The 144179-nt window shown below is 36.8% G+C and overlaps 2 long non-coding RNA genes and 1 pseudogene across 2 annotated transcripts; all 3 read right to left on the bottom strand.

Moving 5' to 3' along the window:
• Positions 1-26843: 26843 nt before the first annotated feature.
• On the bottom strand, positions 26844-100769 carry LOC143272135 (uncharacterized). The gene is made up of 3 exons (XR_013049570.1): positions 100681-100769; positions 37969-38063; positions 26844-27163 (listed from the first exon to the last, which is right to left on the bottom strand). It is a non-coding gene; the product is annotated as an uncharacterized LOC143272135 (long non-coding RNA).
• On the bottom strand, positions 97767-100479 carry LOC121828191 (succinate--CoA ligase [GDP-forming] subunit beta, mitochondrial pseudogene; annotated as a pseudogene).
• A 482-nt stretch (positions 100770-101251) lies between the features above and the next one.
• On the bottom strand, positions 101252-113468 carry LOC143272134 (uncharacterized). The gene is made up of 3 exons (XR_013049569.1): positions 113208-113468; positions 106396-106504; positions 101252-101350 (listed from the first exon to the last, which is right to left on the bottom strand). It is a non-coding gene; the product is annotated as an uncharacterized LOC143272134 (long non-coding RNA).
• Positions 113469-144179: the final 30711 nt, after the last annotated feature.

Below are 144179 nucleotides of genomic sequence, written 5' to 3'. Positions count from 1 at the left end.
TAAGGTTATCAGAAACTACTTCTTATGAAAATGAAGTACTGAGATAAGTGAGGCAAAAACTTTTCTTTTCTCTCCAATCTTCCCCCCAAAGTGCAAATATGAATTGATCAGGCAGCAACCACAAAACCCTGCAGTTTTCATCCTCACTCTGCAGAGTTCATCCTCATTGATTGTGATTGACAATATACAATTATCACTAAAAGGTAGTACATTTGCCACACAACAAGAAAGACAACACCAAAGTGATAGGATTTGTACTCTAGGACCGTGGCTTAGAAGACTGTTTATGATGACCCCGCCTATAAGGTCAATCAGTGTTCTAACACACTATATAATAGATATTGGCAAGGTAATTCTAAACTGCTTACCAAACTAAAAGGAGAAAGAATTGTCCAAACATTAGGAAAACACTGCTACAGACCATTATAAACTAAAGCAAATATAAAGTCAAAAATATCTTGGTGTTATGATTCAAATATAAAGTCAAATATATCTTGGCGCTATGATTCATTCCCCAAGGCTTCATGTTCTGGAGACTTGGACCTCAGCACAATGATGCGAAAAGCAGTGGCTCCTAACATGTAAGACCCAGAGGGAGGCAGCTCTTGTGTAATGGTGTTGTTTTTCCAGAGAGATTGGTTAGGGAAAGAGCAGTCTTGACCCTACACTGGCCAATGGCTCCCTGTCTTACAGTGTGATTTTTTTATTCTCCCACGTTCTCATGATTGCTCCTGAGATTAGACAATAGTTATATCCGCAGCCAACATGGATACCTGCTCATCAGCTTACATGGTTCAAAACTGCAAGCCGATTAACCATCCTTTCTTTGTAAAATTTGCCTGCTTAGTTATTTTGTTGTACTGTATGTGTTATTGGAAACACTTCATTGAAGTATACTTAGACTGGTCCTATATTTGTTTTCTTTCAAGACTGTGTGTATTTACAGTTTTATAACTAAAAATTTAATCATTTTAATATTTATAGATCATCAGTGATTTGCGAAGCAATTTTGACAGATCTTTCTCTTTAACATAATTTTGATTTTGTTTTTGAAAATCAAGGTAATAAATAAGCATAGTCCAGTTCCTGGGCTGTCTAATACTTGCATCAATCAAATGAGCTCATTCAAGCATCATGTGTATCTATAATAATTCTTGATTTATCATGTCAAATTTAGTGAGTTGCATTTTTAGGAGTGTGTCCATTTCTCCTGTGTGCCTTCTCCCTTCCTGGAGGGTAGTAACCTCTCAAGTGTGGGCTTGTCTGTACTGGCCCCATTCATTTCCTTCTTTTCAGGACTATTTTTACACTGGCAAACATGGTTCCTTCATAGAGTTACTCCAAATTTTTAGCTGTTTCAGTCAATATTAGAAAGCAAGTCCTTGTTATTTTATCTTATTCAGGAAGAGATCTATCCTTGTTTGGTTTTGTTAGGTACACTAACAGATTTTTCTTATTTTGAAGGTTGCAACTGACTGGTATTTTCTTTCCATATTTTCTTTCTGGCAAAGTTGGGAAATAGCATGGACCTAAATAAACTTCACTTGAATGCACTGTTAATACCAATAAAATATACATTTGAACTTGTTTAGTAAAGTAGCTTGTAAAGTTGGCAGCATATACTGCTGAAATACATTTTTAACTAGTGACTGAGAAAAGAATTCAATAATAGAATGACTTTTCTTATTGTAGATGTAAAACAATGGGTGAAAACAGGTCACCAACGGCTTATCAGGAAGAAAATGTCATATTAGAGAGTCACAGTCAGTATATAGACTCAGAAAATATTTAAAAGCTATATTCTGCACTCTAGGTCAATTCTATCGAAGCTCTTACTAAAGGAAAGGCTGTGTTTTGGAACCATGGAAATGAAACATGAATGGCAACAACTAACTTGGATAAATGCCCTGTTTGTCTCAAAGAGCAAAAGTAACTTTTGTTACTAAAGAAAACTACAGAAAAAAAATAAACCTGTGACATGAAATTAAAGGGGATGAGAGGTTTAGAGTCACATGATTATTGAAAACACCCAAGAGCCATGCCTCAGCACCCAGCTACCATGTCATTTCTTGTAATGAAACCTGTCTTCATTCCCCTAATTAGAAATTTTGTCCCTGCTCTTCAATAGACATGACACATGCATGAGATGATCTTTATTTGTCTTTTTGCAGCAACCACCCTACCAAGCTAAAAGTCAACAGGTATTTTTAAATGTGTATTTCACACTAAATTCTAATAAACACAAATTTCAAAGTTTGGTCATATATAATATCCTATCTACTCTTTATTATCCTCTCCTCCATCTATATGTTCTCTCCACCATTTTAAACTTTGTTATTGCTATTGTTCTCACGTCCACATAGGATAAAAACAATGTGACACTTGTCTTTCTGAACCAGACCTATGTAGCTTAATGTGATGAGTTCAGGCTTCATCCATTTTCCTGCAAGTCACATATTATAGTATTTCTTTATGGCTATGCATGTATGTTTTACTTATCCATCTACTGTAATACGAATTGCTAAATGGTCTTTTAATAAAATACCCTGAGCGAGATATCGGGTAAATGCTGAAAGATCAGAGAGACAAAGGAACAAGCCACTGCCACATCTTACCTCTAGGACTCCTCAGACTGAACAAGCCTCAAGTTCCTATCTCCTCAAGACTTCTATACCTTTCTCTGCTCAGCCATTACTTTCTGGATAAAGGAATGTGTGCCTCCCAATTACTGGGATTAAAAGTGTGTGCCACCACTGCCTTGCTCTGTTTCTCTCCTAGACTGAATCAATCTCATGTAGTCCAGGGTGACTTTGTACTCACAGAGATCCAGACAGATCTCTGCCTCCCAAGTGCTAGGATTAAAGGTGTGTGCCACCACTGCCTGGCTTCTATGTTTAATCTGATGCCTTGTTCTGTTCTCTGATCTTCAGGCAAATTTTGTCAGGGTAAATAGTATATCACCACATTTCCCCTTTTTGTCTAAAATAATAAAAGGTTATAACTAATATAACAAAAACCATAAACAATAAGTGCAATAGTATATATATAATATATACAACCAAGAATTACATTAACAATGTCCAATTCATTAACATTTGACAAATGCAGAGAAAACACTCCATCATTTAACCTATTTTTGGTGAGTCCAAAATGTTGTACCTAATTCATATTCTATCCTAACTTGTATTACCAACACAAAACTATCTGTTGATGTCTTACAAACTTATCCACATCACACCTCTTTAGTGAATTTCTTTTCTGAATTTGTTAACAAGGAAAACTATAACTATCTAGTCTTCAACTCTTTCAGAGACCTGAGAAGGAAATAACATTAACTGAGTAAGCAGGAAGTGCAAACAAGCAACTTCCAAAAAGTGTGAGAAATGACAGAAATAGCTAGCTGCCTGAACAGTCATCCAAGTTTCCTCTGTAATATTGGGGCATCCATATTTGGCCTACAGGCCTAGCATTTCTGATATACTTTTCTGTGAAGCAAGATTTTCTAAAAGGCCTTACTACCTTGCCTTAGCAAGGTTTGACAGTCCTTTTTTGTGTCCTGCTTGTCCATTTTGGACAACATACTGTCAGCAGTCAAGATAAGGACACTTTCTTGAGAAGTGGCTAATTTTTGCTACAAAAAAAGTAAAGTCCATAAGGAGTTTCTTCAATGCCCTTCATCTTCTCTGAAGTAGATTGGTGCTGCCAGGAGCAGACTGCCCCATTGGCATAAAAAATAATCTATATTATTAAAATATCTTAAATGACATTATCTGTAGATCTCTGAAGTGCTTGAAGATGACCTGTCTATCTAAATATATTTCAGTTTCACCTTGAAACATGACTAATATGACAAGTTCAATTGTAATAGGTGACTAAATACTAACCTGCATTTATTTATGTCCTAATTAGTTGGTAATAATGACTTTCAAAGACTAGCAATTTGCATTAAACTGTTAAATGAACTGTATAGGTACAATACCTTGAACAAGATTAGAAATATATATACAGTATATTTTAGCAAATTAAATCTCAGACTTGTATCAATATACAAAACTTGTATACAACATACAAAAATCCAATCCAATGTAAAAAAAAATAAAACTAATAGTTGCTTTTATAAGTAGATTCAATAATCTACCTTTTATCTTATTTCTATATTCCTGTTTTTTTTCAAAGTAGACTCAATAATCTATCCTATCATATTTGTATCTTTTTTCAGAGTAGATTCAATAATCTACTGCTAAAATTAATACAATATTCTTTGTAAGTGATTCTTTCAAGACAGTGTCTGTGTAGATTATTTTCTGTATTAGGCTTCATAGTTATAGACCTTGTGTTAATCTACTAACTGTAAATGATGGCTCTTCTTTGGGAAAAAAATGGGGCTGTTTCATATACTGCTAACACTTCAAAAATCAAATTGTTCAAATTATTCATTATTCAAATGAATAGTTGACATGTATGTACAGACAGTGTTTGACTCTCATATTTACTATTTGTAATGAACAAGCCCTAATATTTCTGTAACATTGCTTTTAAATTCTTATCATCAACAGTAAGTATTGATTCACCCAAATGTGTGTGTGTGTGTGTGTGTGTGTGTGTGTGTGTGTGTGTGTGTGTGTGTGTGTGTGTGTGTGCTCCATTCACATGCACAAGCATACTACTGGATATGTGTGAGAGTCAGAGTAAAACTTTTGGGAGTAGGTTTTTTCCTTACACAGTGTAGGTCTGGGAGAACTAACTCAGGTTCATCATGCTTGCTAGCAAATACCTTTACCCACTGAAACATCTTGCTGACCTCGATGCCAGCTGTTGTAAGAATCTATATTTGTTTTTGTTGTTGTTGTTGTTGTTGTTGTTGTTGTTGTTGTTGTTGTTTTTTCTATTTTCTGTGTTTCGTTAAGTTGTATTTATTCCCAGGTCCCCATCAACATCTTACTTCAGTGGTCCCCATTCCTATTATATGCTCATAAATTAGAGGTTTTATAATTCCTGTCTTCTTGGTGACCATCTTTAAAACTGTTTCTGTTCCTCTCTTCCTAGATATTGTTCTTAAGGATATGGTTCATTTCTAAATAGCTCTGGAAAAATTTTCACTGCAAGTCTAATTTAACAAATCCAATTCTTGACTTTCATTATTATTTTGAGACTCAGACTAGCAGTAATGACCGTGTAAAGGCAAATATCCTTATACATGACGGAATTGGCAAATGCTTCATCAGATGATCCTGTGCACTCTCACTCAAGAGTTAAGCACCACCTGCCTCTGCAACCTGGCAACACTGTCCTTCCCCTTCTGAGTTTTGCTTTATGGGCGGTGGGATAACTTTCTTTTGTTTAGTTCTTTGATTTTTACATTGGATTCAATTCAAGACCTTAGATTTTTCTGGTTATCTAAATTGTACCAATATTTGTGTATTAGTGATCTATAACATTTTTTCAGGGAGGTGCATTTTGTTTTCATTCCCCCTTTCCTATACTAACTTAATTATAATTTTCTTACATCTAACTGTTCTTTCATATGACCCTGTGGGTTAATATACATATTTTGCATTTAGGAGTATTCCTACACATTTTAAGTTTCTAGAACTTGTTGCTCCACATTTCCTAAGAAGTAATGTCTAAATAATACTGGTGTGTATGCATATGTTCATCTGTGTTGATGTATACTTGTATATATATAGTATTTATATTTCAATTTTAAAATATAATTTTATCCTTTATTGTATTTGCAACCAGGCAGAAAGCATCTATCACACCTCAGTTTTTCCAGGTGTTGTCCTGCACACATGTAGTCCCAGAGCATTGAGGAGACTGAGATAGAAGCTTTATTAATTTTAGACCATCCTCAAATACACAATGAATTCAATTATAGCCTATGCTATATGACAAACTGTTGTATCAGAAAAAGAAAGAAAACAGCATAAGACAATGAAATGAAAATAAATATATTCATGGAGTATGTGAAATGGGTGATGGGGTTTTGACTAACATAACAAAGATTACATATAGATAATGTCCATCATTCGTAAGAACAGAAGGATTTTTCCCTTCGTATTCTTCAGTATTCCCTGGCATGTGGCAGCAGTCTGTCCTCAAATTGTAGGTCTACATCTATCTAGTGCCAGTCCTGAGTTCTGTGATGTTTTTCTACTCTGCATGCTTTCTTCAAGCTACCACTCCAGCTGCTGGAAGTCATTTTCATCCAGATTAATCCCATGTAGGTTTACAGAACTAGAAGAACCTGTGTCTTCATTCAGTAGGAAGTTTTCTTAAGTTATTTCTTTCATATTTTGGTTAAAATTTCTCCCCAACCTTTCTGCTTGTCAACCTTGTTTATGTTTCTAAATTTAGAGTGAGAACATCAAAAAATATGTTGAGTGAAATGATACCAAGCATACATTTACTTGGTGCATTATACACGTTTATTTTAATTGAATAAATTCAGTAAATAAATTAAGGTAGATGAAGCACTTTCAGGATATTGTTAGGATATTTCCATCAGAAATGGCAGATTATTTTTATTTATTTTATTTCTTTTAATTTCAGTGTGTTAGATAATTCTCCTAACAGGATTTTCTTTAACTGACTTAGAAGGAATATTGGAACATTTTCTCTTTTAGCATCTCACCATCTACAGGCTATGTAATAATTCTTCCATAATACTGTGAGACTAACCCTGCTGCTCCATGCTCAGGCCAAAGAAAGGGCAGTAGACCTGATAGATGTCAGAACCTTGACCGGTATGATAGGAGGATGTAGGAATCGAGCATCATAGTAGAAAATTTCCTTAGTGTTTCCCAAGCTTTCTTTAAAATGTAAATATCTTGATCTTGTACACTTCACAGCTTAAAAACATGTTTTTCACTTTCAAAATTTTCTCAAAAACAACATGTTCAGCAACAAGTTTTAAATAAACATATTTATCACATTTGTTTAAAACAACACGCTTCAAGTTTAACAAAGAAAGGTGAAAGCACTTCTAAGCAAGCTCAGAATGCAGGGTACAGGAAGAAAAGTGATTTTTATCAGGTTCACACAGATTATACATATTGCATAAACCCACTACTAATGTAGGCTACAAAGAGAAAAATAAATATCACACATTTTCACATTGACTGCACAATCTACATGACCTACTTTGTGTACTAGAGATCATTTCCAATGTAACAACTTGTTTAATCTTCCTCTTCTCACTTGCAGGTTTCTCCATGTAGTGGGACTTTGTATTTCCTGTGTCATTCTCCATTCTAAGGGGAGATATTTTTAACAGTTTATTCTTCCTTTACTGTCACTGGTTTTGTCTGCAAAATTTCTGTGTGGACAAGGATGCCAGAGGTGGGATCTGAAGCAGAATTTTCAAGGAAACAGCACAACTTTCTGCCCTGTGAGTACTCCAGTCTGTACAAGGACAAAAAATTCTGTCAAGGCAGTTTGTGGCGGTTGAATTTTTCTTTTTATAGAATATATTTTGATCATATTTCTCACCATCACTCAGTTCTTCAAAAGTCTTCCCCATTTCCCTAGCCCTGACCCCACAACAACTTCATGTTATCTATCTATCTGTCTGCCTGTCTGTGTACCTATCTATCATCTCTCCATCTACCTACCTACCTATTTATTTGTATCTCATCTCTCACACAAGGGAAACTTAACATCAAACTATACAAATAAAAAGACAATAAGACAAAAACACCAAATCAAAACTAAATGCCTCTCCCTTATGCACTCACGCGCACACACACACACACACACACACACACACACACGAGAAATGGAATCTCTTTTGTATTGGTCAACTACTCTTGGGCACAGGGCCTACCTTGGAGTGTGTTTGATACATCTAGTGACACTCCATTAGAGAAAACTGACATTGTCTTACCAAACAGGCATCAATTGCAAAGATCTTCTTGGTTAGAGGTAGGAATTTGTATGACTTCCCCTTCTCACTTCAGGGATTTTTGTCTGATTTAAACTTATGCAGATCTTACATATATTGTTATAGTTTCTGTGAGTTTATAATGCAAAAACCCAGTTGTGATATTCCTTGGAGTTATGCACCAGCTCTGGTTCTTAAAATATTTCCACTGAAGTAAAAAGTAATCCTTTTTTACTTGAGCGGAAGAGGTTAGACATGAGTGCTACAAAGTCTCTCACTCTCTGCACATTGCCCAGTTGCGGTTCTCTGTGTTGATGATATAGAAGAAGCTTCTCTGAGGAGGGTTTAGCCACACACTGATATACAGGTATAGCAATATGTTACCAGGAGTCATATTATTGCTATGGTACTTCATCAGGGTAATAGATTATTCCCTAGGCCTCATGACCTATCCAATCTCATGATCTTAGTCACTTTAGCAGTGTCAGAGATGGGTTCATTCTCATGGAGTGGCCTTAAATCCAATAAGAGAGTAGTTGGTTATTCCAATACATTTGTACCACTAATACACCAGTCTCTCTTGCAGGCAGGCCATTGTCTAGGTCACAGGATGTGTGGCTGGGTGATAATGATTGTTATTCTTTCCCTATGGTAGTGTACCAAATACCATCCAGCCTTAAAGGCTAGTCAGTAGTGGTGAAGCTTCTGATTGGGAACCAGCTCAACTTTTCCATGTTTGATGACATAACTAAGTGGCATGTTCAGCAATAAGGTCTTACCCTCAGGTTTTAAAGGCTAAGCAATAGCTTTGAGGCAATGGTCTATGATGTTTGTGGAAACATATGGGACCCTTTGGCCAACGACTCCACAATATGTACCTCATTACTCCACTGGTGCCATAAAGTGTCTAGTTTGGGCATTGTCTCCACCATTATATTATGACTACATACAAATTCCTTCCATATATGTAGTGAATTTAGGAGGCTTTTACAGTATCCATTTTCTATGTGGCTTTTCAACATGTCTTCAATGTTGACTGTCTCCACCTATGTTCCTTCTTTTACCGTGTGCTCCCCTCCCCTCCCCATTTACTCTCCATATTGTCACTTCTTCTTTATCTCTTTATGACACTACATTCTATTTCCCCCTCCTTGGAGGATGCTCTCCTTACCTCTGGTCCCTTACTACCTACCTAACATAAAGATTTATTTATTTATTTATTTTTTATTTATTTATTTTTTTTTTTTTTTTGGTTTTTTGAGACAGGGTTTCTCTGTGTAGCTTTGTGCCTTTCCTGGAACTCACTTGGTAGCGCAGGCTGGCCTCGAACTCACAGAGATCCGCCTGGCTCTGCCTCCGGAGTGCTGGGATTAAAGGCATGTGCCACCACCGCCCGGCTAAGATTTATTTTTTTTAATTGTAGAATTTGCATATATCTTTAAAAAAAATAGTAATCATTTACCATGGTCTCCTATTCCTTGTTCTCCCTCTCTTTTCTTGATCCAGGTGGGATCTCCCACTCTCTTTCCCTCGACCCTTGCCCTTCATTACTCCCACTCATGTCCAGGCTCTTCATGTAGATCTCATCCATTTCTCCGTCATTGGGCGATCCCCATGTCTTTCTTGGGGGTCCTGTTTTTCAGGTAGCCTCCCTGGTGATGTGAGTAGCAGTCCAATCATTCTTGTTCCACATGTAGTATCCTCCTATGAGTGAGTACATACCAGATACCCCCACAATGACTGCCCGAACTGACCTACTCTGGTGATGGGATGGCTAAACACCCTAATTGTCGTTCTAGAAATCCCATCCAATGACTGAGGGATCTAGATGCAGAGATCCACAGCTAGGCCCCGGGTGGAGCTCCGGGAGTCCAATTAGCGAGAAAGAGGAGGGTTTATATGAGCGAGAATTGTTGAGACCAAGGTTGGATAAAGCACAGGGACAAATAGCCAAATGAATGGAAACACATGAACTATGAACCAAAGGCTGAGGGGCCCCCAACTGGATCAGGCCCTCTGAATGGGTGAGACAGTTGATTGGCTTGATCTGTTTGGGAGGCATCCAGGCAGTGGGACTGGGTCCTGTGCTCATTGCATGAGTTGGCTGTTTGAAACCTGGGGCTTATGCAGGGTCGCTTGGCTTGGCCTGGAAGGAGGGACTGGACCTGCCTGGACTGAGTCTAACAGGTTGATCTCAGTCCTTGGGGGAGGCTTTGCCCTAGAGGAGGTGGGAATGGGGGGTGTGCTGGGGGGAAGGAGAGGGGGGCAGGAAGGGGGAGAACAAGGGAATCTGTGGCTGTTATATTGAATTGTATTGTAAAATACAATAAAATAAAAAACAGTAATCAATGCTAAAATAATAACAATAATAATAAATTGGACCTAACAGAGGACATGAACTTTGCCCCTGTTCTATTTTCATCCAAATGTTAATAGTTGTTCAAGACAGAAATTCAGTATTTTAATTAAATTAAAAATTAAGTTAAATATTTAATATTTAAATATCAGATAAATTGAGATTTGTGCCACAGAATATACACTAATTAATATTTCTAGCATGGGCCACTGAGATGGATCAGCAGACAAAGCTGCTTGCCTCCAAGGCTGACAACCTCAGTATAATCTCCAGGTCTTATAAGATTGAAATAGGGAATCTACATCCAGAAGTTGTCCTCTGACCTCCATAATTGTGCTACAGTGTGTATGCATGTAGAGACATACCCACATAAGCAATAATTACCCATATACTGTGCATCTAACTCCTATCTATCTACAGTTTTGATTATTTTACTTTACTTGACTTATTTCAAATAACTTAGTGTACATGTTGTTTAATTGTGTTCTACCTTATGTCGGGGGACAAGGTTTCTAACTGAAGCAAGAGCTCTCCAACTTGGCTAAGGCAGCTAAACAAATGAGCTCCAGTTCCATTTACCTCCTCTGCCCTTGTAACACATGCATAAAATTCTGAATTGTGTTAGCTTCTTTAAAATGCTTGGAATAAAATGTTGCTCAATTCTATCATATTTCTTTTTTATAGCAACTATTTTCTTGATGATATTATAATGTGTACATTTTCAATTGGCCTAACTTCAAAGGAAACAAATTAGTAATTGTTTTCAGATTCCCATTCAAATAATGATCCTCTTTTCCATGTCACAGTTACCTATGGATGATTTAATTTATTGGAACAAATTAATGATTGTAATTTAAAATATTAAATACTTAGATCATTCAGCTTTTATCTTCTTTTGTTAGTGGCACTAAATTTATGTTTAAGATTTGTTTTTCAAGTTAAAAATCAAGTATTTTATGGTGATATTTTATTTGTATTGAAATGTGATTTTAATTTTATGTTAATAAATAAAGTTTCCTGGGGTCAGAGCTATTAGAGCCATAGCAAGAACGTGGTGGTTAGAAGAGCTAGGTAGATTTCTGTGTGTTCAGGGATACAGCCAGTATTGGAGACATACGCCTTTAAGACCTGGAGGGCGGTACTTACAGGCAGTGACGAGGCAGTCATGTGGTTGGGTTTACAACCAATGAGAAGGCAGAACAGAAAGACTATTTAAACACAGAAAAACAGGAAGTAGCTCTCTCGGGGAAGCTAGGAGCACTGCAGGAGGTAAGATTTTATCTCTGAGCTCTGACCTCTCGGCTTTCTCTTTTATATTGGCTCTGTGTTTCTTATTTTAATAAGACGATTGGTTACATCTACAGTATTTATTTTTCTCTTCTTTGTTCTCAAGTACAAGAAAGTAAATCCATTCTTAAAATGTTATTTTATATCATGTTACATACCAAAAAGAGGCACAGGGAATTTATGAAATTTTCCTCAAGAACGCTCAAGTCAATGATAAAATTCAGAAAAGAGTCAGCTTTTGTGTTTTTGTTTAGACATAATGACCATCTGGCTCTATTTGTAAAAGAGAATGTTTGTTTTATTGGTAAATTATTGAGATGAAATAAATGATTTGAAGTTTGTTGCTGCTTGTCTTTGTTTGGACATCTGGGGAAAACACAATCTCTGGAACTCATTGCCATGAATAGTTAGCACAAAGGAAGAACTTCGGATTGCCGAGAGAAAACAGTGCATCCAGTGTTTAAATACACAGAAATACTTGACTTTCCAAGCTAAATTGTCTCTAATACATTACTAGATTCTGTTATATAATGAAAAACAATTTGAAAATATACTTGACAGGGAATCAGCCTATAAACTCTTAAGTCTATTTTAAAATATGGAGATAAGTACAATAAAAGTAAATGTACAATCTATGTCATAAATAACATCTGAAGACAATATGAAAACTCACAAAACAAAATGGGATTATTTGACAAGTGATCAGCACCAGCAATATTCCAGGAAGGAATTTAAATAAGGACAAATTTCTCTCTGTCTTGCTTCACAGAAACCAGCTAGCAGGATTGTGATGGGAGTTCAAGTAGCTTACAGGTTTTATTTATCTTATCAGTTATTATCTTCCATCTGCTGATCCTTGGGCAGTTTTACTTTTTACTTTTGCTTACAAGAAAAAGGTGTGAGTGTATGTGTGTGTGTGTGTGTGTGTGTGTGTGTGTGTGTGTGTGCATGCGTTCACATACATATGTTCACATACATATTCACGGATATTACTATATTTGCATGCAGGTAACTGTGAATGTGGGTGTGAACATGGAACATGAAAGTACAAATGCACACATGCATATGCATATGCACATCTATAGAATCCGGAGGTCATCCCAGCACTTGGGATGCAGAGCCAGGCAGATCTCTGTGAGTTCGAGGCCAGCCTGGGCTACAGAGTGAGTTCCAGGAAAGGTGCAAAGCTACACAGAAAACCCTGTCTTGAAAAACCAAAAAAAAAAAAAAGAAAGAAAAAAGAATCCGAAGGTCAATACTGAGTATCTTCCTAAATTGCTACCTTAGTACCTTAGTTTCTGAGACAAGATTTCTCACTGAACCTAGAACTCTCCAGTTTGGCTAGAATGGCTAGCCAGCATTTCTAGAGTTCCATCTGCCTCCTTAGCACTGGAATTACAGGCATCAGACACTATACCCTAAACAGATGCTAAGGATTCAAACTTAAGTTCTCATGCTTTAAAGCAATAACTGTACAAAATACTCTATGTACAGCCCCCCAACCACTGCTGAGATGTTTTGATCTTCAGCAGTTTATAAACTCTTTTTTATACTCTATATTTTAGTCATATTCTTTCTCACACACACCTCCTCTCAGATCCTTCCTACTTCCCTATAAACCCAACTTCATGATTTTTTTCTCTATCTCTCTCAATAAGAAAAAAATTCTAAGCAAAAAATATGAACAAAAAACACATTATGACAAAAAAATAAACAACAACAAAAACATGAAACCCACTTTGTGTTGTCCAAGTATTCTTGGGTATTGGGCCTGCCTTTGAATATGATAGATAAACTCAGTGTCACTACATTAGAGAAAACTAATTTTCCCTTTTCTTTCAGATACCATTTACAAGTAACATCTTGATTAGGATTGGAATTGTATCTATTTCCATTCTCATTGATGAGATTTTGTCTAGTTTGACTTAAGTGGGTCTTAATTATGCTTCCATAGTCTTGGTTAATTCACAGGTATATCAGCCCCCTTATGTCTGGAAGACTGACTTTCATTGGAGTCATATACTACCTCTAGTTCTTATGCTCATTCTACTTCCTACTTAGATTCTAGAAATTTGAGGGGAGAAAGTTGATAAAGACATCCCATGTAGGATAGAGTGTTCCAAAGTGTCTCACTCTCAACATATTATCTGGTTGTCAGTCTCTGTTCTTATGACCATTTACTGAAAGGAGATGCTTATCTGATGAGAGTTAAACAAGACACTGATCTATAGGTATAGAAATACATCACCAGGATTCATATTATTTCTTTGTTACTTTACCGGTATAACAGTAGTATGTTGTCCTCTAAGGCTGTGACCTATCTGGTCTCATGTTCTTGGACACAGTTCATGGAGTAGGCATTATATTTAATTGAAAAGTGGTTGATAACTCCATATCACTTGTGCCACTCTTGTACTCATGTATTTTGCAGGCATGTCAAAGTCACTGCTTTAGGTCACAGATTTGGAGATGAACAATATTGATAATTAATTTTCTCCTCTGGTAAACAGTATAAAGTACCTCCCAGACAGTGAATCCTAGTCAGTAGTGGTGAAGCTTCTGGTTGGGCACCAGTTCAATTTCTCCATGTTTGATGATATAAATAAGTGGTGTCTTCAGCAGTAGTGTCTTAGTATTGTTGTGGAGGATAACCAATATCATGGAAGAAGTAGCCTGTGATGTTTGAGGGAGGTTTATGGAACCTCCGGCTAATGACTCCACAACATGTAACACATTCTTGGCACTGGAGATTTTACTTTATGATATGAGATATCTAGTTAGGTCATTGTCTCCTCCATTCTGCAGAGACTCTAATTAAAATCCTTGTGTATATGTATGTATTTTAGGAAGCTTCTATAGTAGTAGATTTACATACGACTTTTCAAAAAGCCTTTAATGTTAGATGTCTCTGCCCATATCACCTCTTTTACCCTGCCCACCCATCTCCTCCCCATTTAATCTTTCTATTCTTGTTTCTGTTTTATCTCTAAATAAGGATATATTCTATTTCCACTTCTTTAAAACATTCCTTTTCCCCACTGGCTGATTATTGACTACCTAAAATCTATGATTATTCTAATTGAAACACACACACACACACACACACACACACACACACACACACACACACACCCCTAAAGCTTAAAAGCTTATATCCACATGTAAGAGAAAACATGTGATATTTGTCTTTGGGATTTGAGTTATCCCCTTTGGGTTAATTATTTCTAGATCCATCAATTACCTGTGAATTTCATTTTTCTTTTTTTTTTTTGTTGGATAATATCCAATATTTTTGGATAATATTTTTATTTATTTTTACTTTTTATTTAAAAAATATTCATTTTACATGCCAACCACAATTCCCCCTTCCTCCCTTCCTCCTGCTCACCCCACCTCCCTCTACTCCACCCTCATTCATTCCCCAGGGAGGGTAAGGCCTCCCTTAGGGAGTCAACAAAGCCTGGAACATCAAATTTTGAGGAAGGAGCAAGCCCCTCCCCCCTACATCAAGGCGGAGCAAGGATTTCCACCCCAGAGCTTGGGTCCTAAAAGCCACCTCAGGGACCAGGGATAGATCTTGGTCCCACTGTCAGGGATCTCACAAACATACCAAGGTACACAACTGTTGCCCACATGTGGAGAGTCCACTTTGGTCCCATGAAGTCTCCCCAGCTGTTGGTCCAAATCCATGAGGTTCCAGGTGTTCAGTCAGCTTTCTCTGTGTTTCCCCATCATGATCTTGACCTGCCTTGCTGATGTAATCCCTCCTCCTCTCTTCCACTGGAACCCCCAGAGCTCAGTCTAGTGGTTGGCTGTGGTTCCCTGCATCTGCTTCCATCAGTTACTGGATAGAGGTTCTATGATAATAATTAGAGTAGTACCCAATCTGATTACAGGAGAAGGCCAGTTGAGACACCCTCTCCAAAATTGCTAAGAGTCTTAGCTGGGGTCATCCTTGTGGATTCCTGGAAACTTCTCTTACACCAGGTTTTGCCCTAACTCCATAATGACACCCTCTATCAAGATTTCTCTTTCATTTCTCTCCTCTCCCTCCCTTCCCCAACTCACCCATCCCATTACCTCATAACATTCTCATCCTCCATCCCCTCCCCTCTATCATACCCCCAGTTTACTCAGGATATCTCATCTATTTTCCCTTCCTAGTTCAATCCATGTGTCTCTCTTAAGGCCATCCTTGTTACCTAGCTTCTCTGTGGCTGTGGATTATAGTCTTGTTATCATTTGCTTTTCAACTAATATCCATTTATGAGTGAATACATACCATATTTGTATTTATGAGTCTAGGTTACCTCACTCAGGATGATTTTTTTCTAGTTCTATCCATTTGCTTGGTAATTTCATGTTGTCATTGTTTCTTACAGCTGAGTAATACTCCATTGTGTAAATGTACCACATTTTCTTTATCCATTTTTCTGTTGAGAAGCATCTAGGCTGTTTCCAGGTTCTGGCTATTATGAATAATGCTGCTATGAACATAGTTGAGCAATTGTCCTTGTAGTATGATTGAGCATCCTTTGGGTATTGGTACCTTGAACCAAATAAATGAAAGACCTGTATGACAAGAAATTTAAGTCTCTGAAAAAAGAAATTGAAGAAGATATCAGAAAATAGAAAGATCTCCCATGCTCTTGAATAGGTAGGATAAATACAGTAAAAATGGCAATCTTACCAAAAGCAATTTGCAGATTCAGTGCAATCCCTATCAAAATCTTCCCAAACCTCAAAAGAACTATACTCAACTTCATGTGGAAAAAAACTCAGGATAGGTAGAACAATCCTGTACAATAAAGGAATTGCTGGAGGTATAACCATCCCTGACTTCATGCTCTACTATAGAGCTATAGTAATAAAAACAGTTTGGTGTTGACATAAAAACAGACATGTGCATCAATGGAATTGAGTTGAAGACCCTGACATTAATCCACACACCTATGAACACCTGATTTATGACTAAGAAGCCAAAATTGTACAATGCAAACAAGAAAGCTTCTTCAAAAATGATGCTGGCAGAACTGAATGTCAACATGTAGAAGAATGTGAATAGATTGATATCTATCACCATGCACAAAACTTAAGTCCAAGTGCATCAAAGACCTCAACATAAATCCAGTTACATTGAATCTAATAGAAGAGAAAGTGAGAAGTAGCTTTGAATGAATAGGCACAGCAGACTACTTACTAAAAATAGCACCAGTAGTACAGACACGGAGATGCAAAATTAATAGAGTGGACATCCTTAAACTGAAAAGCTTCTGTAAGGCAAAGGGCACAGTAAATAAGACCAATGGCAGCCTACAGAATTGGAAAAGATCTTCAACAACCCAACATCCCACAGAGGGCTGATCTCCAAAATATATAAAGAACACAAGAAATTAGACATTAAAATACAAAATAATCCTACTTAAAAATGGGGCACAGTTCTAAACAGAGAATTCTCAACAGAAGAATCTCAAATGGCTGAAAGACATTTAAGTAATTGCTCAACATCTTTAGTTATCAGGAAAATGCAAATCAATACAACTCTGAAATACCATTTTATACCAGTCAGAATAGCTAAGATTAAAAAACACTGATGACAGCTTATGTTTGAGAGGATGTAGAGTAAGGGGACCACTCTTCCACTGCTGGTAGGAGTGAAAACTTGTACAGTCACTTTGGAAATCAGTATGGTGGCTTCTCAGAAAATTGGGACTCAATCTCTGTCAAGGCCCAGTGATATGCTTTTGGGTATATATCCAAAAAATTAATTTTTCTTAACAGCTGAATAGTAGTCCATTGTATAAATGTACCATATTTTAATAATCTATTCATCAGTTTGATAGATATGCTATCTATTTTCAATTTCTGGCTACTATTAATAGAGTAAAAATAAGCAGTGATGAATAAATAGCTGTTAGTAAGATATAGAATCCTTTGGATGTATGCCAAGATATAGTTAGATCTTGCGATAGATAAATTTTTCAGCTTTTCAAGGAAACCACACTAATTTCTATAGTGTCTGAATCAGTTTGCAGTCCCACTAGCAATGAATAAATGTTTCCTGTAGTGGGTAGCCATTACAGCTTGGATCTGGAAGTTCCAACCCCCATTGAGACTCTGGCAACTGTCATGCCTATGAGACGGGGCCAGGGGAGGTGTCTGGAGACCCGAGATCTAGATGGGCCAGCGCTCTCTCCATTCCGGGACCCTGGACAGCGGAGGTTGACCGAGCAGAGCTCCAGAGGACACCGCTGGACTTCGATACACCTTCCCCAGACCCTACAACCTACCTTTCCCTTTTTTGTAAGTTTACCCACTAAATAAATCTTGTTTATAACTACGTGGAGTAGCCATAATAATTTCACCAATAGTTTCCCTTTCTCGTATACTCCACAACATGTGCTATCATTTATTTTTTCAATATTGACATAATCTCAAAGAACTTATTATTTGCATTTATATAATAGCTTAGTGTAGAGATGCATTATGATGAAAATATCTCTTAAATTCTAAAACACTGGAAATTCCACTGGATCTCACAGCCAGAGTTAATAATATACCTTGAGGTCATTAAAGACTTAAGATCAATGTGTCTTATGACATTACCATACAGATTTTTATTACTATAGCTCTTTAATGAACCAAGAAATATGAGATAACTGTACTGAAGCAATTGTAACTCATGTAATAAAACTTTAAGTCACTAATGGAAGAAATAGAAGAGAGTCCCAGAAGAGCTCATGATCATGACTTGGTAGAATTAATACTGTGAATTAATACTGTGAAAATACTGAAAGCAATCTACATGTTCAGTGGTGTCCCCATCAGAATTTCAAAGTAATTCTTCCCAGAACTTGAAAGGACAATTTTCTGCTTCATATGGAAACACACACACACGCACACGCATGCATGCGTGCACGCACGCACATGCACATAAACAAAGCAAAGTAAAACTGAACAGGATAGCTAAAATAATCCTGAATAATAAAAGATATGCTGGGAAATACCATCATCCCACATATCTGGGTTTGGTAAAAATTGCTTCCCATTCTGTGGGCTGCTGCTTTGTCCAAATAATGTGTCCATTGTCTTGCGAAAGCTTTTCAATTTTATGAGGTCCCATTTATTAATTGCTGATCTCAGTGCCTGTGCTATCAGTATTCTGTTCATGAAGTCTTTCTTGTTCCAGTGAGTTCAAGGCTATTCCCCACTTTCTCTTCTATCAGGTTCAGTGTATGTAGTTTTATATTGTTGTCTTTGATCAATTGAGTTGAGTTTTGCGCAGGTGGTACATATGGATCAATTGGGATTCTTCTACATGCAGACACCCAGTTTGACCAGGACCATTTGTTGGAGGTCTGATTGTTTTTCCAATGTGAATTTAAAGCTTCTTTATAAAAAGTTAGGCGTCCATATATGTATTTCTGTTTTTATACCAATACCAGGTGGGTTTTATTACTATAGCTCTCTAGTACAACATGAAATCAGGATTGTGAAACCTTCTATAGTTCTTTTGTTGTTCAAGATTGTTTAAGCTATCCTGTTTTTTGTTTATTTGTTTGTTTGTTTGTTGTTGTTTTCCTGTATGAAATTGAGAATTGTTCTTTCAAGGTCTATAAAGGATTTTGTTAAGAATTAGGATTATATTAACTCTGTAGATTGTTTTTGTTAGGAAGATCTTTTTTAATCCTATAGATCTATGAGCATTGGGTATCTTTCCATCTCCTGATATCTTTTCAATTTCTTTATTCAATGTCTTAAAGTTTTTATCATACCAGTCTTTCACTTGATTTTTTTTAGTTACCCCAAGATATTTTAGATTATTTGAGGCTATTGTGAAAGGTGTTGTTTCCCTGATTTATCCCTTGGTCTTTTGTCATTTGTGTAAAGAGAGCCGCTGACTTTTGTGTAAGTAAGCTTGTATCCAGCTACTTCACTGAAGGAGTTTATCACCTTAGGGAATTCCCCAGTGGAATTCTTAGGGTCACTTATGTATACTATCATATCTTCTGCAAATAAAGACGTTTTGACTTCTTCCTTTCCAATTTGCACACCTTTGGTCTCCTTCAGTTGTCTTATTGCTCTAGACAAGACCTCAACATCTATATTGAATAGGTGTGAAGAGAGTGGACAACTGTATCTCTTTCCTGATTTTAGTAGAATTACTTTGAGTTTCTCTCCATTTAATTTGATGTTGGCTATAGGGCTATATACTGCCTTTATTGTGTTTGTAAATATCTGTTGTATCACTAATCTCTCCAGGACTTTTATCCTAAAGGGGCATTGGACTTTGTCAAAGACTTTTTCTCTATCTAATGAGATGATCATATATTTTTTTCTTTCACTTTGTTTATTTGATAGACTATATTTACTGATCTGCATATGTTGAACTATGCATGAATGTCTGGGATGAAGCCTACTTGATCATGGTGAATGATCTTTCTTACGTGGTCTGGGATTCAGTTTTCAAATATTTTATTGACTCTTTTCACATCTATGTTAATAAGGAAAATCAGTCTGTAATTCTTTTTATTTGTTGGCTCTTTGTGAGTTTTGGGTATTAGGGTAACTGAAGCCTCATAAAATGATTTGAGCAATGTTCATTATGTTTCTATTTTGTGTAATAATTTGAGGAATACTGGAGTTAATTCTTGTTTGAAATTTTGATAAAATTATTCACTAAAACCATCTGAACCAAGGCTCTTTTTTTGATTGGAAGACTTTTAATAACTGTTTCTATTTCAATAGGGGTTATATTTCTATTTAAATTTCTCATCTTAGCTTGATTTAAGTTTGATAAGTGGTACCTAAGGAGAAAATTGTCCATTTATTTTAGATTTTCCAGTTATGTGGGATGCATTTTTTTATATTATGTCCTTATGAATTAATGTATTTCCTCAGAATCTGTTGTTATGTCTCCTTTTGTGTCTGGTTTTGTCAATTTGGATATCCTCTCTGCCTTTTAGTTAGTTTGAATATAAGTTTGTCTATCTTGATAATTTTCTCAAAGGATAAACTTCTTGTTTCATTGAATCTTTTTATTGTTCTCTTCATTTCTCTTTTATTAATTTCAGCCTGTACTTTGATTATTCTTGAGGTCCACTCTTGGGTGTAATTGTTTCTTTATGTTCTAGAGCTTTCAGATGTGCTGTTAAGTTGCTAGTACAAGATCTCCAGTTTTTTGTTTGTTTTCTTGCTTGTTTAATGTACACACTTAGTGATATTAACTTTCCTCTTAGAATCACTTTCGTTTTGTCCTGTAATTTGGGTATGTTGTGTATTCATTTTCATTGAATTCTAGAAAGTCATCCATTTCTTTCTTTGTTTCTGCCTTGACTCATTTTTCATTCAGTAGAGAGCTGTTTAGTTTCTATAGTCTGTATGCTTTCTATTGTTTTTATTGTTGATATCCTGGCTATTATTGATTGTGTTTTTATACTGGCATCTGGGATTGAGAAGAATACAGATCTAGGCACTGATTTCTGGATTTGTGTTTGTTGGGTGGGAGTTTTGTTCCTCAGTTTCATTGAATTTTTGGAGAGTGTGTTAGCTGTGTGTTGCCTGGTAGAAAATTTTCTTTGACTTGATAGTAATGGCCACTGGGAGTTCCAGGTAAAATGTGTTTCTGGTTATTGGGAGATGAAAGTTAGGAATGGGGATAGCCTAGGTGTCTGAAGGTGTTCACAAGAGGGAGGAGAGCAGAGTGTTCTACCAGAATCTGCCTATTTCATCTCCTTGGAATGGGGGAAAACAGTAAAGAGGGGTCACCACAGAGGGTCTGCTACAGAACTGGGGATGAGACTCGGGGGGGTCTGGACTTAGAGGAACAGAAGGAGAGGGGAAGATTTATACACAGCCTACTTGCTTTCTTAGCTGGGTGGTCTTTAGGTTAGCAGAAAGTGCCTTCTGTAGGTGTGGTTGGAATAAAGCAATAAGTGGGAAGCAGAATGTTAGGAGAGGAAGGCCTGTGGGATCCAAGGAGATGTGAGCATGGGGGAAGGAAGGCTATAACTGGTGTTCTCTTGCAGTGCTGGGGATGAGACTGGGGGACTGAATTTGGAAGTAGGGGAGGGAGTGATAAAGATCTTCAGTTGGCTTACCTTGCCTGCTCACTGGGTACGTTCCCAGTGAATGCCTACTGCTATTGGAGGCTGGGATTCTGGGATGAGTTGGGGAAAGGAAGGTTGGAGGGGAAGATCTTTGTGATCCATTGGGTATTGGGAGGAAAGGGAGACTGTAGCTAGAGTTTTCCTGCCTTGCTCACAGTCAGGACAAATCTTTGTCACCCACCAGTCCCACAGCCGCTCAGACCCAACCAAGTAAACACAGAGACTTATATTGCTTACAAACTGTATGGCCGTGGCAGGCTTCTTGCTAACTGTTCTTTTATCTTAAATTAATCCATTTCCATAAATCTATACCTTGCCACGTGGCTGGTGGCTTACCGGCGTCTTCACATGCTGCTGGTCATGGCGGTGGCTGCAGTGTCTCTCTGCCTCAGCCTTCCGCTTCCCACAATTCTCCTCTCTCCTTGTCCCACCTACTTCCTGCCTGGCCACTGGCCAACCAGTGTTTTATTTATTGACCAATCAGAGCAATTTGACATATAGACCATCCCACAGCAGGAGACCACAGCAGGCTTTTTGTTACAGAGCTGGGGATGAGACTGGGTCATTGGAGCTGGAGCAGCAGGAGAGTTGTGTTTCCACTGTTGGCCTACTAGTTACCCCTACAGGAATAGCCCTTGGGTTAGTTGTGGGTACTTGACAGAGTTTGGAGCTGGGACAAGCAAAGAATGTGGGGGGCGGGGGGCGGCGGGCAGGTGTGTTACAAGGGAAGATATGTAGGATCCACAGAAGATGGGAAAGGGGAACAAGGAAGGCTGCCACGGGTGTTTTGATGAAGAGCTGGTGATGAGGCTGGGGTGTTGAATCTAGGGAAACAGGGTCAGTAGAGAAAATCTGTAGGTAGCCTACCTGGTTTTCTAGCAGACATGGCCGATGCCACCCAACATAATTATTGAGTTTGTTGTGAAAGGTACTATGTCCCTGATTTCTTTTTCAGTCTGGTTGTCATTGGCAAATTAGGAAGGCTATTGACTTTTGGATGTCAAAATTTTGTATTCTGCTACTTTGTTTTAGGCTGTAGAAGTTTTTTTGGTAGGATCTTTAGGGTCTTCCATTTATAAAATGGTGTCATCTGCAAATAAAGACATTTAACACCTTCCTTTCCTACTTGCATCTCCTTTGCTTCCTTCAGTCATCTGATTATGTTAGTTAAGACTTATAGTACTGAATTGATAAGCAGGGAGGAACATCCTCAACTTGTTCCTGATTTGAGAAGAGATGCCTTGCATTTCTTTCCATTTAGGATCATTTTGGCTGCAGTCTTACTGTAAATTTTCTTTTTATTATGTTGAGATATGTCACTCATACCTCTAGTCTTTCAAGTTTTTTTTTTTTTTTTTAAAAAGGGGATTTCAAGTTATTTTCAAAAGCCTTATCAGCATCTAATGAAATGATCATGTTTTTTTGTTTTTGTTTGCTTTGGTTTTGGTTTTGGTCTTTTAGTTTGTCTATGTAGCAGATTATGTTTATTGATTTTCACCTCTAGGATGAAGAGTTGATCATGACTTGCAAGTATTTTATTGAACACTTTTTCATCTGTGTTTATAAATGATGTTGGTCTATAATTTTCATGAGACTTTGTAGGGTTTTGATATAAAAGTAATCATGAGTTCATAAAAAGAATTTGGAAATGTTCTACCAGTTTCTATTTACTGGAGTAATTTGAGGACTGTTAGTGTTAGTTCTTCCTTGAAGAGCTTGAAGAATTCTGTGCTAAATTCATCTGGTATGGGGCTTTCCTTTCTTTCTTTGTTTCTTTCTTTCTTTCTTTCTTTCTTTCTTTCTTTCTTTCTTTCTTTCTTTCTTTCTTTCTTTTTTTGGTTGGGAGATTTCTTTTAATTACTACTTCCTTCTATTTCGATATGTAGCATTATTCTGCTTAAACTGTTAATTTCTTCTAGACTAAAGTTCAATTGGTTGCATATATCATGAAAGCCATCAATGTCTTTGGGGTTTTCTGGTTTGGTGGAATGCAGATTTTTAACTTGTATCTTTATGAGTCTCTAAATTTCCTTAGAGTCTGATGGAATGCTTCCCTTTTCATTCTAATTTTATTAATTTTTATACTTTTCACTTTCGTTTGAATAATTTGGCTAAAAGAATGCCAATACTGCTGATATTCTCAAAGAACCAGCTCTCTATTTCATTCTTTGTATTGGTTTACTTTGTTTCTGTTTCATTGATTTAGTCCTCAGTTTGACTATTTCTTCCCTTTTACTGTATTCAGGTATTGTTTCTTCTTGTTTTCTAAAGCTTTCAAGTGTGTTGTTAAGTTATTAATGAGATCTCTCCACTTTTATTATATAGGCATTTAATGCTATAAACTTGCCTCTCAGAATGCCTTCATTGTGTTCCACTAGTTTCAGAATGCTGCATTTTTCTTTCATTCTAAAGAAGAAAAATAAACCTTTAAGCAAATAATTTCTGTCTTGATTCAATTTTCATTTGGAGTGAGTTGATCAACTTTCATCAATGGCAGTCAGATAGGATATATGGTATTATTTTTCCTGTATCTGTTCAGATTTGCATTGTGACCTAATATATGGTTAATTTTAGAGAAATTCTTGAGCTGGTAAGAAAAAAGTATTTTGGTAAAATTTTATGTAAATATCTGCAAAGACCATTTTATTAATGAATTTATTAGACTCCAGTATTTCTGTGTTTAGTTTTTGTCTGGATGAATGTCTATTTCCTAGAATTGGGTTTTGAAGTCATCCAATATCACTATGTGAGGGTCAACATTTGATTTTAGCTGTATAGCACTTCTTTTATTAACTTGAGTGCCCTTGTGTTTGGTGCATAGATGTTAAAAATTATAATATCATTTTGTTGGATTTTTCCCTTGATGATATGTCTTCTGATTAGTTTTGGTTTGAGTTCATTTTGCCTGATATTAAAATAGCTATACCAGTTTGCTTCTTGGTTCTATTTGCTTGGAATATCTTTAGCCATATTTTTACCATGAGGTAATATATCTGTCCTTGGAGGGGAGGTATGTTTCTGGGATTCAGAGAAAATGTAGATCCTGTTTCCTAAACCATTTTGTTAACCTCTATCATATTTTGTTGTGATGGTATGTTTTTTCCAATCTTTAGATTAACTATTCTGTAATTATTTATTTATTGTATCCTTTGGAGTATAGTTAACCTCTCTCCAGACTAAAGTTTTCCCTCTAGTGCTTTCTGTAGAGCTGGATTGAGGTACATAATTTTTTAAATATATTTTAATTATGAGATGTTTTTCTTTGTCATTTGTGATAAGCATCTCTTTAGATTTCAAAATATTTCTTCTGTGATTTTGTTATAAATATTTTTGAGCCTTTTACCTGTTTTTCTCCTTCCTCTAGATCATTTATTCATGAGTTTTTTCTTTTCATGGTATCTCAGATTTCCTGGGTATTTTGTGACTGGATATTTTTTAGATTTAATATTTTCTTTGAGTGAGCTATCCATTTCATCTATCTTGTCTTTAAGACCAGAAATTATTTCTTCCATTTTAGTGAGGTTGAGTCCTGATGTTTTTGTTTTACTTCTTGAGTTTTTCATTTGAAGTTTATTTCTGCTTGACATGTCATTAGCAATTCTATTTCTTCATTAACTTCTATGTTCATGTCTTCAATTGTTTTTATAATTTCATTCAGTCACTTGTGTTCTCATGGTCTTCACTGAAACATTTATGAATATTCTACTTAAGGTCATTGAACATATGCATAAATATTATTTGGAAGTCTTTATCTTGTGCTTGAGCTAGACTGTTTTTCTCAAGGACTTAAACTATAAGCACACTTACTTCTGGAAGAGGTATATTGTCTTAGTTGTTCATGTTTGTGTTTTTGCACTGGGATGTAGGACTCTAGAGTTATGACCCCTGAGGTGTTCTTGATGTAAATTTCTGGCCTCACTTTTTATGGGTGGACATTTTCTTCTTCGGTTGCTGTTGCGGCAATCTGGTTGCTATCAAATCTGGTTGCTAAAATTATTGCAGCTGTGGAGTATCTGTTAGAGAGTGGTTTTATGGGTCAGTGGGGGTGTTGCTAAGAATAGAGATGGGCTAAAAGGAAGGGCTATGGCCTGGCTAAGAGTAGTGTCTTTGAGGTCTCTGGCAGAGATAGGTTTTTGTTCTTAGCCACATATGGTAGTTGTGAGTTCCTGGTAGAGTTTTCTTCTATTGGTTTGTGAGAGTCATGAGGGAATCGAGTTGAGTTAGAATCTGTGCAAATATGGGCACATTATTTTATCTGTTACATCTATAGATAATGATTATACTATTAATAAAAAACAGATAGGATGATATAAGTTATGCTGTTGTAATAAAGATAGCAAGCCCCTAATATGAGTTGTAAATACATTCATTTGGGGGTCTCATGTGGATCAGACAAGGTCCTTGACCATTGCTGATTCAGATACTCTGATTACAAACCTGAGTTTTATGTGTCTGCTCATCATTCTAGAAGAAAGAACAATAGCAGTGGGGGTACTGGCCTGAGATATCTGTTGTTCTAGGCTGGAAGTGATACATAAAATTCAGTTTTCAAATGACTGATGAGAATCCACCCTATAGACAGCCAACAAAAGCCTAGGAAAGGAAAATCAGAAGCAGCACATGCTTGGTAATCAGTACTTCAATTCTAAAGCTAGACTTAACAGGTTGTCCTGTCAGAGTTGACTACATTTGGAGACTGCACAAGACAGGTCACAAAAGAACAGACATTTCAGACCAATAGTAGATGCTTTTGTTAGCCAATACTTGCTATAGAATTTTCATGTTGTCATTAAATCTTTGGCAAATATGAATCAAAGCATTGCTTCATTTTTAGCCTAAATTCGCTTTCTTCTCATTCTTTTCAAGGGTATTTATTCTTAACAAATACTTTCACCGAAAACACCACCACAAAAGTTGTGTCCAATGTATGATAGCCTGAAACTGATTTGGAATTTATGAACAAAACTAATTTACTCTGTAAAGTACTTTTGTTTAAAAATATATCCACTGTCCAGCTCAATAAAATTTTATTACTTTTCTGGGAGAAAGAAAATATATATACCTTCAATATATGTTTATAAAGTGAAAACAAACTGTATTTTATTACTTTTAAGTTGAGTGTATGATCTTATAGTCTCTTTCACAATTATTTTATAATAATAATTTATTTGGAATAAAATGACACACTGTAATAAGTATGAATACTGGCTAGCAGAAAAAATAATTTTATTCATTTGTATTTTCAGTTTATTTGCTCATTAATACAACAAAAGTTGAACATTTTGTATTGTGATACCAATATAATAATTGTCCCATTCATTCTACCAGCATACAGAATAATGACTGTATTTCTCATCCTTTTAGATTCCTGAGGATATTGACAGAAGAGCTGTAGGAGTGAGAGATGATATAAAATTTCTAGGACAGTAAAGAAGTGATTCTCATTGTTGCATTCTCTTTCACTCATCTTCTGAGAATATTAAAGAGATGGCTGGCATCTGGGCCCTTCTGTAATAGAACAATCACCATCTAGGAATCAGAAAAGGAGCAGCCGTAATTACTTGCATAGAGCAGTACAACAACTTAAGTACTTTAAGTAGATTTGTTTCTAGCATGCTTAACTTCTTGCCTTCTGTTCTTCATAGGAAATAAATGTTGTATTTTTCACACTATAAATTGGTAAAAATAGGAACGTCCACTTTTCCCTATAATAGCCCTTATCATCTATCATCCTGGTTTAACTTTGACTCAACTTTGGGGATAATCTTATTGAAATGTTTTATTTTTTTAAGATATTGGTTTATTATAAGACTAATCTTCCTTTGAAACACAAGCAAGGTTACTTCAGGTCCTTTTCTGCAATTTGATATAATAAGCAATGCAATTAGAGACATAATTCTGACAACTGAATCCCTTATGATTTTGTGTAAGTTATTCCAGACTTTGAAAGTCATATTTCTAAGCAATACAGTAACAAAATGGACTTAAGTAAGAGAGATTTAATTAATTTATTACATGATCTTCAAAATCTAGAAGTTCACATTCCACAAAAAAACCCTGGAATTGTGGATTATAAAATTTTAGGCTAACAAAGTTGCAAATTTTGGCAGTATAGAAACAAAACTTCAACGAGTTATCACACTCTATGATAGTGATTTTTAACCAATTTCAGTGGAGTATTTTAAATACAGCATTTCTATACAATAAATCAGTCTCTGTGTGTTGGTATGTAGTAAAGAGAAGCAAATGATCTTAACACTTCATGAATATATGATTTACTTGTAAGTACATTATCTTAAGTTCAGTTTTATGAACAGAAATCATGTGAATTAAATTATGCAGATCAACATGTTGCAGAATTTGATGACATTATCAGATATATAAGCAATTCAGAGGGCTGGTATCAAAATAATATTAATTTTTAATTTAAAAGATGCAGTATAGTTGTTGATCAACTTACTCTTCTTAAAAAGATAGTAATAGAGAAATTGATATATGTTCATTTAAAACAATCATATACAATTAAAAGATTAATGTAAAAATATTTTTTTCTAAAAATTAAATTTTTTTTTCTTGCTGTGGTTAAGCAATATATCAAAATCATGATTATCTTAGCTTAAATGGGTTCATTCTCTTAGTTCTACATACTGGGACCTTGAGAGTAATTTTAAGATTGAATACCTGTTTATCTAGCTTTCTGCTAAAGGAACAATTTCCTTATTCTAATATCTTTCTCTAACTTTTTGTAAGATTCTTATCAGTGTGGGATTATGGGATTGGAACGCTTAATTCTTGAATTCCATAAAATTTTGTGAAGGAATTTTAATATATTTCCTTAGTACTTTGTGAAGAGCTATGTAAGAGCACTAACATGAAACTTGGTTCAGTTTTCTACCCATGTTGCTATAATATGGATTCCTTTAATAACAGAAGGATAAAGATATTTTAATTATTCATTACTTTTGCCTTATTGAATCATTTCATTAATTTCACTTGTATAGTGAATATTGGAAAGTGCTTGAGATATATGAGGTAAGCAAAAAAAATTCATTCTTATGAGATAAATGATCAAAACTCTACTTGTCTCTTCTGGAATGCCTTGGATAGAATCTGAATAATAAATAAGATCTGGAGTTTTTTTTGTTTATTTGTTTTCTTTTTTCTTTTGAGACTATGTCTATATATTTCTCCTTATAATGTTGTTGGAAAGTCTCAGGTCAATGACATCAATTTAAAAATAAACAGAATTAAATATTTAGTAGATATGAGCACTTGTTTGTTGGTATCTCTTTCTTACTCAAGGTCGTTTTCTCAGAAATGTTTCAGAGTTTTCTAGCCTAGATCATTTATTCTATTTTATTTTTAATTTTTAAATTCATTTTATATAATCCAGAGATTCCCTTCTCATCCCTCCTTCTGTTCTCCCACACCTTCCCTCCCCACCCCTTGTCCCCTCTTCCAACAGGGGGATAGCTCCCATGGGGAGACAGCTAAGCCTGGTCCATTCAGTTGAGGCAGAAACAAGCCCCTTCTCCCCCAATATCAGGGGTGATCAAGGTTTCCAAACATAGGTAATGTTTTTTATGTACTTTCTATAAATGAGATTACTAATTTACACAAAAAAAAATCTGCTGTTTTGTCTATCTGTAAAAGAATATATGCACAAGATCTGTGCACAGTGTATATTCCTGTTAAGTGTCTGACTCCATTAATATAGTCAATATCCTTCTATTTAATATTTTTAAATTTATGTCATATTTAGAAATGTCTAGTATTTCATAATTTTGATATTTCACTTTTCATAATTGTGCTTTCATTAAGATTATTTTTATTACTCTACTCAATCTGGAATTTATTTGTCAGTTTTCTAAATGTTTTTTATTCTAATAATAACACCACACAAACTTACAAACTTGTTTTGAATCTAACAACCTGAGTTCATAGACATGATGGCTGGATTGAGAAATGTCCCCCACACTTTGAGGCATTTGAACACTTGTCCCTAGCTGGTGGTACTGTTAGGGGGTGAGGCCTTACTGGAGTGAGTATGGCTCATTAGGTCTCAGCTAGACCCTCTTATTACCATGCCTCCATTCTACCATCATGAATGCTTAACCCTCTGGAACCAAATGCCAAAATAAATTCTCTCTTCCGTAAGTTGCCTTTGGTCATGTTGCTTTATTAGCACAACTGAAAACTGACTGATACAACTTACTGTTTTCAAATAGTTTTTACATGGACCATGCACCATTTACAAAGATATAATAAGATTTTTCAAATTTGAAAGTGTTTTATTGTTCCTTCCCAGTGGAAATTACTATTTTAAGCTTTTTTCTTCTTTTTTTCACCAAATAGAGTATTAAGAGGGTGTTGAATAAAAAGGGATCAGGGAATTTTTTCACTCAATCATCTCTGTAAAAATACCAGCTGGCAAAGATGGCAGAGGCTGGCGGATGCGGGTGGGCCTGTGGCGGCGGCCTGCAGAGGTGGACGGGACCGGCAGCGGCGGCCGACGGGGACATTTAGGCCCGGCGGCAGCTGGCAGAGACGTTAGGGCCCAGCAGTGGCCCACAGAGGTGGACAGGCACAGCGGCAGAGACAAGCAGATGGAGGTGGAAGGGCCCAGCGGCGGCGGCCGACAGAGACGTTCAGGCCCGGCAGCGGCCCACAGAGGTGGACGGGCCACATGGCGGAGACGGGCGGACGCAGGTCGGCGATCTGCGGAGGTGGACAGGCCTGGTGGTGGCGGCTGGTGGGGACATGCGGGGCCAGCGGCGACCAGCAGAGACATGCAGGCCCGGTGGCGGCCCGCAGAGGTGGATGGGCCTGGTGCTGGTGACAGGCAGAGGTAGGTAGGCCCTCGGTGGCAGCCAGCAGAGACATACGGGCCCGTTGGCGGCCTGCGGAGGCGGACGGACCCAGCGGCAGCTGACAGGGACATACAGGCCCAGCGGTGGAGACAAGTGGACACAGGTGGGCCTGTGGCGGCGGGCCGCAGGGGTGGACAGGCCCGGGGACAGAGAGGGGCAGACGCAGCTTGGAACGGGGACGCCCCTGGCCCCAACACCTGGGGAAGAGGCTATCTCCGTGGGTCGGAACCAGGGCGAGTCTGGGCACTCTGCCTGGGGACAACCCAGGGCCCAACTGCTGATCCTGTGAAACCCAACAACTTGGAGGTGTTGGTGAGACTACCTTGCTCAGCTGAAACCCATCTGGGCGAGGATTCAGATGCCTACAGTTTCAAGTCTGAAGAAACAAGATCAGCTGAGGAGTTGACAAATGAACAAAACGTGACCTGGGAACAAAGAAGAAGGCGCTACCCAGCCACTAAACCAGATCACCAGAATCATAAGTATATAATTCACCAACTGAAATCAGCTGTCCCTGAAGAAACAGCCCAATAGCACCAATTTAACCAAGAACCCCTACTAAACCAAGACTAAAAATTAGAACAAGAGAGGCACTCTCAGACACAGACACCACCTGCACTGCACAGAGGAAAAGATGAGTAGACGCCAGCGCAAAAATACAGGCAACAACATAAAGACCTATATGGCAACATCAGAACCTATTGATTCTACACCTGCAAGACCTAAACATACCATGACAGAAGAAACAGAAGAAATCAACCCTAAAAATGACTTTAAGAAGATGATAGAGGCCCTTAAAGAAGAAATAAAACATTCCCTCAATGAGGAAATAAAAACTTTCCTTAAAGAGGAAATGAAAAACTACCTTAAAGAGGAAATAAAAACTTTTCTTAAAGAGGAAATGAAAAACTCTCTTAAAGAGGAAATAAAAACTTCCCTTAAAGAGGAAATGAAAAACTCCATTAAAGAGGAAATAAAAACTCCCTTAAAGAAATGGAAGAAAAAACGAACAAAAAAATGGGAAGAAATCAAATCAAGCCAAGAAAAAGCAATTAAACAGATGAAAGAAACATTCCAAGATCTGAAAAATGAATTTGAGACAATAAAGAAAACACATGCTGAGGGAATGCTGGAAATAGAAATCCTGACAAAACGAACAGGAACTACAGAAACAAGCATAACCAACCAATTGCAAGAGATGGAACAGAGAATCTCTGACACTGAAGACACGATAGAGAAAATAGATTCGTCAGTCAAAGAAAACACTAAAGACAAAAAAGTCATAACACAAAACGTCCAGGAAATTTGGGACACCATGAAAAGACCAAACCTAAGAATAATAGGGATAGAAGAAGAAGAATACCAACTCAAAGGCACAGAAAATATATTCAACAAAATCATAGAGGAAAACTTTCCTAACCTAAAGAAAGAAATAACTATGAAGATACAAGAAGCTTACAGAACACCGAATAGGCTGGATCCAAAAAAAAAGTCCCCTTGCCACATAATAATCAAAACACTAAACACACAGAACAAAGAAAAAATATTAAGAGCCGCAAAGGAAAAAGACCAAGTAACATATAAAAGTAAACCCATCAGAATAACACCAGACTACTCAATAGAGACTATGAAAGCTAGAAGACAAATCTCATGCAGACACTAAGAGACCACGGATGCCAACCCAGACTATTATACCCAGCAAAACTCTTAATCACCATAGGCAGAGTAAACAAAATATTCCAGGATAAAACCAGATTTAATCAATACCTGTCTACAAACCCAGCCCTAGAGAAAGCACTAGAAGGGAAAATTCAACCTAAAGAAGCTAAACACATCCATGAAAAATCAAGCAATAGATAATCCCACACCAACATACACCACAGAAGGACAACACAACACAACCACAAAAAATAACAGGAATTAACAATCACTGGTTATTAATATCCATCAATATCAATAGTCTCAACTCACCTATAAAAAGACATAGGCTAACAGAATGGATAAGAAAACAGAACCCATCCATCTGCTGCATACAAGAAACACACCTTAACTTCAAAGATAGACACTACCTCTGAGTAAAGGGCTGGGAAAAGGCTTTCCAAGCAAATGGACCTAAGAAACAAGCTGGTGTAGCTACCCTAATATCTAGAGAAAAAGGATGTTTCAAAAGAGAAGAAGTCTTGTGGCAATGCCTCAGTGGTCCAGGTAACTACTGGAACTCGGAAATCCGCAACGGAGACTAAGGCAGCAGAGATCTAGAGTGGAGTGCTGAGTTCTGGCAAACAGCTGCATCTTTCTTCCAGTAAGTACCTGAACAGAGCTGATGTGAATTATGTACAGTCCAGATTTTAAGAATCATAATCTCTCAGGGATCTCCACAAACTAGTGGGTGTCCTCCCTCGCTGCCCCTGTGAGACAGTCTCTGTACAGGAGAGGCCTCACGTGACTTTGTCTCTGGTGTTCCTCTGGGGACACCTGTGTGAGAAACTGTATGCTCCAGAACCAGCTCTTGTGTCCTTTGAACAATGCCGGAGTGTGAAATAGTCCAACGTGGGAAACAAAAGATGATCCCAATCGGGAATCATGACTTTTTTTTTTTTTTTTTTTTTTTAGATGATGGTCATGTTCTGTTTTGAAATAACGTCTGTGTATTTCATTTATTTTCTTTTACCTGGCGATCTCTGAGCAGGCTTCAGATTTTGACAGTTGATGAAAGATACGACAAGCATTAATGTGCGGGTGAAAAGCTTGGTGAAATTCTGAGTGAAGTTTTAGTTAAAGTTGGTTGAACTTGGGATTGACTGGGAGGCCAAAGATTTAAAAAGCAGAAGATTCTCTCAAGACACAAGTTGTGTGATAATAGTGTGTTTTGTGTGTGTGAATGAGAATTTATAAATGTTGAATTCTAGGCTTCGACAATCATTGTCAGTGCAGATCAAGCTGCAAGTATTTATGTTTTAAAATTTAAATTATAAAGCTAGTTATGTCTTTTTAACAACTAGTTTTAATGTTTATGAGCATATTTTACCTACATTACCTTTTCAGGATGTTGAGAAAGATGCATCACAAGCACAGACTGGAGGCTGGGGGCTAGATGGTTTTGAGGAAGAGGTCTTGGTGGACTCTTTCATAGAGCAAAGGGAAGCAATGCCTTCTGGGAAATGAGCTAAGTTTTAATCTAGTCTTTAAGATTAGAAGTCAAAAACAAAAATATTAAGGAAAGGAAAACCTAATTGATCTTTGAAGTATTGTTATGTGGAATTGAGTGGGACTTTTGAGGCCTTTCTTCCAGAAAACAAGGACTTGGTTGTCAGGCCTATATTAGGCCTAAACCTTGGTGCCATGTAGTTGTACTTAAATCATCAATGGAAAGTGTCTTAGTGATTGGAACTTCTAGTGCAGTTTGGAGTTCTTCCATTTGAAAAATGTGATATTTGCATGGGATTGTTTGAATCTTGTTTTCTAGTCCCTCCCCATCACCACCCTCATAGTCTGAAGGTAGATTTTTCTCTTGATAAAGGAACAAAAAAAGTGAACATCTTGCTTGTAAATAGGTATCTAGTAACTAGTGGTAAACTTGAAATGGTAGAATTCTTTAAAGCCTAATTCTAGGTAGCCTTAAGAAAATGTATCTTAATTATTTTTGAACCTGTATTCACCTTGTTTTTTTCAAATATCTTAAGTTATATTTTCTTTTTCAGAGCTGCTTCTTATTTGAGGCTATTTTTTTTAATTGAGGCGTAATTCATAAAAGGGTATATTGTTTTGATGAGACCTTTTACAACTGTGGCTGGATGTCTTTCTTTAGTCTTCCAAGAAGAGCCATTTTACTTTTTTAGAGTTACTTTTTAAAGTCATGAGGTCAACAACTTGGACTACTATGCATGTAAGTGCTAATGCAAATTAAAACCCAAGTTGACCTCCAGCAGCAGTTCATTCTATGTTGACAGTGAGAGAACACTTTGCCTGTTAGGATACTGTTACTCGTGGACTGAAATGCTGAAGAAACCCCTCCCCCTATTTTGTTTTTTTGCAAAAATCAAGGTATATTCCAGGGTTTCCTGGTTGACCTCAACAGATAAACTGAGATGATAGTCTTAGTTCAGAAATGATCTGAATGTAGATTTACAGTCTACGTGTACAGCTGGCTAAGTGAGATCGCTTTCACAGTTCTGCATGTATCCCATCAACTCCCCATTAGTCACTGAACTCTTAAAACTGGTATTGTAACATTATCACAATGTTTTGCGCCAATTTTATAAACTTTACAGTGCAATATGTGTTCCTTTTCTGAGGCAAACCAAAGGTATATTTCTCAAAGTTCTGCTGCTAACAGCAGCGTTGATGGAGGATTTTTTATACATTTGTAATAGATAGAAATAAACCAGAAAAAAAGAAGAAAACAAAAGTGGTGGAGGAAAAGGTGAACACTGTAAGAATACTCAAAAGGGCTGAGAGTTGCAAACGCTAAGAATGGCTTTGCATAGTAAATGGAATAGAACAGCTCTGAACTATAGCTTACTTTTCCTGGTTTGGTGTGACAGAATGATTGAATGCTTTTGTACAAAAATCAGAGCCTTAAAAACAAGGATTTGGTGAGATTGTAAAATGGTGTGCCACTTTGGCAAAACAGTTTGGTGGTTGGTCAAAATGCAAAACATTGTTACTCTGTTACTCAACAATTCTACCCTTAGGAATATATCCTCAAACTACTGAAAATGTGCACCTATGAAACATGTACATGAAAGTTTACAGCAGTGTGTTGCTAATAGTAAAAAAGTTAAAACAACTCAAATAGCTATCAAATACTGGAGAGAAATAAAATGTGGCTTATTCATACAATAGAATATTATTAAGACATAAAAATGAATGAGAAACTGACAGATTAAATGACTTTGGTGAACCTTCATAATTTCATTTGTAGATCTTTCCATTTCTAATTTATAAATACATTTGGGGTTATAAATTATAAATGTACTGCCTCCTGTCAACATTGTATACTTCTATTTGATGATTTCTGTGTCAAACATTATATGAAAATGTTTCCAAGTATTTTCTGTATTAACTGTGAATGAATAGAACAAAATAAATTGCCTGAAAAAAAAGGGATCAGACATCAATGCCTTGTCTTCTACCACATGATAGATATATGGAAGACAAAACATCACCAAATGATAGGTGATTTCATTGTTGTAAAAAATTTTGAATGAAATATGGACTAGAAGAAAGTATTCATTCTTGTCTCCAACTTGAACTATGAAGGAACAATTCAATATTCCATCATATTGCACATTACATATTCAACAGTGTGTGACAGGATGATTGCATTTCAGCTCCTTAAAGATATTCTTTATTAAATGGATTATATGTTTCTTTCTCTTGGTAGACTTGAGGGTTTTGTTGTTTTTTGTATTCATAGTTATGTTGGATGATTTTTCAATTGTTGTTTGATATACTGAAATGATTTTATGGTTTTATTCTTTAAATGCCTTAGTATATTAAATTCTTAAAGGGTAAATTCATTTTATTCATAAAAATAAAGGAATTAAAAATTAAAAGAAGCTTTACATTCTACAAAAATCTAAATTCCTCTACTAATGCTAATTATAATAATACTATGTTTTCATAATACTGATTTGAATATATGAATTTTATACTAGTAAATTATATTTGTCTGATATTTTACTATTTATGTAAAATTTAATGTTACTTCTAAATTGCAACAATGTATCTATTTCCCTGTATCTGATTTAGAAAGTCAGATGTTTTATTACTATACATTATTAGCCATATATGAAAGTCATTCCTAAGAGCAATTTTCAAAAGAAAAAAATAACTTTTTATAGTATTCCCACAAGTTTATTTTTTTCTTTCCCCAAGTATCTAATTTTCCCTATGTGTGTTTTACGCTCAACACAAAGCATTCTTTCTATTTTTTCTTTTAGTTCAGAACTTCTGCTGATAAAATTGAAAACTAACTGATAATCTGAAAATGTCTTTATTCCAATCTCAAACCTTGAAAGCTTTTTTTCTGGTATAGATATGTGATTGAAGGGCTTTGTGTGTTTTTCTCTTTTCCATTTCAGCAAAAAACGATAACATTCACCTGTCAGCTCTCCTTCTATGTGGATGGGGTCAATCATGATTTTCATTTTATTATATTTTGTTAGCATCCCACAGAAGCCCATTTATTTTCTTTTCTGTTTGTTTTCATTCACTTTGTATGTTTATTGATGATTGGGAAAGTAGAGAAGGGTATAACACTTTAAATGTTCAAGTGGACAAAATTTAGTAAAATAAAATTCATTGTACTGTAGTAATGATTTGATATGAGGAAAGACAGCCACGTGTAGCTTGCTGGCACTCTTGTTGACTCATAGGTACATGCCTTGATTGGAACATGCGCCTTCCAGAAGGTAAAGTGCTGAAAGCATTGGGTTTATTGTTTTACATGGGATTATCTTTTCCCATTTTGGAATTCATCCATATTTCTTTATTCTTTTTAAAATATGTGCATAATATAGTACAAGACTCACTACTATATCCACTTATGTCAAGGAGGGAGCAATGTATTTAAACTTCATTCTAAAATAAATACATGTGATCAAAAATAATCTATGCTAAAAAGAGGGCATAAAGTAGCTCAAGACCCACAACTATATCCACTAGATTTTAAGGGAATATAATGTAACAAAAACTAACGGAAGACAGAGAGAAGGATAAGAGCCCAAGACAAGGCATAAGAATCAGAGATCCACTGGTTCACTCAGGAGTTCCACAAAAATACTAAACTGCAAGCCATAATATATATGCAGAGGACCTGGAGTGGACCTATGCAGGCCCTGTGCATCCTGCCTCAGTCTCTGTGAGTTCATGTGAGCTTTGATTATGTTGATTTGGAGGACCTTGTTTTCTTTGAGTTCTCCATTCTCGCTGGCTCTTACACCCTTTTCAACTTCTCTTCCTGTGGGCTTCCCTGCATTCTGAGGGGAGGAATTTAATGGAGATATTCCAATTTGTATCCCATTTTGAACTGAGTATTGCATGGACTTTCGTTTTTTCCCATGATGTCTGGCTGTGGGTCTCTGTATTTGTTCCCATCTGCTACAGGAAAAAAGCTCCCAGATGATGGCTGAAAAGGGCTCTGATCTATTAATATAACAGAATGTCTTTAGGAGTCATTTTCTTGCTATATTTTCATTTCTTTTTTTTTCTCCTTAGATGAGTTTTATTTGTTTTTTCTTTAGATACCCGGAATATCTAGTCTTTAGCATTTGGTCCCCTGGATGTATGCTATATGGGTTTTCTAATTAGAGACATAAAGAGCATGTATCATAGTAGGAAGGCAGATGGGGAGAACCAAGGAGGAGCAGAGGGAGGGGAAACCCAAATTGTGGTATATTATGGGAGAAACACATCTATTTTCAACAAAAAGAAAGTATCACTTAAAATATGATGTTTTACCTAAGGTTATGGTCTTGTTTGTCCACAGCTGTAGCTATCCTCAAATGCATGCAGCTCACTCCGAGGAGGACGTAACAGCGAGAATGTCAGTAAAGCTGGATTGGAAACGAAAATTGGCATTAGAATAAAACCGAGGAAATAAAACCAGCAGACATAATGGCCACAGTAAGAATAGTAATGATAATAATATTGTTAATAATAATTTAATTTAAATTTTTATGGTAAGTTTAGTATGTGTGTTCTACTGAGTCGATTTTCTGTTTATAGTTTATAAGTCTGATTCTTTTCTCGTGTCTGGTAATGTTTGTCTGTATGCTGCATATTGTTCATAATATGCTGTGAGAAATTCTGTAGGAGTTTTGTTAAATGATTTTAAACTTTGTTTCACTATGTTTGTTAAGTAGCAATTATATTGGTGAAATTATTAAGGCCACTCCATGTAGTTAAAAGGAAGATTTATTTAGTGGGTAACTTACAAATAAAGGGATTGGTAGGTCGCGGGCTCTGAAGAAGGTGTATCGCAGTCCAGCGGTGTTCTCTGGAGCTCTGCTCGGTCAAACTCCAGCTTCCAGGGTCCAGGAACAGAGAGAGTGTGCTAGCCCATCCAGCTCTCGGGCACAGGTACCTCCCTTGGCCCCGCCTTGTAGGCGTGACATTTGCTGAAGCCTCAATGGGGATTGGAACTTCAGGATCAAAGCTGAAATGGCTACCCACTACACAATTAAATTTCTGCTTACCATTAGGCATTATTTATTTATTCATCCATTTAGCTTTAGTGCTAATGTAGATCTCTTTCCATTCTGTCTTCTTTGGTGTTGTTGCTTAGATTTTCTTTCATTTTGTTATACTTTTGTGCCTGTGATAAAGTAGACAAGTGCTGTGCCATGAGCTGGGTCACTAGAAGTTTGTGTTTGTTTTTCTTTAAATTTTAGTAAGACTTCCCATTTTAGTTAGTCTTTGTATACTCGGGATATGAGGATTTATTATTTACAAACGTTAATCCACCAGAGTTTCTCAATTTTTCCAAGCCTGTTATGAATTCTGAGTGCTGCTAAAGCAAAGTCTAAATAATCTATGTAGCATTAGACAAACAGTCTGGAAGAAAATAAAACAAAATGAAAGGTATAGCATGCTCTGATGGTTACTAAAGTGTGTTTGGCAAATAGTCAGTTGTGAAAACTTATGAAATGTAAAATGTTAGTATTTATATGCATCCTCATTGAATTTGGTAGTTACAACAATAAAAGAAATGCAATGAAGGAAAATTAAATTAGTGAGTTTTCAATTCATAGGTGAAAATCAAACTGATACATATATATATATAGTCTTACTGTATATTTCTCCCAGACAGACTGAGGCAGTCTCTGTTCAATCAAAAGCAATTAAGACTGCTTCAGATGAGCAGAGCCATTCTGTACTAAGGAAAATACTGTAATATTAATGCGGCTTTCCTGCCAAGTTTACTTTTTCAGACTGTGTAAAGAGAGGCACATTTCAAATGCAATATTGAAATGGCTGGGAGAAAACAAGAAGAAGATTAAATCTGGCAACAGTGTTGCTGTACCGCACATCCTGGAGAAAACAATCATGTTAGGAGAAGACTCTGTTTTCCACATATTCACAGTAACACTGTGAGCCTTAGCTTTTATAATTTTTCTTATTTTGCTTCTCCTTGCCTCCTTGCATTCTTCAAACAGTCTGGTCATGTCTCTGACCCATAGTCACAAGGCTCCTGTCTTTCTGATAAATTTTCTTTTTCCAAATCATACACTCTATGGGAACAAGCTATGAGCGAAGTTTGAGGAAACTGTTTTCCTTTTGGCATGTTAGTTTGGCCTTCATTAACTGAGCAGCCTTGTTATTTTAGTAATATAAAGAATATTATTATGAAATTATTAAGTGATCTTATTTTCATTTGTTTATTATTTGAGGGGATGGGAAAAACATTCATCAACTAGGAGAGGCATAAATTTGATAATCATCATGCAATTACATGTAGATATTGTAACTGAGTGTACCCTTTTAGGGCCACTGGAAATCATCAAGTGCGGACTTTCAGAAGGGATTGGCACTTATGCAGAATATGACTTACAAAACCAAAGCAGTAAACCATGCCTGGATCTCATTCTCATGGATTCTAAGCCATATGGAGAACTTTAGCAAACACATTGAGGAGAAAGGGGACTATTCTTGGCTAACAAATCTGTATCATCTGAATTGATTGGTGCCAAACATAACATAATGATAATTGCATAAATATCCATAGAGAGTTGAAATGGAGCCAAGTAGGCAGCAAGTTTGAGATGAGACAACCAAGGCCACTATAGCTCTGTCTTGGTTACAACATCCCCTAATGGTCAAAATATTTCCATAAAATTAAACACCCTGGAAGCTGCGATTAAGTTCTTCATGTTAATCAGAAACTAAGGCACCAGGACACATTCCTAGCTGCCAGTTATGGATATCTATGAATGATTTATATCTTCAAAAGATCCTTGCTTCATGATAATACCAGTTGGATTGAAAATGTATTATGTCTTATGGATATATCAAGATTATGGAAAGATAAATACTAAGAAGATTTGGTCTTCCTTGATGTGGGAGGTTGAAAGTCTACCCAAGAAAATGTATTCCTGTCTCATAAAGATTCATAAACATCCCTCAACAAAACAGTAAGTTCAAGTATCTAGCTGGTACCAGCTTCAGGATGGTCTGCATACAAAGCTCTCCAGAGTATACTTTTTTTTAATTTTTCTAAGTCCTCACTTAAACTGTGCCACTCATTTCATTTCTTTCAAAGAGATAAAAGAGAAGCCTAAGGTTGGAAATGACTAAGAGAAACCTCTGAACTATAACCTCTGCTTGTACATGCACACCTGAACACACACACACACACACACACACACACACACACACACACACACACACGCAAGCCCATGGAAGCACACACAAAGATTACTACTAAATCAGTGGCATGATAATATCTTCTTAAAATACTACAAGTTATCTGAGAATATCATGACAGAAACTCAATTTTTGCAGACTCCCACATGTGAGGTAAAAAAACATTAAAATAATACATAGAAACAGATATTTTAGTACATTTTACACTTTGAAAAATTAAATACAATCTTCATGAAAATAATTCTCAGAACCAATATGAAAAGGAAAAGGTTAATAATTACATAAAATACTTTTATATAATGAAACATAATTGAAAGATAGCACTTTAAGAGTGTCTTCAAAACATGTCCAAATTATAATATTAACCTTTCAAACATTGTCAATTAATATATTTTAAATTACCAGAAAATACTGGTAAATAGTATTAAAGGAAGTGATTTGAGAAGGATAATATAGAATAAATCATTAATAGAATTGTTAAAAAAATAACCTTCCATATCCATTGAAAGAATGAATATCTGCAGGAAATATGATTTCATATTGCTCCACATAGAGAACAAGAATACACTATTGTTAAACACACAGGTTTCCCATACTTTTTGTGGGAAGATAACAAAGACTAGAACACCTGCTTGGTGATATATATCTGACAACACACAAATAGATATGATAGTTTGTAAAATGGCTGAGTCTAAGGCCAGCCAGATGGTTCAGCAGATAAAGGCACTTTCCACATAAGTCTGACAAATTGAGTTTAATACCCACAACCCATGTTAATGTGGAAGTAGAGAAATGACTACATAAAGTTGTCCTCTGACTTCTACTTGTGTGCTATGGCAGAGTGCATGCAGAAACACACACAAGAGAAGTAAACCAAATACATATTTTCAGAAATTGGCTAAGTCCTGGAATTGTACTTTAATTCTCAAATCTTCCTTGCCCTTAATAAAGGAATTTTTTTCAGTTTTGTTTTAGTCTTATTTATTTATTTATTTATTTATTTATTTATTTATTTATTTATTTATTTATTTATTATTTATTGGTTTTCCGAGACAGGGTTTCTCTGTGTAGCTTTGCACCTTTCCTGGAACTCACTTGGTAGACCAGGCTGGACTTGAACTCACAGAGATCCCCGCCTGCCTCTGCCTCCCAAGGGCTGGGATTAAAGGTGTGCACCACCACCGCCCGGGCTTTGTTTTAGTCTTATATAAAAATAACTTCTGCATTCCTAAAATAATTTTCTTATGATTTATATACTTTTTAATATTCAAGTAAAGTGACATACAATTATGACAATGTGTGTGCAAATGTGTTGTCTATGTGCCTCAAAATTTTTTAGAGCACGGTTTGCATAGTTTTTAAAGCATGCTTGCAGATAGGAGATAAAAAGAATGGATACAGTTCCTATACAGATAACTAATTGTACTAGATTTCATTTCTCATTTCATAAAATGGCTATGAATTCCCAGGGAACTCAGAGAAGTGTTTTAACACTAAATCAGCTTCAGGGTTGAAAAGATGCAGATGGCATTCCACCTTATACTAAACAGTTAAGAAAATTGAGCAAAAAGAACATAATCTTATTTCTTGCTTCTAAAAGGCACATAACCAGTCAACAGTAGCCAACATTATAATTTTCCCTGCTAATGTCTGTATTAAATCGCAGGTATTTTGTGCATATTGCATACTTTAACAAATAAATGCAAATCTTACCTTTTGTATTATATGTAAATCATGAAAGCTCAAACTCAAATATGAAACCTTAACTCAGCCCACACAGTAGTGTGAGATAAAGCTGAAATTTTAACAAAAGTATAGTAGGTCCACAACAGTTTACTTTTTTCTGTATTAGCCATATTAATATTGAAAGTTGAAGCATATTTTCAATTATAACAGTGACTCTAAGAGGTCTATCTACCTATGATGTAAAAGTGCTAGTGGATTGGCTATGTAAAATTTTTCAAAGAAAATCCACTTCTACATTATCCTATTATCAGAATAATGAAGTGAATGTAATGGTATCCCTGGTGATTTAACTTAATGTATTAGTCAGAGTTCTCTTGAGTAACAGAAACTACAGAATGAATCTCTCTCTCTCTCCCAATATATATGTACATATATATATAATATATAATATATATATAAATATTATATAATATAATATATATGTGTGTGCATGTGTTAACTTAGAGGCTATGGTCCAGCTAATCCTATAATGGCTGCCTGTGAACAGAAGTTTGAAGAGTTCAATAGCTGTTCAGTCCATGAGGCTGGACGTCTCAGCTGGTCTTCAGTACACCAGAATCCAAAGAGACAGGATCTAATGTCTGTGAAGTGATGGACTTGCTGTTGAAGCAAGGGCAAGCAGCCAAAGGGTGAAGGTTCCTTCCTCCATGTCCTTATATAGCAGCAGAAGGCATGGCCCATATTAAAGGTGGATCTTCCCCATCAAAAAATCTGGATTAAAAGTGTCGTTTCACCTCAAAAATTAGAAGTAGATCTTCCCTCTTTAAATTAAATAAAAATCCCTCACAGGCATGCCCCACCATTTTTTATTATTTTTATTTTTATTCCAAATGTAGTCAAGTGATAACCAAGAATAGCCACTGCAATTAATAATAAAATATTTCTGTACATTTGGATTCTAAATATTCCAGAGTAAACTCAAGTTAGAAACATTTTTTTTATTTATTTTACAATACTATTCAGTTCTACATAATAGCCACAGATTCCCTTGTTCTCCCCCTTCCTGCCCCACTCCCCTTCCCCCTAGCACACCCCCTATTCCCACCTTCTCCAAATCAAGGTCTCCCCCGAGGACTGGGATCGACCTGATAGACTCAGTCCAGGCAGGTCCAGTCCCCTCCTTCCAGATTGAGCCAAGCGTCCCTGCATAAGTCCCAGGTTTCAAACAGCCAACTCATGCAACGAGCCCAGGACCTGGTAACACTGCCTAGATGCCTCCCAAACAGATCAAGCCAATTGACTGTCTCACCTATTCAGAGGGCCTGATCCAGTTGGAGGCCCCTCAGCCTTTGGTTCATAGTTCATGTGTTTCCATTCATTTGGTTATCTGTCCCTGTGCTTTATCCAACCTTGGTTTCAACAATTCTCGCTCATATAAACCCTCCTCTTTCTCACTAATTAGACTCCCAGTGCTCCACCAAGGGCCTAGCCATGGATGTCTGCATCCAGATTCCTCAGTCCTTGGATGGGGTTTCTGGCACAACTATTAGGGTGTTTGGCCATCCCATCACCAGAGTAGGTCAGTCCCGGCTATCTCTTGACCATTGCCAGCAGTCTTTTGTGGGGGTATCTTTGTGGATTTCTGTGGGCCTCTTTAGCTCTTTGTTTCTTCCTTTTCTCATGTGGTCTTCATTTACCATGGTCTCCTATTCCTTGTTCTCCCTCTCTTTTCTTGATCCAGCTAGGATCTCCGGCTCTCTTTCCCTCAACCCTTGCCCTTCATTGCTTCCACTCGTGTCCAGGCTGTTCGTGTAGATCTCATCCATTTCTCCCTGTCTTTCTTGGGGTCCTGTTTTTCAGGTAGCCTCACTGGTAATATGAGTAGCAGTCCAGTCATCCTTGTTCCACATCTAGCATCTTCCTATGAGTGAGTAAATACCATATTTGTCTTTCTGAGTCTGGGTTACCTCACTCAGGATGATTTTTTCTAGATCCATCCATTTGCCTGCAAACCTCATGATTGGATATCAACATGTAGAAGGCTGCAAATAGATCCATATCTGTCACCGTGCACAAAACTTAAGTCCAAGTGGATCAAGGACCTCAACATAATTCCAGCTACTCTGAACCTGCTAGAAGAGAAAGTAGGAAGTAGTCTTGAATGCATTGGCATAGGATATCACTTCCTAAATATAACACCAGTAGCACAGACACTGAGACAAACAATCAATCAATGGGACCTATTGAAACTGAGAAGCTTTTGTAGAGCAAAGGATATGGTCAACAAGGCAAAGCAACAGTCTACAGAATGGGAAAAGATCTTCACCAACCCCACATGTGACAGAGGACTGATATCCAGAATATATAAGGAACTCAAGAAATTAGACATCAAAACGATCAACTGTCCAATTGAGAAATGGGCTTTAGAACTAAACAGAGAATTCTCAACAGAGGAAACTCAAATGGCTGAAAGACATTTAAGGAATTGCTCAACATCTCTAATCATCAGGGAAATGCAAATCAAAACAACTCTGAGATACCAACTTACGCCTGTCAGAATGGCTAAGATCAAAAACACTGAAGACACTTTATGCTGGAGAGGATGTGGAACTAGGGGAAACTCTCCTCCACTGCTGTTGGGAATGCAAGCTTGTACAACCACTTTGGAAATCAATATGGCGCTTTCTTAGAAAACTGGAAATCAATCTCCCCCAAGATCCAGCTATACCACTCCTGGGCATATACCCAAGAAATGCTCAATCATACCACAAGAGCACTTGCTCAGCTATGTTCATATCAGCATTGTTTGTAATAGCTAAAACCTGGAAACAACCTAGATGCCTTTCAACTGAAGAATGGATAAATAAATTGTGGCACATATACACAATGGAATACTACTCAGCAGAGAAGTTAGAAACATTTTAACATGGGATGGCATAACTGTGGCCAATTTATCTACAACTTTAGCTTCTTTTGCATGTTCTAAAACTGCTCTGAGATAACGCCATCACAGAGTTCTAACTACTAGAAAAAAAATAACAGAAATTACCATTATTTCTGTTTCCTAAAATAGACTTTTGCTTTCTAGTATACCATAGCTACCTGGGAGGTCAAGACTTTCTTCTGCAATATCAAAGTGGAAGAAATCACTGTTCCATAAACACCAATTTCCTTCTGTCCTATGGAATTAACAGTATCATCTGTGTAAGTATCATAGAGGACATGGGTCATAATTGCCTTATGAGGGGCTAAGAATGTTGAAAATGTTTATTAGCCATTGAGTATTCACATAATACATAATACTAATAATATTCTGCATTTATAGTGAACATTTTAGCCATTTAACTTTTGGGAGATTACATTCAATAAATGCAGAACACTATGCATGCCTCTCAGTAACATACCAATATATTGGATGGTAAATGTGCATTCATGAAGAAACCAGTAGACACAGAAAGAACTGAAAAAATGTATATGGTAAAAATAAAGTTAATTATCGTATATGCCTGCTTCGCAGTATTATTTCCTGCACCAATATAAGGAAATATTTATCAGAGAAAAGAGGTGCCATCGTAAGAAAAAACACAATTGCATTTGAGTTCACAAATACTTTTGCTTTTAAGAAAGAGTTTCACATAGCCAAGATTGCTTATAACTCAATGAGTAGCCAAGGTTGATTTTGAACCTCTAATCCTTTTGCCTGTACCTCTAGAAAGCTGAAATTACAGATCTGCTCCATCAGCTGAATTTTATTTTTACTGGGAATCAAACACAGGGCTTCATTCAATCACTCTAAAAATGAGCTATATCCCAGTCTTTAATTTAAAAATCTTAAAAGAAAAATATCCTTACCAAGACCATTGATGCTAACCCCTTACTTTCTTTCCCAATTATGAAGATATAATAATAAATATTGACATTTTATAATTAAACTCAATATATTGAATAAAATATTGAATAATTATATATAATGTATTATATACTATGTAAAAATAATGCAATGCTTTTATGTATATAAATGTATATATATATATAAAATATGTATAAACACATTTCATAATGAATGCCTGAGAGATATATAAACTCATTTACATCTCCTCTTACTACTATTTCACTAAATAGACATAGTATCAAAATACTCTCTAAATTCATATCCCTCCTCCTGTAGTTAAATGTAACTCTCAGACCTAATCAGGGAAGTTTCTTTATGTAGCACACAGTGGAAAATACAGAAATTCTCAAACGGGCCAAACTACAGAGACAAAGGGGCTGCGAATGCTCAGTCACAAAGGAGACATCTGTATCACACCCGTACACAAAGCTCAGGGAGCATCAGGGAAGAGGAGGCAGAAAGACTGGAAGACCAAGACTGAAGCAAAGCAGCAGCATTGTCCTGACATGGCAGGACAGCGGCATTCAGGAACTCAAAAGCAGTGACTGCCTGGACAAGATCAGGCCAGTAAACATTGTAGCATGGAGAGGGGAGATATTCAGGATTCAACATTCCTGAATGAAGAGGTGTTATCAATTGATGCCTGCTGAAGAAGGTGAAGTCAGTATTATGTAAAGATGTGGCTCCTGGTATGTCAACCATGCATCCGGGGACAGCCCCATACACTCAGGAGTGCATGGGTAGCACAAATGGGTCACTGGGTTATTAAATTTAGGGGAAAAGGAGCATTAAGTTGTGAGATAGCACATGGTGTCGATTTGGGAAGAGTTAAGGGAAAGAGTTGGAAAGATGTGATTATATTCAAAATCCATTGCATAAAATTTACAAAAATATAATAAAAATATTTCTGAAGAAACAGCAAATATGAGGCTCTACCTTTCAGTAACAATTTAATAGTAATTAAACTGAAAATGAATATCAATCCTTTAAAATTTTTAAGAAAATAGAGAGTAAGGACATATACAACTTTAACTTGTACAAGGCTTTCATAAATGTAATATTAAAACCTAATGAGGATATTATAGAAACATTTCTCAAAAAATAAAGGTTTTAAACCTTTCATTAAAAATTTTATTGAAACCCTAAATTTTAAAGAAAGAGAATATATCACCTTCAAATGATACTTGTGATGAACACTTACCATCAGAAAAATTTTAATGTAGTTCATGTTAATAAGAAAAGAAATATATGATAGAGTGAATAGTCTTTGATACAAGTAAGCATGTACACTCAATTAAAAACTAACAGAAAATAAAATCAGAGGGTTTAGCAATCATATAATAATATGATCATCAATAATTCATCTGCTCTGGTTTTGTAAAGTATTTCCCTTAAGTGTGGTAGGACTTGTGACTTGTTTGTAACCAAAAGAACATGGTAGATATTGGAGCTGGAAAGTCACTCCTCCATTATGTGATCTTTGTAGGCCTGTGCCTTTCTAGCTAACTCACTAGAAAAATCTCTCTGATGAACTGCTGAGGTAAGGGGCCACACTGGAGGGGTTTACAAGAGAAGGAATGGTTGTGGAATTTACTATAAGAAACAACAGGGGGCTGGAGAGATGGCTTAGAGGATAGGAGCACTGATTGCTCTTCAAGAGGTCCTGAGTTCAATTCCCAGCAACCATATGATGGCTCACAACCATCTATAATGAGATCTGGTGCCCTCTTCTGGCCTGCAGTCATACATGCTGTATACATAAATAAATAAATCTTTAAAAAAAAAAAAAAAAAAAGAAACAACAGAAAGGCCTGAGTTCAGTCCTCCTCACCTATGTACAACTGCCTAAATGATGGCCGGTGCGTCCCTGAGGAGATGACACAGAAGGATTCTCAGTGAATATACGGCCAGTTGTTCTGGACTAATAAGTGAGCTCCAGGCCCGTGGGAGACCCTATCTGAAAGGAGATGGGAGGCTTTCCTACGGATATATCCAACATTGTCCTCTAGCTTTCAAACACATGCGCGCACGCGCGTGCGCGCGCGCGCGCACACACACACACACACACACACACACACACACACACACACACACACACGCATACACACTGAAACAAAAGAGAAGAAATACAGATTGTGGGTGCTATCATGACACACATGGGAGAATCTCGGAAACCAAAAGTGATTTGCCCTCCGATAGCATATTGAGGAGCTGAAGAAACCCCAAATTGTCCTAAAGACATTGTCAGTAGAAATCTGGACCTGGATCAGTACTGGTTAGAGTTCAGAAATAGATGGGGCTGTGGTTACTACAAATGGAAGAAGAAACCTTATTATGTGTTTTCTGATTTTTGTTAGCTTAAAACAGCTTCAGAGGATCGAGGCATATTAAATGAGGCATAAGTGTGCTATGATTTTATTCTGATAAGTTTTTCCATCAATATTTCATGGGGATGTTTACTTACTTAACATTATTACTTGTTATGATATTTGGCTAAATATTATTTTTCTAATTTATGTCCCCTAGTTAACTATACTGTTACTATTTTTTCTAGGTATTTAAGTAGAAATAATGATCACTTTTTAAAAAAATGGTAATTTTTGAAAGAAGTGATTGTACGTTTTCCAACATTGACTTCTCCTCTATTTTGATTTGTGGAAATATAATCTCTTGTAGCCCAGGATGACTTTAAACTAGCTATGCCCTTGAGGCTGGCCTTGAACTCCCAATCCTCTTTGTCTTCTTGCCCCATCCTCCCAAGTGGTGTGGTTATTAAGAGTGGATCCCCACACTCAGCTGATTAGAGGCTTCTCCAAGACTAGCCTCAAACTCAAAATCTTGCTGCTTCATCTTCTGCATTTGTCTGCCAGCTTGTACCATCACAGTTGGCAGGTTCTCCAGCTTGGAGAACAAAATTTAACCAAATCCAGTAGTCAATAAATAGATCTTGAAGTAATTTCACCTAAGATTCTAGGCTTCATGCTGACCAGTAGACAAGACACCACATTGAGAACAAAATAAGCTATATCACATATAGTTCCTTTCTGAAAAGAAAATAATAATAAGAGATAAGCATTCTTGGATGAAGAAATGGCTCAGCAGTTAATGAGGCTCCTCTTCCAGATGACCTGCACATGGCAACACATAACAGTCTATAACTCCAGTTCCTAGGAATCCAATGCCCTCTTTTGGACTCTTTGGTCACTGTACTCACAGGGTGCACAAATATGTATGCAAATGAAAAATCTGTATTGGTGAATTTATTTTGGCCACTCCATGTAGTTAAAAGGATATTTATTTAATGGTGTTACTCACAAATTAAGTGATAGGTAGGTCGCAGGGTCTGGGAAAGGTGTATCGCAGTCCAGTGGTGTTCTCTGGAGCTCTGCTCGGTCCACCTCCAACGTTCAGGGTTCCAGCACAGAGAGCAGGCACAGAGAGAACGCTGGCCCATCCAGCTCTCAGGTCGCCAGGCACCTCCGCTGGCCCCGCCTTATAGGCGTGATAGTTGCCAGAGTCTCAATGGGGGTTGGAACTTCCAGATCCAAGCTGGATCTCCCCCTTTTTGTCTAAATAAGAAGGTTCTAAACTAATACAAGACTATATACAAAGAAATGGTTATCAAATATTGTCCAGGAATAATGAGGGATAATGACCTAGATAAGATGTAACTACAACCAATGCAAACAATATCAAGCAAGAAACACATACTAAAATCCAGAGTACAGATCATAGGTAAATGGAATGTTATAAAGATCATTCAAAGGTGTCCTATCCTAAAGAACCTGAATCTAATACTTAATATGTTCTATCTAAGATATTAGACCCCAAAGCTCGAGTTTCCACCTTAAACCTGAGAATATTTAATAACCAATTCTAAACAGAGCCAAAACCAGGTTCCTGCTTCATGTCTCATAAGGGCAGCTAGACACCACAAAACGCTGGTTTGAACTACTGGTGGGTTCCTGGCATTTGCATTTGACCAGCAGTATGGTGGTAATGAGGTGTCTGCCAGCAGCACATTACGCTGTGTGGTAGAGTCTTTACTAGCATTTTTTTTTAAAAAAAAAAAAAAAAAAAGTTTTCTGGGATACACGCTGCTTTGATAAAAGCTTAGACCCACTATTTCTGAGACTTGATGACTCACAGAACTGGCGGAAAACGCCATGTTGGTAAGCTGAAATGGGCGGAGCCAGCAGCCACAGCACCTTTTCAGTCTTAGAATACTGCAGTTTAAAGCAATAGATTCACAATACGTAGGCTTGAAAGAGACCAAAAAAAAGATAAAATAATATAAAAAAGCCATGTAACGATGAATATTACACAGACAATCTGGATTGTGTTGTCTTTGGGATTTTTAACTGCAAAAAAACATTTGATCGAAAAGATGTTAAATTAAACCAATATGTATATTTTAAAGGTACCTTGACTTCAAAATTTGGATTTAAGGATATGTTACTTTGGAAAAGATGTTCTGCTTTTGTTTCCACAGAAAGCCAGAGGCTGTGGATTTGTTCCAGATTAAGATACATCAGGTTTCACCAGCCAAGACCCCCTGAAAGGTCTCCGACTACACCATGGCCCAGATGATCTAACATCCAGAGTGGTTTCAAGGCAACTGGTTCACACAATACAGCCTCAAGGACTACCCCATAGGCCTAAAATTTTCTTTGCATCCCCATAAGATACAGTGCCCCCCTCTAGCAGGAAGTAGTAAGAGATACTATGCCCAAATTCCCAAATATACCAAGCTGGCTTTAGAGGTGGAATTGCCTCACCTCCCATCTAAACCCAGACATATTGCTTAAAAAAAAAAAATGGTTAAGAGATTCTTGTGTCCCAAATCAGAAGAGCCCTCTGGTGTGGGACAGAGAAAAACGAATATTTTTATTTAAAACAGGTTGATTATAAATGTGATCTCTTTCTAAAAAAGAAAAGGGGATATGATATAGATATATAGGAGGATATGGAGATGATAAGATAAAAGGGTAGATTAATGAACCTACTTTTATAGAACAACTTGTTTAAAATGTTTTACATTGGTATAGATTTTAGTTTATGTTGAAAATGTTTTACATTGGTATAAATTTTAGTTTATTGATACAAACTTAAGGTTAATTTTGTTATACTGTATATATATATATATATATATATATATATATATATTCTTGTTTGAGGTATTATGCTTATGTAACTCATTTAAAATTTTAATGGATAATTAAAAAATAGATTAATAATTAGTCATCTATGATAATCATATTTGTAGCCATATTAGTTAAGTCTTCTAGGTATACATATATATATTTCAGATAGATAGGTAATCTTCAAACACTTCATAGACCTAGAGAATATGACATCTGAATAACTTAGAATTCTGTTGACATGAGACACAATTACTCCTGGCTGCACCAATTTGATCCTGAGAGAATGTTGGGCTTCTAAGCCATTTCCATTTGGAAGTTTGTCTTCTTGGCACAAAATGGCCTACTGGGCAAAGAACTGCCCTTGCCTTGATGGCTGACAGTACAAATGCAATGCTATCCTTTCTGGACAAGCGGGACACAAGGAAAGCGACTACTGTACTCTGCCAAGACAGGGTAAGATGGTCTTTCAGAATTCCTGCTTCTGAAATGGTCTGTCAGATACTCTAGGCCTGTAGCCAATTTGAATGCACCAACAATGCTGAGAAACTTTAGGTGACTGTCCAGGCTGCCAGCTGTCTTGGTCTATTCTTGCAAGATTCCCAAAAGTTGCTTGCATCCATCTACCATTTCTCAGGTACTATTATGTTCTTTCTCAGGTCTTTGATGTGGTTAAAGACTAGATAGTTGTAATTTCCTCAGTTATGATAAAAGATAAGTTAAATATAAAACCTTAAACTCACAAATATAAGATAGATAGGACATCTTCTTTAATATTGTAACTGCAATTCTTGCTCGATAATTGTTTTGTTATATGTAATTTTACTATGTTAAAGTTAAAACCTTCCTTTTTTTAAAAAAAAAAAAGAAGAAGAAGAAAAGGGGAAGTGCTGTGGATATTGCTCTATATAAATAAAACACTGATGGCCAGTGACCAGACAGGAAGTATAGGTGGGACAAGGAGAGAGGAGAATTGGGTAACAGGAAGAAGGAGGGAGAGAGACTGCAGCCACGACCAGGACAAGCAACATGTAAAGACGCCGGTAAGCCACCAGCCACGTGGCAAGGTATAGATTAATAAAAATGGGTTAATTTAAGATAAAAGAACAGTTAGCAAGAAGCCTGCCACGGCCATACAGATTATAAGTGATATAAGCGTCTGAGTGATTATTTTATACGTGGATTGTGGGACTGTGGGGCTTGGTGGAACCTGGAGAGAAGCCCTCCAGCAACAAATCTGTACACATAAAATTAAAATAAATAAACCATTTTTAAAGAAGAGAAGTAATTTTTCTCATAAAATAAGTGTTTTAAAAATTGTTTTTGAAATTTTAGCAGAATGTACATATGTATACATGTGTATATATTGTAAATTTATGTGCTTTCCACTGAAATATATAGTATATTTATATATATGTATATATATATGACATTGATGCTTTTATAATATTTGTTACAGATTTTACACATATGGATAAAGAAACAAATAATTATGTAACAATATATTAATGTAAAAATTGAACTTTTGACTTAGTACAATTTATTATGGACTTAAACATTGGGTGTAGTTAATAGATGTGATTGAATTTTTTTCTTTTCCTTTTTCTTTTCTTTTTGTTTTTAGGTAGAGTTAGCCTCTCTACATCTTTATATTATCTACCTCAAAATGGAACAATTATTTATAACACACAGATCGAATTAGGCTATGTATTTTAAGCACCTGTGAACTACAAAAGCAATATATAAATGTAGAGTGTGAATAGAGGTGATTAGGTGTGAACTCAAATATGGTGAGATTTTTTAAAAAAATAACATTTTGATGGGACCATTATATGAGATTCTAAAAGCACTTAAGAAGTACAACACGTTTTTTAGTACATGAGCAAATAATTAACTGTGATTTTTGAAACTAAACTTCCAAATATGATAAGGGAAAATAAATTACTTTTAAACCTATTAAAATATTTCCCTTAGAATCTCTACATAGGATGATTCAGTTGTATGATACTTATAATCCACTGTTTAATGGACAGTACCCAGTGCAAAGTAGCATCCCATCCCATAAGGAATACTGAACGAATTCAGCAGTATAGTTGAAGTGACAGAACAGACAGAATTAATTTAATTAGGAAAACAATGTGCCCTCAAGTGTAACTCTTGGAAACTGTGGAATAACTGAATAGGAAAGAGAGATGTCCTGGCATAGTGAAGATTGCAGAACGTAAGACAGGATCTAAGTCCTGAGTTATCCCTATGGAGCCAGCACGGTAAGTAGCATGGCCCTTGAATGCAGACAACTTGCCCAGCTGAATAACAGGGAGATGAAGCAACAGAACTCAGGCAGTTCCTAACCTGAGAAGAATTTATGCATGATTGAGGTGTAGGTATCCAGGTACCCAAAGGGTGGCACCCACCAAATAGGGACAGCCAGGAAGGAAATGAGAACTTCAGTGGAACAACCGCAGGGATCTAGATGCTCCCTGAAATCTAAATAAGTCAGGAGAATGTTGTTGGTTTTTTCTAGAGTCTTCTAAAAATGGACAAACTAGAAAACATTATGACTTCATCCCAGTGAAAATGAGACAGGGGAAAAAAAAACAGTCAATTCAAGATGGAGTCAAATAAACAGCAAGATACTAAGCTTGTATTACTCTAAGTGTATAAATGTATTCTGTGTGTAGGAGAAACTAGCAAGTCAGAAGTAGTCAATATTTGAACAAAATTAACCAAAACAATGAAATGACTATTCATCACAGCATCCAAGTTTCTCATGGAGAAGATATGACTACGTCTAAAGATATTTTAACATTTTAAGAAATCATATAGCTTCAATTATTTTTTGTTATTTAAAGCACTTATTGATTAAACTTAGATGTAGGAATTTTTTTAGCCTTTTAGAAATCCTCCAAAAAACTATATATTTGGTCGAAATTAAACATTAATTAAATTTATTTATTTAAATAGTTCTCATTATTATTACTTTTTAGTGTTTATACACAGACCTCTTGGTATTTTGCTCATATTCACCCCCATTGTGAGTTACTGTCTCTGACAACTCTCCTATTTTCTTAACATATATGATTACATGTTTGCATTTAAATATTTGTTCTACATGTAATGGAGCGTATGTGTCATCTCCTCACTTCCCTCTTGTTTCACTTTTTCCTTTAGTCCTTGATGGAGTTTCAATGTGATATGTGACCCTTAAGAGAAAAGCAAAGTATAAAAAACAATAACGTCCATCACTTTTTTAGAGTTTATTGGTGAAAATATATATTAAAAGAAAGTGCATATAAGTACAAATAGAGATAAACAAACAAGATTTTAACAGTGCAGATAAAACAAATAGCAGATTTTAAAGATTTTTTTCTTAAACATCTACATTAAAAATACTGTGGAGACTTTTTCAAGTGTTAAATTTCATTAATTGATCCTTAAAGTGGAAGAATGTCTCTTAATTTAAAATACACAGAGTCTGTAACCATAAAGAGGTTCTATCTCCTTGTCATCTGTGTATTTATTAGTTAACAGCAGAGGCAGACAACTACCTGAACTGCAGACTCATCTTAAGAAATATGAAGAAGTACACACAGGGCTGTCTTGGATATCAATGCCACATGCAGAGATTTTTAAAAGAATTCTGAGAATTGAGTAAAGTTTAGCTGGGTTCCAAAAGAATTACAGATCCTATACCCAACTCAAGTAGGCATGAAGGATACACATTAATTAAGGTTGAAGTTAGGAAACAGAAAAATGATGAGAAAGATGAATCTTGGAACTGGATGACAAAGTTGCAAGATAACTAAAATCCCACTGAAAGTAACAAGGCACAAACGCATCTGTGCACTGGTAGCTGAATCTCAATGTGAATCTTTAGGTCAGCTATATAAAATATGCTTTGCATATATATACATATATATATATATATATATATATATATATATATATATATCTTATCTTGAAAATCTTTTCAATGTATCTATTTCAAACTTCAATTTGGACTGTACAAATGGATGTTAACCCAACACTTCTCATAAATACAATCCTGTTATCACACCTATTTTGTCTCTCCCTGTTTCAGAACCACCCTCCTCTGCCTCCTTATCCTTTCCTCTCACTCTTCACTGTTGTATCTCTCTCTCTCTCTCTAGCTTTGTCTCTCTTTCTCTCTGTCTCTGTCTCACATCTTTCTTTGTATCTCTCTGTTTCTCTGCCTCTCTGTCTCTCTCTCTCTTCATCTCTCCCTTTTTCTTCCCTCCCCTCCATCCTCTTCGAGTCTACCTCAACCTCTGAATAATCATCCACATTGATATTAACTTACACATGTAGTCACATATGCCAGATACAGAATAAAATAATGTATTACAAAGACCTTCCTTTATGCCTTGACACCAAAAATAGCAGTTCTTTCGATTTTAAATGTTAATCCATAGTGTTTCTAACATATTTTGTTTCTACATACAATATACAAATTGCATCATGGTGTGGTCATCACTCTGCCAATTATTTTGTTGACCCTGACTTTTTAGCAGTGCATCTGGGTTGATACATTACAGAAATAAGACTCCTCATGCTTATTTCTAGATATTGTTCTATTAAAAATAAATAAATAAAAAAAACTGCTCTACTCATGCCCGAGATGGCTTGAGGTTTTTTTTTTTTTTTAAGGTTATTGTTCACATAGCACATTTTTTTTTGTCTGCAGTTTTTCATTTGAGATGTAGCTGATTTCTTTGGAGAAGATATGCTTTTTATAATGATGAAGAATTAGAATGAGCTGCTCCACATAGTATGTAAGTATGATGCTTCCTTTCTTGATAATGAATTGTGTGACATTCATAAACTATAAATTAATATTAAATTTTGGTTTAATGGATAAACTGATCAAATTATGAAATACTGTGTGTGTGTGTATAGTTTCTGTCTTGTCTCATATTATTTATTCCTCTTGAAATCATACAAAATTTTCAAAGTTTAAAAATTTTTATCATTGAAACCTAATTACGTGTTACTTGAAAGTGCTTCTGTGGATGCCCTGAAATCAGATTCCATTTTTTTTTTCATTTGAGAAACCACTATTACTCAATACAACTATTGTATTTCCCAAATCTCTCTACTGGTGTTTGCCTGATAAGCTTTCTATAAAAGTGTTTTTTCTACCTATTTCATTTGGTTTATCAGTGAGACTGCTTGCCTATCTGTTATTAGCCACCACAATGACCTAAATCTGGAGTTTTATAACAGAGTTTGCTCTGAGAAATGGCAAGTTCCCTAGCCGATGGTCAATTTCTACCTATTTGTCATTTAATAACCCTGTGAAAGTACAGGAAAATAATAGCTATTTTGGAAATTTTAATTATAAACCTTGCTTCAGATTTATTTGAGAGTATCATAATTAATTTAATGCTAAATATCTCTATTTCTGAATTAGTAGACTTTCTATTTGTTCTCATCTCCCTTTTATTTAATAGCACCTTACTAAGTGTAGTGATCCCACCACGGAGAATGCAAAGGAAGTATTGGCACAAGCTTGAGTCTAGCCTGGTCTACATATCAAGTTTCAGGCCAGTCAGAAATTCATAGCGAAATGTTTTAAAAACCAAACCCAAAGCAGTAACAACAAAACACCTAGATGTTGTTATGGTTCATGACTCAAATGTTTTAATTTCATTTAATCATTCTTTTATATTAATTAAATGTAGATGATAAATTAAATATAATACTTATCTATTTCATAATAATCTAATGTTAATTTTGAATACATGTCCTCCATGTGATGATAATACTAGAACTCATTTGCTCTGTATCAGTCTTAGTTCTTGGAATTGTCAATCTTGATCACCCACAAATTCTAATTCATATATCAGAGCATTTTCTTATAAGTTGGATCTATAGTTTTTCAATTCCAAATATAATAACCAGCATTTTATATGAAAAAAAGTAAATGCATTATCCATTATGCTCTGAAAAGTTAAATCAAATGAAAAAGAAAACAAGGTTTTCTAACATTAAAATACAGGAACATCCAATATGTGTATAGAGATAAGCATGTATCATATCATACACACATACATTTCTCATCAGTTTCTAGTGATGTGAGTATAGATATCTATGGTTATGGTTTAGCAATTTTACTTTATTTTACATGTTGGAACTACATGGTGTTTTATATACTAATCTTATATAAGATCTGAAAGGGATATCTTGATAGAGGGAGATATTATGGGGTGAGAAATCTGGTGCTAGGAAAGTTCCCAGGAATCCACAAGGACAATTCCAGATTAGACTCCTAGCAATAGTAGAATGGGTGCCTGAACTGGCCGTCTACTACAGTCAGATTGATGACTAGCCTAATTGCCGCCATAGAGCCTTCATCCAGTAACTGACAGAAGCACATGCAGAAATTCACAGCCAGGCCAAGCTCTGGGAGCCCAGGTGAAGAGAGGGAAGAGGGATTATATAAGCAAGATGGGTCAAGATCATGATGGGGAAATCTACAGGAACAACTGAATCAAGCTCATAGGGACTCATGAACTTTAGACGGACAGCTGTGGAACCTGGGTACAAGAGACAGCAGCTTGAGGGGCCCCTGACAGTGAGATCAGGATCTATCCCTGGTGCATGAGCTGGCTTTCTGGAGCCCATTACCAATGGTGAGATGCCTGGCTCAGGCTTCATGCAGTGGTTAAGGGCTTGGTCCTGCCTCAACTGAATGTACCAGGCTTTGATGACTCCCCATGGGAGGCCTTACTGGTTTGGAGGAGGGGGAGAGTGGAGGGGAGCAGGAGGAGGGATGAGAGTGGGATCTGTGATTGGTATGTAAAATGAATTTAAAAATTTTAAATAAAAAAAGAAAGAAACCAGCTCTATAGTAACTTCTCTGTTCTGTGTCACCTGATCACATTTGTCCTTAGTTTCAACATCCAAAACCAGTGTTGTCTCAGGGAAAGTTAATATAGCACCAATTCCACTGGGGCTTGGGCTGCTACAGTTAGGGTGGGTGTCCCTGTGGCTAGGGTGGGACTGTGCTGGGAATATATCACTGTTTAATGAAGAGTCCTTCTCAAAAGAAACAGCTTTTTTGCTAGGAGAATCTGAGTGCACCTTCCAGATGTAATGGTGCAGGTGGGAGCCTATCTTATAGTCCTCAGCAGGGGAAGTAGCCATCTCTCTCTCTACCTGTCCCCTGTGCCCTGAATTCTCCTGTACCTCTCCCGGAAATCTGTGGGAAATGGCAGGTTTATGATTTGGCAGAGGGAAGATAAATAAATGCATTTTGAATTAATGGGAAATAAGTAGGTTCAAAATCCAAACACTCAAGAGGGTGAGGCAGGCAGATTGTCAATAGCTTGAAACCAGCCTGTAAATAGGGTACTGAGTTCTAGGCCAGACTGAACTACAGTATGCGATCCTATTAGAAAATGCAGAGAGGAGGTGGGTTAGAGAAGAGGAAATGGAAGAGGAGGAGTTGGAAAGGGGGTGGGGGAGTGGGAGACTATGAATCTAAACTAAATTTATTAGAATTTTATTAAACTCTGGGCTCCACAGCTCAGAGCTCCTGAGACAGATCTCAGTTGTGACTTTTTCTGTTCATTAATGGAAATTTCTATTTTGAACTGGTCCAAAAAGGATGTGTGGTTTCTGCATTTCTCAATGGTAGAGGATGTCACAGCTCCTAACTCTTGCCATATGAAAGCTGAAATTGGAAGACCCACTTTGAATTTGCCAATAATAAAACTTTAAAAAACAATACAACAGAAGAAGATATTTTTTATAAATTACTTTTACCTAATTCATTTGTAAGGCCTGTTTAAGCCCTGAAATCTGTAGGTCAATATCAGGCTTAGCTGAATATTTATGATTAAACAAACCACAATGTATCAAAACAAACCACACAAAAAGAGTTCATTTGACTTTGAAATTAAAATTCTGTAATTAATAATTAAAGTTCTTCATTTCTTGGTGCTTCACCAAGAAACTAAATCCTGGATTAGTCTTGCTGCCAGTTATATCTCACAGAGCACTGGAGGGAAAAAATATGGAGAACATTTAAAGTTTGGGTACTATAATTTTCTCATTAGCAATGTCCTACCTCACTCCTTCATTTAATTCTGTGTTTTTACATCTGAAATCAGATACATATGGTTTCTAGTTCACTGTAATTGTTTCTGAACAAATTCAAGACAAGAAAAGACAACTGGAGACCAGCATCTTCTTAGTTATCTTTTGATCTGTGAAAGACTCATAAACCAGGAAACTCAAACTATATTTTTAAGACACAGTTATCAGGCCAGGAGCAGCATCTGTCCCCCTCTTTACTGCTGTTGGCACTGGAGACTTTACTCTTTTGTCTGTGATTCCCCAGTAATAAAGGACTGAAAATGATTCACACTAGTCCTGTCCACCTAACAGAAATGAGCCCAGTGTGGAAAAGGAGACTGTCGGGAAGTATCGGGCCTAGAAGACAGCACAGCCATCTCAGTGACAAGCCATTAAGGCTTTTGAAAGGCAAAATCTAATACAATTGGGCTTTGTGAGAACACCAAAATGATTTGATTAATGATACACCACAAACAAAAATTATCTGTTAAAGAGTTTTCAAAAGAAAAATAATAATTAATAATGAAGCATTCACTTTAAATATCATCTATAATTACTATGATAGTCTATTTCAAATGAAATTTTGCGTTAATCACTTTATACTCATACATGAGTGAAATCTTCCTGGATTTTGAATATTTTCCAGAATGAAGTCTTGGGTGCATTGAATGTGCTGGGGTTTTTGTTTTGCTTTGTTTTTGCTTTGTTGTGAGCATAGAATGCTTTATGGATTAAGACTGGAAATTATTTGACTGACTGCTTTGAAGGATGTCAGTTTCCACAGCTATTTTCTTTTGTACTGGTTTTGTTTAGCTTTTGACATCACAAAGTGTGTACTATTAGACCTTAAGATCAAGCTACAGAAGAGATTCAATAGAGCAATTTAAGAAACTTGTCTGCATCCCAGGAATAAATGCTTTTGAACAAAATTCTCAAAAATACCATTTCACTCTTCTATAGGCCACTATTCTCTGAAAAAAATAATGAAGAGAAATGGCCCCTTAAGGCAAAACAAAATTGTCTTTCCCAACTGTGCCGTGCTGATATCTTCCCTGTGGACTCCCAGGAGCAGTCCTGGTCTTGGTCAATTCATGGAGGTAAAACATCAGTAGATCCTCAGAATGATGAAGGCATTGTTTTCTATTTGAAGAAATAAAACATTTTCTTACAGTTGCCACCAAGATCTTTGACAATAAAGTATATTTTCATAAAAGAGATTAAAGGAGTTAAAAATCAAGTGGAGGATTCAGTTCTCGGCATAGTTGTAAAGCTTTTTTTCTTCTTCTGAAGACAAAAGTACCAATTCCCCCTTGTGATACCAATGCCCCCTTTTTAAGCGTCAATAGCCACTTCATTAACTGAAACATATCCATCATCCACCAAGCTGCTAATTCCCAGAACAGCCCAGTATTCTGCAATTGTAGCAGGCAGGTCACAGTTTCCATATACATTTGCATTTTTAGCCTGTAAGTTCATATTATCTATAAATTCTCTAAGAATACTAAAAACATTGGAGTGAGAGAGAAAGAAAGTACACTTCTCTTTTTGTCAGTTTCTAGCACAGTGAGTGGGAATTTTTCAAATTTATTTCTATGGAACAACACCCTTTTCCTTTCTGCTCACTCATATATTCCCATCGCATACAATCATCTCTGGCAAAGATTCCTAGCCGGTCAAAGTGATGAGAATAAGCAACTGTTTAATATTCTGCCTTAAGTAAGACATCTATGTCACTCTCTCTAAGGCTCAAGTAACATATTAGAAGAGAGGGTAAGTGGAATCTAAGAACCAGAGAAAGCGGTGGAGGGTTGTGGACAATGACTTCCAGGCCTGGTACACTTTTGAATTCTCAGCAGCTATGATTACCTACACCAAATCTGCACAATATTTGACCTGTAATTTCATCATGGAGTGAAAAGGAGCTCATGAGGCCTGTATCTCCCTCAGGATTTATAAGCAATCAATTGTTCAGAGAGAGAGAAAGAGGGGGGGGCGGTAGGATTTTTTGTAGTGTGCCACCATTAAGTTGTATGTTCTACAAATACTCCTCACCCATGATCCTGTAATAAACTCTAACTAAATTCATTGGTTCTTTTCGAGAGCAATTTAAAAGCATTAAAATAGAGAGGGGACTAGTTGAAAAAATTTTTTAAAAAATCATACAGATTAGCAGACAAGAGAAAGTAACACACGCAATAGCACATGAAAATGTTCTATTAGACATACCATGCTAATTAATCATGGGAAGCCTAAGGGAAAACAACATTCTCTGTCAGAGCTGTCACCCATAGTATTCGTCCTACACCGGGAAGACACTAATATATGCAAAGTATTGTCCCTGCAAAGTACATCGGTAATGTTTACCTTGCCTTGGTGGCTGATACACTAGAACTTAAGTCCATGTTAGTTCTCTTTGCTCAAGAAGAAAGTCTTTGCAGCTCTATATTTAGAAACTTCACTTATTCTTACACACAGAATTCTTTTAAAATTGGATTAGATGTATGGTTAGGTGATTTCCAAGGACATTAGAAGTTAAGTGAGGAAAATATGAGATATGAAATAAGCTGGAGATATTGACTTAAAATTTTCCCCTTCTTGCTAATTCTTCAAACATGTAAATATGACTAACTAAATGTATTATTATTTACTCTTTATAATATTGTTCAATAATCCAGTTATATGTATATTCAATTATAGCCATATACAATTATAGATATACTTTTCAATTATTTGTTTCTAAAATAGGCTTCTGGTTGGGAGAACAAACACAGTATGACATTAGCTAAATTAACTCAACATAAATGAGAACCTAGTACAGTTAGTGTTTAACGAGCTACTGGAATTTTAATAGACATGATATCTCATCTAGTGACTGAAGCTAATCTCATAATTCACAGGTAATAAGTTCAAGATGGTAAGAGATTCCTTATTGTCTTCATGCTTTCAGAAATTCTCATTGAAAAGTAAGCACTCATTCCTCATTGTCCAGTCTTAGTTCTCTTGCGAGTTAATGGAGGAATTATAACCTTACTCTAATGTCAAAAGGGGAAAACTTTTTATCTTGCCCAATGCATATCTCTTCATATTGTAACTCAAATATTTCTCAGAAATCTAAGTATTTGACTTTCAATATCCTTGTGAGTTACTAAACTATATTACTGAAAAAATGTAATAATTAGCTAATAAGTCATATTTATTGTTATTAAAAGATCCAATGTGTAATCAGATTTTATTTTCTTCTCAGTCTAATACTTTACCAGTGTCTACATTCAGAAAATAATACATATTTTGTTTCATGGCAATTATTCCCTTCTAAAAAAAAGTGGTATTTTTATCTTTACTTTTAATGGTAGTAACTGTATTTTGTGTACTATTTTAGAAAAACTCTTTTAAAGAAATAGATTGTTTCCATTTCCTCCAATTTCTTTTTTTTTTTTTTTAAATTTTTTGAGACAGCGTTTCTCTGAATAGCCCTCACTGTCCTAGAACTTGTTTTATAAGACAGGCTGGCCTTGAGCTCAGAGAGATCCACTTGCTTCTGTTTCCCAAGTGCTGGGACTAGAGGCTTGTGCCACCAGGCCTGGCCCTCCAATTCCTATAACCAATTCACCCATATTCAGTTTAAGACATTTCTTCTATCACTAAGTCCTTAGTGCATGAGCTGGCTTTCTGAAACCTAGGGCCTATGCTGAGACATTTTACTCAGCCTTGGTGTAGGGGAGAGGGGACTGGACCTGCCTCAACTGAATCTACCAAGGCAAGCTGAATCCCCAGGGGAGACCTTGCCTTGGAGGAGGTGGGAATGGGGGTAGGATTCAGGGAAAGCTGGGCAGTGGAAGGAGGGAGGGCAGTGGAATCCGTGGCTGATATGTAAAATTAAATTAATTATAAAATAAAATAAAAAAGAATATTTTTTAACAATAAAGCAACTTCTGACTATGAAGGAATACCCATGTTTGTATACATGAACTGCTGAATATCTATCTTCATTTAAAAGGATATTGATTTGTATTTATGATATTTGTTCTATGACGATTTATTTAAAATGTAACACCTATATTTTGTTATCATTCTTTCTTTAATGTTTTATTCTGTCTCCTTTATCAACTTTCCTTATACTTACATGATTTCTTTTATCTTTGCTTTTTTTTTATTTTAATAGATTTTATAACATATGAATCTATTGTATTTTTAATGATATTTCATTTATGTTTTAATTAAAATATATTTAGGTTCACATTTACTTTAAATATATTATACTTTAATTTTATTTTCAACATTTTAAAAATTCAGTATTATTGATATACAAACTCCTAATTTGAAAGTGTACTTAACAAAAAAATTTGAATATAGTATCTTGCTTGTAATTTTAACAAGAATAAAAACCACTTGCTTGCAGGAGCATTGGATATGCTACTGATTATATGTACTGCAAGATGAATCAAGTGTTTTTTTTTTTTTCCTCATAAGTGGTAAACTTCCAATCTCTTATGGACAGAGTAGTCCTTGAAGCTTTCCTGTATTTGTTTTTTCTCTTGTTTGACAGTATTGTTGCTTGTTACTGGACTGGACATTGTTATATATAATGAAGTTTTTATCTGAATCTGTTAAATGTTAATGGACTAGGCATTGTTAATGTAATAATTCTTGACTGTATATATTGTATATACTTATTGGATAATTTTTCTTGTATTAGTTATAAGCTTTTTTTAAATTTTAGAGAAAAAGAGGGGAAATGTGGTGGTATTGTGTTCCACAAAATATTGTGTACCCTAATAAACTTATCTGGGGTCAGAAACAGAACAGCCACAATATTAAACATAGAGGATAGGCAGTGGTAGCACACGCCTTTAATCCTAGCATTCCAGAGGCAGAAATCCATGTGTTCAAGGATACAGCCAAGCATGGTGACTCACACCTTTAATCCCAGAAAGTGAGCCTTTAATACCAGGGAGTAGTGGTAGAAAGCAGAAAGGTATATAAGGCATAAGGATCAGAAACTAGCAGCATTTGGCTGGTTAAGCATTCAGACTTCTAGCAGCACAGTTTAGCTGAGAGCCATTGGGATGAGGACACAGAAGCTTCCAGTCTGAGGACACAAGACCAGCTGAGAAGTTGGTCATGTGAGGTTAGCTGTGGCTTTTTCTGTCTCTCTGATCTTTCAGTATTTACACCAAGAACTTTTAAGATTCCTGCTACAGTTGCTTTACTCTCTTTTTATCTCTATAGAGGTTTTCCATTCTCATGTTCAAGATTCCTTATGAGCCATGCCTTTGTCTCAGCACACATTGAAAATGGAACCACTACAGAAAACCCTGACACAAAATTGAATATGAAAAATTAAGGAACTCCAACAGAAAACTCAGAGACAAGACTCATCAATGGAATACAAGAGAAGGAAGAAAAAATCTCAAGTGTTGAAGACAAAACAGAAGAAATGGCATCTTGGTTTAAAAAAATGCTAAATCTAAAATAATACTGGCAAAAAAAACATCCAGGAAATCTTGGGGACTTTAAGACGACCACATCTAAGAATAATGGATGCAGAGAAAACCCAGGTGAAATGCACAAATAATATTTTCAACAAAATCATAGAAGAAAATTTCCATGACCTCAAGAACAAGACATCATCAAGGAACAAGAAGTTTACAGAACACTAAATAGATGGACTAGAAAATAAATTCTCCTCAGCACATAATAATCAAATCTCAAAACACACAGATCAAAGAAAGAAGATTAAAAGTTGCAAGGGAAAAAGAACAAGTAATGTGTAAAGACAGACAGACCTATAAGAGTAACACCTGACATTACAGTAGGAATCTCTAAGAGGCAGAAGGGATTTGGTGGACAATTTATGAATTCTAAGAGACCACAGATGCCAGCCAAAACTCTATATCCAGTAAAACTGTCAACCACAATAAATAGGAAAAAATTCCACAATAAAACTAATTTTAAGCAGTAACTATCTATAAATACATCTCTACAGAAGGCTTTAGGGGAAAAAAACCCTCAACCTGCAGAGAAAACAAAGGAATAAATAATAACCAACAAGCAGATCAATAGAGATGGGAAAACCCAGATGACATCAAAACAGTAGGAATCACAAACACTGCACAGTGATGACCCTCAGCATCAATTGCTGGAGGATGTCTTTCTGTGTGCTGTGAATATATGTTGTTCCCATAGGTAAATAAATAAGCTGTTTCAACTTATGGCAAGAAAGCTTATAGCCAGATGGTAAATCCAAGCAGAGAGACAGAGAGAGAAAAGTGGAATGGGGGAGATACCAGCCTGCTACCCATAGAGCAACAAGATGTCATCAGACCAGTAATGCCATGGCCCTGTGGCAACATAGAGAGTAAAAGGAGTGGTTTGACTTCAGCTATAAGAGCTAGCTAGCAAGAGGCTTGGGCCATAGGCCATATGGTTTGTAAATATTTGTTTAGTCGCTAAGCCTCTGAGTGATTATTTTATAAATAGCTGTGGGACCTCAGCGCCAGGAGGGACTGGAGAAAACTTTTGACTACATTTGGCACCCAGACTGGTACCATGAATTAACACCCAAAACCTGAGAAAGCTTTTAAAAAAATATTCTAAAATGGAGCTAAAAACAGCTTCCTAGTTATGTCTCTCAGGCTAGCTGTGATACAGAGACACTATGGTGTGCAGGCTTGAGCTACACCATGGTGAGTTCACAGTGTGTGGGCTTGACCTATATCATGAAAAATTCTTGCCACAGTACACAGAGGTGTCTCCAAGTCACACTGTATGGCAAATTTAGCTTTTGCTAGTACAGACAACAACAACAACAACAACAACAAAAGATTTCTAGGCTACACACTGCTTTTTGGAGTTATAGATCCTCTGCTATGTTAGGAAGCTGAGATGGGCAGAGACAGCAGCTGCCAGGGCTGCTGCTTCAATCTTAGCCACGCTGCAGTTTGCAATGATCACAAAAGGATTATAGATACACAAAAGTCAGATTCAGATTGGAATAAACCTCTGAATGGTTTACATTGTGTAAAGAGAGAGACAAAAAGAAAGGAAAAGAGAGAGAAAAAGGAGGCTAGACAGTTATATAAGGAAATAGATAGTTTAAAAAAAATAGTCCTTAAATAGACAGCAAAAGGAGTATAATATAACACAAAAAGATGGAAATCACAAAGAGTCTGCACAAAGAGTCTGGATTATATTGTCTTAGGGATTTTTAACTGCAGAAAGACATTTGATTGTAAAGGCTGCTAAGTTAAACCATATATATATATATATATATATATATATATATATATATATATGGTATCTTGACTTCAAAACTTGGATCTAAGACTGTGTTGCTTTGGAGAGGAGGCTCTGCTTTTATTTCATGGGAAGCAAGCAATTTGTTTCAGGTTAAGATGGATCAGATTTGATCAAACAAGACCTCTTGAACCTTGACAGATAGCATCTATCAGCAAAGGTAATAGTCTTGACAGGACTTGACCATTATCTTGAATTTTCTCTGGATGCCCATAAGATTAACAACACCCCTCATCAGCAGGAAATAGTCTAGACCACTACTCCCACATTCCCAAAAAATGGATTGTGGATGTTTGTCATTGTTTAGGGTGTTGGTTACAAATTGTTATTGGTCATAGTAGATATCCTTCTAAAAGAAGAAAGGGGGATATAATATAGTAATATAGGATATAGATATGATAGGATAAAAGGGTAGATTATTGAATCTACTTTTAAAGAGCAACAACTTATTTGAAATATTTCACATTGCTATGGATTTGTTTATTGATACAAATTTAAAGTTAATTTTATACTGTGTGTGTATTTCTACTCTTATTTAAGGTATTATGTTTGTATAACTATAGCTCATCTGAAATTGTAATGTATAATTAAGAAATATGGATTACTAATTAGTCATCTATGATAATCACACTTATAGTCATGTTTGTTAAGTTTTTTAGGTATACATAAGTATATTTCAGTTAGGTAGGTAATCTTCAAACACTTGGCAAAACACAGATTAACAGAAATGTGTTAATTTAAGATATAAGAGCTAGCTAACAAGAGACCTACCATAGGCCATACAGTTTGTAAATAATATTAAGCCTCTGAGTGATTATTTTATAAGCAGCTGCAGGATGGCAGGACCAGGTGGGACCAGAGAAAACTTTGGACTACAATCAATGGTCTCAGTTCCTCAGTAAAAAGATAAAGAAAACAGAATGAATGTAAAAATAGGATCCATCCTTCTGCTGCCTATAAGAAACACAACTTAACATCAAGGTTAGATATCATGTCAGGATAAAAGATGAAGAAATGATAATATAAGCACCTAGAACAAAGAAACAAGCCCATGTAGCCATTTTAATATCTGATAAAATAGACTTCAAAAGTATAAAAAGAGGTAGGAAAGAATGCAATATATCTGTCAAAGTAAAATCAACCAAAGGATATTGCAATTCTAAACATCTGTACACCAAATGCAAAGGTTTCCAAGTTCCTAAAACAAATAATACTACAGTTAAAAATCTCATATTGATCCTCACACAGTGATAGTGGGTGACTTCTATACCCCATATTGCATATTATACAAGTCATTTAGATAAAGCAAAATAGAGAAATGCTGGGGATAATTGACATTATAAACTAAATAGGTTTCACAGATACAGAACATTTCAGCCTAACACAAAAGAATATACCTTTTCTTCAGCACCTCATAGAGCTTTCTCCAAAATTGATCACATATTTGGACACAAAGTAAGTCTCAACAGGTACAAGAAATTTGAAATAACACCCTGAATCCTGTCTGACCACCACAACTTAAAGCTAGCTATAAAAAAAACAGAAACAACAGAACACTTACAAACACATGAAACTGAACCACTCACTACTAAATGGAAAATGGGCCAAGATAGAAATTAAGAAAGAAATTAAAGACTTTTCTGCATTGAATGAAAATCAAAATACAACATATCCAGACTTTTCTAACACAATGACAGTAAGTTTATGAGACAAGTTCATAGCACTATTTGTCTACATGAAAAAGAAATCTCACTTAAGTAACATAATAACACACCTGAAACCTCTTGAATGAAAAGAATAAATAATTTCCAAAAGGAGAGGATGGCAAAATATAATTAAACTTGGGGCCAAAAATCAATAAAATGCAAACAAACAAATACAATACAATGTATCAATGAACTAAAGAAATGATTCTTTGGGAGAATCAATAAGAATTAAAAACCCTCAGCAAAAATTTTAAAAAGCAGAGAGAGAAGATCAAAATTAACAAAAATTTGGGTATAAAAAGAAGACATAGCAACAGACAGCAAAGAAATCCAAAGAATCATAAGAACGTACTTTAAAAATCTGCAATCCATCAAATTCAAAATTTTTAAAGGAAAGGATAATTTTCTTGATACATATCATCTACCAAAGTTAAATCAAAATCAGATAAGCAATTTAAACTGACCTGTAACCTCAATCAGTAATTTAAAGTCTCCCAACCAAAGAAAAAATAATTTCAGGATCAGATTGATGCAACACAGAATTCTACTAGACTTCCAAAAAATTAATGCCAGTACTCCTCAATATTACACAAATTAGACAAAAATTACCCAATTCAATTCATTTTATAAGGTTACAGTTACTCTGATACCTAAGTCAGATAAAGTCCCATACAAAAAGAACTACAAATCAATTTCCCTTTTGAATAAAGATACAGGAATTGTCAATAAAATATTTCCTGTCCAAATGCAAGAGCTCATCAAAAAGCTCATCCACCTTGATCAAGTAAGTGTCTTCCGAGAGATTCACAGATGATTGAATGTACATAAATTGATAAACATGATTCTCCATGTAAAAAGACTGAAAGACAAAAACCACATGATCATCTCATATGATGTAGAAAAGGCCATAGACAAAATCCAACACCTCTTCATAATAAAAGTCCTGAAGAAATCAGGGATACAAGAGACATACCTGAACATAATAAAGGCAATATACAGCAAGCTGACAGTCAACATCAAATTAAATGGAGAGAAACTCAATTATTTCCATGAAAACCAGGAACATGAACAATGTTTTCCACTCTCCATAATTATTCACTATAGTACTTTAAAAGTCTTAGCTAGAACCATATCTTAGTTAGGATTCCTACTGCTATGGGATGTTCTGTATGTCCTGTGGGAGCCCGTTCTTGGGTTCCTCGTGGCTTTACCCAGCAGGTCCGCATAGAGGATGATTAGGACCACAAGCCTGAGTGCAGGTGTCTGAGATGGTCTGCACTTGGCTATGCTGTGGGATGGTCTGTATGTCAAGTTGCTCTGATTGGTCAATAAATAAAACCTGATTGGCCGTGGCTTGGCAGGAATTATAGGCAGGACTAACAGAGAGGAGAATTGAGAGAACAGGAAGGCAGAAGGGGTCACTGCCTGCAGCAGCTGCCTGCCAGGACAAGCAGCATGTGAAAATGCCAGTAAGCCATGAGCCACGTGGCAGGGGATAGATTTGTGGAAATGGATTAATTTAAGCTATAAGAACAGTTAGTAAGAAGCCTGCCATGGCCGTATAGTTTGAAAGCAATATAAGTTTCTGTGTTTACTTGGTTGGGTCTGAGCGGCTGTGGGACTGGAGGGTGAGAGAGATTTGTCGTGACTGTGGGCAAGGCAGGAAAACTCCAACTACATTCCTACTGCTACAGCAAAACGCCATGACTAAAGAGCAAGTTTGGGAGGAAAGGGTTTATTTGACTTGCACTTCCACATCACTGTTCATCATAGAAGGAAGTTAGGACAGAAATTCAATTAAGGCAGGAACCTGGAGGGAGGAGCTGATGCAGAGGTCATGTAGGAGTGTTGCTTACTGGCTTGCTCTCCATATCTTGTTTAACCTGTTATCTTATAGAACCCAGGACCACTAGCCAAGAATTGGCACACCAACAATGGGCTGAGTCCTTGTTCATCAATTACTAATTAAGAAAACACCCTACAGGCTTGTGTGCAGCCCAATTCTTTGGAGGCATTTTCTTACTTGAGGATCCCTGTTCTTTGATGACTTTATGAGCTAGGATCAAGTTGACATAAAATTATCCAGCACAAGCAGTAAGACAATAGAAGGAGATCAAGGGTGTACAACCAGGAAGGAGAGAAGTAAAACCATCTTTATTTGTAGATTATAAGACAATATACACAAGTGACCCCCAAATTTCCACCTAGAAAAATCCTACTGCTTCTAAACTCATTCAGTAAAGTAGCTGGATATAAAATTAGTACAGGGTTATAAGTAGCCCTTCTATATACTAATAGTGAACAGATGAAGAAAGAAATCAAGAAAACACCTTTCACAATAGCCTCAAAAACCTTAAAATACCTTGGGATAGCTCTAGCCAAGCCAGTGAAAGACATGTAAAACAAAAACTTAAAGACATTGAATAAAGAAATTGAAGAAGATATAGAAGATGGAAAATTTTCCAATTCTCATGAGTAGGTGGAATTAACATGGTAAAAATGACCATCCTACCAAAAGCAATCTACATATCCAGTGCCATCTCCAACAAAATTACAATATAATTCTTCATAGAACTTGAAAGGACAATTTTAAGCTTCATATAGAAACACAGAAAAAAAAACAGCATTGTTAAAACAATCCTGAATGATAATAAAATAAACTACAGGAGATATCACTGTCCCCAATTTCAATTTTTATTACATATCTGTAGTTGTACATAGTATTGGCACAAAAACAGACATATTGATCAATAGAATCAAATTGAAGACCTAGACATAAATCAACATACCCATCAACACCTGATTTTTGGTAATGACATCAGAAATACTCACTGGAAATATGATAACACTTTCCAACTGGTCAAACTGATGTTGGCATATAGTGGAATCCAGATAGATCCATATTCATCACCCTGCACAAAATTCAATCCCATATCCCTCAATGACCGCAACATAAACCGCAAATACAGTGATTCTGATAGAATAGAAAGTGAGGAATAGCTTTGAAGTTATTGAAACAGGAAAAGACTTTCTGAACACTGTTCCCCTTAGGCATGAAGATCAGCAATTATTAAGTGGGACTACAAAACTGAACAGCTTCTGTAAGACAAAGACCCTAACAGTCAGACAATGCAGCAGGCTACAGAATGGGGAAAGAATTTTACCATCAATACATCTGATTGGGGTTAATGTCCAAAATATATAAAGAAGTCAGGAAAATAGATATCGAGAAAACAAATAACTTAATTTTAAAATGGGGTACAGATCTAAACAGATACTTCTCCAAAGAGGAAACATAAATGGCTGGCTGAGAAACACTTAATGACATGTTCAAAATCTTTAGTCATAAGGGAAAGGCAAATCAAAACTACTTTGGGATTTCATCTTGCACCAGTCAGAATGGCCAAGATGAATAAAGCAAATGACAGCCTATGCTGTCAAGGATGCAGAGTAAGGACACCACTCCTCCACTGCTGATGGGAGTGCAATCTCGTACAGTTACTATGGAAATCAGTGTGGTGGTAATAGATCTTGGAAGAGATGTATTGGATCTATTGGAAACTTGGAAATAGATCTAACTCTAGATTCAGCTAATTCTCTCTTGGGCATATATTCAATTGGATCTACATCCTACTACAAAGAATCGTGCTCAACCATGTTTACTGCTGTTCTATTCATAGGAGAAGAAATTGGAAATAACCCAGAAGTCCATCAATGGATGAATGAATAAAGAAATTGTGGTACATTTACACACTGGGATATTGCTCAGATATTAAAATAATTGAATTTGCAGGTAAATAGATGGATCAAGATAAAAATAATTATGAATGAGGTAAGCCTGACACAAAAAGACAAATATGGTTTGTGCTTACTCGTATATGGATTGCCATACTGATGACCCATCATCAACCCCTGTTACACTCTTCTATTTTTACCCACAACCATGAAATGATCCCCCCCCCAATCTGGAAGTAAGAAAGACACCAAAGCACTGTTTGCTGGCTTCTTTTTGAGTGAAGAAGAGATTAAGTATTGAAATAAAGAGTCATTGTTTTAATTTACACAAGAGATTATTTAGACAAATAGAAGAAATATATTTAGATGCTTGAAGTACAGTGTTCAGGAAATAATTACTACACTAACAACTTCATTAAAAATAAAAATGAGCTCATTTAATTGAATTACTTGTAATTGCTAATCAATTAAAAACACTTCCAGAAAGGTTATGGCATTCTTGGATTTCAAGTTAAATAACTCTCAGGGGACAGAAATCTCATTAATAGGTCCATATTTAAAAATAAAATAAATCAAAATCTAGGGTAGCAAAGATTCAGAGAATTTTCAGAGCATGGTGAAATAAAACATTATAAGGGAAATAGATCTTCTCTACAAACAGTGAGAGGATTATTGCAGTGCTTAAGTTTGGGAATGCAGTTTGTATTCAAATAGTGTGCAGCTATGCCATATAATTCCTAACAAAAATGTTATTTAAATTTCCTGCAGTGGATTTTTTCTGTGAAAGTCATGTACGTAATCAGTCAACAAAGGCTAGCTGCAGTTTCAGCTTTCTGTAATGAATTTGAGCCTACATATTATTGTGCATGTGTTGTGTTGTGTTATATCCCTGTGCATATGTGCATATGTGGGTATGCTCACTAGTATATATGTCTGTGAAATATCCAAATACTTCCTCTTCCACTGCTTACCAATTATGTGATCTTGCAAAAGTAATTAAAAGTTCTCTCTCACTCTTTTCTAGTCTGTAAAATGAGATAATGCTAAACAGTTCTCAGTTCATTGTCCAGAGAATTAAGTGTTATAGTATGTGCAAAGTCCCTAATACAGTGAATGGAATTAGTGATATCCAATAACTTCCAGAGGATGTTGCTGCTATTGTACTAATAGGAAGAAACAGGGTTGCTACCATTATTGCCCACTTTGCACTCTGTACTTGAACATTTCCCCTTTGGTTTATGTGCAGAATAATTCAACCTCTAGAGCTCCAAGTTCAATCCATAACTTCCTTATTATGCTTACTCATACATCTCTGTAATGTGACTGCAACCTCTTGTGAGCCTATGTAATTATCTGCAGCTCTGATATGAAACCATCATGAACACCCTGCTGGTTTATTTTGTTTGTTCATTTCTTTGTTTCCCTCTCTGCTCCTACTTTCTGGTGCTTAACCTGAAATGACTTACAATATGAAAAGTCATGTCTAGAAGTTCTCCCCCCCCCAAAAAAAACCCCACACATTTGTGCACACACACACACACACACACACACACACACACACACACACACACACACACTATATTTCTCTTGCTTATTACTCCATGAGACTTTCTTTCTCTTCAGCATCACTACCTCTTGGTGCAGCTAGCTGAAAGGTCAAAACTTTGTCTGGACAGAGAACAATCAGCAGTCAACATAGGTTTGGCTGCTTAGTTTTCATGCCATCAATGATTGATTCTCTGACTAGTAGAGATAATGTGAGAAAACTATAAAATGTCTGCTTGCCATTTACCAGACAACCTCTGTACAATGAATAGAAACATGACAGGGAGAAAGGAGAGAGGAACCATGAGCAGGAGGAACAGGGGAGAGACAAAGCCTGAGACACTGAGACAGAGATGCAATTTACTGTATAATGAAGTAAAGCTTGGAAAAGTCTTCAAAACAAAATATTCAGCCCTTGAAATTATACACTTTCTAGGCTAGGTATTTCATATATATGTGTGTGTGTGTGTGTGTGTGTGTGTGTGTGTGTGTGTATATACCTGTATTGCTGTATCAATTAAAAATGAGAAAAACAACTTGATTATTTTTAAATTTTGACTTTCTGGCTCGATCTTTGGTACCAGGCTTCTGCTTTCTGTTGCATATATTTATCTTTGCTTAGTACCTGAGTGTAAGACTCACAAAACTTGCATCAAATGTTTCCTATAAATGGAAACAATTTTGGCTTATTATAAGTAGATTACATGATTGTATAGATGGAAAAGTACTTCAGGCATGAATGCTTTTTACACAAATCTGTTGTGTTAATCGATCTACATTATATGATTACAATTTAGCTTGTTAGAGCAGCATTGCTTTAAGCATCAGTTGTACGTAGAAACATTCTAACATGCAAAGGGTCCTGAATTTCCATACCAAGGACTGACAGGATAAAAGCACTTGAAAATAGCTGCTAACTGCCAAACTTTTACATTGTATCTGTTAAGTTACACTACACTACTATACCTTTATCCTTTTCAGCCAATAGCATTGGAACAAGTACTGACAACCTTAAAATTGATTTACAGTTTTAAGGCTAGAAAAGACAATTTGAATAGAATGTGTTACATTCAACCACACATTTTCTCAACCCTTGGAAACTAGTGTAAACATTTATGTGCATGTTTCAGATAAACATACTATAAGGAAATTTCATAAAACTAATATTTATACTTTAGACCAGAAAAGATTGTAAATAAGAGGATGATTTAAAAATGAGCTGAAAAAAATAATGTTTTATGTGAAATAAGCTCTGAGGGTTCTACCAGAAAACAGAAAATAATTCCTTTCATTACTTTTTAATTATTTACTTATTTTCCAAATTTCATCTTCAACATTCTGGTAAAAAATATATGGATTTTTTCAGACATTTCACAAGTTAAAAATAAAGCTGTATTTGTTTGCATCACATATGTTTCCCCAAAAGATAATGTGTAACTCTGTAGGGAATGATAAAATACAGCAACACATAATATAATGTGATTAAAAAATAAAGGAAGTAACTTTTAGCAGTGCAAAAATGACTTGGGATAACCACTACATTTGTCATTTTGGAATTACTTATTATTTTGTAACATTGGATCATTTCTAAATGCATTCTTTTTTATATGGAGGTGAAATTCACTTAGCAAAACATTAAAGGAGACACATTGTTCCAAATTACATGCCCATGGACAGCCATCATTAACTGTCTTATATTGTTCAGGAAACTATATAGATGCAGAGAAAAGATAAAAATTGTTCAGAGGTTTTCTATATAACTCACAGTTTGTCCTATTGTTGTTATAATTATCATTATCATTATTATTGACAGATTGTCATTAATTTACCTCTAGCTTATCACAGTCCCTTAATTATTTGTCGACAAATTAATAAATGGCCTTATTAATAATAATAAAAAAAACCCAGGGCCAGATATTAGGGTTAAAACCTGAGAGATAAGAGGAATAGAAAAAGCCACAGCCAGCATCACCTTCAAAGAGACCTACTTCCTGTATACCCACACCTATATGCCTTTCTGTTCTGCCATCTTATTTCTTCTCTCTGCCCAGCTACATCACTTCCTCTTCCTGACAGCTCTGTCACTTTCTGTCTGTCTGTCCAGACCTCCAGACCTTTATGGTTAACTAGTGTTGGGAATTAAGGCATGTGCTACCACATCTGGCTCTGTTTCCAGTGTGGCCTTGAACTCACAGAGATCTAGACAGATCCTTGCCTCCTGAATGATAGGATTAAAGGCATGTGCTACCATCGCCTGAGTTCAATGTTTAATATAGTGGCTGGCTTTTTCTTCTGACCCTCAGATAAACTTTATTTATTATAGCACAAATGAACTATTACCAAAGTTATTTCCTAACATCCTGTTATGGTCCAGGACACTACCTATCATACCACATGTCATCATATTCTATGTCTTAGGCTTCTCCCTCCATTATGATAAACTTTGGTTTCCTTTGCCTTTGATGATGATCTTGACAACTCTGAAAACCACTTTCAAGTATTTTATAGAATTTCTATCTAGTTGAATGTTTCTGGATTTTTCCCTCATGATTAAAATAGGATTATGTCTAAGGGGAAGAAGATCACAGAGAGTACAAGCCATTTCTCATTTTAACATGCTACAGTCACGGACATTCAACAGCTATCATACATTTTAGCAGCTATCCCTGCTAAAGTCTTTGTATTAGGTCCCTCCAATCTTAAGTTATATCTTCCTCCTTTTGCCATTACAGTCCTTGGACCAAAGTCACTTTAAATACATTTAAGGAATTCTATTAAGCTTATCTTAGTATCAGAAAATGGAGAAATAGAAGATTATTTAGAATTCTCTTTTCCTAAAATAGTATAAACAGAAAAGTAGATATAGAACATATTAAGATTGAGATTGTTATAATTACTTTGTTTAGATTTTAAAAGTTATCACATCCTAGTCATTGCAATTCATGAACATATACATTCCCAACTGAGGCTTTCATCTTGTCAATGTTACTCAGCTCATTTGTATATGAAATTTGTTTCCTAAAAGTCCTCATGCCTGATCACCAATATTGAAGGTATATTATTTCAGCTTTTGATATGATAGGGTTAGGGTGTTAAGTAAGTGAACATAAATATTTGATAGCAACATGGAGCACATAACTGAAATGATGATATATATGAAGAGCAGGTACTGGCATTCAGTTTCCTGACAGCTTAATTCTTAGTTGCTTGTATAATTTTTGTCTTCATGTAGATACATCAAGATGAGCTCATGCTTGTTATCTCTGCTTTTGTCACAATAGCAGCATTTGAGAGAATGAGGGAAAAGGAGAGTGAGTGTCAGGGCCAGCAGGGCTATGTAGGGAGATCCTTTCTCAAAAAATAAACAAACAAACAAACAAGTATTCATCTCTTTTCTTCGTTTTCATTTTTCAATTGAAATTGTATTTATTTTCCTTTTTAATTTTACTTTTGAGATTATAATATAATTATATCACTTCTCTCTTCTCTTTCCTCCCTTTAAGCCTACCAAAATACCCATTCTTCCTTTCTTTCAAGTTCATTATCTAATATATTGTTTATATTATACCACAAGAAGTTTGAGGTTGGGTTGACAGGATCCCTTTGATATAATGTTTTGATTGTTTTTAATTTTGTTTTGTCTATTTCCACAATTGGTGGCAAAAATTATACTTTCTATAATTTGAATTTCTCTAATGTCGGTATCCGTTATATTGCTTAGGGTCTTCTATAGAACTGTACAATTTCTACCTTGTCCAGTGTTTCTTATTATTTAGAATTCCTTTTAATGCTTTGTTCTTGATTTGATTACTTAGATCTGCAAGCTACATTTTTCTCCCTTCTCTTTTCTGTGTATCCTGTCATGTAGATCTTCTTATTAGATTAAATCTTACAATAGTTTCAACGTTTAAATTAGTTGTACTAAGTTCACCTCTGGATCAGCAGGATTAAGCATACACCTTACATAATATGGTCCTTGTTTTTATTTCCACATTAGATGTGTCAGCTCTTCTTCCATTTCTTTATGTTCTGCTTGGGTTTTGTCTTCTTATACTTCTTTTATTTTCTTTTCTATTTTAATTTTTTTTATTAAGAGACTTGTTATTCATTTTACTTATCAACCTCAGATTCCTCTGTTCTCCCTCCTCCCACTCCCAGCCCTCCCCCACAACCCACCCCCCATTCCCACCTCCTCCAAGGCAAAGTCTCCCATGGGGAGTCAGCAGAGCCTGGTACATTCAGTTGAGATAGGTCCAAGCCCCTCCTCCCTGCACCAAAGTTGTACAAAGTGTCTCACCATAGGGCCCCAGGCTCCAAAAAGCCAGCTCATGCACTAGGGACAGGTCCCAGTTCCACTGCCTGGGAGCCCCCTAAACAGTTCAAGCTAAACAACTGTCTTGCTTATCCAGAGGGCCTAGTCCAGTACAATGGGGGCTCCTCAGCTATTGGTCCACAGTTCATGCATTTCCACTAGTTTGGTTAGTTGTCTCTGTACTGTTTCCAATCATGGTCTCCATATCTCTTGCTCATAGAATCCCTCCTCTAATCAATGGGAGTCCTGGAGCTCTGCCTGGGACCCAGCCATAGATCTCTGCATCTGCTTCTATCAGTCACTGGATGAGGGTTCTATCATGATAGTTAGCATGTTCAGCCATCTGATCACCAGAGTAGGTCAGCTTAGGCACCCTGTTGACCATTGCTAGTAGTTTATGGTGGAGTCATCTTTGTGGATTCCTGGGGACATCCCTAGCACTCTGCTTCTCCCTATTCCCAGGGTGTCATTTATCATGGTATCTCTTTCCTTTTTCTCTCAGTTTGCTCCCAGTTTGCTCTGTTCCTGATCCAGCTTGAACCTCCCACTCCCCTAAGCTCTCTTTCCCCTGACCCTTGCCCTCCATTACCCACCTCCTCACCCGCAGTTTACTCCTGTAGATCTCATTCATTTCTCCATTGTTGGGCGATTTCTGTGTCTTTCTTAGGGTCCTCCTTACTAGGTAGCCTCCCTGGAGCTGTAGGTTGCAGTCTGGTTATCTTTTGCTTTACATCTAGTATCCACTTATGAGTGAGTACATACCATGTTTGTCTTTCTGAGTCTGAGTTATCTCACCCAGGATGATATTTTCTAGTTCCATCCATCTGCCTGCAAACCTCAAGGACACATGCTCAACTATATTCCTAGCAGCATTATTTGTAACTTCTTTTGCTTTCTTTTCTTTACTTCCTTTTCTTTCTTTACCTTTTAATACTTTTGGAGAATTTAACATACGAGTATTGTATTCGGATCATTTCTACCCCTGCCTGAAATGAACCATATTCAACACTCCCTACCACCTTCCATCTTTCTCAAATTCATGACCTCTTCTTCTATCATAATTATTACTGCATATATTGAGTCCATTTATTGTTACACATGTCTATGACTGGCCATTTGAGACTGGATAACCTATCAGAGGGATACTTTCTAAAGAGAACTGACTCTTCCTCTCTCGGCAGTCACTTATTGCTTGTGCTCTTCATCTGTGGGGGAACAGGGCTTGTGAATTCCCTCCATCCATGTTGGTATATCAGCTCATCTCACCGTGCAGGTCTTGTTCTGGCATCCACATTGTTGAGACATCTCTGTCTTGTTTAGATGACATATCTAGCAGCAAACATCCTGGTTCTCAGGCTTGTAATATTTCTGCCCCTCTTCCACAGTGTTCCCTGGGCCATAGGTGTAGGAGTGGAGTTGTTGAGGTACCAACTGGGGCTAGGTATCCCACAAGTACTTCATGGTTTTGTGTGTCTTTTTTGTAGCCTCTACCCACTGCAAATAAATAAGCAAACAAGCAATCAAATCAATAAGTAATAAGCTTATTTGATGAGAAGTTAAAGTTACACTTCTCAAGCAGGGTTTGTATGTAAGCTGTACAAACTATGTTGCTTTTCTTTGCTCTTAAGCATGTGTTGACCATATTCTCACATCTCATGTTGCATGTTTATCCTGTTTCATTACTAGTCAATAGCTGATTATTTTCTTTCAGCCACTTTTCTGTAAGCTCAGACCCTGTCGGGTAAAGATGGCAGCTCTGAAGTCCTAGAAAACCTGAAGTTTGTTTTGATTTCTGTAATAATGCTAAGGGCTTACACTCTACATCCTCAACGCCTGTCAGTGAGCCTTTGTAAATTATAATTGAACAAAAAACTAAACAACTTAAACAGGAGCACCTGCCATATAATTGAAGGTTATTAACTTCTTGCTATAAATTGCTTATCAGTTCATTGTGCAATTTGAGCTTCACACTTCAGTAAGAAAGAGTGAATAGGAATATGTAACGCTGCCTGCAGTGGCTTAGAACTGGCACACTGTTGGGTTCTCTCATGTTTTATTAGCGCTGGAAAGTCTCGTGGCTGAACCTAGTAACGGGGAAGAAATAAACAGACCACACACGGGAAAGCACAACAGCTGTCACTAGAAATGTATGTTCCCCCAGCGAAAGGAAGAGATATCTAGGAACAAGAATTCAATGATTCTTAGGCTGCCCCATCCCTTTCATGTGGCTGTCCGTTCTAGAACTCACTAATCATAAGGGTGAGGAAAGGGTCAAGCCCCAGATATTTTTCTCCATATTTATGGAAAATGTTAAAATTTATGGCATGTTCACCTGTCTGGTGACACCTTAACTTGACAGCTATAAGTCTTTGCAGTTTTCTTCTTTCTCTGAGATCCTGCTATTTCTTTACTTACCTACTTTTAAAGCATAGTGCTGATTAAATTCTATAATTTGAAAAAGTGGTGATATGATATGATAGAGTTTTAGATTATTTGTTTAGGTATTTTTGATTAATATTGAACACTCTGACATTCTTTGATATTATCTTCTCTAAGTATTACATGTAAGAAAGATAATTTGATGTAGGCTTTGTATTTAATATATAATAAAATCTACATGGTTAGTACAGTCTTATAATTCTGTTAATGTCTTCATTATTACATATGACTTACACCAAGTGATTGTGTATATTTTAAATTAACCATAAGTAAAATTTATGATTGCCTTTTATTTAAACTCTTCTTTTCCCTTCTTATATTTACCAGTATTTAAATCTTAAATTAACTGCTTATAGAAAACACTTTTTTTTCTGAAAACCATTAAACATTTTTTTCTAGAAATTCTTATCTGTGTATTAAAATGTGTACCTATATATTACACATTTGATAATACAGTATTCTCCATCTTCTTGCTCTATTCTGGGATCAGCAGAGATTTTACTAGTTTGTAGATCAGGCTTTGTATCATAGAACCATCCATGGACTTGCTTATTATCACAATTCCAAAAAATAAAGCAATAGTAGTGAGAAACCATTGTGGGAGGTAACTTTTCATATTTGATGTGTCATCTTGAGACAGCTCATATTATCGAGTGCAATGTGGTAGTTGTTTGAAAAAATATGGCCCTGTAGGTAAATAGATTTGGTTACCAGGGAGTGGCACTATTTGGAATGATTAGCAGATGTGGCCTTGTTGGAGGAGCTGTGTCACTGGGTTGGGCTTTGAGGATTAAAAAGCCCATGCCAACCCAGAATCTGTCTCTCTGCCTATGGATCAAGATACAGGTCTCAGCTCCAGCACCTACCTATATACCACCATGATTCCTCCCATGGTGATAACAGACTAACCTTCTGAAACTGTATGCAAGACCCCAAATAAATGTTTTATTTTATGAGTTGCCATGGTCATGGTGTCTGTTCATAGCAATAGAACACTTACAAAGGCAAATGCAGTAAGTATGCTCATGTCTGCAATTAAGTTCATACATGCTTTTACATGAATCAAGACTTGTATTTTGTCATATATCCAGCTTGAAAATAAAAGAAAGCTATTTAGTTATAGTAACATAAGATGATAGGTGAGATGGCTCTGTGTAAAGTGCTCACCACACAAGCGTGAAGACCTGAGTTTGATCCCTAGAACCCAGTCAAGGATGCAAGAAGAAAACCAACTCCAGAAGTGTCTGCTGACCTTCCCATATTGTGCACACCCTTGCTGCTCCCCAACATTATACACACACAATAGTAATAGTAATAATAGTAATAATAATAATAATAATAATAATAATAATAATAATAATTTAAAATTAAAAACAATTTAAAGAATTAAAATATAATGTTAATAAATAATTTTAACAAAATTAATAAAATGCTTTGTTTTAAAATAAGAAACATATTTGTAATACCAGAATTCAGGATTTCAAATAGTAAGAGATAAATATTTTGAACAAGGTTCACTAACATCATTACTGACATAAACTTTAAGAAGCTTACTGGATAGTATCCAAAAGTGGGAAACCATGGCTGAAAAATTATTGAAACTTTATGCAAGGTTTCTGTAAATTTTAATACAATACACAGTAGTCATACATATCCATGTGATGTAACTTCAAACTACCCCTATCTATATACTAATGTTAATAGCTTATTTTTATTTTTCTCACTGTAATTTCCCTTTAAATGCATGTCTTTATAAACAACAAAGCAATTCAAATTAATATACAGGAAAACAATAGCGACACCTAAATATCTCACTCTCTCTATTATTAAATAAGCAATGTTAACATATAGCTCTGTATCTTTCTACAATATGATTCAAAACTAATTATAAATCTTTGGGGCATCATTATTATGAGCAGTTTTGGGAGAGGAAGGAAGGAAGGCAGGCTCATCTAATATTAAGCATATAACTATACTTTGTTTAAAAAATAAATGACTTTTTAAATCCCTTTCCAATGTTTGGTAGATGATAAGTATAAATACAGAAAGACAGGTAAGATAACAAAACTGTACACATACAAACAGTTAGATATCAAAAATAACACATAATTGATTTGTTATATAATATTTAAAGGGCACATTTATTGAACTATGACTTGCCACTAAAATAAGTTTTCAGTGACTGCCATTGTATATGTACATGTGTATCACTATTTACTACCCTTTTACTACAAAGCACTTACACAAAATGTCACATTGCTAACAGGACTACATTCTGACAGGACTCATTTTGTAAAATACAGTCCAGAACCCTGGCGTGAAGACACAGCACACTAGATTTGTAGGTCCCCATGGTGAGTCACGCACAAGGAAGAGAAAACTGAAGCAGGAGTTACAGTCTAACAGGGTACAGATACAATGTGAGTGTTAGTAACATTTTCAAGTCTCCGGTTTGTAATATGAGATAAGCTAAACAAAAATCAGAACCTCTGAAAAGTACACGGAACAAGAAATAAAATGTCTAATGTGTAAAACCCTCAATAATTTTATACTAAGCATTCTGTATTTCAGCAATGTTGCCATTAACAGGGACATCATGAGTGAGGAAAAAGATTAACCAAAATCTTGCCATGTGTTTATTAAATATGTGATGTACAAGGCAGTACACAAATGCCATGTGAAAACAATGCTGCTCACATATCTATCCATAAAATGAAAACCCTAATTATTGTGCTGTACTGTAAAGCAAGCAGAACAAAAGGATGATTTTCAGCTCTACCCTCAAGTGGAATCACTATTATGGGAAATTAATATGGATAAGCTAGGGAAGATTGACAGTAGAATTTTCAGACATCGGATGAAGGGAGGAAAAGCCATGACCTGTGAGAGAACAGAAGAGCTGTGAGACAACACCTGCCCTGGCTGTGACCTTCAAGTTTCTTGACCACAGGAGGAATTTAAGTAGAGCAGAGGAGGATCATCGAATTGATATGATCACAACAGAAGCTCTGAAAGCTGAAGCACATGCAACTTTGTTGCTCAGACTGGCAGAGGAGTTGTATACATGTAGCAAGGGCTTGAAGCATCTCCTGAAGATCCCATGAGTCTGTACCTCAACACAACACAGGGATAGTGTAAAACTGTTCAATGTGAAGTATTAACCACTGCAAGAGATTTAAAGGTGATCATCCAAGTTCTGCCAGGACTGGAAAAGTGCAAAGTTCATACCAGCCAGAGTAGAGAGACTTTGCTGAAAGCTTAGATAATTCAGTTAGTGTCATAGTTATAGTAAGGTTCAGATAACCCTGGAGTAAAAACTATATTAGGACTACCTTAAGACCCTCAAAGTTAAGACTCAAAAGCACAAGATACATCTATAAGTAACTTATGAAAACAAATATAAAAATTTTTTTAATTAAAAAATTCAAGCACTCGCCAATGTACTAGTCCTCATATCCATGCAGACAAGAAATAGTCATAGTAGATAGTTTACAAACAGCAAATGGTAACACTTTTATGAATATAGCTAAAATAAATGAGTTTACAATTGACAAAAATAATATAATCAGGAAGTAGGAGTATCAAATGAACCATTAAAATGTGCTCAAAATCAACGTAAAATATAAGCACAAGAAAAGAGATGGAATATATAAAACTAAATCTAAAAATTTTTGTGTGTAAAAAGAAAAACAGCTCAAAATAAACAATTTCTCAAACAACACAGAAATTTTAACCCTGTAGAATTTCAGCTAAGAGGTAAGTAAATTTGAAAGTATAGCAATAGAAAATATTTGAAATGAGGCAAAGTGGGGGAAATTATGAGCTGTTACTTAGGGATATATGGAAAAATACTAAAAGGGAAAACACTCTTGCCATTGGCTTTCCAGACTGAAAGGCATGGGTTCAATAAATATGTGAAAATGTAATGGCTATACATTTTCCAAACTTACATTTTAGCTCTACTTGAAAATAACAGTAAGAGGATAAACATGCATAATATGTAAACAGACGTCAGGGCACCTGCTAATGGATGAAAAATATGTAAATTGTTGCAGCTCTTTTACAATATAAGACAAAAAGTATTTAAGCAGGTAAAAAATTAAAAAAAAAAACATACAACCTTTAAAGTACTTTAAAATCACAAGACCAGGGAGATGAATAAAAGTCTTAATGCTGACTATTGAAAAATGTCTACAAAAGCAACGACCTCTCATGAGCATTCTGCCAAGTTTGTAGTTTTTTACAATGACCCACCACCAAAGTGATTCAAGATTCTCATAGCAGTGGTCGATAATATTGAAAAATCAATGAAATACAATGTAAACAAACATACACACACACTCATACACTCACAAACAAATATACACATGCATACACACATACACATACATAAACGTATGCATGCATGAACACACACACACACACACACACACACACACACACACACAACAATCCAATGATTCTAGAAAGGAACACAGTAGTCACAAAGAATGATCCCTTGATGATAACATTGCTAAATGCTTAAAAGTTTTCCTTAGTAACAAACTTCAACAGTGTGAACAAGAAAATAAGCAGTAGCCCTTTTGGATCAGAACCCAGAAATACATATCTACAAGTCCAAATAAATATAAGGAAGAATAAAAGAGTAAACCAAGAAAATCAGGGATGGAAAAGGTAAAATGATAAGGGGAGATGCAGAAAGGACAATACTTACTTGTAAAAGTACTGCAATTTGAGAAGCAGAGAGACTGTAAGAGTTAGAGGAGGACAGGAGCAAAACAATGTCTTCCAGATACAGAAGGACTGCTGCATTCATGAGCTCACCAGCTGAGGCTGACAGCATGGATCACACCAGCCATTGTTCTAGCATGGAATGGGAAGTGGTTCATGAGCCCCCAATACCTAACTGAGGAGGTGTAAACAGCTGGTGGCTTCTATGGAAAGAAGTTTACTTTAAGGGAATGGCTCCTGGTAGGTATGTCACACTCCAGTGGACAGCTGCACATCCGAAAGTATATTAAACAAAAAGAAAAGGACACAAAGTTGAAGCTGGGGAGGGTAGGGAGGGGGAGGGTGACATATCTGGGAGGACTTAAGGGGAAGAATTGGAGGTGAGTATGGTCAAAATACACTGTATGAAATTCTAAGAGTAAACGCATGCGCGCGTGCATGCGTGCGTGCGTGCATGAGTGCGTGCGTGCGTGTGCGTGTGTGTGTGTGTGTGTGTGTGTGTGTGTATGTGTATATGTGTGTGTGTGTGTGTGTATGCATGCGCGTTTTTTAATTAATGCACATCCTATTAAAGCTATTGAGCAGTTTGGAAAAATAAGACTTACTCTTTCTTAGCTGGGCGTGGTGGCACATGCCTTTAATCCCAGCACTCAGGAAGCAGAGGCAGGAGGATCACCTGTTCCAGGACAACCAGGGCTGTTACACAGAGAAACCCTGTCTTGAAAAACAAACAAACAATAACAACAAAAAAACTTACTGTTAAGCTTATATGTAGATATGAAGAATCGACGAATCTAGGTAAACAATTTTCTTTTTCTTTCTTTTTTTTTTAGATTTATTTATTTATTATGTATACAGCATGTATGACTGCAGGCCAGAAGAGGGCACCAGATCTCATTACAGATGGTTGTGAGCCACCATGTGGTTGCTGGGAACTGAACTCAGGACCTCTGGAAGAGCAGTCCGTGCTCTTAACCTCTGAGCCATCTCTCCAGCCCCACAATTTTCTTTTTATTTATGTTTCATTATGTCTATGTGTGTGGTTTGTGCACATTAGTGCTAGTGCAGTGGTGCATATGGGGTCCAGAAGAGGACATCAGATGCCCTGGAGCTGAAGCCACAGGAGATTCTGAGCTTCCTGATGTGGGTGCTGGAAACTGGAAAGGTCTTCTGCAGGAGCAGTAGTCACTCGTAACCACTGAGGCATCTTTCCAGCCCATGCAGAACAATACTTTCCAAAAACCAAAACAAAGAGAAAGAATTTACATCTTCCAAATGGAAGTTTTTCTTTCTGAGTAATAAGAAGTCAGATTATATAAGGTTAGTACATATAGAGACAGAGAATAGTGGATAAGGTTAGAGAAACCACACACACACACACACACACACACACACACACACACACACACACACACATGGACTCACACACGTTTAACTGACACTTGACACAGACACTGAAGTAACACTGGGAAAGTAAGCCTCCTGCCAGCGAGTTGTACTGCATAATACAAGTGTTCCTACGAAATGAATCGATGACTTGTCCTTATGCTCAAAACAGAATGAAAATTGACCACACATGTTTATAATTATTAAAAGCAACAATCTATGAAATTCTAGAAAAATGTTTATCTGGAGAGATTCATCTGGGCCACATGAATATTTATTAGATACAAATAGCTGCGAGACATGAAATTAAAGTTTTAAGTATATTGAACTCTACCATGCAAACAATCTTTTAGGATTTATGTATTTCAAAATAAAATATAAGCTATAGTACTGAATAAAGAATATTAGCAAGAAACTCCAAGGTGACATGGCCAAGGAAAGTGAGCAAAGGATTTGAACAGATATTTTATAACCAAGAAAATAAGAGTATCCCCTAAATATTTTTATTGTGCTTAATATCTTTCTCCATTTCAGACATGAAAGGTAAAATGTCAAAATGTGTTATATACCTATTAGAAACAACGAGATATAAAATAAAAATGAAGGACAAAACAAAGCTGGGTGTTCTGGTAGAGAGCGTGGATCTGGAAGGAGTGGGGTAGTGATTGTTCACTGCATGTAACTTTCAAGGAAGTAATTAATTTTTTTGAAAAGTCTTATGTTAAAAAGTGTCAGTGATAACCCATAACTATTTGAAGTCTAATTGTCATCAGAAATTAAAATGGCATAACATCTTAGTATTTTTAGATAAATTCACTATGGGGCTGAAGAGGTGACTCAGTGGTTATGAGAGCTTGTATTCTTACAAAGGACCCAGCTTTGCTGCCAGCATCCACACAGTGGTGCACAACTATGTGACTCCAGTTATAGCAAATTAGACTCTTCGTATACCAGGCATGCACATAGTGCACATTCATTTATTCATACATATACACATACATACATACATACATACATACATACATACATACATAAGGCAAAACATTCACACACATATAATAAGCATACCTAAAAAATAAATAAAAGTAAAGTCAGTGTGTAACTACACACACACACACACACACACACACACACACACAAACACACACACGAGTTACTGGGTTTTGCCCAACAGAAATGAAAATGTATCTCATCAAATATATTTGTCCAGCAGTGTTTATAGCAAGTTTGTTTCATAATTGCAAAATGCAAAGGAAATGTTTCCAACTGCTTAGTGGATAAACTATGATACAACTATGTTCCCATCATCAGTATTCTTCACTAACATGAATAGATGAATCCACAATCCAGCATAGAAGAATAAGCTCCAACAACACTGAAGGACAACCCAGCCTGCCCCAACTGTGAAGCTAAATCCACAGAAATGAAAAGACAATAGAACAGTTTCTACACAGGTCAACAAAAGAAAGGGCTAGCACAAAAGCTCATCTAGGGAAAACATCTTCCAGACTAAAAGTAAATTTGTTGACATTCTTTGCTTTTACAGATTATTAATAATGTGAAATTTCAATTTGTTTTTTCTTTTTCCTTTATTTAAACACTTTGGCTAGTCCAGTAGCCAAATATTCCCTTCACAATAAACGAGCCTTTGTCTTTCCACACTGCACACCACAAAAGGTAATTAAGTATAGCTCAGACATTATTGTAACCATTAAATGTGCTTAATTCTTGAAAGTCTTTAAAATATTGATGTTAATAAACATTTATAAGTGTTAGCCAAAAGAACAGGTCTTAAAAGTTAAAATTACAAATTAAAAAATTATAGCAATAGTTTAATGACACTGAAAAAATGACTATATATTACACTGTATATCATATGCCACATACTATATATTATATATATATTACATTGTAAATTGCATATATTATGAACATGTGATTAAAATATACCATGAAAGTCAATGGGTCATTTAAAAAGACATGAAAGTAAGAAAAGGATTGTTGGGAAAAGGTTTTAGGCAGAATAGAAGGAGGATAAGATGGGGTAATAGGGTTAAATGTGATCAAACTCCATTATATACATGTATGAAATCCTCAAAAATAAAATACAACAATTTTAAAATAAAATAATTAATAGAATGTTTGTGATGCTGTAATTTGGCAAGTATATCATTTCAGAAACAGAAAAAAAAAGAGCTATGTGTGCTCATGCACAACTTTAATCCCAGCACTCAGGAGGCAGAGGAAGGCAGATCTCTGGGGTTACAGAGCTTTGGCAATCCTGGTCTACATAGCTAGCCCAGGACAGCCAGGGTTACATAGCCACACCCTGTCTAAAACAACGATACTAAAGTAAAAGATCTGAAAAGTCTTCAGAAGAAGTTATGCAAATATTATGTAAAAGCATTAATCTTCAGTAACAGTATAGAAAGGAATAATATACAAGAAAAATAATGATGTATATTACTTCATATTTGTCAGCAAGATGAAAATTCAAATGCTAAAAAAAATTCTGCATAGACTGACATGCAAAGCATTTAGAAAACACATTATTTGTAAAAAAAAATCATTTAGTAATTACTAAAAGCAACTCAGTATTTTTCACTTTGACAAAATGGGAAGTACATTTATTAAATTATATAATAATGTCAAGTCTATTATTTAACAAATATAAAAATGGAAGCATAAAATTGTGACCAACTTAATACAAAATGCATAGTAGCCTGAGCCACAGAAACTGATGCTTGCAATCAATCCAAATATCCAGTAGGAAGTGATTGAGAAATTGGCCCATACATCTGCACATAGAGCAGTGTAGAAAAATACAATCAACATGTGAAACACCATGAATAAATTACAGAAAGTTGGTAAACAAACAGCAGGCATGAAAGGTTACATCTTACCTGACTGCATTCATACAGAATTTTTTAAAAGTCAACTGTTGGCAGTAGTAGCAGATAATCAAAAAAAAAAAAATTAAAACAAAGAAAGAAATGGGATTTGTTCAAAAAAAATGTGAGGGGTATGGACATTTTACCAAACTGGGTGTTCTGCTCTCGCCCATTGATTTGTTTCTTCTTTTCACCATTTCTACAACTAGAACTTTAAGACTACAAAAGCTCTGTTCGTCAAACTTAAAACTGATGGAAAGTCTCAAAATGTTATAGTCAGTTTCATATAAATCTGCACTTTTAATGGTGCATTGCATTTACATATTTTTGTTATACTTAATTCATGAATTTATGTGTATTTGTGATAAGCCACATCAGCAACTACTGGCCAGATGCTGTTTTACATTATTGACCTTTTTGCTAATGGAAAAAAATGAGCAAAGTTTTATTTCACTTTGCAACACACTGTTAATTAGAGGAGCACAGTACATGGTCTCATTATGCGTCCTGAAATCAATCGTGAAAAAGCAATACAAGTTAAGTAGACTCTTCAAAAGAGCTCAAATATAACTTACCCTATGTAAATAGAAGGAGCAATTGAGTCACCTATTGTGTGCGCTCTGCGCACACCTCTCCCACCCCGCCATGTCTCACCTGGCCCATCACTGTAACTTATTTGAACTTTTTACCTGAATCTTTCTCTTATTTCTCTTTTTGAGCCTTTTTTAAATGTCTATTTATTTCTCCAGCAGGCAAGTTAATAAGATGTAGGAAATCTGTGTTATTAAAGGCATTATAGTGGCACACATAAGAAACCACAGCTGTACCCTACTCCTTCCACAGATGAAGTATGAGACTGACATCTCCTAGACACATAAATGGAAGAAAAATGGAAGTCTGCGCATTAACTATAAAGCATTTCTTTTCAAGAATGAATGAGCGTTAGGGAGATAGTTTCATAGCTTAAGTTATGAGAACATAAGTCTAATCCTCAGAGGCAGCTTTGAAAAGGGAGGCATGGAGGCTTGTGTTATAATCTCAGTTCTGGGGAGATGAAAAGAGGCAGGCCAGCTGTGAAAATCTAGGCATGGTGGCATGTTCTATAGCCCCAGTTCTTGGGAGGTAGAAACAGGCAGGCCAGCCAACCTAGCCTTCTTGGTCAGTTTTATGCCAATGAGAGATTCTATCATTAAAACAAACAAACAAAAAAAAATGGTGTGGATACCGGGGGAAGAAAATCAAAGGTTTTCCTCGGACCTACACACCCACAAAGTCATACAAACCTGCACACAAAAGAATGAATGAAGCTCCGGGTCCTTAATAAACAAGATTACATTCATTTCCTCTATATATCTATTTTTTTGTTTCATTCTACATATTACTTGAATTTCTCTCTTATATATTTCCTCAGGATCACAGTTCTTGTGCTCTCCACCCAAAAAGTTCAGAGAGCTACAAAAGCACAGTGTACAAAATAGATTTTATTTTACTACCATCATCAGAGAAGTTTCCTTTTGCTCTAGGGAGCAGCCAGAGACCAGCAACTGCTCACCATGCAGAGAATGAGACTATAGAGTGGGCAGCCATAAATGGCACATCTATATGAGAACTCTTCCCAAGACTCTGGGATCATGACAAAGAAGGAGCAGAAAGGTTATAAAAAAAAAAAAAGAGAGAAGTATCAGAATACAATGAAATGGTGTTGTCTGGATATGGCAATGCAGTCAAGCACATGATCACTCATCAGCTGTGAGTGAATGCATGGACAAACCTTCACAAAATCAGGCCAAACAAAACCCCATCGTGAAGGGGGAGGGTCACATGAGGTCACACCCCTAGCTGAGGGGCTATTGGCAATTGATGGCTCATGAAAAAAAAAAAGAGTCATTTTTCTTCACCAATGTGGCCTCTGATGGGCTGCCAATACTCTAGATGGCCCTATACATAAGCACATACAGGCAGCAGTAATGTGACTCGGTGGCTTAAAAAAAAAAAACAAAAAAAAACAAAAAAAAAAAACATGAAATTGGAAGAGAGTAGGAAGTTGGATAGGAGAGAAATTAGAGAGAAGAAAATGGGGTAGAGGATCTGATAAAAAAATAGTATAGGTATTCTGACATAAAGTGAAAGTAAAATATTTAAAACAAATATTCTACCCAAAATAAAATAAAAAGCACTACCTATTTATTTAACTAGGTAAAATAATCTTAAATTATTCCAAACTCAAATGAAAACAAATTATATTTACCTTTCATAAAATCTGTCTTCAAAGTAATGAAGGAAAGAGAAAGAAGGAAGGAAAGAAACCAACAAACAAAATGGAAAATGAAGCCGGGTGGTGGTGGTGCATGCCATTAAACCCAGCACTTGGGAGGCAAAGCCAGGCAGATCTCTGTGAGTTTGAGGCCAGCCTGGTCTACAAAGTGAGTTCCAGAACAGGCTCCAAAGCTACACAGAGAAACCTGTCTCAAAAAAACAAAAATAAATAAATAATAAATAAATAAAATAAATGAAAATGATGGTTATCACAAAGTAAAAAGCGAAGTGGAGCAACCCTACACTATGTGAATCATCAGTGGCCAAAGCGACCATTGTGGAGGAAATCACTTCCATGAGTGACAGTGAACTATGGCCAGAGAGACTTGCAGAACAAAACATTCTCACAGAATAAGAAGGGACAATGCCCAGAGACCACTCTGACCAGCCTTCGTCATTTTTCTTTCTTTTTGACAATAAGGGATTTTTTTAATTTCATTAATATTTTATTTATTTTATTTTATATGTATGAGTGTTTTGTATGCAGGGATGTATGTGCACCTCAGGCCTGCTCGGTGTCTGTAAGGGTTAGAAGAAGACAGATCCCTCGAATCTGAAGTTAGAGATGGTTGTGAGTTACCACATGAGTGCTGAGAATCAAATTTGGGTACTCTGAGAGAGACAGCACATGCTCTTAACCACTGTGACATCTGTTCAGCTCCCCCAGTCTGCATCTCAGGTAGGCTTTAAATTATTTCTTAGAATTTCTAGAACATTCTCTTTTCCCCTCCCAGGGAGATTCATGTGTGCCACCTTGGAAACTCTCTGTAATCCAGGAGAATGACCCCAGTGAAGTCTCCTACTAAAGGTGGATTTGGACCCCAAACTGGCCATCTTCTATAACCAGGCAAGGATTCCAGCAGGGGGACTGGGTCATCAACCCAGCCACAAAACCTTAGACCTATAATCTGTAGGGAACCTAGAAGTCAGCTCAAGATACCCCAAGACAAAGTTCTCAGCACAAAGGAGATTTATTTGCCCCAGAGGGAAAGAGAGCAGAGAATAAGAGACAAAGACAGGAGATAGAAGAAGAGGCAGAAGGAGAAGGGAAGGGAGCATGGGAAAGGGGGCAGGGGTATTTATCGCAGAGAGATAAATCTCTCTATCCAGATCTGTCTCTGGATAGAGAGGAGACAGATATGGCACATACAAAAATGGAGGTTTGAAAAGATAAAAATGAGAAACCCCTTGTTAGAATGAGGTATTTAATTTTAAATAGGCATATTAGTTGAGTGAGCCAAAGGGGGCTTTGGCTGGACTTCAATACTTAGATAGCTGCACCTTGATAGTCAACCTCAGGAGGAGGAATTGGCCAAATAAGAGCATGGACCTTGAGGGCTAGCTTCAGGAATGCAGTCTAATGCTTTTTAGCAGAGGGAATCGGGGAGAAGGGCAAGGCCTGCCAGAGCCACATGCTTGAGTGGACCAATGTCCCTCTTGTAAGACATGCTGGGGTAATGGTGGCACAGAACTTGCAGGAGTGGCCAAGTCATGACTGGTCCAATTTATGGACACACTTTGCATCCATAACCAGAGCCCTCTACTTTGAGTTCCTGTTTCACAAGCCAGATGTCTCTGCTCAATGACTTTCAAGACTTTGTTCTGGAGGAAGATCCACTTCAGGCCCTGGCACCCTGGCGTTCATATACCCAAAGAGTCTGGAATGTTCTGGTAGAAGATCCACCTCAACTCCCCTCCCCTATCTCTTTCCCCAAACCCGCCCCTTCAATGCCTGCCAAATATGGCTCTTCCTCCAGAGATGCTCAAAACCACTCCCACAGAGTTTTTTTTTTCTTTCTTTTTTTTTTTTTTTTTTTTTTTTTTTTGGTTTTTCAAGACAGGGTTTCTCTGTGTAGCTTTGCGCCTTTCTTGGAACTCACTTGGTAGTCCAGGCTAGCCTCGAACTCACAGAGATACGCCTGGCTCTACCTCCCGAGTACTGGGATTAAAGATGTGCGCCACCACCGCCTGGCTCCACAGGGTATTTAAACTGCATCCCAGAAAACAGACAGATGGTTTTCCTATCTCGTGTCCCTGTCTCTTCTTTTAGGGGGCTGAAGAATCACCTAGGAACACTTTACTCATTAAACCAGGGCTTTTTCTAATTCGGTCTGATTTGATTTGATTGGGATTGCTGCATCAACAGAGAGGCTTATCAGGGTGCAAAAAAAAAAAAAAAAAATCAGGCTTCTGATTCTAGAAAAGCTACCTGGAATTTATTTAAATTTGTATACAGATCAGAATTTTAATGTTTTTAAGTATAATACTTATTCTTATTCTGAGGGAATATAAAGTAATTTTATTACAGTCTTTTCTCCACCCTATTGCTCTGTTCCAACTTCTTCTAGATTCCCAAACACACACCTTGTCTCCTTTCCAACTCTATGTCTGTGGGGAACAGAGGAAGCCTTAGTGAGTGGAGGCCTGATTGGCACAGACATGTTAAGCAAGGATCCCAGAGCCCCACAGACCAATAGGAAAATTGCAAATCTTTTCTCTGTCCTCCACCCTCTAGAGTGAGGCTCAGAGTGATGGCAATACCTTCCACTGGTGCATGTGTTGATGTTGATGGTTTGTGAAAAAAAATGTCCATTATAGCTTTATGCCCCAGATAGCCTTTAAGACTGTCTCCCAAGAGACTGCACCTCCTAAGATTGGCTAAGCCAGCATCCTTGTTCAGCTGCAGATGATAATTCTGACTCCTTATTTATCTAAGGTAATAATTTCCTATGCAGCTGTGCAGTGACCCCTTCTGTGTTCAACTTTATATAATAACCGCGTTGATCTTGCCGGGTACTCTGGTATGTCCACCAGAGAGCCCAGTTCACCTAACCCCAGCTTTTCTGTGTGTCCATGTGTCTGATGTTTGTGGTTTCTTCATTAGCTAATTAATGGTCCCCAATCAGGCCAAGTCCCTGGGGCTGTGCAAGGACACATGATGTGTGTTTATTTATTTATTTCATTTTTGTTTTGTTTTTCTCATAACTCACTGAGATCACTTAGTGCTGCCACTGCCCATCTATACATAAATACAGAACATCCACTGAAACATTGTCAACCTGTCAGGGACCATGCCCTAAAGAAAACTGATTTTCTCTCCCCTGGCAGCCATCAACTGTAAATAGTTGATTTATTAAAATTTAAACAAAAGTCTCATTTTAAAATTTCTCACCACAAAAACTAAGTTTATGGGGACAAGCCACAATACTTTCATTTCATTTCTCCATCTTCATAGCATAATCCTGCGTGGTATTCAATGGGTCTCTAAATACAGCTTGATGGGCCTTGTGCGTATGTGCATGTGTGTATATATGTATGGATGTGTGCTTATGTGTGTATGTGTATTTATGTATATGTGTGTGGCATGTGTGTATGTGTAGTGTGGTGTATATGTGGTATATGTATATATGTGGTGAGTTCTGTGTGTGTAGTATGTATGTGTATATGTTTGTAAATTTGTATGTGGTGTATGTAGTGTGTGTGTGTATGCACACACATTCTAATATTTTTCTATTACAGAAGGTTAAATGTCCTAGTACTGAGAAATCAGGGTTCTCTTTGGGATTCTTAGTGTCCATAACAAAAGAATTTAATATGTGACTCAGAAGGAAATGACCATTTTATTTGATTTTGAAAAACAACAAAAATAAGTTGCTTGGAGGAACTTGGAGAAAAAAAAAAAAAAAAACAGAGGGAGTAGTGGTGCTAGCCTTTTGGGTTAGGTGCCAAGGACACAGACAGACATGATAAAGATGGGATTTCTGCATACAGATGCAGACAGAAGGGAGGGCTTGAAAGAAAGAGTGAATGCCCAGAGTACAAAGAAAGCATGCTTTAGCCAGTGTCCACAAAACAAAAACAACAAAAAATTCAAAACAAAAACAAAAGAACAAAAAACAAACAGAAAGGAGGAAAAGGAAAAACTATATGAGTTATTTCTCAGAGAAACAGGCTGTCTTTTACATAGCTACAGAATGAGCTTTATAAGTAACAGCAAAGGGTGGGATTGCAGGGGGGGGGGGCGCGCTCCTGGGAAGAGTCAGTACATTATCTTGCTGTGGGATAATATTTTTGTACACTGGATTAATTAAATGCTGATTGGCCAATAGCCAGGCAGGAAGTAAAGCAGGATAAGCAAACAAGGAGAATGCTGGGAAGAAGGTTGAGTCGAGAGATGCCAGCCTGCCATCCAGGAAGCAGCATGTAATAGCACACATAGATTAACAAAAATGGGCTGAGTTTAAATGTTAAGAGCTAGTCAGTGGTAGGCCTGAGATAATGGCTGAACCGTTTTAATTAATATAAGCCTGTGTGTGTTTGCTTAGGTCTGAGTGGCTGCAGACTGAGTGGGACACAGGAAAACATTTGGCTACATTATCTCATTAAAGAGATAATTATTCCTCCCATCTCTTTAGCATATCTCTGGAACCAATCTGCTTTCCTGTGAGGTGATACTTCCCTTAACTCTAAAGGGAGGATACCATAATCCATACTGTTTTAACCTTAGGAGCTGATCAGAGTGTTTTGTCTCCACTCAGGGCCAGAGGTATAGAACTCAGATTCCATTCTTTAGACCAGGATGAAATGACTTCCCCTTAATTTGTTCAAGCAAAACCCTGATAGATCCACCTTTCTCTGCAGTGTTCTTCAGGAAGAGCACTTGTGATGTCTTCCAGAGAAATTGGAGGTGGGGCCCTAAGCCAACCTTGAGGGAGGAGCCCATCTGAATGGCCTCCAAGGCCACTAATCCATGACTAGCTGCCTAACAATGCCAGTATTATTCTACATGAACCAGATCCTGGCTTTAAATATATATATATATATAACTTAACCACACAAATTGTTCCCCTAAGTTGTCAAAAACCTGCCTACTGAATAGGCTTACCACTAGAAAAGTATGAAACTGTGAGGCATACTTTTATTGGTACTATAAAAGTCAGATGAGAATTAGGAGATCTATATCCCTTACTTGGGAAAATTCTTATCTAAAACTTTTCATGCATGACTCTTGGTCACTTTGCTTCCTTTGCACAGAGAAACAAACATCTTCACAATGGTAAGCAATCCACCCCTTTGCATGTATGCTTTAGTAACACAGGCAAATGGAGATCTTCAGTTCATAAAACACCACTTCTTTCACACGAGATAGCCAGGAACATCTTGGGTTCTAGCTCCTTGCAAGCTTATTGATGAAAAGGCCAGGCAAATACCATGTCAGGCTCCTAAAAACTCAGGTAAGAACTAAGACTGGTTCCTGCCTCTTGAAACTGAACAAGCAGTTTCTGAGGAAGCCACAAAGAATAACCAGTCCCCAATGCTCCCGACAACAAGAACTAGGGGAAAAGCAGGCACCAGGCCTGAGCCAGACCCCATAGTCAGTAGCTTAAGGTAATAACCAAATAAGGTTGGAGCCTGAGAATTGTCCAGGCTACCCCCAAAATTGGAAAACTGTAGCCTTAGTCAGCCCCTGCTAGCCTTAGCCAATTAGAATTACTAATATGATTGCCACTCGTGTAAGACAATCATATCTGAGAAGACCTAACTGTCCCTGAAACTCCCCTTAGCTGTGTATAAGAGAGCCTACAAGCCTCTCTCAGGGATGACATTTTGCCTTTGAGTTAGACGTGAGGCCCCCCCGCATGTAGGTACCTCTGTTCTCAAGATAATATACACTCTTGCTGATTGCATACATGGATGGTGGTCTTTTGTGGGACTTCTCTAGAACCCTAATGATTGACACCATTGCTTCAGTTGATACATATCATCAAAAACGGGGACAATGATAGTTTCAGCCTTAGGGTCAGATGTGAGCCGTGGTACCTCACACACTTGAGCTTTACACCACTAAGAAGTTCACTGGCTTCCCAGCCTTGAGGACAGATGATGTCACAAGTAGTCATGGAGAATCCCATACCTTTTGCAAAGAAAATATTGTTCCCAAGCAGTCTTAGTGTGTTAGATCATAACCGGCAGCTTCATTTTTAATGGGCTTATTCTCTGACTTGCCATCCCTTGTCATCCATAGCAAATAAGCCCTTTAGTTGGAATTTAGTAGTGTCAATAAACTTATCTTGGCATCAAAACAGACACCTTGCCCTTCTGTAGTTTCCCCAAAGAGATTCACTCCCACCTAAGAAGCATCACTTTTCAGAAAGAGATGAGACAGCTTCCTAATTCAATCTGCAGCCTGCTTTTTCAAAGGATGGAGAAAGCCCAGATTGTCTGCCATTCACTGAGCTGTCTGTCCCTTATCCATTCATTATTCTAATCTGTTCCTTAAAGATAAATTCTGAATTGAAAGAGACCAGCTCTTCAAAATCAATACCTTGGGGGCTGCCTACCAGCAGGAGGCCATTGTGAGATAATCACTCAGAATGGCCAAGCAGATTTTTCTGGAAATGTTTAGGGCTTCATCTTCCTGTGTTCCAATCTTCTTATGTAATTTGTTTTGTTTTTAATTTATGCTCAATCACCTTTTTAACTGTGCTTGTTTCACAACTTTAGAGCTTTTGTTAAATCAACAGCCCCTTTCAAGCTACTGTTAAGAAGACCTTTTTTCCTTTCTTCAGCTAAAATATGATCATTTAAAGCAATTTCCTTTGCTTCTGGACTGACTGCAGAACAGAGCATTGTTGCTCACAGGAGATTACTGCCCTGTGCTAACAGGACCACTAGGGCATCTTCTTAATCCAGAAGAAGCAGAAGGCTGGCTCATTCCTAATGGTTCCTCTGGGTATCTGTGAATCGTTATTTTACTCAGTCCCAGTTCAAGTGGCAAAATCTCTCTTATTCTTAGTTGAAGGGAGCTGATATTAATGCAAAGAAAGACCAAGTCAAAGGTTAACTTGATGCTCAGAGCATGATCTGTCTGACCTTAACTCCAATCATTGACCAAACTTCCCTTCATGCCATTTCTAAGCTAAAATCAAAGCTTAAAATTTGTACTGTTGTTAGACAAGGACTGAAATGTTGAAAAATATACTCAAGCTACTGAAGAATGTGACCAAGTAAACTTTTTCTTTGTCTAGTATTAATAATTGAGATACCTTTGGATGAAACTTTTATTGATATCACAGAATAACAAGGTAAGGTACACTAGATAGATAAGTATAAAATATAATTAAAGTAGAAGTTTTCTTATTTTGACAATTTCCATCTTTTTGGATTGTTTTTGTTATGAATCTTTGCATTTTAGTGCTTTGATTTTATTCACTGTAAGATGTGTGGATTTTATGCATTTAGAAAAAATTCTGGAGATGTTTAATAGGTGAAAATACACTGGCATTATTAAAGCTAATTGCCCAAAGATTTACAAGTGGAGACACATTTAAAGGCACAATCATTATAGTAATTGCTGCAATGAATACTGTGAACTTTTCAGTATATTGTTATGCAATGCCCTAGGGAGGTGTCATTTCTAACACATTATTTTTGATATGGCATCCCTTAGACATTTGCTAATGAATGCCAAATTTACTATTAAGTAATGTTTCTGTGGTTATCTCTCATTCATTAAGTTAGCAATCATCAATGAAAAATTATCATTCCAACATCAGAGATCTAAAATGACAATCTAGTTAAATTATGGACAATTCATTGAAACATCAATAGGTCTAAAAAGACTGAAAAGCATTTGAAGGAGAAAAGATAAGCATGATGCTTTAATATTTTAAAAAATACAGTTAGTTTATAAATAGAAATGAAAGAGCCTAAGCACTTTTTTATTTGGTATAGTATTTCTTTAATCTTAATTGTATACTATGAAATATGAATTGTAGTAAATATATATGCTGGATCCTAAATTGTATATATATATATATATATATATATATTCATATTCTTCTAATTACTGAAATTCAATTTGCAATCATTCTGAAGTAGCTGATATTTAAACAACCCTCACAAGGGTTTACATCCCGTGATAAGGTTATAGGTGGCATCTCTTATAAAATTTGCTTTTACTTTGAGACATTTTTATTTAAATTGATCAGAATGACCTCACTTTTCCCCCTTAGCTTGACTACATTTGAGACAGTCTTCTCCCAGATCTCTGACCTCTCTTTACTAAGAGAATTTACTCTGAAAAACCTGAAAATGTAAATTCTTTCTCTGCCCTTTGAGATGCAAATCTATTCAAAAGCCTCTTACCAGCTTTACAGCCCAGAAGTGTCTTTCTCCAGGATCTGGAAACAGTCATTTCTAACAACAGTTAGCAAGGGAAGTAGGACCCTGTGGCCCACTTTCTCTGAAGAGTGAGAGCTTCACTCTACAGATGCCTGGCTCAAAAGCTATCTTGTCATAAAGAAACAAGAGATTCACTTTTCGTTGGTACACACTTGTCACAGAGTCACACTTTCCTTGATGTCCTGGCCAAAGCAGATACAGATTCTTCCAAATCAATCACATTGACTGGTATTAACTCCTCGACCATATATTGCACAATACGGGATAACTGTATCTATATATCTATGTCTATCAGAGAGAGAGAGAGAGAGAGAGAGAGAGAGAGAGAGAGAGAGAGAGATGCAAGTTAGAGAGCTGTTATAATTTAAAGAAAGGAGAGATGGCAGATTCACAGGAAGGATCTGGCAGAGCATTATTAGGAGAGGGGCCCTGAGTGGAGAGAGCAAACCTTCAGGTCCAAAGAGGAGCTTCATCATGGAGTTGGTCATCATGTGTAGCATGACAGTGGTATTGAAGAGAGAGACAGAATCCCTTCAGTTCCTGTAAAATCAGGAGAGAAGCATAATCATGGCCAGACTGCTATGCATACATCTTGAAAAGACAGAGAATTCATCCAGAGAACAAAGTGGACTTCTGATCTTATTTTCCTGGGTTGCTGACAAATCTCGTATCACATTACCTTGCCTAACCACCGGAAATCACAGAGGCAGGCGCTAAGATGGGCCCTAGTTCAAAGTTGCCTTGGTCCTGGGGCCTGGAAGGGATGAGGGTGGGGGAGACTCTGGGCTTGTCTACTTGTTGAGGCCTGAGTGTTTACAACAGGCACCTGTCAGTCCCTTGTCCTAAGAGGCAGACTGCAGGGGGCTTGGCCTGATTTCTGAGGAGGAAAGGCAAACAGAGGTTATGGGATCTAACAAAAATGATTGTGAAGGGTCAAAAAGGCCACAGCTTTGTTCAAGGCTTTCAAATAGTCCTGAGAAGTAAAGAAGCCAACAGAAGTGCAGAAGGATCACACACTTGCCGGAGGTCTGGAAGAAGTTGTTGTTGCTGCTGCTGCTGCTGCTGCTGTTGCTGCTCCTGCTGCTGCTTCTGCTGCAGCTGGAGAGGTGAACTTCAGGCTAAGAGTAGAACAATAGAAATGGTGAAAAGTGAGGAAGTAAAGGTCAGGACCAGGTCTTAGTGAATCTACATAGAACTCCAGCCAGACAAATGGGCAGGTGGATGGATGGCAATTCCAAAAGGTCATGTCAACCCTGTGGATTAAACTGGACTGAAACCCCAGGGCCAGTCTGGAGTTCTCTCCCTATAGGTCTCCTAATGCGCAAACCAAGTGGTCAGATAAGTGGTGGGAGACACCACTGCCACGGTGCTAATATTCAATACTGTATGAGTTCTTTGTGAGTTGCACCCATTTTTGATGTGCCAATAAGTTCTTGAAGTATTCTGCTATGACCTCAGCATGACCATGTTCTCTATAGTCCCAGTTTAGCCTGATGTATTTATAGGACAGCATCCTCTCTGTTCCTAGGATACATCATTTAATAATCTACACTGCATGGATGAATCTGCAGAGACGGTGCCTTCATGGGTCTACTCATGTAGAATTATCCTCCATCCTAAGATTGGAGTAAGAGAACTATGTGTAAAGTGTAGAGAGTCAGGGCAGTGCCTCACTTTATACAATATGGAACAATTAAGGATAGAGCAGAATCAGATCTCAATAGAACATATCACACCACTGGTATGTAGTAGGACCTTGGGAAAATCTAAAACTAATCCAAAATCTAAAACTCCTATGGTATTTCTCATTCTCTCATATAAAAAAAATGATATTAAAGCCCAGAGAACAACTGTCTATAAAAAGCTAATTTCATAATTGAGAATAGATCATTATGAGTTCCTATAAAGAGAACATTGTTACAGCTGTTTTAAAAGAAAGTTACCATGACACAGATGATCTCCCTGACCCTGTTGTCTAAAATCTTCTTTCTCATTTCACTGCTCTTAATTGTAGAGTAGATTTATGAGATTTTATTTGAGTTGTTTGGTTGCATGTTTGTTTGGATTTTGTGTGTGTTTTGTTACTGAGATCTCATTCTTGCCTCCCCTTGATTCTCTGGTCTCTATAATCTCTATCAGAAGAAATCTGAGACATATGGAGTGTAGTGTAGAACATAGGTGAAGTTTATAACAATGTAAAGTGAGTAACCTTGGTGGTGAGAATGGACAGCACTCAAAACAACCATTGTGGAAGAGAATACTTATGGGGTAAGAATTGAAACTGGCCAGAGAGATCATTATGTCTACAGAAATTACATGTAGGTATCATACTACTGCTACTATTGCTTAAAATTTCTAAGACAAATTACTGAAGTCCCTCTTCCTGTCCAAGTGACTAACAGGCCCATTAGAACTGACTCTTAAAAGGAGGTGACAATGGTATATATACTTGTTCTTTACCTGAAAGCCTAAGCTACATAGCAATCTGTCTTTAGGGAAGTTTATAATGCCAAGTCTTCACACAGTGCCAGAGACATTGATCAATTCTCATCAATTCTCATTCTTTTGACTAGTAACCAAAGTCCTATAGTTTCAGTCCTAAGTGCTTACTGAGAAGAGACTCCTCCTCAATGGCTTTCTAGGCTGCCAATATCTGCTAGTGGAAGCCTGGCCTAGGGCTATGAAGCCCAGGCTGATCTTGACTTCATGACAATACGATCTCAGCATCCTATGCTGATCCCAATATATAAAAAAATAATTTTAGGAATGCTTGCCTCTATACTATTAATATCAAAATTTGAAACAACTTACACTTAACAGATATGTCAAAACAAGTATGATAATCCTTTGTAATAACACACAGTTTATAAACTAGTACAAATGAAGTGTATTTGTGGGTATGAACATGAAAACTCTAAGACATCCATTTGTCTTAGGTAGCTTACTAAGGATGTAATGAAACACTATGACCAAAGCAACTTGGAGAGGAAAGGGTTTATTAGGTTCATGCTTCCTTAGTACTGCTCATCACTGAAGAAAATTAGGACAAGAACTCCAACAGGGCAGGAACTTGGACACAGGAGTGCTGCTTCCTGGCTTACTCCCCATGGCTTGCTCAGTCTGCTTTCTTATAGAACCTAGAACTGCCTGCCCAAGGATGGCCCCACCCACAATGAGGCTGGGCTCTCTCCCAATCAATCACAAATTAAGAAAACACTCTATAGGCTTGCCTATACCCATGAAGGCTTTTGCTCAACTGAGGCTCCCTCCTCTCCTGTGACTCTAGCTTGTGTCAAGCTGACATAAAACTAGCCAACACAAGGAAATATATATATATATAAATATATATATTTATGTATGTATATATATACATATATATATATATATATATATATATATATATATATATATATATATATATTGAGACTGGGTCTCTGTATGTAACCCTAGATGTCCTAGAGTTATAGATGTAGACCAGCATAGCCTTGAACTCAGAGACCCTCATGCCTCTACCTTTCAAGAGCTAGCAACGTTTAAAGGCCTGTGTCACTATGCCTGGCTAAGAATGAAATTTTGTTTTGTTTTGTCGGTTTTTTGAGACAAGATTTTTTTGTGTAGACCTGGCTGTCCTGGAATTCATTCTGTATACAAGGCTGGCCTAGAACTCACAGAGATCCACATGCCACTGCCTCCTAAATGGTGGGATTAAAAGTGTGCACCACAACCACCCAGCTAAGAATAAATTTTTTATTTATTTCTTTGCATATATATGTCTGTAAGTATGTATAATACTAAGGGAATAGATGAAGCACATATTAAACATATGTGTATGAATGCATGTTTGTATACCCTTGCATATGTTCAGAGTTATTTCTGAAAGTATACAAGAAATTTTAAAAAGTGGCTTCCTACTACTAGAGAAAGAAGGTAAAAGCAGATGATCATAGCACTGTAAATTTTATTTCATTACATAAGCTCTCCATTCATAATTTTTATTATGTATGCCTACATAATCACCCTACAAATTATTAGTTATTTCAAAATGTGGTTATTTCTTACTGGATTCTATGGCATAAACAACACTCTGCTTCCCATTTGTGATGGAGAAAGGGGCTGGCTATTTCTTATCAGTACTATTCAGTGGCTGCAAACTTGTGAGAACAAAATGAAAAAGCCCACACAATGGAAAAGCAAGCAACTGAAATTTCAAACTTCTATTTTCTTCTTTTATAGTTTTATTTGTTAGAGCCCCAAAGGACTACACTGGGACAGAATGATAACTATGACTATAAAAGAAAATAATAGAGATGTAAGTGGGGAAAGAATGCAATTATACGTAGTACTACAGAAAGAGATTAAGACAAGAGTAAATGTAGAGGAAGAGAAAATAATTTTACAGAATGGCTACCATTGCTGTAACTGCAGACGAGAACACTAAATGCCAATAACTGTAAGCCTTACTCCTGATCCCATCATACAGACCAGAACTCCATCACTATGTTTCCAATTTCAAAACTACTCTACTGTGGACAGGGTAGAAAGGCTAACTGCCAGACCCACACAAATTGTTCCTTCTGCAAACAAGGGCCCCACACTATGAAAAGCTTCATAAAGGATATTGTGCCATTCTCCTTCAATAAATCACCAAATCTCTCAATCAAATTGTTAATTTTACAAGACCAATTAAGGAACAATACATATGTTTGATCCAGTGCATATAAAAATACAAAACACAATGGTGTACTTTTATTCATGCATGTAACTACGAATACAAGTATGTGAAAGTGGTTACAGCATATAAAATGAATACACACATAAAAAGTGTGGAGTGTTAAGCATCATCCAGGGAACTATGCTGCCCCTTATAATGAGTGTGTGAGGCAGGGGAAATATTGACTTTTTAGCTTTTACTGACAAAGTTAAAATTACGTTATATTTTCAAGTATTTTTCAAGAATACAAAGCATAAACAGAGAAGTTGATAATAGTTAACAAATAACAGAAAAATTTACCAATGTTAAGATGATATCTGATTTTGCGAAATCTGAATTTGGTTGTTGAACTCCTAGTACTCTATAAAGCTCAATAAAATGTGCAAGCCATTTGTTTTCTTCTCCATGTCAATTTGACGTCTTTGACTTTCATTAGGCCGAGGGGAGGGAGTTTTAATGGCTCTGCTTTACATAGTTTTGTTATCTACATCGCAGTCAGTGTTAGCAAGTAAATTATTCACTGAACACTTTCCCACATTCTCTATTCTAGCAACTTTTATTGATTGGCATTTTATCCTATCATTTTACTATCTCAACTTCCAATTAGTTTTCACCTCAGGAGAGGTTAAGGGGTAGTATTTAGTATTTCTCTTTGAGATACTTTAAGTTTTCATAGTATATACATATGCATGGTCAGTATCCGTAGAAAACAGAAAATAAGTAACAATAAACCCCAGGTGGTTTCTTTTCATTTCCATTTTTTTAAAATGTGTCTCCTGTAGCTTGGCATGGCCTCAAATTAATAATGTAGGCAAGGATGATTGTGTCCTCTTTCCTGCCTCTATCTCTCAAGTACTGGTATTATATGTGTGTTCCGCAATACAGAGAAAGAAATCCAACTTTAAATAATAGACTGGAGAGATTGTTCAGTGGGTAGAGGAACTTATTACCAAGGCTGACAACCTAAGCTGATTCCCTAGGGAACCACACAGGGGAAGGAAAGAACTAGATCCCTCAGATTCTGCCTATGACCTCCACAAGTACACTGTGGTGTGGCTGGCTTGTTCTCTCTCTCTCTCTCTCTCTCTCTCTCTCTCTCTCTCTCTCTCTCTCTCTCTCTCACACACACACACACACACACACACACACACACACACACACACACAAATAAATATTAAAACTTAATACTGGGAAATGGAGAGATGGCTCAGCCATCAAGAAGAGTACTTGCTGCTCTTACAGAAGAACCAGCTTTGGTTTCCAGAAAACACATGGTGTCCAATAATAACCAACTATACCTCTAGTTTCAAGGGATAGAAGTCCTTCTTCTGGCCACTGCAGACACTGTCTACATGAAGTACACTTGTATACATTGAAACAAACATATAGTATTTAAATAAGATCCCAGAGCAAGCATACTCAGTGGGAGGTGAATGTGTACATTATACTCACTTGGCTAAAACTCCTTTCCTGAAGCTGTAGGACAGATGTCATCAGCAAGGGTGAATTCAGTATTCTTGCTTTGCACAGAAGAGCTGCTGGTTTATATTTCAAGGCAATGCTGCTTACAGTAAACAATATATTTGAGATCATTTTGTACAAATTGTCCTTAGGGTATAAAGAAGATGTTTAATTGCTAAATATTAATAGATGTTGTCATGCTAAATAAACTAGAGTATTATGTCAATAACAATATAATTTCCTGCTCCTTGGAGTATATCTTAGAAGAATATAAACCGATAAGAAAGAAAGAAGTACTGTTTCTAGTAACCCAGCTAAGAATTGCTCAGTTCCAATGGGAAGAATGATCATCTAAATCAGGGCACAGTGCTGCAGTGGGTTGTGCTTTGGACAAAATTGGAGATTTTATATAATCATGAAAATAAACACTGGTGTATGAATTTTGCTTTTGGTGTGATATCTGAGATTCACAAAAATAGTTGGAATGGACATAATTTAAAATTGGATAATAAGATCTTCTAGTAATTGCCTAAAAGAAGACATTAAAACCAGGTTTTAGAAGGCAACTCCAGCCAGGGAAGCAGGTAGGTTAGCTGCAGATCTTTACCCCTCCTTTTCCTCCAAATCTGATCACTCAGTCCCATCTCCAGCTCTGCAGTAGACCACCTACTGCAACATGGGTAACTTCTCTGCACCCATCTGCAGTGGATCATAAAGATCTTCTCCTCCTGACCTCTATCCCCACACTCATTGCTTTATCACAGCTCTCAACACTATCAGGTGCCACCCAGACACTATCCCAAGTAGGTAGGCTAACTGAAGAGCTTCACCTCTCCCTCGGCTCTTTCAAAATCAGTCTCCTAGTCTTATCATCAGTTCTGTAGCAGACCACCGGCTGCAACCTCCCTACTCCAATCTGCCTTCCACTTCAGTGGACTAGAAGGACCAAATAGATCTTTCCCTTCAAACATCCTTACCTGGACTCATTACTTTTTCCAAGACCCTAACTCTAGCATACTTTCCTGGGAACACAGCAGCCACTGAAGCCAGCAAAGCCTGTAGGCTAACTGCAGATCTTCACCTGACTCTCCATTTCTCCTAGTCCAATCCCCCAGTCTCATGCCCAGCTTTGTAGCAGACCATCAGCTGCAGCCTCTCCTCACTCTCTGCCTTCATTCTCAGGGGACTAAACAGATCTTTGTATAACACCCTGCTTTCCTCAATCCTGTGGACCACTCAACCACGCCCCCAGCCCATCTCCATGCCTAACTCAGATCCCAGTATCTAGAAATACATTTTACTGGAACCTCCAGATGCCACACCTTTCAGGATCCCAGAAGAATTTCATTCCAGGAAATACATAACCACCACAGAATCCTAAGAACCAGAGAGAACAAGAGAAACCAAGGGAAAAAATATCCATCTATCAAAGACAAGAAGAGATATCAGCATTAAAAACACAATCAATAACAGCCAGAACAATATGTCTCCACTAAAGTCCACAACCCTACCACAGAAGGCTACCCTACATAGTATTACAATATAGCAGAATCACAAAGAAAAAAGATAAATAGTCTTTAAGACTATGATATAAGTCCTTAAGGAGAAAATGAATAAAGCACTTAAAGAAATCTATGAAAACACAAACAGTGGAAGAAAATGAATAAAATAATTAAAGAGAAAAAAGTGGAAATTGAATAAAGAAAAGCCAATTGGGGAAAATCTGGAAATTAAATATTTAGGAACTCAGTCTTTCATCACTGTGGCCATGCATAAAAACTAGATAACAAGTAGCCTGCTGTGGCCATACAGTTTGTAAGCAATATAAGTATCTGTGTGTTTACTTGGTTGGGTCTAAGCAGCTGTGGGACTGGCGGATGAGAGAGATTTGTCCTGACTGTGGGCCAGGCAGGACTGGAGAAATCTCCAGCTACACATCACTAAAACACAAAAGAATATACCTTTATCTCAGCATTATATAAATTTTCTCCAAAATTTACTACATACTCAGACACAAAGCAAGTCTCAACAGATGGAGGAAAATTAAAATAACTTCCTGTATTCTATCTGACAACCATAGATTAAAGCTGGATATCAACAACAGAAAAAAACAAACAAACAACAACAGAAAGCATGCAATTTTATTGAAACTGTACACCTAACTACAGAATGAAAAAGTGATCAAGCCTGAAATTGAAGACTTTCCAGAATTGAATACAAGACATACCCAAACTTAAGACAAGTTCATAGAACTGAGTGCCTACATCTCAAAAAAACGTAGAGATGTCATACTAAGAACTTAACATAACACCTAACATCTCTAGAACAAAAAGAAGAAATCACATCCAAAAGGAGTTGACATAATGAAACATAATGTAAAACAGACATAAGCAACAACAACAACAACAAAACAGTACACAGAATCAGTGAAATAAATATCAATTTATTTGAAAACAAATCAATAAAATTGATAAATGCATATCGAAATTAACTAAAAGCACAGAGAGAAAACCTAAGTTAGCAAATGTACAAATGAATAAGGAGAAAAAACATCTGACACGAGGAAAAACAGAGAACAATTACATTGTTAAAAAAACTTGTTTCCTACCAAATTGAAAAATCCAAAAGAAATGGATAGTTGTCTTGATATATACCACTTACCAAAGGTAAGATCAGATAAGCAATTCAAACAAACCTATAATCTCTAGTGGAATAGAAGCAGTTATCAGAATCTATCAAAAGAAAAAAAAATAGCAGGGCCAGATGGTTTTCTCACAGAATTCTACCAGATTTTTTAAAAAAAGAGTTAATGCCAATACTCCTCAAATTATTCCACCAAATAGGAACAAAAGGAAGAATGTACAATTCATTTTATGAGGTCACAGTTACCCTGTTACCCAAACAACATGAACATGTAACAAAGATAGAATCACAGACCAATTTCCCTTATTGACACTGATGTGAATATTCTCAATAAAATTCTTGCAAATGAAATCCAAGAACACGTCAAAAACTCACCCAATATAATCAAAAGGCTTCATCTTAGAGTTGCAGGTATGATTCAATATACATAAAGCAGTAAATGTAATCCACCATGTAAAGAAATTGAAAGACAGAAATCTCATAATCATCTCCTTAGACACAGAAAAGACCTTTCCCAAAATCCGACACCCTTTCATGATAAACGCCCTGGAGAAACTATGGATACAAGGGACATATCTAAATATAATAAAGACAGTTTACATCAAACCCATAGCTAAAATCAGCTTAAATGGAGAGAAACATAAAGCAATTCCACAAAAGCCAGAAACAAGACAAAGTTGCCCATTCTATCCATAACTTTCAATATAGTACGTAAAATCTTAAGTAGAGGATTAAGACAAATGAAGACCAAGGTAATAAAACTGGAAAGCAAGAAGCAGATGATATGCCAGTAAAATAAATGACCCTAAAAATTCCACCATGAAACTCCTTTAGCTGATAAACACTCTCAGCAAAGTAGCTAGATATAAAATTAACTCACAATAATTGCTTTCCTACTATATACAAATGACAAATGAACTGTGAAAGATATCAGAAAAATAATAACTTTCCCAATAGTCTAAAATGATATTAAATGTCTTGGGGTAACTCTAACCAAGCAAGAGAAAGACTTGCATGATTAAAAACAAACAAACATATAAACAAAAAAAGCAAAACAAAATCTTAAGACACTGAAGAAAAAAATTGAAGAAGCTATCAGAAGATAAAAAGATCTATCATGCTCATGAATCAGTAGGATTAATATAGTAAAAATGGCCACCCTACCAAAAGAAATCTATGAACTCAGTGAAATCCCCATCAAAATTCTAACATACTATTGTACAAATCTTGAAAGGACAAGATTTTCAGCTTCATCTGGAAAAACAAAAAACTTGATATCTAAAACAATCTTGGGTAATAAAAATAATCCTTAATAATAAAAAACAAATACCAATGAAGGTATCATCACCATCTCTTACTTGAAGTTATGAAAACATTATGGTTGTGGTGATGTTTTATTTGTGCTTTAATAAATAAAGATTGCCTGGAGATCAGAGGGAATAGCAAATCATTTTAAGTAAACAAAGAAGTCAGGCAGTGGTAGCACACGCCCTTAATCCTATCACTTAGAAGGCAGATCTCTGTGTATTCAAAGCCAAGCCATGGCAACACACGCTTTTAATCCCAGTACCAACCATAGAGGTCTGGAGGCCTATACAGACAGGAAGTGACAGAGATTGCCAGGAAAAAGTGACGTAGCTAGACAGAGAGCAAATTAGATGGCAGAACAGCAAGGTTTGTAAGCCTGGGTAGACAGGAAGTAATTCTCTTTGGAAGCTGCAAAATTGGTGACTTAAGGTTAGCTTGTAGTTTGTCCTATTACTCTGATATTTCTCTAAGGCTTTCACTCCTATATTTGGCTCCATGTTTTTATTTAAGATGATTTAGAAATTCATCTACATGTGGTATTGGCACAAAAACAGTCATGTTGATCAATGGAATTGACTAGAAGGTCCAAACATAAATCCACACACGTAGGGACACCTGATTTTAAATTTTAAAAAAGTCAGAAACACCCACTGGGAAGTAGACAGCATCTTCTGGAAAGGGTGTTGATCAAATTGGATGTCTGCGTGTAGAAGAATGAAAATAGATTCGTACTTCTCACCCTATGTGAAACTCAAGTTCCAGTGTGTCAAAGATCTCAACATGAAACCGGACAAACAGAACTTGGTAGAAGAGAAAGTGGGGAACAGACTTGAAGTGGACTTGAAGGCATTGACACAGGAGATGACTTTCTGAACAGAACACAGTACAGGCACTAAAATAGCAATTAATAAATGAGACCTCATGAAATCAAAAGTTTCTCTAAAGCGAAGGATACCATCAATCAAAAAGTGGCAGCCTAAAGAGTAGGAAAAGATTTTTACCACATACACATCTGATAGAGGACTAATATACAAAATATGTAAATATTAAAAAATTATATATTAAGAAAACAAATTAAAAATTTAAATTAACAGTTTAAAAACAGAGTACAGATCTAAACAAAGAATTATTACTAGAGAAATCTCAAATGGATGAGAAACACTTAAAGAGATGTTCAACATCTTTAATCAACAGGGAAATAAAAAACAAAACTTCTTTGAGATTTTATCTTATACCTGTGAAATGGCTAAGATCAATAAAACAATTGGCATGTCATGATGTTGAGGCTATGGTGTAAGAGGAACATACATCCATTGCTGATGGGAGTACAAAAGTGTACAGCCACTATGGAAATCCATGTGGAGGTTCCTCGGGAAGGTGGGAATCAATTTACTTCAAGATCCAACTATACCACTCCCAGGCATATACTCAAAAAAAGCTTCATCTTACCAGCATTAAAAACTTGCTTAGCCATGTTCCTTACTGTTTTATTCATCATAACCAAAAATGGAAACAACTTAGATGTCCATAAACAGAAGAATGGATCAAAAATATGTAGAAACAGAGAGGTTAGGTATAAAAAAAGGGACAGGGGGCAGATAGATAAAACTCCTGAGGAAAGAGAACTATAATAGATAGTTATTGACTAATGTCAGGGGGATCCTGGAACAGGAAGATCAAGTGGACAGAGAAGAGAGGAGGGAAGAAATGAATTCAGGTATTAGCAGTTAAAATTAAAGGCCATTAAGTGGCAATATGGAAATCTGACACAGTAGAAACTTCCTAAGATGTATATATATTTGGAGGGGATCTAAATAATATTGCCAAATAATGGGAAAAACAGAGCTTCAGCTGGCCATCTCTTGTCACCAAATGAAGCTTCTGGTACCAGGACTGGGTCCTATGTATGTGAGTTTTTGTCCAAAGAGGTGCCATGGGAATCCCCAAACAACCCAAGCTGTTGCCAAAAGTATATGTTGCTCTCCACAAACTAATGCCAACTTTCCATTGTTGAGACAACAGCCAAACAACGCATTGAACCTGGAGAAGTCAAGCTAGGTGCTTACATAGAACTTTCACCCTCACAATCTATGATCTCCAGTACTGGAAGGGACTCTGCATGGCAGAAAGGTAAAGCTCAGCCATGAACCCTTTGATCTACAAGGATGTCCTCGTGTCAAATATATGCTAATGCAATGGTGGCACAAAGTTCATGTGAATAACCAATAATTGACTTGACCGAAGGCTTACTCCAAAAGATAAACCTATATCTGACACTGCTTGACTTGACTGAAGGCTCACGCCAGGAGATAAAGCCATGTCTAACACTGCTTAGGTAAACAGAGACTAGATAGTCTATGGACTTAGGGTAAAATCCAGTATACTTATATTTAAAAAAGAAAAAAAAGTTGCAATAAAAGGACTCCGAATGACACTCTGCTATACTCATAGATCAATGCCTTGCCCAACCATTATCAAAGAAGCTTCTTCCTGCAGCAGATTGGGAGCAAATGCAGAGGACCAGAGCCAGACATTACCAGAGAATGAGAGACCTTGGAATACTCAGCCTTAAATGAGATGTTTATACCAAATCTTTTCCCTCAGAGCTCAGGGAGGTAAAAAGAGTGTAAGAGCCAGAGGTGATGGAGGACACAAGAAAACAAGGCCATCTAAATCAACATGATGGACACATAATAAGAATTCACAGAGACGAAGGCAGCATTTGCAGGGCCTGCATGGGCTTACAACAGACAAGGGACCTAGAACTTGAAAGAGAATTGGATGCTTGTCTTTATCCCTAACCCAGTAGCAATCTTCAATAGATAACCTGTTGAAAGAGAAAAATTAGTTACCTCCAAAGGAGTCTCACTGGGAAAACTACTCTTAAGGGTAGGCTCCTTGCTCAGCAGTTGATGTCCAATAGAAAACTGAATTTCATCACTGGAGGTTCCTTGTCTCACAATTTCATGTCAGGGCTTTTCTTCTTTTTAAAAAACAAAACAAAACAAAATATTAGTTTTAATTTGGATTTTGATTTTTCTTCTCTCTCTTGTTTTTACACTATAGGTCCTCTGCATATATATTATGATCTCTAGTTTAGTATTTTTATAAGATTTCCATATATGCAAACAAATGGGTCGCTGTTTTTCGTGTCTTCTCTTGGACATTTTTCCTTCTGTTTCCTCTAATTCAATATATATATATATATATATATATATATATATATATATATATATATATATATATATCACTCATCTGAATAGATTAGTGCCAAACATAACATAATAATAATTGCATAAATATTCATAGAGAGTTGAAATGGAGCCAATTAGGAAGCAAGTTTGAGATGAGACAACCAAGGCCACTATAGCTCTGTCTTGGTTACAATGTCCCCTGATGGTCAAAATATTCCCATCTGGGAATCTAATTATCAAGAAAGAGGAGGGTTTATATGAGTGAGAATTGTTGAAACCAAGGTTGGATAAAGCACAGGGACAAATAGCCAAATGAATGGAAACACATGAACTATGAACCAAAGGCTGAGGGGCCCCCAACTAGATCAGGCCCTCTGAATAGGTGAGACAGTTGATTGGCTTGATCTGTTTGGGAGGCATCTAGACAGTAGTACTGGGTCCTGTGCTCATTGCATGAGTTGGCTGTTTAAAACCTGGGGCATATGCAGGGACAGGGACGCTTGGCTCAATCTGGGAGGAGGGGACTGGACCTGCCTGGACTGAGTCTACCAGATTGATCTCAGTCCTCGGAGAAGGCTTTGCCCTGGAGGAGGTGGGACTGGGGGGTGGGCTGGGGGGAAGGGGAGGTGGGCAGGAGGGGGGATAACAAGGGAATCTGTGGCTGATATGTAGAACTGAATGGTATTGTAAAATAAAATAAAAGGAAAAAAAAAAAAGAAAAAAAATCACTGATAATTCCAGTAATTTGTCATATGAGGTTACTGGTCCCCTTTTAAGGATTGGACCATTTCTTCATTGTGAAAATAAAAACCTATATATTTGACTTGAAATGTGTGAGACCAAAATGAGCCATCTTAGAAATAAAACCAAAATGCTTTCACCCAAAAACTAAGGCCTAAGATTTCTCCTTTTGGGAATAGGCCATTAGTTACTGAAACCAGTCAGTTTGGATTCCAGAAACCAGGAAGTGTAAAAGTACAGAGTCTCAAGGTAATGCCTGCCGGACTATGGAATGTCCTTTCCCTGGTTTCCAGGGTAACTGACCACAGAAATGCCCCCACCTGAGGGCAGCCAATGAGAATGGTGGCGGGCAACCATTCCCTTAGAAGTAATTTCTAGAAGTCCCTAGAAGCAAGCCAATCAGAATTGTATCCATACTAGCACCCCTAAATGAAGTAACCTTGTGACTTTTCCCTTTAAAAACTGAGCTTGCAGACAGGTGGGCGCTTCCTCCAGCCTCCACTGCGTTGGATGTATTGGACGAAGTCCCTGCCTAGGCTTGTATTGCTTTTGGATATCCAGAATTAAACCTTGCTTTTGCATTCCGGCATGCTCGTCTTTGGTGGTCTCTCTGGGGGTCATGATTTGGGCACAATAATGTATGTACAAAATATTTATCTTGGGTAAAATTGATAGTAAAATATCTGAAATAAAAAAAGACAGATTCAGATGGAAAATCTTGCAGGCCACGAGAATATATTATAGAGATTCAGCTGGATATTAAAGCTATACCTAGAAATTTCAAGGTATTTTTATAGAGTAAGCCATTTATCATGAAATTTTTCATGTTATTCAGTTTTTAATAATTCAGTTGTCTTCTGCTATGAAATTCTTGTGTGCCCAAATACTACCAGACCATTTTGGCAAACTGCTAAACTTCTCAGACATTGATCAACTAGATAACTAACACCCCAACAGTGCCTAGGAGACAAGCAGGTGGTAGATGCATAGCTCTGTTTCTTGTGTAAATGAAGCTCAGACCATCCCTTGCCTTCGGGCCTAATGGCATTCCTAGAGCAATTGACTCAGAACAAAGGAGGTTTTTGCATATCCAAGTGGAGTAAAAGATAGAACAAGATTCCTGGCCAGAACAGAATCATGTGGCCAGGAAAGAAAGAACAAGACAGTTTTTCTGTAGATGGTGGATAGAGCTGCATGGCCAATGAGAAGAGAGAAAGGCAGAGATTCTCTAGATAATAAGATAGATCTCTTGTAGAGTTTATCAGGGCCAGGAGGAAGGAGCTAGGAAGGATAGATGAAGGATGAAGGAACAGAGGACAAAGATGAAGTCAAAAGCATAGGACCTTACTTAAACTATGAGGACAGGAAAAATGGGCACAGAGAGGAGCTGAATGTGAGGACGGAGTGGAAGCTATATAGATAGAATTTTGTCATAGAGAAATAAGGTTAACGGACAAAGCACATGGTGCGCTTAAATTCTTTCCCTGAAAACAATTCTATCTGTTCGTAGTTTCTCTTCTGGGCCCCTGGAAAGAATATTATTAAGGGTGGTCCTATACTAATATTTGACAGAAAAAAAAGTCTAAATGGGTTACAATATGTTTAAAAATATATGTAGGCTTGGGGGAAAAAGGAAAGAGAAAGTCCTTATAAAAGGAATAGAATAATAAAAAAATATAATAACCCACATAAAGAAATAACATACCCACATACTGGATACTGTATGTTATTATATTGTCTGTGGAATTTTTAACTACAGAGAGACATTTGATTGTAGGTGCTGCTAAGTTAAACCAACATATATATTTTAAAGGTATCTTGACTTCGAAATTTGCATCTAAGGATATGTTGCTTTGGAAAAGAGTTTCTGCTTTTGTTTCTACAGAAGATGAGAAGCTGTGAATTCCTTTCAGGTTAATATGGTGACATCAAGGAAGACCCTCTGAGAGGTCTCCAATGGGAGCTATGGCGAAGATGATCCAACATCCAGAACAGCTTCAAGGCAACTGGCTGAGACAATGGAGCCTCACAGACTACTACAGCCAAGATATAACCATAATTCTAAAATTTTTGAGGATCCCCATAAGACTGTCAGAACCCCCAATCAGCAGAAAGTAGTTTAGAGAACTACACTCAAATTCCCAAAATATTGTTTATAAATGTTTGTTTTCAGTTAAGGGGGATTGGTTGTAAATTGTCATTGGTTATTGAAGGGTTCACAACACGGTTACATTTACCAGGCGGACACTTCCGCCTAGCCATTTCCGCATCAAGAGCGTCCCGTAGCTAGGATACCTGATGGGCCCGGATATCTCCGCCTAGCAAGTTCCGGGCCAAGGGGTCTCGCGTGATCAAGAGTCCGTGGCATTGCATGGTTATGTAAGCGCGCAACATGACCATGTGATCTATGCACACATGTAGAGTAGTGACGTGACCTGGCCACGCCCCCAGCCGGTTTTAAAAGTCCGGCGCGATATTCCCTATCCTCTTCTCCACGCACGTGTCTCTCTCACAGGCCTGCACACTCTCTGTCCTTTGTTTCTAATAAACTCTATAAGTGGATTCTGTCGTGTTTCGTGATGTTTCATTGCAGGGTAAGAACACAACGCAGACAGAAAACTAACATTTTTGGTGCCAGCGGCTCACCAAGGCTCTACTTCAGTTCACCAGCTTAGACCCGGAGAGCCCTGAGGGCAGGCAGCTGTTAATGACCCACTTTGTCTCTCAGAGCTTCCCCGACATTAGAGACAAACTTAAACGTTTGGAGAATGGCCCACTGACTCTACAAGCGGACATGCAGGCGATAGCTTTTAAGGTGTACCATGGTAGAGATGAAAAAGCCCATAGAAGGAGCTGCCAGATGCTGGCAAGCACTGTCTGACCGGCTCCCCGAAAGCCGTCTGGTTCCTGTTACAAGTTCGGGAGAGAAGGCCACTGGGCACGGGTGTGCACCAACAGCACAAGAAAGGCACCGGCAAAGCCTTGTCCGAAATGCCACAAAAGAGGTCACTGGTCAGCTGACTGTCCTGATGTCCCAAGCGACACAGGAACGCCAGATGAGGATGAATGTGACAATGACCCTCTGGCTGACTTTGTAGGCGTGGCCTACAGCGAGGACTGACGCTGCCCGGTTTCCACCCCGGCCACTCCCATCTCACACAGGGAACCAAGAGTAGTGATCAAAGTTAATGGGCACCCCATCTCATTCCTTTTGGACACCGGAGCTACCTACTCTGTCCTGAGAGAGTTTTGGGGGCCCACCTCTCCTTCTCGTCTCCCTATTGTCGGGGTTGGGGGACAGCCTTATCTGCCTCAGCAGACACCGCCACTTAATTGTATTTTCAGAGGCATCCCTCTCACACACACATTCTTAGTGGTGCCAAGCTGCCCTGTACCTTTAATGGGGAGGGATCTCCTAGCTAAGGTAGGGGCGTCCATTTCTTTCGACCCACACATGTGCCTCATCCCAGACGCGCCATCGGCTCCCCTCCTCCTCCTCCTAGCTACTAACTCTTCTGACTCGGACAATTCTTTCCCCTTACCAGCTTCTCAGGTAGACCCAAAAGTCTGGGATACCCAGAACCCTTCTATTGCTAGACACCATCAGCCTGTTATTATCCAGCTACAAGATCCTGCCAGGTATATCACCCGAGCTCAGTACCCTCTCTCACTCGAGAGCCTGAGAGGACTTAGGCCCATTATTTCTGACCTCCTCAGGAAAAAGCTGCTCCGCCCAACCTCTTCACCTTTTAACACCCCCATACTTGCAGTTAAAAAGTCTAACGGAACCTACCGCCTGGTTCAAGACCTCTGGCTCATTAACTCTGCAGTGGTCCCTCTCCATCCTGTAGTACCTAACCCTTATACTCTCCTATCCACTATCCCCTCAGGAACCTCTCACTTCTCAGTTCTGGATCTCAAAGATGCCTTCTTTTCTATTCCTCTCAGTCCTCAATCTCAAAATATCTTTGCTTTCACCTGGACCGACCCTGACACTCACCGGTCCACACAGCTGACCTGGACTGTTCTGCCACAGGGATTCAGGGACAGTCCACACCTATTTGGTCAGGCTCTGGCCTCTGACCTGCTTTCTCTGTCTCTCCCTGATTCTAAGCTAATACAGTATGTAGATGATATTTTACTCTGTAGCCCATCTTTACAGGTTAGCCAGACTAACACTTCTGCTCTCCTAAATTTCTTATGCAGCCGGGTTACAGGGTATCTCCTTCTAAAGTTCAGCTGTCAGCTCCCCAGGTCACCTATCTAGGTCTATCCATTACTCCAACTCACAAGGCTATTACTGTAGACAGGAAACGTCAAATCCAGTCCCTTACAGTCCCTTCCACTAAACAGGAAATCCTGTCTTTCCTAGGAATAGCGGGCTTTCTACGGTCCTGGGTTCCGTCTTTCTCTCTCCTTGCCCGCCCCTTATATGAGGCAGCTCAGGGCTCGCCACACGAGCCCCTTCTTCATCCTGTCACAAAACCTTTCCAAAGGCTTCAGCAGGCTCTTCTTCAGGCTCCAGCGCTCCATCTCCCAGACTTAACTCGTCCCTTCTCCCTTTATGTAGCAGAAAAAGGAGGATTTGCCCTGGGAGCTCTAGGGCATCAGCTGGGACCCTCCTTTGCACCTGTAGCTTATCTGTCAAAGAAGCTAGACCTTACCAGTCAGGGCTGGGCACCTTGTATCCGTGCCTTAGCAGCTGCAGAGCTCCTTATTCGGGATCAAAGAAGCTAAGTTTTGGGTCATCCATTACTGTTTTCTCTCACCATAACCTGTCCCATCTTTTAACTTATAAAGGCTTACAAACTTTACCTCCTTCCCGAGTTCTTTCTCTCCAGGTGGTACACAGATGGCAGCTCCTTCCTATATGAAGGGACCCGTAAGGCGGGCTATGCCATAGTGTCAGACACTCAGGTGATAGAAGCACAGGCATTGCCCACACACACCACTAACCAACAGGCTGAGCTGATAGCTCTCACCCATGCCTTCCAATTGGCAAAGGGACAATCTCTAAACGTTTATACCGATTCAAAATATGCTTTTCATATCCTCCTGTCCCATGCTGCTATTTGGAGGGAGCGTGGACTTCTTACAGCAAAAGGAGGATCCATATCTAACTCAGGTCAAATAATGGCCATGTTGGAGGCTTCCCACCTCCCCAGGGCTATAGGAATTGTCCACTGCCGGTCTCATCAGACTGACAGCTCTATCATCTCTAGGGGAAACAACCGGGCTGACCAGGCAAGTTCCGGGCCAAGGGGTCTCGCGTGATCAAGAGTCCGTGGCATTGCATGGTTATGTAAGCGCGCAACATGACCATGTGATCTACGCACACGCGTAGAGTAGTGACGTGACCTGGCCACGCCCAAGCCGGTTTTAAAAGTCCATCCTCTTCTCCACGCACGTGTCTCTCCCACAGGCCTGCACACTCTCTGTCCTTTGTTTCTAATAACTCTATAAGCGGATTCTGTCGTGTTTCGTGACGTTTCATTGCAGGGTAAGAACACAACGCAGACAGAAAACTAACAGTTATAGTCAATCTCTTTCTAAAGAAGAAGGGGGGATATGATATAGAAATGATGGAATAAAAAGTATATCATTGAATCTACTTTAATCAAAAAACAACTAGTAATCTTACATATTTTACATTGATATGGATTTTGGTTTATTGATACAAATTTAAAGTATTTTTTATACTGTACATGTATTTCTACTCTTGTTTAAGGTATTATGTTTATGCAACTAATTGTAATATGTCATTAAGAAATATAGATTAATAGTCATCTATGATAACGAAACTTATAGTCATGTTAGTTGAGTTTTTTAGGTTTACAAAGATATATTTCAGTTAGATAGATAATCTTCAAACACTTCAAATACCTACAGAATATGGCTTTTAAAATATTTTAATATTTTAATAACTTAGGCAATGAGACACTTCTGTTCCTGGCAACACTAATTACTTCAAAGTGGATGATAGGCATTGAAAAAATTGTTATGGAGTTTGCTTACAATATGGAAAAGACTAGCCATTTGGGCAAGCAACTGCTCTTGCCTGGACTGCTTGAAAATATGTTATAGAAATTAGACATGCAGGACCCATAGGAAGCTGATCACTGAAATTTGCCAAAGCAAGATGAGATGATCCTTCAGGTTCCTTCTTCACAGAAGAAATGGCCAGACATTCTGCAGGACACAGAGAAAAGTGACTAATGAACTTTGCCAATAGGTGGAACAGTCCTTCAAGTTTCTTGCTTCACTAAAAAGCACACCAGAGACTCTAGGTCCATAGGCTAAAGATGGATGCCTCAATGTTACAGTGGAACTTTGGGTGACTGTCCAGGCAGCCATATGTCTGTCATTTCTAGAATTTTGGAAGTTGCTTGCAATGCATTTCCTGTTTACTCAGGTAATATTATATCATTCTGGGGTCTTTGATGGAGTTGAAGACTAGATAGTTATAATTATAGTTTTCCTTGGTTATGATAAACAGTAAATCAGATATGAAACTTTAGATGCACAAATGTAGGATAGGTAATAGAATATTTTCTTTAATTTTGCCAAACACAAATAGACTAGATATCGTAACTGCAATTCTTGCTTGATAACTGTTTTGTTATATGTAGTTTTAAAATCCTTCTTAATTAGATAGAAAAGGGGCAGTGCTGTGGGACAATCTTCCTGTATGCTGTGAATATATGTTGCTACCATTGGTTAATAAAGAAGCTACTATGGACTATATAGTAAGACAGGTTCTGGCCAGGCTGGCGATCCAAACCAAGATGCATGAAGAAGGGCAGAGTCAGGGCAGGTGCCATCTAGCTGCCCAAGGAACAAGATTGCCACCAGACCAGTAATGCCACAGCCATATGGCAAAATGTAGATTAATGGAAATGGGTTAATTTAAGATGTAATATCTAGAAAGCAAGAAGCTTGAGCCATAGACCAAACAGTTTGTAATTAATATTAAGCCTCTGAGTGATTATTTTATAAGCTGCTGTGGGCAGTGCAGGGTGGGACAGAACACAGTAAAACTTCTTTTTACAATATACTTATTATTATCCCTTAAGAGCTTGTTTGTTTCCTAATGAGAGACAGGGGGGTGTGGATCTGGATTGGAGAGGAGGTGAGGATGAACTGTGAGGACTAGAGGGAGGAAATACTGTAATGAGGATATATTATTTGAGAAAAAAAATCTATTTTCAACTAAAGGAAAGAAATTAAATCTGCTCTGCAAGCACACAAACAAAAAACAACACCAAGCATTAATATTAATAGCTCACAGTCATATCAAGTTCAAGACTTACTGCTTGAGCCTAAGTATATTCTGTCATAACACTATGAAACATCAAATTTAAGTTCTCATTTCCAAAGTCCTAATGTGTTAGAACACTGAAATTCAATTACCCTAACTACTTTAACTATCTGAACTAACATTACTGTAATATCATAATGTACAAAAATAAATGTATTTAATGTTACTTACTATGATATTTATTGGATTGCAGATATTGTGGTAAATAAATGAATAAGACAATCAACAATATGACTTACTGATATTTATATTCCATGGTCCAAATCATATGATGATTGAACAAAACCAATGGATGGTTATGTTAAAATAACTAATACACACTAAAACAATAGAGTAAGATATAGATTAGTAGAAGGTAACATTTGAACAGAAGTTGAATAGAGCTTAACATAAAGAATGTTGGAAAATAATAATGCAATTATCTGTAAAAAGAGTGAATAATGAAGTAGAAGCCAAAATAAAGGTATCAATAATTGGTGTGTTTTGTAAATAGCAAGAAGTCCTCTGTACTCTAAATGGAATGAATAGAATGCAAAAATAGAGTATGATAGAAAGGTAGTAAGGAACCAGATCATAAGAGGTAATTCAAACTGGGTAAAAGAATCTATATTTATTCTAAATTTGATTATATGAATTGAGGGTTTGGAAGAGGAGGTGATATTTTCCAACTGTGAAAGATCCTCTGGAAACTTCTAGAATGCCATTTTATACAGAAATCTCCCTTCTGCATGTTTATTTGATGGAGTTAAACCAAAGATTTCATTCAATGAGATATCTACACTCTTCTGTTCACTATCACACTGTTGATAACAGATGAAACACAAATACCCACCAACACATAAATGGAAGCAGAAAAGATGTCATACTAGTAATATTATTGTTATTATTATTATTATTATTATTATATTATTTTTCCTAATTGAATGAACCTAGAGGACATGATCCTGTGCGAGAGAAGCCATCTTATAGATGGACAAATAGCTTATGATATTTCTGGGAGGTATATAATGTAGTCATAAACTCTCAAGTTAGACAGTTGCCAGGAGCTGGGGGATAGAAATAAGGAGTTCTTACTCTATTCTATATGAAAAAATTTAAATATGGGATAGGATTTAATTTTAGAGATTTTTCTGCAGGTATTAACAGATATTAACGTTCTGTTATGCACTGAAACTAATAAGTGGTAGATCACACATTCTTATCTCAATGAAAAGCACAAGGGGAAGCAACTATTAAAATCATTTTTGGGGAGAAAGTTTAACAACAGGGTGTGGTACTTTGTATGACATATGAATATGATCTTACACCCTTAGAAAGTATGACTTGTCATTTAAATAACTATACATGAGTTACTCTGATATATGTTTTTCTAGCCCAATATTGTGTATTTTTAAACTTCTCAAGTAACCATGAAGATTGATCCTTACAAACAAAAGGAATAATGGACATATCAGTTTTGACAAACATGTATAACCTGAATGATGCTTGACACCTGCAATAAGTCTCTCACAGTTTCTCTCTCTATTTGCCAAAACATTCCCCAATCACTATTTTGCATTTACTTCAAAAATTTTTCAAAATTCATCCTGGTCTTTGGACCAGCTGTTCTGATTGTGAACTTCAAACAGTTTCTCTAATCACCAGCCCCCCTCCATGGCTGTATTTTTAAGTTCTGAAAACAACCTGAGATAAATTTAGAAATCAAGAACAAAGCACATATGAGACTCTAGATTTAACAGCTTGCGCCTTTTAATGGCATCTGTCATCATGCCTTTGAAAAGCTATTTATCACCACAATTCCCTATGGTACCGTTGTGAAATGGTGGCCCTTTTATCTTCTTCATCCAGGCATTTCATGTGAACAAGATCATAGGATGAGAACAGGATGTAGTCTTTGATGGAGAATTGGAGTCTTTGTGACTTGGAAAAAAACTTAATGTACCTACCATCATATATGCATGTAAAATTAAACCAGACATTTTTTTCTCCTGTGGTAACTCATCCTCAATATTACCTGATTGGCACATTAAACACTTTGCATTCCACAACTCTGGAATACACATGACAGAGAAGGGCAGTGTGGTAGGCAAAAGCTAAGAAAACTTAACAATAATATTTCATTTTAAGACAATAAGGAACAGATCTAATTTTCACATGGTTTAGAAATAGCATGTAAGTATAATGTAAGTTTACCTTTGGGAGTCTAAAAGAAGTATTAGTGAGACTAAGTCTTTCTTGTTTACTTCCTAAACAAAATGGCAGCATGAATTACTGAGGGAAAAAACTGGATGAATCTTTACCTCTACTCTTTCTTCACCACCTAGTACTGGGAAAGACTTTTGATCTTAAAGTGCTAATTAAATTAGTAACATAATACAATGAAGGTCTGCTTTAATAAATGTGAGCGGTTGAACAATGGGCATTTTAAGAAAAGTGAATCCCTCTTCCACTGAATCCTTCTTTCCTACAAGTGCTCCTCCTATTTTCATGTCTTAATCCATTCCCTTTTGTGTGACCCACTGAGTTTTATTAGGGTTGTTTGCATGAACATGAGTAGGAGTTCTTTACTGGAGCATGTGCAACTTATAAGTGAGTGATATACAACTGAAAAAAATGATATCACTGCCCCCAGGGACAATTAGCTGCCAATGGTCCTTCAAGGAAGAGTGAGACCTTGTGAACTTCTCCTCCACCCAGGATGAAATGCAGATGAACAGAATCTTGTAAAGGTCCCGTGCAAGTTAAAACAGGTACTGTAAGTTTTTTTTTGTTTTTTTTTTTTTTTTTTTATTGCAGCGGCCATACCATGTATAAAAGACAGCATTTCACAGAATTCTTCATCGTTTGGCACTTCATTCTCTCAGTATCCTCTTCTACAATGTTCCCTGAGCCTTACAGAGAGTAAAATACGTGCCTTGCTTAGAGCCAAGCATACAGAACTCAAATATTATCTGAACTTGGACCAGTTATGTGTCTGTTAACCACTGCTCATCAAAGAAAGAAGCTTCTCTGATGAGTAGCTATCTGTGGGTATAGACAAGAGTATTTAGAAGACAGTTGGGAAATATATCCATTTAGGCAAGTAGCAGCTGTAGGACCTATCATGTCCCAGCCCTGCTCTTGGCCAAGTTCATAGTACCAAGCATGAGTTCCTTGTTGTGGAGTAAGCATCAAATCCAATCAGAAAGAAGTTGGTTATCCCCACCACACCCATGCCATTACTGCACCAACAGGCATGTTTTATTTGGTAAGTTATTATTATAACCCACAACGTTCACAGTTGGGTAAAATTATTGGTAATTTTCCTCTCAAAGCAACCTAAACAACATCTTCTGGCACTGAAAAAACTACCCAGAAAGTAGGAATCATCTACTTGAGTCACTAGTTGGTATCTCTATGCTCTGTAGGAAAGTATGTGGTACCTTCAACAACAGGTTCTTACCACCTACTTCTGGGTTATAACTAGAGCAATGGCAATAGCCTGTATTGTTTCAGGCAGTTTCTGGTCCCTCCTTGGTCAATACCTCAGAGGGATGTATTTTATACCTAGCACAAAGATTCCCATTAAATAACTTACTCTATCCAACCATGCAGAATAACTCCATTCAAACTTCACTATTATTATTATATTTTAATGAAGATGCAAAACAATAGGTTTCTCTACGGCTAACGCACATGAAAGAAAAACACATTAGTTTGACTTTTTGTGGATTATTCAATATAATATTTACCAGTTTAACCCATTTTTCTGCAAATTTCATTTCTCTTTATAGCTGAATATTCAACAGCCATTGTATATATAGACCACAATTTCCACTTATCAGTTATGGAGTCTATATTGTAGTATATTGACTTTTTTATATAAATATTATACTACTGCTTTTTAATGGTAATTAACTAAAGACTATTATTTACAAATAATTATATTCAATCTACATCAAATCATAATATATAGTTATATTAGATTGTATTCATACATAGTATTTCAAGTATACCATTTAGTGTTTAAGTTATATGTATCTATGTGATAGTCACCAAATTTCTCTGTATTTTAATTTAGACTCTAAGATTGAATATTACTTACAATTGTTTTTTAAATAGCCACCTTGTTGAAAAAGTGGAATGAGTATATAATAAATTATTATTTTGATTAGGATAAATATTTTGTCTAATTTTCTGGTTGAAGATTCTTCCAGGATATAAGATTTTTATCTCTTGCCTACTGTGATTGAACTAAAGAAAACACAATGCATTTAGCTTTGAAAATATTTATTGCATATCAATAAAATCAAAATCAAGTGTTTATCTTAAATTTTTCTTCTAGTTCATTAAACACCTTAGGTTTTGCTGTGGATATCGCTTTGTATAAATAAAATGCTGATTGGCCAGTAGCCAGGCAGGAAGTATAGGCAGGACAAGCAGAGAAGAGACTTGTAGGAAGTGGAAGGCTGAGGCAGAGAGATGTTCGTCAAGATGAAAAGCGAGATGTACGGTACTGGTAAGCCATGAGCCACTTTGCAACTTATGGATGAACAGAAATGGTTAATTTAAGACAGAGGAACTAGAAAGCAAGAAGCTCGAGCACTAGGCCAAGCCGCTTATGTAATATAAGTCTCTGTGTGTTTGATTGGGTCCGAGCGGCTACAGGACTGGTGGGTGAGAGAGCTCCTGATCGTGGGCCAGGCAGGGGTGGAGAACTCTCCAGCTACAAGGTTTATCTGAACTGAAATCATGTAAAGTAATGAGAAGAAATTTATGAGTACCCCCACAGTATAGTTTAAAAGGTTCTTTTTGGTGCCATGACCCTGCAGAGGCTTTAGGTACAAACTTGTGTTCTCTGTCCCTTAGGACACCTGCTCAGTTGCAAGTATTGCTCTGGATTTATAATTCCCTCATATGGGCACAGCTCTCTGGATGGCTTCACGTCTATATCACACCAATACATAGTTCTACAGGTGCTACTCTGCATAGGCTTCTCCCTTCACTGTTACTGCTTCAGTCTGCTGACATAGGCTTGACTTAACCACAGTTTCAAAAGCATACCTATTGCCTCAGCTCTATGTGATCAGAACTTTAAAAACAAGCAGCAATGTGTGTGTCTTTACAAATATAAGGATGATTTGGTAATTAAAATGACAATTCTTCACTAACAACGAGAAATGTGGTTATATTTGAATAGTCAAAAGTGAGATGATTTGGACAACAGATTGTATATAAATTACTCCCCATTAACCACCTGGGTGATGTCTAGTTTCCAAATGTAGGAATACAAGCTCAACTTTCACAATAGCCATCCAGTGTAGTATTTCATTTAGACTCCAAGTAAATTATCAGGCATTTAAAAGGTATTCTACAGGAGCACTTTTTAATCTTACATTTACAATAGATTTGTAACGATGCATCATCTGGGTTATGTGTTTTCACTTATTACCTGGATATTCAGGAATACAACATAAAAAATATTAGGCATACTTCACCATCTGTGACCTTGAGATTTATGCTGATCATCATTAGATAAATTAGCTTTCCAATTGCTGTAAACTACAGATAAATTAGGTCTCAAGAACCATTTTATTTTCAACATAATTTGATCTCAAAAGGGTATTCTTAATGAGAGCAGAGCAATGATTCTTAAGAAGATTCCAATTAATTTACCATGTGAGCTGGAGGGAAATAAACCAAAGCACTAAAAGGAAGCAAAAGTTTATTTTTAAGGATATTTAGAATTAATATTCCAAAACATGTCATAGTGAAAGCAATTATATTTATGAATCTTTTCACCAGAAAAAGTAATAGAAAACACCAAGAAACTAGCTAGCATGAATGACTATGTGACATTTTCAGTAATCAGAAATATAAGAAATATGATTATAAATTTAATAATTATTCTCTAACAAATGGGAAAAACTATAATAAAAATAAATTATTTCTGAAGAGAATTAAAAATAATAGATTTTTTTTTGCAGAATATTTGTTTATACTGTGTGGAGATGTGTCACTGTGATTGGTTTAATAAAGAACTGAATGGCCAATAGCTAGGCAGGAGAGAATAGGCAGAATTTCTGAAAGGAGAAAGAACTCTGGGAAGAAGAGAGTCAGAGAGATGCTAGGGAGACACTGAAGAGGTCAGACATAGGACAAAAGGTACAGAATAGATGTAACCAAGCCACATGGAAGAGCATAGGTTAACAAAGGCAGGTTAATTTAAGTTAAAAGCTAGTGGGACAAACCCAAGCTAATGGCCAACTTTCATAATTAATAAGAAGTCTCTATGTGGGTATTTGGGGGCTGGTGATCCAAAGATAGTCCAACAAGAAAGTTTGCTATAATTTTTTTTCCTCTTTATGGCTTGCTATACACATTCAAGGCAAATAAGTCATTAATTTGAAGAACCCCAGATCAAAGTAAGTTGTTTAATGATTATCTCTATAGGACAGGATATGTGAGTATAGGGTATTATAGTTAGCATGTAAAATATAACCCTTTTGGTTCATGAGTTTGAACACTGATACTCAGCCAATGCCACTCTTCTGGATGGCTAAGGAACCTTTGGGAAATGGGAGGATCACTGGAGTGGGCAGTGCTTTGAGTGTTATAGTTTACCCCACTTTCTCTGGTGTATTCATGCTTTCCTGAACAACCATGCTAGAATATGTCCAGTGGTCTATCGCCTTTGCCAGTTTGGACCATGACTTCCATGTCATAAAGGACTAAAACTTCTAAAAAGACGAACCCAAGTTAAACCTTCCTCATGGCTTGAAAGATTGCTTAGTGGGTTAAGTGTTTATCACCGAACATTAGCATCTGTATAGTCTATTGTATAGAATACATATTGTATAGTCTATTGTATAGAATACATATTGTATAGAATACATATTGTATAGAGCATGCCTGTGGCAGGATGGGAGGTAAAGATAAGAAAATTCCTGGAGGCTTCCTGGCCAGCTAGTGAATCCTATTCAATGGCAAATAAGAATTCATATCTCAAACAAGGTGGAAGTCAGGACTGACACCCAAGGTGGCCTTCGGACCTCCACATATATGGTATTTCAACACTCCCAACTCCCACAGGACATGCATGTACCCAGACACTAAAATAAATAAATAAATAAATAAATAAATAAATAAATAAATAAATAAATAAATAAATAAATAAATAAATAAAAAAGATCCAGTCTTAAGAAGCTTCTGAGAGACATTATGGCACAGCAATGTCAGCAAAGAAAAGTAACTAACACACACCATGACATCTTCTTAAATTAACTAGATATTACTGATCAACTTCCTCTTGTAAGGTTTTATTATTATTTGACTTGAAGCCTCTATATTTTTTTCAAGCATGAATTTTTCTTTAAAAACATTTGATCTTTCTATGATGGTTTTTCTAATAATGTAGAAAGCAGCTAAGAAAATATGCTCTGATTCCATTTCCTTCCTCTACAAAACGTTTTAAAAATTTAGATAAAATTGTGGGCTCTGCCCATTTTAGTTTGAGATTTTTTTGAACTTACAAATAAGTCACCACACACATTCTAGAAATGCTATAAATTCTTCATTAAAATAATCCCCTGGATTTTTTTGTAGGATGGCTGATGAGAAGCTTTATTTGAATGAATGCTAAAAGAAAGAAGGCTAGGGATACTACACCACTGCCCAAGGATGCTCCCACCCAATCAGCTGAGAGCAAGCTTCTCCCATGAATGGACCCTGACTACCTGATGACACCAGTGCTGTCACCAATGGGACCTCAGCCACCACAGCCATGATGCTGGTCAGGCTTAGCACTCTCTAGCATTGAACTGCTCAGAGGAATGATAGCAAGACATTCAGAAAGAGAAGGTCCTGGTTACTGAAAAGCAAATGGAATATGACAATATATAGCAGAATTATGACTTAGGAGCTACTGAGATGGAAAACAGGCTAAGAGCACAGGCTGCTCTTCCAGAGGACACGCATCCTATTCTCAGTAGCCATGTTGCTGCTCACAACCAGCTCCAAGTCCATTTCCATGGGATCCAGTGTTTTCTCCTGGCCTTCACAAGCACCAGGCAGTCACATGGTACATAGACATGCATGCAGGCAAAACACCTACTTGCACACAAAAAGATTAAAACATTTTTAAGACTATGACCTAAATCTGAATCTGAGACATCCAAGCAGAGAATTACTCCTGCTTCTTTCCCGTCACCAGAACTGAGCTAAAGGGGATCACTGGAAGTTGCCGTGGAAACCAACATGGTCTTCTTTTGACACACAAAGATCCTCAGTTGTCCACACAATTAAAGATATAAGGACAGAAGTAAACTACAAAGAAATTGCTCTGATGAATATAGGTTTAAAATTTTTCAATGTGGCATTTGTGCACTGAATTAAAAACACAATAAGATGACTATACATTAAAACCAAGTTAGTTTTGCTTCAAGAACTCCAATATATACAAAATAATAAATGTAACCAAGATGAATATAGAATTAAGGACATAAACAACCCGGTCATACCAATATATGCAGAAGTCATTTAATAAAATTTAGTATCTCTTCATGACAAAAGCCTTGAAGAAAGTCAGAATTAAAAGAATTTATCTGAACATAATAAAGATTATACATGATGAAAAAGTAACTAATATTAATTATTTCCTCTAAATCTGTGCAATAAGGCAAGGGTGCCCAACATTTCCACTCTTATTCTATGTAGTACTTGAAGTTATGCTATGATAATAATATAGGAGAAACATACAAAAAGAACACAATTTAAAAATAAAGATCAAATTATTTGCTGATTTGCTGATGACATGAATATGTCCTTAAAGGATCTGGCAGACTCTACTCAGTAAAGTTGGAGGATTCAAAACAGAATTTGAAAGAGAGCTATGAAATGCATATAGGCATATTTAGAGAGATGAATGGGAGGTGGTAAATGATGTAAACATATTAGAATCTCAAAAATAAAGGAAAAAATAGATTTCTACACAAAAAAAACTTCTTGAGAAAAAAATCCAGTAAAAATATCCTATTCAAATAGCTTAGAAATAGAGTACCAGGCATAATCCTACCCAAGGAACTGAAAGACCTAAGAGCAACAAAAAAAAGTTAACGCTATTATAAAGATAATTGAAGTAGTCAGTAGATGATGAAAGACTTCTTATAGTTACTGACTGACAGAATCAATATTGTGAAAATTGCTGTAACATCAAATGTAATTTACGGGTGCAATGCAATAATCATCTAAATTCCAATGACATTCTTCACAGAACTAGAAAAACCTATTCCATAATTCATGTGGAAATATAAAATAACAAAATATTCAAAGCATTTAATAGTAAAGATAGAATGATATTGGACATATCCTAACACCTGACTTTCAATTATATTACAGAACCATGGTGATATAGATAACATTGTTCGGAAATAGAAGAAGAAATGTAAACCAAAGAAACAAATAGAAGAAAATAAAATAAGTCCACACAGGTATGAACACTGGAAAAAAGGAGAGCCCACTCACCAGAAAGTACTGGAAAAAAACTGGCTATCCATTTGTAGAAAATGAAATCACATGCAAACCCTACAGCAGTGATTCTCAACCTGTAGGTCAGGACCCCTTTGAGGGTTAACCTTCCATAGGGGTCACATATCAAATAACCTGCATATCATATATTTACATTACAATTAATAATAGTAGCAGAATTATAGTTATGAAGTAGCAATGAAAATAATTTTATAGTTCACTGGTCACCACAACACGAAGAACTATGTGAAAGGGTCTCAGGATTAGGAAAGTTGAGAACCACTGTTCTACAGAAATATTAATTCTACATGTATAAAATACCTTAACTAAAAAACTGTAATATTGAAATTAATAGAAGAAAACATGCATAACATACTTCAAGACACCACCACAGGCAAGAACTTTCTGAGTAGGGCTCCAATTGCAAAGAGCATAACCCTAAGATTCAATAAATGTGATAGTGTGAAATTAAAATATTTCTCTATGGCAAATGAATCTGTTAATAGATTAAACAAACAGTCCACAGAACAAAGTAATATATTTGCCAGCAATACTTTAGATAGGGGTTAATATTTGAAATACATAAATAATGTATATTCTTGCCACACTTAAAATGGTTATCATCCAAAAAATATCACAAAACATATCAAACATTAGCAATGATAGGGAAAAGGTGTGACCCTTATTCACTGCTGTTGGAGTTCAACAGGTGCAGCCACAAGGAGAATGATTATGAAGGTTTCTCAATAAGCTAAAAATAGAACAAACATATAACCTATTGTTTCCACCGCTATTAAAATATGTAAAGGGATATATATCCTGCCATAGATAATAATTACATGTGTGTATTGCTGCTCCAGAGATCTACTTGGCTTCTTATCAAAAGATGAATGGTTAATGACAAATGTAGGACATATACAAAATGACATTCTGTTCAGCTGTAAAGAAAAATGAAATCATGGAACATTATGGAAAATGGATGGTTCTGGGAGGTAAAGGCTACCATTGCTTGCTGCTGTTATGCTTCGCAGCTGATGGGCTATTTAGTGACACTGCTGTGTGCTCCGTCATGTTGACCACACTTCTCTCATGTGAGTAGAATCAGTTTTACTATTAAATGCTTAGGTGTTGTTAAATGTAATAGAGAGGTGCTTATCAAAAAAAAAATAGTAAAATATTACATCACCAAGGCTTTATTCATGTGAAGCAGGTTTTTTTTTCTGCTTGTATTTCTACCAGAGACCTCTGAATGACTAAGAGGACCACTGTGCATTGTGCCTATTGTGGAACTATGGTGCGGGGACTTCCTTTGTTCTGTAACCCTGAAGTTTTTCAGCTTTCTTATATATCGGGTGCCTTGTTTCTGGAATCATGGTTTATCAAATCTGGCTTATTTCCTTTACAAATGATTCTTAGATTCCTGTAAAAAGGTACAGGAAATTCAATTTCCTATTGTCTAAAAGTATAAAAGTACTTTATGCTACTTTGATGTGCATCAGATAGTCTGAATGAATAAAGGATTTTAGGTTGCACATATATTTATCCTCTCAGTGTTGAAAATGTTTTCTGAAATTCTTGTCTTTATATTTTCATCTACCGATCTCATGTCATTCTTACTCTCTATCCTTTATATATACTGATCATTTTAAACACATTTATTTTTTAATTATCTCCTATATACTTCTTTAGTAAAGGGAGGTGTGCCAACCTAACGCCGAGGAGACACCTTAAACATGAAGTAACAAAGGAAAGATGAGATATAAGCACTGTACACATCACATTTCATTCTAGTCCAGGGAAGAACACTGAAGGACCACTTGGAAGATGCCCTGGAGAACACAGTGAACAGCTAGACCTGTGGGAAGCAGTGATTGCAGAATCAATAAATTGGACATTAACCTAGAGTTATAATTCAAACTTGTAACTCCCATGTTTAGGAAACTGTGGGAACAAGATAGCAACCTGGAGGCTAGTCTGGGCTACACAGTGTGACTTTGTCTCAAAAAGAGAAAAAAAATTAAGAAAAAGAAGCAATCAGACCTTGTATGTAAAAACAGAGTGACTATATGCTGCCTGGTGGTCCTTGCAGTTAGACTGCCAGAGACAACATCAGTTTTGCCATGTTTCAATTGCAGAAGATAAGATTAATTTTATCAAATATTTCACTAAGAAACTCTTGAATACTCGAAGTTCATTTAGAAACCACATCATTCTACTCTCCTTTACTATGACAAAGCATCTATTGATTGAGAGTCTTTTAAAGAACAACGATTTATGCAGCCCATGTTCTGAGTATTCAATGACATGCTATTAGCATTGGCTTGGCTCTGGCGAGGACTTCCAAGAAGACAGCTTCACGGTGACGGGAGCAAATGCAAGAGGAGCAGGAACAGGTTTGACTCTCTCATTTTGTCTCTTTGGTTTATTTTTTCAATAGCATCACTTCTCTTCGGACAAGCTCAAGATCCCATGAAAACAACATTAACTTATTCCAAAAGCATTACCAGCTATGAGCTATGACCTCCTTCCAGGCTTCACTTCTTAAAGGACCCACCATCTGTCAGCATGATAACTCTAGCATCTCAGATTCTAGCACATCAACTTTTGGCAGATGAACAACATCCAAAGTATAGCAGAAACTTTTCACAGTGTAGGCTCTGAAATCCTGTGATGATATATCAGTAGGTGTGATGGCAGACATGGATGATCAAATTGGCAGTGCCTAGAGTCTGACCAGTCTCTGCTTGCTGGTGAGAAACTATCAAGATGAAGTTAATCCCCAGGGATTCCTGTAAAAGAGTAACTGGTTTAAGCTAACTGAGGTAGAAAAATCCACGCTAACTGTCAGCCAAATAGAAAAAGCTAGCCAAGTACCAACATTCAATGTCCTCTGGTTCCTGACAGTGGATGTACTGTGACCAGACTGCTCACCCCCAGTTCCACGAATTGTGTTTTAGTAAACCCTTCTTTCCTTAATCTGTACCTCAACAGGAGAAAACTAATGGAAACAGTGTGTTTAATTTTATTTCCTGGGATAAGCATACTGATGGTTCTTGAATGATGAAAATCTGTGCTCATCCCTCTAGGAGAATGTTGTTCTTGTTTTATTTTTTTGAGATAGGGATTTATTCTTCAGCACTGTTTGGCCAAGAGTTTCCAATCTTCCTGACCCAGCAGACTCAATGGTGTGAAATCAAATAAACACCACAATCTACCTGCCTGTTTATCATTTCTTTTTCATTACTTCTATCTTTCTTTTTCCTTCCTCTTCCTTTTTCATTGATATTATTTCCATTCTATTTTTATATTTCTGCAGAAACTCCTATTATCCAGATTTTAATTTCTTTGATTTTTTTTATAATTCTCTCATTTTTCTTCCTTTTAAATATAGTATTCTTTTCTTTATATTTTCCTTGATATAATGTCTTCTCTAATGTCTTTGAAACCAATGCCAACATATTTTTGTCCTATCATTTTCTGTATTTTTTTATATTTATTTGCTTTGTATTATTCATCCTTCAATGTTGGCAGCCCATTTATATTCGTAAAGAAGGCACTAAAAATTGATTGGAAGCTCTGTATGCTATGAATTTACAGGAAAACAGTCAGATTTCCTGCTTGGGTGGTATAAATCTGTCTTTTGCTTCAGTATCTGTGCATGGGAATGAGCTATGCCATATATGGGGATGAAAATGGTTGTCCCTACATCCCACATGATGCCCCTCTCTCATCTTGCAATGTAAAAGTCTTTAATACAGGAAATGTGCTTCTCCATTGTGGGCTCGAACTGGTAGAGGAGAGGACAAATAGCTAATACAGATCACCCCCTTTTCTTGAAGAAATTCCTGTGAACCTCTATTTGCTCACATTTTTATACCACTGCCCACTCTCTCACAGTATCCAATACAACTACAGCTTCCCAAAAGTTGTCCCCAGACTGGAACTTACCCTGACTCTCCTACAGAGACAAATCAGTCTAAAATATCATCTATATCAATTTAATGTTTTAGCATTTATTTGCTTTTTAAAAATTATTTTAAAGAATTTTATACATGAATATAATGAACTTTGTTCTAGTCTACTTCCCCATTCACTGTCTTCCAAATTTTTCCTATTTCTCTATCACATTTTCTTCACAACTTCATACATATCACATGTATACATGTGTGTATACACACACACACTCACACACATATATGTATATATAAATATATATGTAGATACACATATACATAGTGTATGTATATTATATATATATGTATATATTCTTTGTATTTATATTTATGTTTTGGTATGTTCTGCATTCATTTTCTATTTTTCCTTTTTTATTACACAGATTTTTTTCTCATCCAATATAACCTGAATAGACTTTCTGCTCCCTCTACTTCTGCCATTCCTCCCTACCTCTCGCATCCAGATCAATTCCTTTTCTGTTTCTCATTAGAAAAGAACAGAGAACAGGCATCTAGGAGAGAGCAATAAAACATAAGAGAAATAAAATACACTAATATAAAATGAAAACCATCATATCAAAGTTGGATGAGCCAAGCCAAAAAATAAATAAATAAATAAAAGAGCCCTCAAGAAAAGGGACAACAATCAGGGCCCACTCGTTTACACATTCAGAAATCCAATACCAAACTGAAAGCTATAGTACATATTCAGAGGACCTGGTACAGACCCGTGTAAGCCTATGCTTGCTGCTCCAGTCTCTCTGAGATCACATGAGCTTTGCTCTGCTGTTTATAGAGGACCTTGTTCTCCTGGTGTCCTCTGTCCCTCTGTCTCCTCCATTTCCATTGCCTCCTCTTCCACTGGATTCCCTGAGCTCTGAGGGGATTTGATCGAAACATCTGGTTTAGAGCTGCGTGTTCCAAGGTCTTTTATCTCTACATAATGTCTGGCTGTGATTCTCTGTATTTGTTACCATCTGCTGGAGAAGGAAGCTTTTCTGATGATGGCTAAGCAAGGCACTGATCTGTGAGTATAGCAGAATATCATTAGGAGTCGTTTTACTATTACTACTTTTTTTCCCTAGTAATATTTTGCTTTACCCTTGCTCTTTAGGCTATCTAAAGTCTGATTTTTGGTCACCCAAGAAATATCGGGCATAGTAGGTTCATCTCCTGGAGTGAGCCTTAAGTTAAATCAGACATCAGTTGGTTGTTTCCACAAGGTTTGAGCCACCAATGTTATAGCATATTTTGCAGGCAGAACAGATTGTAGATGAAATGTTTTGCAGTTGGGTTGTTGTTTACTTTCTCCTTTAGGATCCTGCAGAGCACCTTTCTGTTTTTTAGACATCAAAATATGGAGGTGAAGAGTCTAGGTAGGTCCTAGGTGGTCCCCTCCATGTTCAGTGAATTGGGTGTGTGTTTTCTCCAGCAATGGGGCCTTGCTGTCAGTTTGTGAAGAGTAAACTATTGTGTTGGCAACAGGATGAGTTGTTTAGGGGTTTCCATGGTACTCTTTTGACCAACAACTCAGTTGGATGAAACCCAGTCCCAGCTAAAACTTCCATGGTATTGGCCTAACAAGACACAATGATCAATGGAGTCAATTGAAGACCAAGACATAAACCTACATACCTGTGGACACATAATTTTGTATAAAGAAGCTGGGAAAAAGACAGTATCTTAAGGAAATGGTGCTGGTCAAACTGGATGTCAGCATGTAGAAGAATGCAAATAGATGCACACCTATAATCTTGCACAAAATCCAACTTCAAATGGATAAAAAACCTCAACATAAAACTTGAAACACTAAATCTGATAGAAGAGAAAGTAGGCAATAGCTTTGAGCACATTGAGACAGGAGAAAACTTTCTGAGCTCAACACTATTAATGGAGGTACTAAGATCAACAGTTCATTAATGGGACCTAATGAAACTGGAAAAACTTCTGCACACAACAAAGGATACTATCATTTGGACAAAGTGGCAGCCTAAAGAATCAGAGAGTTTACCAAATAGACATCCAATGGAGGGCTACTACTCAAAATATATAAAGAACTCAAAAAACTTGATATCAAAAAACCAAATAACCCAATTTAAAAAATTGGGTAAAGACCTAAACAGACAATTCTCATTAGAGGAAACTCAAATTATTGTGAAACACATAAAAAATGTTCAATAGCCATGTAGTGGTTGCACCCAGGAGGCAGAGGCAGGCAGATTTCTTAGTTCAAGGCCAACCTAGTCTACAGAGTGAGTTCCAGGACAGACAGGGCTATACAGAGAAACCTTGAAAGCCTATCTCAGAAAAGAAAGAAAAGAAATGCTCAACATTCTTAGCCATGAGGGAAATGCAAATCAAAAATACTTTGAGATTCCATCTTATAATTGTCAGAATGGTTAATATCAATTATTATACAAGTGACATTTTGATGTTTTTCTGTTGGCTTAGTGGCTGCACATGAATCTACTGATATTTTAATTATCATCTGTGACCCCATGGCCAAGTAGTCAATGCCCTGCTGGCTACTGAGGCCATGGCTTGGAGGGCCTTTCATCTGCAGCTCTGGCACTACTGTGGTCACAATATGTAGGTTTGAACTAAGGCTCTATTATTCTATTTACCAAGAAAGACTCAGAAGTTAGATATGGTAGTGAAAACCTGCTAGATCAGAAATGCCAAGAGGCAAAAAGCTGCCCTTGCTTTTTGGCTAGAGACCCAGCAAGAGATTTCTCTTTACTAGTCCCCAAACCAAAAAGAAGATCCAAACTCAAGTCCCTACCCTTTCCTTCTTGTGCATCTTCTCTATCCAAATTTCTGGCTTCTCTATGGCAAATTCTGGTCAGCTAGCTGCTAGCTCCACTCCCTGAGTCAAGGTAAACTTTATTTAACAGTCTGTGAGTATCACTGTGAGCTCAAAATTCCTGCAACAACAGTTCATGGTGGTAAGTCTATCTGTGAGCAAGAGGAACACTCCTCCACTGCCTGTGAGAGTTCAAACTTGTACAGCCACTATGGAAACCACTATGGTGGTTCCTCAGAAAATTGAGAATCAGTCTACCTCAAGAACTAGCTAACAGTCTTGGCATATACCCAAAGGATGATTTATCCTACCACAGCAACATTTGCTCAGCCTCATTGCTGCACTATTTATAAAAGCTAGAATCTGGAAACAACCTAGATAAAGAAATATAAAGAAAATGTGGTACATTTACACAATGGAATATTACTCAGCTGTTAAAAAGAATGGCATAATAAAAATTACTGGTAAAAAGAATGGAACTAGAAAAAAAATTTATACTGAGTGATCTGATTTCCCAGATCAGAAAGATAAATATAGTATGTATTCACTTAAAAGTGGACATTAGCCATTAAATAAATGAATCAAACTATAATTGGTAGGCTCAAAGAGGTTAGGCATAGAGAAAGGGCTAGAGAGGACACATTTCCCCTGGATGAGGGATATAGAACAGATATAATGTGTGAACTGGAGTGGGAGTGGGGGAGGGCAAGAATGGGATGTTCCGGTGAGAAGGGGAGTCGGACACAGGAGTGAGGGGGAGGATGAAGAGAGAGACAGCTAAAACTGGAGAGCATTTGAGTGGTAATATGGAAACCTAGTACATTAGAAATCTTTTGTGTATGAAAGCGATCTTAATGAAGTTTCCAAATAGTGAGGGAGACTTTTCATCTCATGCACTACATTTTTAAACTCAGAGTCCACTTAGTGCCACCTGTATGTATATAGGTGTAGGAACATCCACAGAAGGAATTTTTAATGAGAGATTATTAATGTGCAATTTTAATTAGCTTCAAGTATAATAATGGTATTCAATTTTACTGCAATTCATCCAAGCCAACTCTGGGAAATTATAAAAGTACTTCAAAGTTTTGCAAAAGATTTGATATTCAAAGATATCAAAGAGAACTTTCCTATATAGTATAGTCCTAAACATCAACTGTATATCAAGAACCACAGTTTCCTTTATCAGAAGTATTCTTTGAGATGGAGTTTGCATTTGTACAGCAATTAATTTTTTCAATGATTCATGGATAAACCTTGGATCAAAAAATCAGTATCTTTATTCCCTAAGTCTTTCTCTCTCTCCTTAAAGCAGGTCAGGTGCAGTAGTGAGACAGGGAAAACTGTAGAACAGGAGTCTAATAATTTTTGGCAATGAATAACTCACTACCTTCAGACCAGCCCTGTTCTTTTCTGCAGTCCTCAAGATTCAAACTGTGTTAGGTCAATCGTGTTCCTGTGGAAGGCTCCATATCTACACATCCACGAGTATATTAGCATTATCAATTTGATTTTATGTGTTTAAAAAGGAAGAAAATAGGAGGACACAAAGGTGCATGGGCAGGTAAGGGTAGGTGGCCATGGAAGGATTTGGGGAAACCTGGTGACTATGATCAAAACACATGGTATGAAATTCTCTAAGAACTTATAAAAATACCACCACCCACAACAAGGACCAGGATGATAGATAACATGGGTGTACCCGCAGAACACATTGCAATCATTTCTCAGCATGTTTTTCCTAAACTTCTTTGAACCCGAACAATCATTCATTCCTAGAACCACCATTCATTCTTATCATTATATTCAACACTACTCACTTCAACCAAAAGTTCTTCAATTTTAGTTTTGTGACTTTTATTGGATTCTTTTAATGTTAAAAGTATATAACCAAAGTATAATGAAAACCAAATTAAATGATATTGCCATAATTATATTTATAGTGGGTTGTAAGATTCTATTTCTAAAATACCTCTTGTGATGAAAACATAAATAACATGTGGCTTCTAAGAAAGTGCAAACCCTGCTCAGTTAAATTGTTAACAGAATAACTTCTCAGGGTGGATAGGAGGGTGGAAATTACAACAGTAGCTGGTAAGATAATTTTGTTAATTTAATACAGTTTCTTCCTTTTTATTATTTATTTTGCTTCTTTGGTCTTAATTCTTTGCAGCCACTGATTTAAGGTGTAAGCAGTGAGCCTGAAGCTTGTGGATTGCCTCATATCAATTATCTCCATAAGATTTTCAGTCTTCCTTTCAGCATTAGTCTAAAAGAAAACACTCTTTCCATTTCTAAGATTCTAGAAGATTTACACCGCAGCAAAGGAGTGTTAATCCAAGCAAAGATCTGCATTGCCGTGTTCATCATATTTCAGTACTATTTTGCTGTCTAACATGTGAAGCTTGGAAGAAGAAAAAATACTGAAAATACATTTGGTTACTATGCTTTTGAAAGCACAATACTCCTCTCTGTGGTCATGACTTTGCTTTCTTCCTGCTGATTCTGTTTCCAGTTACTAATTTGCATATGTCCAATCTGGGATGCTTAATCCAATCCCAGGCTCTGAATGCTTCTTGTGCTTAGTGATTTGATTTGGCATTCTAGAGTCTGCTCTCTATCTTGTAAAAATCCATCTTGATATGCTGACTCGAGAAGGTCTGGATGGACAAACAAACAAACAAAAAATCACTTCTCTGTAGTTAGATATGACTGATGTGCACATGCTTCTAGTCACAGGGAAGTTACTTACTGTCAGGCTAGACACACATGCCACAACCAGATCATGGACATGTCACAAAATTTATATGCATATATTCCATGTTTAGGATATTGAGGACAAGCCTGTGGGACAGCTAAGAACTTCCTTCTGAAGAGAAAGAAATGAGACGTTTGAATTCAATTACTGATGGGCAGAGGTGGCACATGCCCTTAATCCTAGCACTCAGGAGATGGATAAGGTAGATATCTGAATTCAAGGCTACCCTAATCTACAGAGTGAATTCTAGGACATCTAGGGCTACACAGAGAAACCCTACCTCACAAAAAAGAAAAGATGTCAGTTACCAAAAAGAAGATCTTTCTTCATCCATTTTCACTTCACATGAAAGTACAGTAAAAGTCCACACAATGATAAGGCAGTATCTCGTAATGTTATGAGCAGAAACAATTATGATTTTTGTCATCATGCTTTATGTAATACCATTTCATTAACAATTAGCTGGATGTTTACAATACTTTAGGCACTGTAGGCAAAATTGGTGCTCTGAGATCACAGGTAATAAATACATATGAATACATTCTCCAAAAATTGTGATGATTTTTAGTGCTAGCTGATATCCATAATGTTATGGCAGCAAAAACTAAATGTCTATGGAATGTTCAGAGAAAAGTCAACAAGACTAAAGTAGAGAATAACCGTTAAGTACATTAGAGAACTTTGTAATAAACTGAAAATTTTGATTACTCAAACTTTATAAATAGGGTTTTATCCCATTTTTTCCCAGAGTCATTTCAGGAAAGGGAGAGAGTAGTTAAGGACAGAACTGCAAGTACAACCAGCTTGAGAAAAAGATAGTTTACAATGAATTATTTTTAATGTTATCTTGTGGGCTAGGGAAATGGCATACAGGGCAAATACTTATCACACAACATGAAAACCTAAGCTTGGATCCCCTCCAACCACATAAAAAGTCAGGCTTGACTGCCCCGCCTATAGACCCAGCCTGGGCAAGCAGATACAGGTGAATCCTTGAGGCTCACTGTCCAGCTAGTTTGGCCAAACTGATAAAATTCAGGTTCTCTGAGAGAGCCTGCCTCAAAAACCATTGTTCAGAGTGACTGCAGAAAACATGAGTCATCAACTTCAGGCCGATACAGTCCCAAAAACAGAGGCACAAACACAAATGCATGACACAGCAATACACAGATGCAAATATTTTACTTTGAATGGGATAAAGGAAAGCTATGTCACCTAGTAATGGTATATAATTTGCCTTTGGTATTTTATTTCTTTTTAATCATGGAATCAATGATGCATTACTGAATTGCAATTAATAAGACATTACAAAGTCTGATTTAGACTTTCATTCTAAAAATATGACACAATAATTTAGATCACTCATGAAGTAAGAAAACAAAATAGATTCAAATTGACAGGGAAGTAAATGAAGTATGTAATTGCTTAAGAAAAAAAAGTCTTCTTTTGAGAAAACCAGATAGGTTGCTCACAGACCTTCTCCTCTCTCTCTATTCCCCCAGACCCAATCTCTCAACACCAGAACAGATCACCAGCTGCAGCGCCCCATCCCACATCTCCTGTGGATCCCTCAGACCATCACTTTCTAACCTCCCTCCCACAACTCAACTTTGTAAACCAGCTTCCAACACCAGCAGGCATTCCCTGGGAACACACCAGCTGAGCAGGCCAGTAAAACAGCCATCACACAGTCATCACACTCTGAAAGTCCAGAAAGAGAACAAGAAAACAAAAAACAAAACACCAATTCAACAAAGACAAACCCAGAAATAAGCACCTGGACCTATAATCACCCCCAAATCTGCATACCTAGACATCAGCATAAATCAGCCACAGCCAGGGCAATATATCTCCACTAGAGCCCAGCTATCCTCCCACAGCAGTCCTGCCTATCCAACATAGATGAAGCACAAGAAAGAAGACCTTAAAACCAACTCAATGAACATTATGGAGATCCTTAAAGAGGAAATGAATAAATCCCCTAAAGAAATCCAGGAAAATACAAACAAACATTTGGAGGAACTGAATAAATCCATTCAAGAAGAACAAGAAAATACAAACAAGCAGTTGAAGAAAACAAATAAAGGATTCAAGACCTGAAAATGAAAATAGAAGCCATAAAGAAAACACAAACTGAGAGAATTTGAGAGATAAAAAAATTTAGTAATGTGAACATGAACTACAGCATCAAGCTTCACCAAATGAATACAAGAAATGGAAGAAAGCATCTCTGGCATTGAAGATACAAAAGAAGAAATGAATGCATCCGTCAAAGAAAATGATAAATTCCTGACACAAAACATCCAGGAAAGCTTGGACACTATGAGAACACCAAACCTCAGAATAATAGGAATAGAAGAAGAGGAATTACAGAACAAACACCCAGGAAATATTTTCATTAAAATCATAAAAGAAAATTTCTGAATCTAAAGAAGGAGATACCTATCAGGGTACATGAATCATACAGAATGCCAAATAGATGAACCAGAAAATAGCATTAGACAAATAGAACAACAACAACAACAACAACAAAAGAATATTAAAAGCTGCAAGGGAAAAAAATTCCAAGTTACATATAAAGGCAAGCCAATTAGAATTTCATCCGACTTCTCAATGTAGACTTAAAAGCCAGAAGGGCATAGACCAAAGTGCTACAGACTCTACGAGATCACTGAGGCCAGCACAGACTACTATACCCAACAAAACTTTCAATTATCATAGATGGAGAAATAAGATATTCCATGATAATGTTAAATTTAAAGAAAATCTATTTAAAAATCCAGCTTATCAGAAGGTTTTAGTAAGAAAACACCAACTTAAGAATGTTAACTAGGCCCATGAGTACACAGGAAATAAATAATCTCACACCAGCAAAACCAAAAGAAGGAAAACACAAACACACACACACACACACACACACACACACACACACACACCACCACCACCACCACCACCACCACCAGCAGCAGCAGCAGCAGCAGCAACAACAACAACAACAACAAAATATCAGGAATCAACAATCACTGGTCATTGATATCTCAAAATATTAATGGTGGCAATTTCCCAATAAAAAGACACAAATTAACATAATGGATGCAAAAACAGTACCCAGCCTGTTTCTGCTGTGTCCAAGAAACAAACCTCAACATCAAAAATAGACATTACTCAGGGAAAAAGGTTGAAAAAGGATGTAACAAGCAAATGGACCCAAGGAGCAAGTTGTTGTAGCCACTTTAATATCTAACAACATAGACTTCAAACTAAGCAATTAAAATAGATGGGGAAGAACTTTACTTATTCATTAAAGGAAAATTCCACCAAGATGACATTTCAATTCTTAACATCTAGGCACAAGGACAAGGGCACCAAAATTTGTAAAAGTAAACAGTATTACATATTAAATTACATATTTATCCTCACACACTGATAGTGGGAGACTTCAGTTCTCCACTCTTACCAATGGACAGTTCATCCAGCCAAAAACTAAACAGAGAAACTCTGGTGCTAACAGATATTATAATCCAAATGGACCTGACAGATATTTATAGAACAC

Source organism: Peromyscus maniculatus, chromosome 3 (assembly GCF_049852395.1).
Source record: "Peromyscus maniculatus bairdii isolate BWxNUB_F1_BW_parent chromosome 3, HU_Pman_BW_mat_3.1, whole genome shotgun sequence".
In the NCBI taxonomy this organism is placed as follows: domain Eukaryota; kingdom Metazoa; phylum Chordata; class Mammalia; order Rodentia; family Cricetidae; genus Peromyscus; species Peromyscus maniculatus.
Note: the sequence above shows the minus strand (reverse complement) of the source record. Positions and strands in the feature narration are given on the sequence as shown.